Source organism: Bombina bombina, chromosome 1, assembly GCF_027579735.1.
Source record: "Bombina bombina isolate aBomBom1 chromosome 1, aBomBom1.pri, whole genome shotgun sequence".
Taxonomy (NCBI): domain Eukaryota; kingdom Metazoa; phylum Chordata; class Amphibia; order Anura; family Bombinatoridae; genus Bombina; species Bombina bombina.
Window position 1 is genome coordinate 482,262,304 of NC_069499.1, and position 144,179 is coordinate 482,406,482.

At 38.2% G+C, this 144,179-nt stretch overlaps 1 protein-coding gene across 1 annotated transcript; it reads right to left on the reverse strand.

The window, feature by feature from the left end:
• Positions 1 to 129,395: 129,395 nt before the first annotated feature.
• Positions 129,396 to 130,469, reverse strand: NEUROD1 (neuronal differentiation 1). The gene has a single exon (XM_053690223.1). It carries the CDS (start codon positions 130,467 to 130,469, stop codon positions 129,396 to 129,398), a length of 1,074 nt encoding a protein of 357 aa, XP_053546198.1.
• Positions 130,470 to 144,179: the final 13,710 nt, after the last annotated feature.

Consider the following 144,179-nt stretch of genomic DNA (forward strand, 5'->3'; position numbering starts at 1 on the left):
TATGATTCCGAAACACACCAGAAATCCAGAAATATTCCGAAATTGCATAATAGCCTCTAATCTCAAATTTTGGGATAAAGTTCACCACAGGAACAGAATAGCCCCACACCCATCTCCAATCCATCCTATATCAGGCTTACTTCATGCTCTTTTGGATTCCCATCCTTCAGACTGATCGGCGATTGAAATTAAGTCTTTAAAAGTTCTCTTTTCTGATGAAGGGATTCTATCTGTAACTCAATTCCAAACCCAATTCTCTCCGTCACCTTTATTGAAATTTGAATTCTTTAGATTAAAAAGCTTGCTAAAATCCTGGGTCTTTTTATCTACCCCTTTGAGACTTTAGACTAACTGGGAAAAACGTTGGGCGTCTGGAGTACTCACTTCTAAATGTGCTCACTAACCTATGCTGACATACTTCAATCGCCTCTTTTTAACAAAACCTTTTATATCCGAAATTGGGGAAAAAACACTTTGAGGCAACAGATGAATTATGGAGGGCTGCGATCCTATTGACTAAAAGCACAATACACTGCACTACTTATTACGAGCCCATTTTCAAGATCTTGACACAGTGGCATTACACCCCCCTAAGTATGTTTCAAATATCTAAATATAACTCTCCCCTGTGCTGGAGAGGCTGCGGCAGAGTAGGAACCCCTCTGCACATGTGGTAGGAATGCCCTAAAATCCAAAGGATCTGATCAAGAGCTTTTTACTACTGTACTAACCTGGGGGTTATGGATGTAGACCGTCCTCAAGCCGCATTGTTTCATTTAATTCCCAACAAGCTGCCTAGACATATCTTTTTATGTGTGTGCATGTTTTCATGGCAGTTAAGTTAGCTATTGCCAGGACATGGCATCAACCTAAGGGCCCAAGGTGGGGTCAGGTCCTGTCAACAATTGCCTATATAGAATCCATAGAAAGTGCGGTGTTTGCTGCCAACAACAATATTACTACACATTGTATGTGCTGGGAAGCCTGGCGACAGTGTCCAGGAGGAGGGTCTGGGGATAGCTAGTGGGTTTCTTGCAGCACTGAGCTCTCCAATCGAAAGTGCACCTCTGCTACCGATAACATTAATGGCCTAATATCCCTTTCCCCTTTTTTTTTTCTCCCATTCACTTTTTTGTTTTATTCCTTTTCCTTTCCTTCACACCTACCCTTCACACTTCAAACATATCATATTATACTTCTTCTAAGAAATTGTCTAATGCCACTCTCACTATTGCCCTAAAAATTCCAACTCATTCTTCATACCATATTATAACGAACATTGTATAGAGTAAGGAAATGCAAATAAGAATGTTGTAAGTAACCTTTATTTTCAGATCTGCAAACAATAATAATGAGTGAAATATTGGAATGGAACCTTTCCAGGAAAACAAAACATTAACTTTACATAACTACAATCTTTTGAAGATTGACTCATAAGAGAATTAATTCTATTAGTAGACAATATGGGAACCATTACTCTAACCCTATTTTATTATCTTGTTGGCATTCATTGTTCTTAAATGTCAATTTTTTCTTGTGTTGTATTACATGAAAAACCAAATAAAAATTATTTTAAAAAAATATCCCAAGAAATCCAAAATGTCCATGCAATAACGCCTCCTGTATGTATATTGTATCTTTAAATTGATATACTAACTGTTTTGGGGTATTGCTTGGTTCTGATTTAATAAAAGGGTACCATTTAGAAAAGTATTTAGCTATGTTTAGCTGCGGATTATCAATTAGATCCATCTGTTCTATTGTCATCTGGAATCTTAATTTAGAAATAAATTTGTTAAGACTAGGTTCTGTCTTATTTTTCCATGTCGTTAATATAATCGCACATCAGCATAAATTGCATTATTGATACAATTAATGTTTAAAAGTCTGGGGTTAGATTCTTTTGCAAGTAGGATATCATATAAATTAAATCTAATTTTTTGGTTTATTATTCTTGAAAGCCAGAACGCAACTTTATGACAAAATCTGTTTACTTTTGGGCAGTGCCAAATACAATGTATAATATCTGCTCTTGCCCTATGGCATCTAGTGCAATAAAGTATATTAACCTGCACCCATCTAGACATCTCATGAGGGGTTAAGTAAACATTGTTCATTAGTTTGATATGTGTTTCCCACCATGAAATAGAAAGCGTGGAGGCTCTAACCCTGGTAATACAATTCGTAATTTGTGCCTTAGTAAGAACTGTATTTTTTATCTGCCAGATATGCACTATGGGGCCGAATTATCAAGCTCCAAATGGAGCTTGATGCCCCTTGTTTCTGGAAGCTTTCCTTATTTGTCTGATTGATCTGGTCTGCTGTATATACATCCTGGAAATATTTGGTAAAGCTTTTTTTAATCTCTTCTGTGTGTACAGCTCTTCCATCTACTTTTTTAATTGCCTCAATGATCCTCGTTCTCATCTTTTGTTTTATCATTCTAGCTAGGTATTTTCCAGATTTTTCTTTGAATCTATAAAAAAAGGCATTATTTCTATGTGACTCACTAATAACTTTTTGCGTGATAAATGCTTCCCTTTCTTTTTAGCTTCATTATATTTTTGCCACAGGGCCAAATATGCATTATATGCATTAGTTAGTTGATTAGTAAATTGAATATCTCTTACATTTATTTTTTTTCTTAAATGAATTAGATATGATTTGATCTCTCCTCTCAAAACAGCTTTGGAGGCTTCCCAGATTATACTAATTTTATGTTGATAATTTGCATTATCTTGTGCATACTGTTCCATTTATTAGTCAGCCAGTCATTAAATGTATGATTTGCAAATAAATACTTGGGGGGAAAAAAAGAGAAAGCGTGAAGTGGAACTTTCTTAATGGGGATATTCAAAGAAATTGGGGCATGATCAGAAATAGTAAAGGTTTTAATGTCTGCTTTAATACCTTTTCCTAATAACCTAACATCTGTTAAAAATAGATCTATTCTAGAAAATGATTTATAAACCTTAGAATTTTTTACTATCTGGGTTTTGTACCCTCCAAACATCACTTAAACCTAGATTATTTTTGAATGAGCGTATTAATAAAGTTTCCTTCTTATACATTATAGTTCTCGATGCTCCTTAAATTCCATCTGATCTATCCAATGCCATATGCGAAATCAGATTGAAATCCCTTGCTACAATTAGTTGATCCTTTGAATATTCCATTAATTTTTTTCTGTAGTAAGTCCCAGAACTCCTTATTAAATCTATTTGGGCCGTATACATTACAAATCACAAATATCTGTTTTAAAATTTCAATTTTCAGTATAATAAATCTCTCTTTCCTTTCTATCTTTGTACATAAGATTTTGTAATCTAGTTGTTTAGGAATTAAAATGGTAACACCCTTTTTTCTCTTTTCACATGGAGTTGCGATTACTCCTACCCAGCATTGTTTAAGTTTTATAATTTCCGACTGTTTGAGGTGTGTTTCTTGTAAAAGGGCTATATTAGCTTTCAATTTACATAGCTGGTAGATTTTTTTCCTCTTTATAGGAGAAGTAATCCCAGCTACTTTCCAGGAAATCATATTACATGTCATTTAAAATATATATTAAAAAAATGATACGGTAGGGGGAGAAACAAAATAAAAAGGTGAAGAATATTTGGAAACATTTGTGTCTGGGGATGCATACATGCTTTCATAGGTGTCTAGAAACAAATACTCATACCCCGGCATTTAGTCGCTGCACCCTCCATTCCACCTGATCCCAACCTTGACACTATCTGATAGTGAAGAGGAATTGGCACAAATAAAAACAATTACTTTTATTTTTTTTATTAAGCCTATCGAACATAGTGCAAGTATTATCTACTTGTTTCATCAGTATTCGTACATAAATTATTCTCTTTAAAATTTTTAGCTTCTTCAGGGTTATTTAACATTAACCATTTATCCTTAAACCATAGTTTTATCTTAGCTGGATAAATTAGCCTTGCATCAAATCCTTTTCTAATCAAGTTAAAGCAAAATGGAGCCATCTCCCTTCTTTTAGTTGCCGTTTCTAGTAAATAATCTTGAAATATCATAAGTTTGTGTGCATCTAAATGGATTGGTTGATGTTTTCTGTAAAATCTAAGAATCTGGATCTTATCTTGAAAATCAGGAAGTTTTGCAATTATGGGTCTACTTATTTTAGAGCCATCTGGTCTAGTGTTTATTCTGCCTAACCTGTGTGCTCTTTCTATCTTTATCCTTGAAAATTCTTCTGGCATGTTTGGTATTGTAGGAAGTTCTTCTGCAACACATTGGACTAGGTCCTTGTCTGTGTGTGTTTCTGGGATTCCCAATATCCTTATATTATTCCGCCTGCATCTGTCTCCCAGGTCTTCTATTTTTTCTTATATTTTTTTTAATTTGAGCGTTTTGTTTATTAACCTTGGATTCTTGTGAGTTGTACCTGTCCTCCATTTTGGAAATAAGAGACTCTGCTTCATCCATTCTCATGGAGAATTGGCGCAACTCAGAAGATAGGGATGCAAGATCCTGTCTCACTTTATCAAACTGAGGTAACATTATATCTGTTATTTGGGAAATGATCATTTGGGCATCTAAAGTTGAGGCATGCATAGTGGGGGTTTCAGCTCCAATACTTTCCTGGAAGCCTGGCAAACTGACTCTAGTATTGGTAATTTTCTTATCTTTGTTTTTTGGTGGCATTGTAGGAGATTAAGAAAATGAGACAAATCTGTCCATATGATAATGTGAAAAAGGAAGAATTACGTGAACCTAAGACTGTGGTACTATTGGTGAGAAAGAAAAAAAAAGGGGCAAAACCCAATTGAGGGTGTAAGTGGTTTTTGTGAGTGTGTTGTTGTATGTCCCAAAAAAGGGAAAAAGAGGAGGGATATATAAAAGATAAAAAAAAAGTGAAGTTGAGTATGAGAGAGAATACTTTTCTTTGGATAAGTAGTTAAATTGCCATGCTAAGTAAGTTGTGATGTTTAGTTACTCCTATTAGACTCTAATATAATTACCCCAGTTCTTTTAAAATTAGGCTTAATGATCAACAATCTTTTGCAGTACTAACTGTAATACTTATTTTCAAAGAGATAAAGTGCATCTGTGTATATCTCAGAAAAAAGATAATTAATTAGTCCCAAAAACACAATAAAATGATGTATATATTTGGTAGCTAAATTGGATTTACACAAGAAATCCGTGGTTAACCAGAATATCATCCCCAATGGTCGTGTGTGGCAGAAAGCAGCTTATTATGTCTCTAACTATCTAGATATGCAAAAAAGAAGAGCACATACACGATTCAAGTGTAGATATCCAAACTTTAATTATAGCCACACGCTATATACATACTCACAAGAAATATAGGCCTAGATTTAGAGGCTCCTAATGCTGGTTTTAGGCTACCGCCGGTTTTTGGAGTCAGTCAGGAAAGGGTCTAACGCTCACTTTTCAGCCGCGACTTTTCCATACCGCAGATCCCCTTACGTCAATTGCGTATCCTATCTTTTCAATGGGATCTTTCTAACACCCATAAACTACCTATGTACCCCTAAACCGAGGTCCCCCCACATCGCCGCCACTCGATTAAATTTTTTTAACCCCTAATCTGCCGACCGCCACCTACGTTATCCTTATGTACCCCTAATCTGCTGCCCCTAACACCGCCGACCCCTATATTATATTTATTAACCCCTAACCTGCCCCCCTCAACGTCGCCTCCACCTGCCTACACTTATTAACCCCTAATCTGCCGACCGCAAAGAGCCGCCACCTATGTTATCCTTATGTACCCCTAATCTGCTGCCCCTAACACCGCCGACCCCTATATTATATTTATTAACCCCTAACCTGCCCCCCTCAACGTCGCCTCCACCTGCCTACATTTATTAACAGCTAATCTGCCGACCGCAAAGAGCCGCCACCTACGTTATCCTTATGTACCCCTAATCTGCTGCCCCTAACACCGCCGACCCCTATATTATATTTATTAACCCCTAATCTGCCCCCCTCAACGTCGCCTCCACCTGCCTACACTTATTAACCCCTAATCTGCCGAGCGGACCGCACCGCTACTATAATAAAGTTATTAACCCCTAATCCGCCTCACTCCCGCCTCAATAACCCTATAATAAATAGTATTAACCCCTAATCTGCCCTCCCTAATATCGCCGACACCTAACTTCAAGTATTAACCCCTAATCTGCCGACTGGAGCTCACCGCTATTCTAATAAATGTATTAACCCCTAAAGCTAAGTCTAACCCTAACACTAACACCCCCCCTAAATTAAATATAATTAAAATCTAACGAAATAAATTAACTCTTATTAAATAAATTATTCCTATTTAAAGCTAAATACTTACCTGTAAAATAAATCCTAATATAGCTACAATATAAATTATAATTATATTATAGCTATTTTAGGATTTATATTTATTTTACAGGTAACTTTGTATTTATTTTAACCAGGTACAATAGCTATTAAATAGTTAAGAACTATTTAATAGCTAAAATAGTTAAAATAATTACAAAATTACCTGTAAAATAAATCCTAACCTAAATTACAATTAAACCTAACACTACACTATCAATAAATTAATTAAATAAAATACCTACAATTATCTACAATTAAACCTAACACTACACTATCAATAAATAAATTAAATACAATTCCTACAAATAAATACAATTAAATAAACTAACTAAAGTATAAAAAATAAAAAAGAACTAAGTTACAAAAAATAAAAAAATATTTACAAACATTAGAAAAAAATTACAACAATTTTAAACTAATTACACCTACTCTAAGCCCCCTAATAAAATAACAAAGACCCCCAAAATAAAAAAATGCCCTACCCTATTCTAAATTACAAAAGTTCAAAGCTCTTTTACCTTACCAGCCCTGAACAGGGCCCTTTGCGGGGCATGCCCCAAAGAATTCAGCTCTTTTGCCTGTAAAAAAATACAATACCCCCCCCCCAACATTACAACCCACCACCCACATACCCCTAATCTAACCCAAACCCCCCTTAAATAAACCTAACACTAAGCCCCTGAAGATCTCCCTACCTTGTCTTCACCTCACCGGGTATCACACCGATCGGTCCTGGCTCCAAAATCTTCATCCAACCCAAGCGGGGGCTAGACATCCATCATCCGACGGCTGAAGAGGTCCAGAAGAGGCTCCAAAATCTTCATCCTATCCGGGAAGAAGAGGCGATCCAGACCGGCAACCATCTTGATCCAAGCGGCATCTTCTATCTTTATCCGATGAGGACCGGCTCCATCGTGAAGACCTCCAGCGCGGATCAATCTTCTTCCGACGACGTCCAACTGAAGAATGACGGTTCCTTTAAGGGACGTCATCCAAGATGGCGTCCCTCAAATTCCGATTGGCTGATAGGATTCTATCAGCCAATCGGAATTAAGGTAGGAATATTCTGATTGGCTGATGGAATCAAGTTCAATCCGATTGGCTGATCCAATCAGCCAATCAGATTGAGCTCGCATTCTATTGGCTGTTCGGAACAGCCAATAGAATGCAAGCTCAATCTGATTGGCTGATTCCATCAGCCAATCAGAATTTTCCTACCTTAATTCCGATTGGCTGATAGAATCCTATCAGCCAATCGGAATTCGAGGGACGCCATCTTGGATGACGTCCCTTAAAGGAACCGTCATTCATCGGGAAGTCGTTGGTGAAGATGGATGTTCCGCGTCGGCGTGATGAACACGGATCCTGAAGAAAGAAGATTGAAGATGCCGTTGATAGAAGACTTCAGCCGGATCATGGACCTCTTCAGCTCCCGCTTGGATGAAGACTTCAGCCGGATCATGGACCTCTTCAGCTCCCGCTTGGATGAAGACTTCAGCCGGATCATGGACCTCTTCAGCCCCCCGCTTGGGCTTGGATCACGACATCGGAGGAGCTCTTCTGGATCGATCGGTGAACCTGGTATGGTGAAGATAAGGTAGGAAGATCTTCAGGGGCTTAGTGTTAGGTTTATTTAAGGGGGGTTTGAGTTAGATTAGGGGTATGTGGGTGGTGGGTTGTAATGTTGGGGGGGGTATTGTATGTGTTTTTTTTACAGGCAAAAGAGCTGAATTCTTTGGGGCATGCCCCGCAAAGGGCCCTGTTCAGGGCTGGTAAGGTAAAAGAGCTTTGAACTTTTGTAATTTAGAATAGGGTAGGGCATTTTTTTTATTTTGGGGGTCTTTGTTATTTTATTAGGGGGCTTAGAGTAGGTGTAATTAGTTTAAAATTTTTGTAATTTTTTCTAATGTTTGTAAATATTTTTTTATTTTTTGTAACTTAGTTCTTTTTTATTTTTTGTACTTTAGTTAGTTTATTTAATTGTATTTATTTGTAGGAATTGTATTTCATTTATTTATTGATAGTGTAGTGTTAGGTTTAATTGTAGATAATTGTAGGTATTTTATTTAATTAATTTATTGATAGTGTAGTGTTAGGTTTAATTGTAACTTAGGTTAGGATTTATTTTACAGGTAATTTTGTAATTATTTTAACTATTTTAGCTATTAAATAGTTCTTAACTATTTAATAGCTATTGTACCTGGTTAAAATAAATACAAAGTTACCTGTAAAATAAATATAAATCCTAAAATAGCTATAATATAATTATAATTTATATTGTAGCTATATTAGGATTTATTTTTCAGGTAAGTATTTAGCTTTAAATAGGAATAATTTATTTAATAAGAGTTAATTTATTTTGTTAGATTTAAATTATATTTAACTTAGGGGGGTGTTAGTGTTAGGGTTAGACTTAGCTTTAGGGGTTAATACATTTATTAGAATAGCGGTGAGCTCCTGTTGGCAGATTAGGGGTTAATACTTGAAGTTAGGTGTCGGCAATGTTAGGGAGGGCAGATTAGGGGTTAATACTATTTATTATAGGGTTATTGAGGCGGGAGTGAGGCGGATTAGGGGTTAATACATTTATTATAGTATCGCTCAGGTCCGGTCGGTAGATTAGGGGTAAATAAGTGTAGTTAGGTGGAGGCGACGTTGGGGGCGGCAGATTAGGGGTTAATAAATATAATATAGGGGTCGGCGATGTTAGGGCAGCAGATTAGGGGTACATAGGGATAATGTAGGTGGCGGGGGTGTGCGGAGCGGCAGATTAGGGGTTAAAAATAATATGCAGGGGTCAGCGATAGCGGGGGCGGCAGATTAGGGGTTAATAAGTGTAAGGTTAGGGGTGTTTAGACTCGGGGTACATGTTAGAGTGTTAGGTGCAGACGTAGGAAGTGTTTAACCATAGCAAACAATGGGGCTGCGTTAGGAGCTGAACGCGGCTTTTTTGCAGGTGTTACGTTTTTTTTCTGCTCAAACAGCCCCATTGTTTTCTATGGGGGAATCGTGCACAAGCATGTTTTTGAAGCTGGCCGCGTGCGTAAGCAACTCTGGTATCGAGAGTTGAAGTTGCGTTAAATATGCTCTACGCTCCTTTTTTGGAGCCTAACGCAGCCATTCTGTGGACTCTCAATACCAGAGTTATTTAAAAGGTGCGGCCAGAAAAAAGCCAGCATTAGCTTTGCGGGTCGTTACCGACAAAACTCTAAATCTAGCCGATAATGTTTACAAGCACATCAATTAAAATCCCCTCCCGGTCAGTGTAGCATACAGAGGTATATTCAGACAGTCTTTTTTCTCCGACAGCAATGTATAAATGTACTAACCATTTTAGCAGGGAAAAGGGTAACGGCCCTCGGCTCTTCCGTGTTAGGGTTCCTACTACTGGTGCACGTATACCACGTGATACCGGAACTCTTACGGAGGCCTCACAGGGTCAGGATACAAAGTAGCTACAAATCTTTCTACGCGTTTCATCCCTAGTCAGAGGGACTTTCTCAAGAACGTCTCTAACTATAAATTCATGTATATTTTCATCTAATAAAGGTGAGCAGAATTGCAAAGTCTGAGCATAGACGGTTTATTGCTTGTGTCACCGTATGTGCAATTCTCTACAGGCAAAGCACCAGTACCCCCCCCCCCCCCCGTTTTTCTTGAATACAGTAGGCATTTATAAAAGTAGCATATAATTGGTTTAAACAAGAGGCCTATAAGTATAGAGTGGTCAATCACACCATATTAAGTCACAACACACCACCAGGGGATACAGTTTCACCTATCGTTTGACAGAAAAGACTTCTTGCTTTTGCTTTTTTCCTTGTCTATCTGAGGTACCATATTTAATAGACAACCAGCGTATTACTGTCCCATTGCACTCTGCACCACTGCTTCTTAAATAGAGCCCTTAATGTTAAGACATCTTGAGAAAGTATGCCATATGGCAATCGAAACACATAAAAGCACATACTACACAAGTCTCTATCAGAAAGCCACATGTACATGACCGGGAGGATGCAGCACTCCGTCAAACACACTAACATCCTGCGATAACGGAATAGAGTACACGGAATGGGTAAAGAGGCTCCCCAGTCACATAAAGGACGGTACCAAATAGATTGTTGTTGACGCTTTAAAGAATTTATTTTATGTGAGTGCATTACTTTATTGTGTGTGTAAGTGATACTGAAATAATTAAATTACTTTTAAGTCAGAGATGTTCTGTGCTCATGTTTTTTAGATTTTCTTGTGCTATGGACAGCCATCTTGAAACAGATCTGTCCGAGCAGCAGCAGCAGTTTACATAAAACTTTGGGAAGTTTGACTTGGGACACCAGGAAACACAAAGTATTTATTATAATTAACTATAATACTACTATGGTGTGCTGGTATAAACATGGTTAAACTAATTTCAAGCACACAAGAGGGTCTATTTAAGATACAGCGTATGCTGCCTCCGACCCACTCCACTCCACCAGGAAATTAAGCATACAGCATCCTCTGTCAATCCCACTCACGAGTGGTAATCTTTTTATATATGAATATATATCAATATGTTTTTCTTGTCAATTAATTGTTTATAAGGGGAACTTGAGTTTTAACTCATGTTCTATGTTGACACTCCCTCTCCTTGTATCTGATCAAGCTTATGTTTACACCAATCACACTGATTTATTCATACACTCTCCCCCTACCTGTGGAGATGTACTCCTATTAAAACTCTATACGGTACTATACTTACTATTAGTATCCTCCACATTAGTTGTAGTTTTTTTTTTTTAAATGAATTTATTCAGTTATAGAATGAAAGGTAACACTTGGGGACACGCAGGACCCCTGTTCAAACGTACGCAAACAAGAGGATCGGTCCGGTTGCAATAGCTGTCCAAACATTGATATATCATAAGTAAATTGCAGGGATTTGTGGTGAAAATAATTCACCAAGATGGAGCCCTATTGTGGGCTCTAGAAATAGGGGTGGGGGAGGTGATACTTATAAATTAAATTTAATGCTCCAAAGAGCAAGTCAGGATAAGTTGCTGTAATATATATAAATGGGTTTATTCATATAGATTAAGGGACAAATTCTGTCAACATCTTGAAATGTAGGTAACAAAAAAATTCCACAGACAAGTAAGATGCACATTGTATCTAGTACACACTGAACCTAGCACTCATTGTGCCTAGCACCCACTGCACCTAGCCCTCATTACACCTAGTACACCCCGTACCCAGCACACGCTGTACTTAACGCTCATTGTATTTAGCACAAGCCATACCCAGCACACACAGTTCCCAACACACAATATACCTAGCACACACTGTACTTAACACACATTGTACCTAGCACACAGTGTACCCAGCACACACTGAACCTGGCACTCATTGTACCCAGCAAGCACTGTACCTAGCACTCATTGTGCCTAGCACTCATTGTACCTAGCCCTCATTGTACCTAGCCCTCATTGTACCTGGCACTCAATGTACCTAGCACACGCTGTATCTAGCACACGCTGTATCCAGCGCACGCTATGTCCAGCACACGCTATGCCTAGCACACATTGTACCTAGCACGCATTGTACCTAGCACACATTGTACCTAGCACACATGATACTTAGAACCTACTGTACCTAGCTCACGACGTACCTAGCACATGCCGTACCCGGCACCCACCTTGCCTAGCACACGCAGTACCTAGCACACAGTGAACCTAGCACACATTGTACCCAGCACACATTGTATCTAACGCACACTGCACCTAGCACTCATTATACCTAGCACACGTTGTACCTAGCACACATTGTACCTAGCACACACTGTATCCAGCACACGCTGTATCCATTACACATTATACCTAGCACACATTGTACCTAGCACACATGATACCTAGCACCCGCTGTACCTAGCTCACACTGTACCTAGCACACCCCGTACCCGGCACCCCCCCTTGCCTAGCACATGCAGTACCTAGCACACATTTACCTAACACACGCTGTATCCAGCACACGCTATGCCTAACACATATTGTACCTAGCACATATTGTACCTAGCACACATTGTACCTAGCACATATAGTACCTAGCACACATAGTACCTAGCTCACATAGTACCTAGCACACAAAGTACCTAGCACACAAAGTACCTAGCACACAAAGTACCTAGCACACAAAGTACCTAGCACACAAAGTACCTAGCACTCACTGTACCTAGCTCACACTGTACCTAGCACACGCCGTACCCGGCACCCACCAGGCCTAGCACACGCAGTACCTAGCACACATTGTACCTAACACACACAGTACCCAACACACACTGCACACATAGTACCCAGCACACACAGTACCCAGCACACACTGTACCCAGCACACACTGTACCCAGCACACACTGTACCTAGCACACACTGTACCCAGCACACACTGTACCCAGCACACACTGTACCCAGCACACACTGTACCTAGCACACACTGTACCTAGCATACATTGTACCTAGCACCTCCTGTACCTAGTTCACACCGTACCTAGCACACGCCGTACCCGGCACCCACCTTGCCTAGCACACACAGTACCTAGCACACAGTGAACCTAGCACACATGATACCTAGCACACACGATACCCAGCACACACTGCACACACAGTACCCAGAACACACAGTACCCAACACATACTGTACCTAGATCTTAAAGTGCAAACTGCATTAATACTTTTGGATGTAAAGTGAGAGCATAAATAAGTAAAAATAGTTATATTGGGCATAGTGCACTAAAGGGGTATAGTTATTTCAATGATTTATAGCTGACAAATTGAAATATATAGACCAGAACTCTTCTAGGGGAATAAGCAATGAGTATCGCTAATCTGGGTTTAGAAAGGGTATGGAAAGGGCATATATCTGTATAATGGGTAGAGCACATAAGGAGGAAAATCTGATTCCCACCTCTTTCTAATCCCTGTGACGTAAGAGACCATGATTAGTATGCAATGTCATATGATAATATGTACTCTACCTACCTCATAAACTACAGGTCGACTTAGGTACACTTTATAAATGAAAGGGCTACACTCTCTCCCCGGACCTTCTGAGTCCGAAACACATTTTAAAACTGAACGTCACTTGGGAATAAAATACCCACGTGTACACTACACATCATATAGGTAGGCTATAATATGGTAATACATAAATTGTTAATAAAAGATCAAACCCAAAGAGAGAACAAGCCACCACACTTTCAACCCAACTACCCAAGGTAAAATGTTTTATAGGGCATAGAATATAATAGTCAGATTCAGATGGACCTTATACTGTATAATGTGAGACTGCGGTACGTTATAAGAGGCATAAAAATACAAAAATAACAACAAACCATTATTATTATTAACAGCATAATGAACAGTTTGTGGGGAAACTGTAATAACCCCCCTTTTTAAATGCCACAATAAGTGCTCAGGCAGTCCACATATTGTATGGACGTCATTCTACCTCCTGAAGTAAGACCAAGAGTTTGTCCATCTTTCCATCTACAAGACTTGGCCATGTTTAAGGTAAGTTCTGGGAGTCCAAATCTCTTTCATGGCAGGATTGTCGCCTCCACTCAGCTGACACATCTTGTCCCATAGCGAGATGGATTGTGCTGAACACTATCTCCGCGTGGCCTGTTTTAAGGCCTCAGAGTTGGACCGCTGCTTACACAGAGCTTCTTAGCTTGACCTGCGGCCTTAGTAGGTTGTCTGTTCGTCGGCGCAGCTGACTGCTGTTCACCTCCGACTTACACAATCTCTCAGCTGGCTGCTTATCTCGTCCAATGCAGGACTGTGTTAGGTCCTCAATCCTATAATAGTTGCAGGCCTGGCTTGGACTGCTGGCAGTAGTTGTTGCGCAGCTGCAAATATCTTGCCGATCCGTATGTCTAAGGGATATATTCAGTTCCTTTTTAAATATTATGGTCGTGCGCTGGTTAAAGTTTGATCGAGGCTGGTCAGGTATTGTTGCATTTAGTTAGATGGCAGAACGGTCTGCATTTCTCATGTTATTTGCCCCTGTTTGGGATAAAGGACTCAGAGCTGAGTTACACTGCGGGCATTGCGCTGCGCGGCCAACTGCTTATCATGTATTTTATTATTGGCCTCCGTTTATTTATCTGTGCCACATGGTGTCCACAACTCAGTCTAGTGTAAGGATGGCTTTTCCGTTTTGTTATTAGGCAGTATGAAGGTGCCTCTCTCTTACCAGACATAGGTGATCAGGTACATAGGGATATGCAAAGTGCGCAACATGTAGCCAGAGCTCCGGTTGTATAGGCCTCAATCCGTTGAGTCTTTTTGATGTTCCGGTCCGACTCAAAATTCTCTCATATGCCTCATTAGGCTGTGCTGTGTCGGTTGGGTTCTATTTTGAGGTCCAATCGCTGTCTTATAGCCTCTGTTTTGTCTCCTACACTCGAGAATAGCACGTAGCATTACAGCTTTGTGGCCATCTTTCTCGCCGGCCGGCTCCGCCCCCCATTAGTTGTAGTTTTTAATCGTTCTTCCCAGTTTTTATTTTTTTGTGTTTTAATAAAAGTTATGTTTTATTCACTCTTAGCGAACTCTCTCTTGGCCCATTTGTTTTCTGCTTAATTGCAGTAAGTGATTACTTGATATTCTAGACTGTTTGAGTGCTATTTGTGTATTTTTTTAATGGTTTATATTTCCATTAACTTTTGCTTGTTAAACATAATTTTTAAATTTGTCAGAAAAAAATCTACTGCTCACTTTAAATTTAGAGTTATAACACTAGTATGTTATTATGCAATTCTAAAAGAATGGTTAAATTGAACTGAGTTCACAATCTCACCACCTTTCAGTTTTCAAGATACAACAGTGAGAACTGCAGAGGAATGGGAAATGTTTAGAGAATACACAGAAACCTGGCAGGGAAATTTCAGCTATACCCAGAGAACACACCTGTTCAGCCCAATATGCTTTGAATTTTGTACTTAGAACTATTTATTTCACAGCATTGGTTTGGACATGCATTGTAGTTTTATAACAATTTCTACAGTGTGGACTTTAAATTTAATTTTCATTTTGATTAGTTTCGATTTTTTAGCTGATTTAACATTAAAACATTTTTACTGTGCCTTTCTCTTGTTAAGTGTAGTCAGTCCACGGGTCATCCATTACTTATGGAATATATCTCTTCCTAACAGGAAGCTGCAAGAGGATCACCCAAGCAGAGCTGCTATATAGCTCCTCCCCTCACATGTCATATTCAGTCATTCTCTTGCAGCCTAACTAAAGATAGGTCGCTGTGAGAGGTCTGTGGTATTTTTTAACTTAGTTTATTTCTTCAATCAAAAGTTTGTTATTTTAAATGGCACCGGAGTGTGCTGTTTGTTCTCAGGCAGCATAAGAAGAAGAATCTGCCTGCGTTTTCTATGATCTTAGCAGACGTAACTAAGATCCACTGGCTGTTCTCATCTGAGGAGTGAGGTAACTTCAGAAAAGGGGAATAGCATGCAGGGCCCCCTGCAAACGAGGTATGTGCAGTAAATTATTTTTCTGAGGAATGGAATTGACTGAGAAAATACTGCTGATACCAATGTAATGTAAGTTCAGCCTTAAATGCAGTGGTAGCGACTGGTATTAGGCTGATGAATGTGTGTACACTGAATGTATTTTTCTAAGGAATGGAATTGACTCTGAAAATACTGTTAATACTGAAATAATGTATGAGCCTTAACTGCAGTAAAGGCGACTGGTAGCAGGCTTATTAATAACACTTCATAACTTTTAAAATGTATGTTCAAAACGTTTAATGGCATGTTAATCGATTTTTGTGAGGTACTTGGTGATAAAACTTATTGGGGCATGATTTTTACCACATGGCCATCTTTGTTTTCTGCATAGAAACAGTTTTCTGAGTTCCCCACTGTTGTAATATGAGTGGGAGGGGCCTATTTTAGCGCTTTTTTGCGCAGTAAAAATTCAGTCACAATCTGTCTACTTCATCCTCCATGATCCAGATCGTCTCTGGAGAGCTCAGGGGTCTTCAAAATTCATTTTGAGGGAGGTAATCAGTCACAGCAGACCTGTGACAGTGTGTTTTGACTGTGTTAAAAACGTTAATTATTAAATTGTTATCCGTTTTTGGGTATTAAGGGGTTAATCATCCATTTGCTGGTGGGTGTAATCCTTTGCTAACTTAATACATTTACTGTGAAAAATTGGTTGCTATAACTATTTTGGTTCATTGTTATTTCAACTGTGACAGCTTTTTGTGCTTCTTAAAGGCACAGTAGCGTTTTTTATATTGCTATTAAATTTATTTAGAAAAGTATTTCCAAGCTTGCTAGTCTCATTGCTAGTCTGTTTAAACATGTCTGACTCAGTTCAATCTCTTTGTTCACTATGTTTAAAGGCCAATGTGGAGCCCAATAGAAATTTGTGTACTAATTGCATTGATGTTACTTTAAATAAAAGTCAATCTTTACATGTAAAGAAATTATCACCAGACAACGAGGGGGAAGTTATGCCGACTAACTCTTCTCACGTGTCAGTACCTTCGCCTCCCGCTCAGGAGGTGCGTGATTTTGTGGCGCCAAGTACATCAGGGAGGCCCTTACAAATCACTTTGCAAGACATGGCTACTGTTATGACAGAAGTATTATCTAAATTGCCAGAATTAAGAGGCAAGCGCGATAGCTCTGGGTTAAGGACAGAGCGCGCGGATGAGGTGAGAGCCATGTCAGATACTGCGTCACAGTTTGCAGAACATGAAGACGGAGAGCTTCATTCTGTGGGTGACGGATCTGATCCAGGGAGACTGGATTCAGAGATTTCTAATTTTAAATTTAAGCTTGAGAACCTCCGCATATTGCTAGGGGAGGTATTAGCGGCTCTGAATGATTGTAACACGGTTGCAATTGCAGAAAAATTATGTAGGTTGGATAGATACTATGCGGTACCGGTGTGTACTGACGTGTTTCCTATACCTAAAAGGCTTACAGAGATTATTAGCAAGGAGTAGGATAGACCTGGTGTGCCTTTTTCCCCTCCTCCCATATTTAGGAAAATGTTTCCTATAGACGCCACCACACGAGACTTATGGCAGACGGTCCCTAAGGTGGAGGGAGCAGTTTCTACTTTAGCTAAGCGTACCACTATCCCGGTGGAGGATAGTTGTGCTTTTTCAGATCCAATGGATAAGAAATTAGAGGGTTACCTTAAGAAAATGTTTGTTCAACAAGGTTTTATCTTACAGCCCCTTGCATGCATTGCGCCTGTCACTGCTGCGGCGGCATTCTGGTTTGAGTCTCTGGAAGAGGCCATTCGCACAGCTCCATTGGATGAAATTATGAACAAGCTTAAAGCACTTAAGCTAGCTAACGCATTTGTTTCTGATGCCGTCGTACATTTAACCAAACTTACGGCTAAGAACTCCGGATTCGCCATCCAAGCGCGCAGAGCGCTATGGCTTAAATCCTGGTCAGCTGACGTGACTTCTAAATCTAAATTGCTTAATATTCCTTTCAAAGGGCAGACCTTATTCGGGCCTGGCTTGAAAGAAATTATAGCTGACATTACGGGAGGTAAGGGCCATGCTCTACCTCAGGACAGGGCCAAATCAAAGGCCAAACAGTCTAATTTTCGTGCCTTTCGTAACTTCAAGGCAGGAGCAGCATCAACTTCCTCCGCTCCAAAACAGGAAGGAGCTGTTGCTCGTTACAGACAGGGCTGGAAAGTTAACCAGTCCTGGAACAAGGGCAAGCAGGCCAAGAAACCTGCTGCTGCCCCTAAGACAGCATGAAGAGAGGACCCCCTATCCGGAAACGGATCTAGTGGGGGGCAGACTTTCTCTCTTCGCCCAGGCTTGGGCAAGAGATGTCCAGGATCCCTGGGCGTTGGAGATCATATCTCAGGGATATCTCCTGGACTTCAAAACTTCTCCTCCACGAGGGAGATTTCATCTTTCAAGGTTATCAGGAAACCAAATAAAGAAAGAGGCGTTTCTACGCTGTGTACAAGACCTCTTACTAATGGGGGTGATCCACCCAGTTCCGCGGACGGAACACGGGCAAGGATTCTATTCAAATCTATTTGTGGTTCCCAAGAAAGAGGGAACCTTCAGACCAATCTTGGACTTAAAAATCCTAAACAAATTCCTAAGAGTTCCATCATTCAAAATGGAAACTATTCGAACCATCCTTCCCATGATCCAAGAGGGTCAGTACATGACCACAGTGGACTTAAAGGATGCCTACCTTCACATACCGATTCACAAGGATCATTATCGGTACCTAAGATTTGCTTTCCTAGACAGGCATTACCAGTTTGTAGCTCTTCCCTTCGGATTAGCTACGGCTCCAAGAATCTTTACAAAAGTTCTGGGCTCACTTCTGGCGGTACTAGGACCACGAGGCATAGCGGTGACTCCGTACCTAGATGACATTCTGATACAAGCGTCAAGTTTTCAAACTGCCAAGTCTCATACAGAGATAGTTCTGGCATTTCTGAGGTTGCATGGGTGGAAGGTGAACGTGGAAAAGAGTTCTCTATTACCACTTACAAGGGTTCCCTTTCTAGGGCCTCTTATAGATTCTGTAGAGATGAAAATTTACCTGACGGAGGCCAGGTTATCAAAACTTCTAAATGCTTGCCGTGTCCTTCATTCCATTCCACACCCGTCAGTAGCTCAGTGCATGGAAGTAATCGGCTTAATGGTAGCGGCAATGGACATAGTACCATTTGCGTGCCTGCATCTCAGACCGCTGCAATTGTGCATGCTAAGTCAGTGGAATGGGGATTACTCAGATTTGTCCCCCCTGCTAAATCTGGATCAAGAGACCAGAGATTCTCTTCTATGGTGGCTTTCTCGGCCACATCTGTCCAAGGGGATGACCTTTCGCAGGCCAGATTGGACGATTGTAACAACAGACGCCAGCCTTCTAGGCTGGGGCGCAGTCTGGAACTCCCTGAAGGCTCAGGGACTATGGACTCAGGAGGAGAAACTCCTCCCAATAAATATTCTGGAATTAAGAGCAATATTCAATGCTCTCCTAGCTTGGCCTCAGTTAGCAACTCTGAGGTTCATCAGATTTCAGTCGGACAACATCACGACTGTGGCTTACATCAACCATCAAGGGGGAACCAGAAGTTCCCTAGCAATGTTGGAAGTCTCAAAGATAATTCGCTGGGCAGAGTCTCACTCTTGCCACCTGTCAGTGATTTACATCCCAGGCGTGGAGAACTGGGAGGCGGATTTTCTAAGTCGCCAGACTTTTCATCCGGGGGAGTGGGAACTTCATCCGGAGGTCTTTGCTCAACTGATTCATCGTTGGGGCAAACCAGATCTGGATCTCATGGCGTCTCGCCAGAACGCCAAGCTTTCTTGTAACGGATCCAGGTCCAGGGACCCGGGAGCGGTGCTGATAGATGCTCTGACAGCCCCTTGGGTCTTCAACATGGCTTATGTGTTTCCACCATTTCCGATGCTTCCTCGTTTGATTGCCAAGATCAAACAGGAGAGAGCTTCGGTGATTCTGATAGCGCCTGCGTGGCCACGCAGGACCTGGTATGCAGACCTAGTGGACATGTCGTCCTGCCTACCGTGGTCTCTGCCTCTGAGACAGGACCTTCTAATTCAGGGTCCTTTCAACCATCCAAATCTAATTTCTCTGAGGCTGACTGCATGGAGATTGAACGCTTGATTCTATCAAAGCGTGGCTTCTCGGAGTCGGTTATTGATACCTTAATACAGGCTAGGAAGCCTGTTACCAGAAGAATTTACCATAAGATATGGCGTAAATATTTATATTGGTGCGAATCCAAGAGTTACTCATGGAGTAAGGTTAGGATTCCTAGGATATTGTCTTTTCTACAAGAGGGTTTAGAAAAGGGCTTATCTGCTAGTTCGTTAAAGGGACAGATTTCTGCTCTGTCTATTCTTCTACACAAACGTCTGGCAGAAGTTCCAGACGTTCAGGCTTTTTGTCAGGCTTTAGCTAGGATTAAGCCTGTGTTTAAGACTGTTGCTCCGCCGTGGAGCTTAAACTTAGTTCTTAACGTTCTTCAAGGCGTTCCATTTGAACCCCTTCATTCCATTGATATCAAGCTGTTATCCTGGAAGGTTCTGTTTTTGATGGCTATTTCCTCGGCTTGAAGAGTCTCTGAGTTATCTGCCTTACATTGTGATTCTCCTTATCTGATTTTTCATTCAGACAAGGTAGTTCTGCGTACTAAACCTGGGTTCTTACCTAAGGTAGTTACTAACAGGAATATCAATCAAGAGATTGTTGTTCCATCACTGTGTCCTAACCCTTCTTCAAAGAAGGAACGACTTTTGCATAATCTGGACGTAGTCCGTGCCCTGAAGTTCTATTTGCAGGCAACTAAAGTTTTTCGACAAACTTCTTCCCTGTTTGTCGTTTACTCTGGACAGAGAAGAGGTCAAAAGGCTTCGGCTACTTCTCTCTCTTTTTGGCTTCGTAGCATAATACGTTTAGCCTATGAGACTGCTGGACAGCAGCCTCCTGAAAGGATTACAGCTCATTCTACTAGAGCTGTGGCTTCCACCTGGGCCTTTAAAAATGAGGCCTCTGTTGAACAGATTTGCAAGGCTGCAACTTGGTCTTCACTTCACACTTTTTCAAAATTTTACAAATTTGACACTTTTGCTTCTTCGGAGGCTATTTTTGGGAGAAAGGTGCTTCAGGCAGTGGTTCCTTCTGTTTAAGGTTCCTGCCTTGTCCCTCCCTTCATCCGTGTACTTTAGCTTTGGTATTGGTATTCCATAAGTAATGGATGACCCGTGGACTGACTACACTTAACAAAGAGAAAACATAATTTATGCTTACCTGATAAATGTATTTCTCTTGTAGTGTAGTCAGTCCACGGCCCGCCCTGTCTTTAAGGCAGATCTAAATTTTAATTAAACTCCAGTCACCACTGCACCCTATGGTTTCTCCTTTTTTGTCTGGTTTTGGTCGAATGACTGAATATGACATGTGAGGGGAGGAGCTATATAGCAGCTCTGCTTGGGTGATCCTCTTGCAGCTTCCTGTTAGGAAGAGATATATTCCATAAGTAATGGATGACCAGTGGACTGACTACACTACAAGAGAAATAAATTTATCAGGTAAGCATAAATTATGTTTTTTAATTTCAATATTGTGTTTATCCATTTCATACAATTCATTTTTTTAATTATGATTTTTGTGAGCCCTATTGTAATATTTTCATCTCTTTCAGATACTTAAAGTGATGGTAAATCCAAGCGTTTAACAAACGCTAGGATTTACCATCACTTAAAATCAATGGGCGTTTAAGGTGCTAAACTCATCCTTTCTGTGCCGTTGAACAATGCTAAACTCTGCGACTTTAGCTATCCACGCCACATCGCTCTTCTACCAATGAGATGCCGCTTGCACCTCTTAACCAATAGCTGTGCGTGTATACAAAACCCTTGACACGCACGGCTATTGGTTCAGAGGTGCAAACGTTACCTCATTGAAGGAGACCGATGTGCCGTCGATGGCCGGAGCTGCTGAATTTAGCGCTGTGCACATATGCAGGGGAGGGGTTGAGTGCCTACTCTTCCTGATGTCCCTGCCTAACCTCATCAACAGTGCTAAACTGGGAGCTTTTAAGTAAGTTTTTGAAAGGTCTTATATTGGATGTTTAAATCAGTATCTGTGCATATTCTTTTTTATAGTAGTGTCTATTACATGCAGTTATATGAAAATTGGTGTACACTGTCCCTTTATAGAAATGGTAAATCCAAGCTTTTAACAAACACTAGGATTTACCATCACTAAAAATCAAGGAGAGTTTAAGTGATCAGATTTTTTTTTAAAAAAAGGTGATAAACTCATCCTTTCTGTGCCGGTGCCCTGCGGCTCTGGCCGCCCACGGCACGTTGGTCCCCTTAAATGAGTTGACGTTTGCACCTCTGAACCGATAGCCATGCATGTCAACTGACAGGGTTCTGTATGCACACACAGCTATTGGTTAAGAGTTGCAAGTGGCATCTTATTGGTAGACCTTTTAAAAACTTACTTAGAAGCTCCTAGTTTAGCACTGTTGATGAGGTTAGGTTGGAACACCTAGTGAAAGGGGCTGAGAAATCAGGAAGAGTAGGCACTCCACCCCTCCCCCTTCCCTGCATATGAAATGACCCTTTAGACAAAAAGGAGCAGGAGTCTGTAGACTTGGATCTACATCTGATACTTTGGGGCTTGGTTAGGAGTCTTAAAATCAGCACAATTTTATTAATAAATAAGCAAAACTTTACATTGTTACAAAACACTCTCAGATGGGCTGTATAAATGAATCATCTACAAAACATTTATGCAAAGAAAAATCTAGTGTACAATTACCCTTTTAAGTACAGGGAACAAACCTTTGTGGGAAACACTGGGTCTGATTCTCTAAAGCTCTCTGATCTGACAAAATTCTATAAGATGCCTTGTCAAAATTACGAGGCCATTCAGGGATTGCTTTAAAGGCAATTTTACCTTAGGAACTGTGTATCTCATTAAGGGGAGATTATTAATATGCTTTATGTGAAGGAGAGATGCTTACGTTACAAAATAGTGCTGATGATCCCTTGAGAATCGGGCCCACATTGTTCTCAAGGTAAAAACTGTCCTTAGAGAATTCCCTGTATGTGTGTATGTATGTATTCATTATATGTATTTGTTCAGATTTTTACAATAATACATTGATGCTTGCATTACTGCATCTTGAAGTTACTGTCCTGCAACAGAGCAATGGGAATTGTTCTTTTTAGCCAATGAGCTGCCTTGTACAAACATGCATTTACATTATTTCTTTAATGTAACCTTTTATTATGCAAAACATAATGCTGTTTTATAAACAAGATTAGTGTTTTAGTTTTATGATGTAAAAGACCTGGGGTGGTGATTTAATGCTTCTAAAGTTGGTGTTACTCAGTTACTGAGCATTTGCCCAGAGGAAGCCCACTTTTACTGGTTATGGATTCTTGAGGTTTGGTACTTACAGTTATGGTAAATTTCAGACTTTAAGAAATGAATGAATGAAAAATAGTTTAGTGTACAAGCAAAACTGAATAATTGGCTGGGCTGTGACAAAGAGAGCAGTCCCACCGACTCTACATAGGCTTCCTAAAAGCTTTCAAAGAACTGGACTTCAAGAGTGTCATAAGACACACACTGATTGGATGTTCATTATAACAGCTTTTTGCCGTATGTGAGATAATAGTATTTTATTGATATTTTTTATTTACTATTAAAATACAATTTTGTAATACATACATTTCTCAATCCCAGACCATAAGACTACCTAACACGATAGAGTCAGGACTGGATAGCAGATATCTATTAGGTATGTGCAAAATTCGTTATTTGGGTAATTGTTTGACAAATTCCAAATATGGCCGCATGATAATATTATTATTAAAGGGCAACTCACAAAGATCTGGATTTGCACTTGTTGCACTTTAACACTAATATATCCGGTGCCAAAAATAGCCAAATGCTGCTACTTGTGGCCATGTGTTTGGAATCCATTTGACAAACGAATATCCAAATAACAAATTTTGCACATATATAATATCTATGTTCTAAATGCAAGAGGCAAATGATCCACTTTTTTAGTATTTTAAGACCGCTGCTTCAACTTCAGTTTCTGGGGAACCTGAAACTACGGGAGTAGATTGCTGCAACTGCTGCCTGATAAATCTACCCCTATATATCTGTATAATATTTTATGTTGATTTCAGGAGGTAAGGAGGTATTCTATGATTGTAAACTCTGTAAAAAGGCACTGACAATACTGGCCAACGTTATCTACCAAAAACCCTATATGCATTAATTAAACAGAGCGTAAATTTATTTAGAGGGCAGAGATATTTAGGTTTAAAATCAAATATCATTCCTCCATTAAAGTGAATGTAAATTTTGATGCTAAAGTGCCCGGTTTTTAAAACTTCGATTAAAAACAAGGGCACTTTAATTCATAAAAATTTTCATTTCACTCCTGTTGTGAAAAAAAACTTATCTTTTAATCTTCACAGCAGCTCCAGCTTCCTCCACCTGTTTCAAAGCCTCTTCCTGGGTCTAAAATGAGGCATCGGCTTCCTCCAATCACAGCAGTGAATCAGACACTGAATCCCCCGGGGGGGAAGCTGTGATTGGAGAATGACCTATCAATCATTTCTGACATCAGAAATGGTTTGTGAGACCGGAGAAAGCTGGAGCTGCTGTGAAGTTTAAAAGGTAAGTTTTTTGTCACAACAGGAGTGAAATGTAAATTTTTATGAATTAAAGTGCCCCTGTTTTTAATCAAAGTTTTAAAAACCGGGCACTTTAGCATCAAAATTTACATTCACTTTAATCAACATGACTTATTTGATGATTTTTTTTGTATATACAAAATGATTATCAACATTTATTTAATTTATCCTTAGGTAAAAATATTTTAATTATAATTTTTAACCAAATTAAATATTTAATTAAATCCTGAACTGCATGATATAATAAAACATAATGATATACAGCAACTTTAAAATGCCATTTCAATGTTTTCTATATAAGCATTATGAGTGAGTTTATTTTATGTTGTCCAAATGATGTTACTGGTTCTACATTTTAAATAAATAGCAAGTGAATGTTTATGTGCTAAATTGTATGTGGCATAAGTTTGCAACCTGATATTACCTGATCTCTTTTGTGTTGGCTTTGGTCTAAGAAAGTGAATACAACTGAAGGTAAGTGAGACTTTCATGTTTCACAAACCTCTCCATCTGCCCACAAAGCTTTTAATGACCTTGCATTAGTGTAGGTCAATAGAGTAACTCTGATTGCTTCATTTTCTCCTGTCCTACAAAGGCATAGGATACCTTCAAGTTTTGACTAATGTAGCAGTCCAATGACTTACATTCGTTATTAGGCATTCTCTAGCTGTAGGAGGATACATGGATATACAATTCTTAGTAAATAGGATCAGGCTTGTTAATTAACTTTCAGATGTAGATAGATAGTAAAAATTTAAAATGTGGTGGTATAAGAGGAAAAGGGATTTTAATCTTACATGATGCTAATGTTCTAGAATCGCTAAGTATTCAATAAACTTTATGAAAAAATCACATTCGTTTGTAATATACTGTATATGAGCATAGACTTTGCCACAATGAAATAAAGTAAGGATAGTTTTCCTTTTATTTTCTCTCCTTGTAACAATCACTCTCCTTTTAGAGATCACTTATTATATACAGCAGTTGTATGTCTGTCATTGCAGGCTATATAAATATCATTTGTATGTGGCATTGTATGGTATATGTGCCACCTGTGTGAGGGCTTACATGCTTACCAGGGAGTTAACCAAGTGAGAATCCAACGACTGTAGAATTTGTATATTTTACAAATGGGTTATTTATTTTTTCTCTAGCCCCTGGCCATTTGAAATCTACCAATACACTTTATTATGGCACTGAATAGCTATGGTTTTGATAGTTACATGATGAATAATGAAGTAGCTGAGTAGAATAACATTTATATGTTCTCTGATTATTTATTTTCCTAGGCCAGTCATCTAGAGTATACAACACAATTTCTCATGTGTACAACACAGGGTGCTTTACCTAAGGTTGCAGTATTTCATAGCATAGACTAACTTTGCTTATTAGACTGAAACCCAGTGCTAGCAGTAGGTGTATCAGAATTCAACTGACTGCTTCATATTTTATCCTTAAATAGGATTTTGAACCAGCAGCAATGTTAAGAGTTTCCATTGATTATGTCCCTCATAATTACACCTTCATATAAATATTAAACATTTCCTACTAAAAGAAAACAGAGGAAACTAGTGCTGAGGAGCCAAGTTCAGGTAAATCATTTAATAAGATAAGCTGATTCACTCCCAGTGATTGTTCTTGCTTAGAGGAACAGGTTACCCACATGCTAAATCAATTGGAAGTAATGCAACAAATCTGTGAAAAGCTGATTAGAAAATATCACATGACCATCTCTAGGTAATAAAGATATTTTACCTATTTTTTTTCTTAGTAGCCACATCCTATTGTAAAAAGATATTTGTCCCAGGACTTGTAAGTTAATGTGCATATAGCATGTGTAGATGTGGTCACTTTATTTCCTTCCTCAATTTAAGGAAGTTATCAATTAAATATTATGGTGAAATCCCACAGGATCACAGTAAAACAACATATTAACTCAGCCCTCACAATGCTGATTGGCTTTTTTCACCATGAAGATGACAGTAAAATTGTAGCTAGAGTATAACTGCTCACAGAACACTTACTTGGGTAAGCTGAATATATTTTGAGGTAAAATATCTTCCTTTTTTACATAGAGATCATGATGTGAAAATTTTAGTAAACTTTTGACATATAAACTGATTTAACAAATGTGTAACATGTCTGTTTAATGGAATATTAAAACAAGCATATCCTATTATTGTTTAGTACTTCTATAAAATCTTCTTCATTTCATCAATCCTTTTACATAATTTTTCATTATAGTTCACATGTACACTAAATTAAATTAAAAAAAATCTATTCATAAAGTATCTGAACGTTAAAAGGACATGAATTCCAAATGTTTTTTTCAATAATTCATAATGGACATAGTAATTAAATAATTTCTAATTTACTTCTATGATCAAATGTGCTTCATTTTCTATCTTTCCTTTGTTGAAGGATCAACAATGCATTACTGGGAGCTAGTTGAACATACAGGGTGAGTAAATAACAAGAGGGATATATGAGCAGCTACCAATCAGCAGCTAGTAGTGAATTGCTGATTCTTAGTCTACCAAGGTATGCTTTTCAACAAAAGATATACAGGGAACAAAGCAAATTAGAAAATTAGATAATAAAAGCAAACTCGAAAGTTGCTTAAAATTGTATTCTCTATTTGAATCATGAAAGTTTAATTTTAACTTTACTGCCCCTTTAAGTTGAACCCAAAAGTCCAAAACAATCTCTGTGTGTTTTGTGTGTATTTCAGCAGGCTTTGTAAAGAGTAGTCTGCTTCTATATATAGGTCACTTCAATAAAGCTTAAGTTGTTTTGTTTAACAACAGCACATTTATTTTATGTTAATTCTTGTTTAAGATTAAACTTATTTTTTGGGATCATGGACGATAGAAATAGTACTTATTTCCTTTATTTACTTATGTGCTGCCAAGGCCTATGCATTGTGATTTTCTAAACAGATATGGTTAACTCAGCAGCAATATATTATATGAAATTCAAGGTGCTATTCATATGTAGGAATGCAGTGCAAACATTTCAAGCATAATGTCATTATTAATATTCCAATATGTCAATAAGATTTACCTCTGAATCAAGGTGCGATCAAATATACTGCGCAGGTTTCGGTGCAAGCGAGGTAACCCGCGCCGCCCGTAATTTGACCTTGCACATCGGGGTATTACATAAACCCTGCCGGCAGTTCATAAAGTGCCGTAAGTCGGATAACCTAACGATGTCCAGAAATGAGTGTAACTACAAATTTCTGGAGTCGCTAGTGACTTACGGCACTTTAGAAACTGCCGGCGCCTAAGAAAAGTAAATAAAATAACAAATCTCCCATAAAAGTCTAACACGCCTCATAAAAATCAGCCAATAGGATTGGCAATCAGCCAATAGGATTGAGCTCGCATTCTATTGGCTGATTGGAACAGCCAATAGGATGCAAGGTCAATCCGATTGGCTGATTGCATCAGCCAATAGGATTTTTCCTACCTTAATTCCGATTGGCTGATAGAATTCTATCAGCCAATCGGAATTGAAGGGACGCCATCTTGGATGACGTCATTTAAAGGAACCTTCATTCTTCAGTCGCCGTCGGATGGAAGAGGATGCTCTGTGTCGGATGTCTTCAAGATGGACCCGCTCCGCTCCGGATGGAAGAAGATAGAAGATGCCGCCTGGATGAAGACTTCTGACGGTCTGGATGTCCTCTTCTGGCCGGATCGGATGAAGACTTCTGCCCCTCTAGAGGTCCACTTGTGCCCGGCTGGGTGAAGACGGCTCAAGGTAGGGAGATCTTCAAGGGGTAGTGTTAGTTTTTTTTAAGGGGGGATTGGGTGGGTTTTAGAGTAGGGTTGGGTGTGTGGGTGGTGGGTTTTAATGTTGGGGGGGCTGTGTTTCTTTTTTCACAGGTAAAAGAGCTGATTACTTTGGGGCAATGCCCCGCAAAAAGCCCTTTTAAGGGCTATTTGTAATTTAGTATAGGGTAGGGAATTTTATTATTTTGGGGGGATTTTTTATTTTATTAGGGGGCTTAGATTAGGTGTAATTAGTTTAAACTTCTTGTAATTCCCCCCCCCCCCCTGTAATTTAGTGGGGGGTTTTTTGTACTTTAGTTTTATTTAATTTTAGGTAATTGTAGTTAATTAATTTAATTTATTTAATGATAGTGTGTAATTTGTATTTATTTTAACTAGGTAGCTATTAAATACAATGTTGCCTGTAAAATAAAAATAAATCCTAAAATAGCTACAATGTAATTATTAATTATATTGTAGCTATCTTAGGGTTTATTTTATAGGTAAGTATTTAGTTTTAAATAGGAATAATTTAGTTAATAATAGCAAATTTATTTAGATTTATTTAAATAATATTTAAGTTAGGGGGGTGTTAGGGTTAGGGTTAGACTTAGGTTTAGGGGTTAATAACTTTATTATAGTGGCGGCGACGTTGGCGGCAGCAGATTAGGGGTTAATACATTTAATAGGCTATGTGGGCTATGGCGGTTTAGGGGTAATACTTGAATAGGTTTATTGCGTTGTGGGTTAATGGCGGATTAAGGGTTATTAGTTTTAAGAGGTAGTTTGTGATGTTGGGGTTGGCAGATTTAGGGGTTAATAATTTAGTTATTACTTGCGGTGTGGGTTTGATGGCGGTTTAGGGGTTAATAGACTTTATTAGTTATTGCGGTGGGGGATTGCGGTTGACAGGTAGATAGACATTGCGCATGCATTAGGTGTTAGTTTATTTTTGCAGGCATTTTCGGGAGTTACGGTGCTCCCATACTCAGCGCAAGGCCTGCTACGGCTGCCTTTTATGGCGAGGTAAAAATGGAGTAAGTTTTCTCAATTTTCGCCACGTAAGGCCTTGCGCTGGATATTGGATACCGATTTACGACGCGGTCCTATGTTAGCCTATGGGAGCATTAATTGCGAGGGATGGGTGAAATATACGCGCGTAACTTGTATGCTACGTCGTATATGTAATACCAAAATCGTGTAAAAATTGGCGTCGCCGGCTTTTGCGGGCGACGCTGCATATGTAATTTTTTTTTTTTTGTAATGGATAGTTTTGCTTATTTTTAAATAACTTTGTTCTGATTTTCAGACTCCTAACCAAGCCCCAAAGTTTTAGGAGAATATCGACGTATACCTACTCCAGCTTGCTTTGGTTTGTGTAAAGAGTATTTTCATATGCAAAGAAAGGGGAGGGGGGAGTGTCTGATATTTCCCACTTGCAGTGGGTGTTCCAGTAACCTTTTAAACAGAGCTAAACTGGAAGCTTCTAAGAAAGTTTTTAAACTGTTTTATACTGGATTTTTATATCAGTATCTGTGCATATTATTTTTTAACCCCTTAAGGACCAACGACGTACACGGTATGTCCTACAAGAAAGGGTCCTTAATGACCAAGGACGTACCCTGTACGTCGTTGGTGTTTCCAAGTGGTGGAAGCGATCCTGATCGCTTCCAGCTGCTTTCATGTTATTTCAGTGATGCCTTGATATCGAGGCATTCTGCAATAACATTTCTTAGCCACTTGATGGAGAGAGAGACACTCTGTGGCCCTTTCTGCGGCCCTCTCTGCATAGGCCATCGATGGCCACGATCGTTGGTGGGTGGGCGGCCATCGATGGTAGGTTCTAAGTCAGAGGGGGCGGGATTGCAAGCGGGGCCGCCGGGGCGTGCACGTGGGTGGGAGCGTGTGGGAACACTACACTATGAAACAATACATTTTTCCAATATGGTGGGGGAAAGGACTGTGGAGAGTGGGATCCTAAGGGATCTGTGAGGGGTGGGGGGTTGGATATTGAGGGGGGCAGCTACACTACATAATTGTTTTAATTTATATAAAAAAAACCATGTTTTATGGCAAACTGGGTACTGGCAGACAGCTGCCAGTACCCAAGATGGCGCACAATAAGGTAGAGGGGGAGGGTTAGAGAGCTTTTGGGGTGGATCAGGGAGGTTGGGGGCTATGAAGGGATCCTACACAGCAGACTTATGTTTTTTTTTTAAAACAACAAAAAAACCTTTTATTTTAGTACTGGCAGACTTTCTGCCAGTACTTAAGATGGCGGGGACATTTGTGGGGTGGGAGAGGGAAGAGAGCTGTTTGGGAGGGATTAGGGGGTGTAATGTGTCAGGTGGGAGGCTGTCAGGTGTGATGTGTCAGGTGGGCCACTAAACCTAAAATTAACCCTGCAAGCTCCCTTCAAGCTACCTAATTAACCCCTTCACTGCTAGACATAATACACGTGTGATGCGCAGTGACATTTAGCGGCCTTCTAATTACCAAAAAAGCAACGCCAAAGTCATATATGTCTGCTATTTCTGAACAAAGGGGATCCCAGAGAAGCATTTACAACCATTTGTGCCATAATTGCACAAGCTGTTTGTAAATAATTTTATTGAGAAACCTAAAATTGTGAAAAATTTAACGTTTTTAATTTGATCGAATTTGGCGGTGAAATGGTGGCATGAAATATACCAAAATGGGTCTAGATCATCAATACTTTACTACACTACACTAAATCTGAAATTAACCCTACAAGCTCCCTAATTAACCCATTTACTGCTGGGCATAATACACGCGTGGTGCGCAGCGGCATTTAGCGCCCTTCTAATTACCGAATCCATATAAGTCTGCTATTTCTGAACAAAGGGGCATTTACAACCATTTGCGCCATAATTGCACAAGCTGTTTGTAAATAATTTCAGTGAGAAATCTAAAGTTTGTGAAATGGTGGCATGAAATATACCAAAATGGGACTAGATCAATACTTTGGGTTGTCTTCTAAGAAAAAATATATACATGTCAAGGGATATTCAGGGATTCCTGACAGATATCAGTGTTCCAATGTAACTATCGCTAATGGTTTAGAAATAGCAAAGTGCTACTTGTATTTATTGCCCTATAACTTTCAACAAAGCAAAGAACATGTAAACATTGGGTATTTCTAAACTCAGGACAAAATTTTGAAACTATTTAGCATGGGTGTTTTTTTGGTGGTTGTAGATGTGTAACAGATTTTGGGGGTCAACATTTTTCCATTTTTTCCTCATATTTTATAATTTTTTTAATAGTAAATTATAAGATATGATGAAAATAAGGGTATCTTTAGAAAGTCCATTTAATGGCGAGAAAAACGGTATATAATATGTATAAAATAGCCTTGGTCCCAAACGGTCAGAAAGTGGAAAAGTGCTGTGGTCCTTAAAGGGCCACTAAACCCAACATCCTTATACTGCGGCTGCCCCAGTGACAGGACTCTTGTACCCAGTATATATATATATATAATGGGCGGAGCCATCTGAGGGGCGGGGCTAGTGCTCCCCCATCTTTAAAAGTCACCAGCCGCTACTGCTTATTGACATAGGTAGAATGTTTCTTAGATGTATTCAGGGCATCTGATCTGAATTGTATCCAGGACCGTCTTTAACACAGGGCAAAAGGGGCAGCTGCCCTGGGCCCAGTCTCTGTTGAGGGGCCCAAGAGTCCTAAAAAAAAAAATATTTTTTTTTTATGGTTCATACCAGACTGCTGATGTGACATGGGGAACACACACATTCAGTCCTAATACTGTCACAGTCAAAATTACTCTGCTTATATATAACTGTGCCAGACCGTGCCGGTGTCATGTGACATTCCAAGCTAGTGCCATGTGCTGTTTTAGATGTGCACTGTGCAGCACTGAATGCAAAGCCCTAACTCGGCATCCAGCCATTTCCCACTGCATCAGAAAAGGTCCTACTGGGGTTACCACTGTTACCAGGTAACTTCTCTGGTGGTGGGGATTGTTTCTGGGTAGGGCTGACTGTGGGCGCATGCAGCAGAAAGCTGGAGCGGCAGGCACATGAGGATTTGAGCATCTGTGCAGCTGCATACACTGCTCTCTTCAGTCTTGAGGCTGTGTGACTCATCTCACACTGTATCTATGCAGCCTTGGACAGACAGCATCCAGTCTATTGGTCCCCTTAGCCCTGCTCTTTCTGCTGTGGCCCTAAAATCAACTAACTGAAGTTTGTTAGGGGAATAGTGCTTTGTAGAAAGGTGTCAGTGGGAAGAATAAGTGAGTGCACACACGCCCCTCCCCATGCAGCATTGTCTAGTTCAGGGTGAGAGGGAACTTGTTCCTAGCAAAGAAGCGACATATGCTGGTGTGGCTGATGTATAGCGTCATGCTGATACTTCACACATTAATGTAAGGTTTATTTTTATAGTTTTTATTTTCTCTCTGTCTCAGATTTTACAGCTTCCCATAGTAGTTCTGCTGTTCCAGTCAGTAAACTTATATTTGTCTGCACCTCCATGCTTCCTCCTCAGTCTTTACCTTGCTTTGCTCCTGTTGGCTGCCCTAAATCTCTTTAACCAGCTAACCTCACACCAGAATCACATTCAAAAGAATATTAAATGAATCCACAGTGGAGGAATTTATATATTTATTTACTTATTAGTACTGCTTAGGTCCAGTTTCACATATTGCATTTTTTTTTTTTAAATGATTAGCCCAGCAGTGGATGATCCACCGCTGGGCTAATAATAATAAAAAAAATTGATTGAGTTGTTTTTTGGGATGTTGGGGTGGAGAGCAAAATTGCATGGGGTGGGGGGGGGGGGGCAAGAAAATTTTTGCCCAGGGTCCAATCAATATTAAAGACGGCCCTGATTGTATCAGTTCACAGAGAGCAGTCTTAAAAATGGAGCTATTGACAATGAGGAACAGCAAAAGGGAAGTGACAGGAAACACAGAAAGTGAGGACATAGAAGATAAGAGAGTAAGATAAAAAGCCAAGAGTAAAGACATTCACATGGAGAAAGCAAGACAAAAGATTATAGTGAAAAGGACAGTGGATTAAAGGGCACATTTATAAAAATAAAGTCATGGAAGGCTTCTTAAAGCAAATACCATTAGGATAGATAGATAGATAGATAGATAGATAGATAGATACAAATCCCCAAATTCAGAATTCAAAAAAATTGGGATTATCCTAAGTTATGAAGGTATAATCTAGATTTTATTAAAGACACAGAGACGATTATTTTGCATTCTCTTTCTTTACTATTAAAATGCAGTTATTCAAAGATAGATAAAATACAACAAACTGTCAAATTTAAAAAGTAGACAGTAAACAAATAAAGAAATCAGTGACCAATAAGGATAGAGAACTGATTAAACTAAAATCACATAACCAATCAGATTGCATATGAGTCCTATAAACTGTCCAAAATACATCAATATATCCTCTTTCTTTGAAACTGAAGAAGGAAACAGAAGATCCAAGATGAAGAAATAACTCCAAACGAACAGGAAGCAGAAAACCATGAAGAGAAGGAGCTTGACAAGAAAAATCATCCATGAAGAAAACTCCAACTTGTCCGGAAGGATGGAAAAACAACTGGAAAACTGTTGAAGATCTGGAAAACTTGATAGAAGATCTGACTTTTTCCGAAGATGTGAAGGAACAAAGTCTCTTAGGAGAAGATCCTTATTATTGGTTGATAACTGAAATAAATATACAAATCATGTTAAAATATATAATAAAACACAATAAGGGTGGGAATAATATATATCACAATATACAACAGAGGAGGGAAAATAATCGTCTCTGTGTCTTTAATAAAATCTAGATTATACCTTCATAACTTAGGATAATCCCAATTTTATTACAAGACCAGAGACTCATATTTTGCTAGTTTAAAGCAACTAACAAAATAAATTTAACGAGGCATGTTCAATGGGTTTAAAATAAAATTGTTTAAAAATAGAATCAGAAGACCAGTCAGCTGCATCCAAAATTTGTTGAAGGGTAGCAGCTTTCAAAAATGCTTTAGAAGCGGCTGATCCTCTAACAGAGTGAGCGGAAAAAGAAACATCAATACCTGCTTCACTCATAACCCATTTAACCCACCTGGCAATAGAAGTAGAGGAGACAGGATGATGAGGAGGAATAAAAGATAGCAACAGTTGATTAGAGGAAGAAGAACGAAAAGAAGAAGTTCTGCGTTCATACTCTTTGAGACATACAACCACACAAAGAAGAGGTTCTGAAGGTAAGTATGGATAGAAAATCGAAGTAGAAAAAGATTTAGTTCTTTTAGAGATAAAGAAAGTAACGCCTTCAGGAGTAAAACGTTTAGAATCAAAATCTAAAGCTCTAACATCAGAAACTCTACGAAAGGAAATCAAACACAAAAGGGTAGCCAATTTAGCAGTAAGTTGTTTTAAAGATAAAAATTCATTAGAAGGCCAGGATTTAAAAAGGGAAAATATAAGATCCACATCCCAAAAAGAAGAATATTTAGGAGTTGGAGGTCTTTTAAGTTTAATTGCTTTCATTAATTTACAAATTAAAGGATGTTGACCCACAGGGAAATTATTAATAAAAGAATGTTTAGCTGAAATTGCGGATCTAGAAACATTAATGGTTCTATAAGCTAATCCTGATTCGAAAAGAGAAGTGAGAAAATTAACTATAAAAGTTATATCCACTGAAAGGGGATCCAAACTTCTTTCCACGCACCAGCCAGACCATCTGGTCCATGCGGAAAAATAACATTTTTTGGTCCCGGGGGCCAAAGAGTCCCCGAGGAGATCTTGAGCTTGTTGTGATAAACCTTTGAAAGACGAAGATTGCCCGAAATTGACCAAGCTATAAGACGAAGCGATCCTTGGATGATAAGATCGTGAGGATATCCTTCTGGGTCTGATAACAGAAGAGGAAAAACAGGAAGAAGAAGAGGATGGTTGACAGACAATTCTAGAAGAGATGGGTACCACGGTTGAGACGGCCAAAGAGGAGTGATGAGAAGAATTGAAAGAAGATCTCGACGGACTATTGAAATGACTCTCTGAATCATAGAAAACGGAGGAAATGCATAAGCTGTCTGAAGAGGCCAAGGATGAAGAAATGCATCTATCGCCAAAGCCTCCGGATCTGGACGCCAACTGAAATAAGGACGAATCTGATGATTCAGTCTCGAAGCGAACAGATCCATCGAAAAGGGACCTCTGAGAGATTGCAGCGCCTGAAAAACTTGAAAATGAAGTTTCCAATCGCTGGAATCTGTCAGATATCGAGAACCCCAATCCGCCGCGACATTGGATAGACCTGGAATATATTCTGCTTTTACCGAAATATTTCTGTCCAAGCAAAGATGAATGAATTCTTTCGTAATAATGGACAAATCTCTCGATTTTGTACCACCTAAACGATTCAAATAACGTACTGCAGAAATATTGTCCATTCTGAGTAAAATGGACACAGGAAAAGAATCTTTTACAAAACTTTTGACTGCAAAAGAGCCTGCCAAAAGTTCTAAGCAATTGATGTGAAAATGTTTTTCTTCTGAAGACCATTTTCCTCCTGTGATCGAAGGACCACAACGAGCTCCCCAACCCGTAAGACTGGCATCGGATTCTATAATTAAATCCGGAGATTTCCCAAAAATGGCTCTCCCATTCCAGGCTTCTATATGAGAAAGCCACCATGAAAGTTCTTCTTTGGCTTCCGATGAAAGAGGAATGAGATGAGAATAAGATAAACCTTTCTGAAGGTGAAAAATTTTTAGACGTTGAAGTTCCCTGTAGTGAAGAGGGGCAGGAAAAATAGCCTGAATAGAGGATGAAAGTAACCCAACTATTCTGGCTATAGTCCTGATGGGAACTACAGACAAAGAAAGAGTTTTTGAAATCTCTTTCTTGATATTTACAATTTTTTCTCTGGGAAGGCTTAAGGTAGATTTCATTGTATCTATTAAAAAACCCAAAAAGGTTAGAGATTTGGTTGGAAAAAGGACAGATTTCTCTTTGTTGACTAGAAAACCTAAATTTTCTAAAATATAGATAGTAAGGTTGAGGTGAGAATTCAAAATAACTGAATTTTGATTCATAATCAGAATATCGTCTAAATAGATGATAAGTCGAACACCCCGAAGACGAAGCCAAGTAATTATAGGTTTCATTAATTTGGTGAAAATCCAAGGGGCTGAAGATAAACCGAAAGGCATGCAAGTAAATCTCCAGATTTTTCCCTCCCAATTGAAGGAGAGAAATTTCCTGTGACTTAGAGCTACCGGAACCGTGAGATAAGCATCTGTTAAGTCTAATCTGACTAAAAAATCGTTGTCTAGAAGACAATCTCTGAGAAGATGAATACCTTCCATTTTGAAATGTCGATAAACCACAAAGGCGTTTAGAGATCTTAAATTTATAACTGGGCGAAATTGACCATTTTTCTTTTTCACTAGAAAAAGATTGCTGAAAAAACAATTTTGAAGATCTGAAACTGGTTCTATTGCTTGTTTTTCTATTAAATTTAGAATTTCTTTTTGAACCAAAATGTTGTCTGAAACAGAAAATTTTATTGGAACTGGAAGAGATTTTTGAACTGGGGGAGAAATAAAATCTATAAAAAGACCTGAAACCGTCTGAAGGACCCATTGATCTGAAGTTATTAACTTCCAATTTTGAGCAAAAAGAGATAATCTGCCTCCTACTAAGTTTTGGAAAGAATTCTGAGAAGGAGGAAAATAAAAATTTACCTTGAGATGGGCGAGATCTTTGCCTCGAACGTTGGAGTCTAGGATTCCAAAATCTTCCTCTGGATGGGAAGAAATTTGAGGAAATTGGATTTTGAAATGGTCTTTGTAAATTAAATTGCTGGTTGGTAAATTGAGACCTGTTTGGATATGAGGCACGGCCGGGAAAGCGGCCTCTACCTTTCCCAGCCTGTTCAGAAAAACGTTCTTGGTGAAAAATCTTTTTCATAGATGTACGAACTTTATTCAGATTAGAGAAGGTATTTACATAACTATTAAGTTCTTTAATAAATGTGTCTCCAAATAAAAGGCCATTAGTATCTGTATGGATTTCATTTATTGCAAAATCACACACCTTGGGGTCGATACGTCTAAGAATGTTTCGTCTACGTTCAGAATACATGGCAGAGTTGGCGTTGCCCAGAAAGCTGAGTATCCTCTGAAGCCATTCTCTGACAATAACCGGATCAAGCAATGAGTTATCATATACAGCTTGTTCCGATAAATCAAAAAGCTTAGCTAAAGGACCAATAGTATCAAGCATTTTGTCTTGACAAATTTTCCAAGCACGGTCCATGCCTTTCTTTAACTTAAAACCTGGGGATCCTATGAATTTTAAAATTTTTGGATCTACTTCAGGTGTAATACCAGCGTTGTTAGGTAGAATAGGTCTGGGGCATTCTGCCCTCATCTTATTTCTAGAGTCCCTTTTTAAAGGTTGACGTAACTGGTAATCAATGAATTCTGCAATATCAGACGAAGGGCACCACTCCGCAGATCTAGGGTGATGCAGATCGTCTGCATTAAACCTAGGATTTCCTAAGCAATCAAAAAATTTTACTTTAGAAGAATCTAAATGTTTAGATTTTTTAAGAGCTTTTTTAAATTTTTTAATCTTCGGAGATGCCGAAGAATTATCTGAAGAGTTAGACAAATAATTTTCTGATTTATTAGAATTCATAGAGGAATCAGAATTAACTTCGGTATCAGAAATCTCAGATTCTTCATCATTGGCCAAAGCCTCTCCCATAAGTAACCTCTTGGGAGTAGAGGGAATTGCAGGTGTTTTCCTTCCTTTCCTGCCAGGAACAACCGAACCAGAGACAATCTGGCGAGATTTCTGTAGTAATTTTTTACTAGTTTTAATGCCACTTGAAACAGGCCTTTTCCTTTTTAAAGTCTTTTTATTTGATTTGTTAATTAATAAAGAAATCTTTTCAAGCATTGAATTCATTGATGTGTCAATCATCTTTTGAACACCCTCTGAACTAAGAGGGTTCAAATCTGAAGATTGAGACATAATTAAAATATATATAAAATTATCTAACTTAAAGTAAATTTAAAATAAACAGTCATAAAAATTTAAGAATAAAATTAAAAAATTTTTAAATAAATATAATGACCCCAAGAATGTGAACATACAAATAAGTGAAGGAAATAATCTTACAGAAATATAATATAAGTAATTATAATGATAAATAATAATAATGGCCAGAAGATGGAGACACAGTCCAACAATAAGAATAAAGTGATTCAAGAACCGGCTAGAAGAAAATACTGAGTAACGTAATTAATATTGCAACAATATAACCGCCATCCGACATAGAACAGCTGATTGTCGGAATGAGGGCGGAAGCAAGGAAAAAACTACTGCGCAATACCGAGGGGAAAACTGCGCATGCGCACTGAGACCGACACAGTCAAGATGGACGTCGGAACAGTGCTGCACAACGCAGCAGGGAAAAAACTGCATATAATCAAGAAGGGGTTAGAAATCGCCGAAACCAAAGCGCAATAAAACCGGAAAAGGGACATAACAAAAGTAAGTTAAAATTAAAACAAAAAACCAACGAAAATAAATAAACAAAAGTCAAATGAAAACAAAGTCAAATATGAAAATACAATGACAAAGGCATTCTACAATAATAAATTTTAATAAGCTTAAATAACGAAAAAAAAAACGTTAATAACATTTATAATACGAAAATATTATAAGCAATACTTATCCTTTCAGTTGCAGTAAAAGAAAGAGGATATATTGATGTATTTTGGACAGTTTATAGGACTCATATGCAATCTGATTGGTTATGTGATTTTAGTTTAATCAGTTCTCTATCCTTATTGGTCACTGATTTCTTTATTTGTTTACTGTCTACTTTTTAAATTTGACAGTTTGTTGTATTTTATCTATCTTTGAATAACTGCATTTTAATAGTAAAGAAAGAGAATGCAAAATATGAGTCTCTGGTCTTGTAATAAAATCCAAACTTATTCTGAAATACAAATGTTTTAATTAATATTTAAATACAATTATCAAGAATTACTATTTTTCCCTGCCTGAAATCGTCTCTGCCTGGGTCTTTGGTTTGGGTTTTGTGTTCTAAAATGCAAATAATAGTTTATATTTATTTAAAACAACAAATATAACCTTTCTAGTTACAGTACTGTACTTTCTTTCTGATGATATGTATACAAAAGTATTAACAATTATATAAAACTATTTTTAGGTTACATCTATAAGCTGTATAATGACATGTAAATACTGCCTAAATGACATAAAATACTGTTGTTTACCCTTGGTCCCATCCTCTCTCCAAACTGTCCCACCATTTTACTAATGCAGACATTCCAAAATCTAAACTATTCCAAAATCCAAACCTTTTCTAGTCCCAACAGTTTGGATATAGGGATATATCTATCTATCTATCTATCTATCTATCTATCTATCTATCTATCTATATATATATATATATATATATATATATATATACATATATATATATATATATATATATATACATATATATATATATATATATATATATATATGTAAATTAGTTACACATTTGACCAAATGGTGATAGGCGTAAGCCCACATCAAGGTCTCTTCCTCCCTAAGTCCTTAACCTACAGCCACACAGTGTATGTCTTCACCCAAACACTTTGAGATACAAACAAGGGTAACAAAGGCCCTTTGTAATTTCCCTAGACACATACAATACACAGAAATGGACTGCACTCTCAAACCAGACTGGTCCATATCCCATTACCCTGCAAACTGATAGCACAACTTTCAGTGACTCCGAGAAGCCCGGGTGCAAACCCATATGAAAAATTACAAAACAAGATTATTAACACAAAACACAAAAAAATCTGTCAGTCTCTTGCAAGTACACAGCTAGATTAAAAGCAAAATGAAAGAGACTAGAAACAAAAGGAGCTAATGAGACTGGAGTTAGATAAGGCTAGTGCTACTAGGTTGAAAAGGGGGGGTTGTGCTATGTTAGGGTTTTTTGAGGCATGAATAGGATAGGTGTGGTCGGGCTGTATTGTGCGTGCGTAGTTAATGATTAAAAGGGGGCAGGTAAATGGGAGGGGGCAGAGGAGATTATAAGCAGGTGTGCAGACAGGAAGTTCTTCAGACTAATGTTTTTTCGTATATTAACCCACCCCAAAAAGAGATCAATCCGGAAAGGTCACAGATGAGAGAAAGAGCAGAAGAATTGACACGGTTAAGGGCAAGGATGCTGACCATTTGGTTGGATCGTCATAAGACCGCCCGTGTACCCATAAGGAGTGAATAGCTGCAGCGGATGGTGGCAGGTGACGCAATTCGGTCTATGCCAGCCGGAAGCGAGAAATTTCTTTAAAACACATACGCAGCTTAGTCTGCTGGAAAGTGAATTGGTGTCGGTGTTGTGGTGAAATTGGGGTCTGGCACGTAGGCGGGGCAGTTGGGGGGTGGGAGGATCCCGCGGCATACCCAGTCTGGGGTAGTGATCCGGCGGTCTAGCTGCTGGGCTGGCTTTGCCGCTGGTTCTTTTCCCCCCTTGTTGCCTCGCCACAGGGGTTGGTGGTCCTCCCCCTGACAAGTTAGACCCAAGGGGGCGGTATTGCACCAGCAGTTCACCAGATACGCTACATCTTATCATGTCCGTCCGCACAATAGTAAATTGACCCCTTACACTTTACTTAAGGTCTCAAGTTGCGCTAAATATAACTTTCAACTTGTAATATGAGTGTAAGTTAGCTCATTCACAATCTCCATTAAAAGTATAGGTTGCACTAGAGCAATGGCGGCTTTGCTAACCCTGCTCTGGTAGATGCGATTTACCATGGACTCGAACGCTAATGTTAGCGTGATCCAGCAATATTGTGTATTGCAATCCATAATATCATTAGCACTCCACATGTAATCTGGCCCTATGTTGGGTATATTATAGTTGAGTATTGCAAGAATCAAGTCTTATAAATCTTCAATTTGAATATATACAACAATTAGGACATAACTATAAAGAATATTTAATTGTGACAATCACCTTATAGAAAACAATGACATGCACTGACGTAAGATAGAGAAGGATAAAAGAAAAAATACAGAATATAACGATAAATATATAGAAATAATGAGTCACAGAAAGAGGTCGATATCATTTATTTGCTGCACACATCTTCCAAGAATGCCATGACAACTAGATTTGTTTACCACTGTGGGCAATTATGTGCATCATAATAGCTTCCTTAAGATATTCACATGGGATGTTGTTTTCCCCAAACTGGAATTTAATCACATGAATTAACAATAATAGCTCTAAACAAGGATCATTATTCACATTAGGTTAGGTTAGATGATTTATGTTGAAAATAAATAGTAAAATAAATCTAGCTAACAAATTACTTTTCAAGGCTATAAAACAGAACAATAATCCAATATAAAATCACAAAAGTTGTGTAATCAAATAAACCATACGATTACACTATATTTAACTTGTAAACCTCAATTCCCAGAGCTGGAATGGTGACTCAGCTTTTCAGGACCTGCACCTTAGGTTCAGGAAATTCACCAATGTTGTCCAATTAATATTAGTAGTAATGCCTCGATTGCTGCCTGGGTTCCCTCAATTAAACGTTCTGCATGAGAAATGTAAATTCCCTCTGTTAGACAAAAGGAAGAAGCAATTAAAAATAGCAAATAAAGACAAGCACACCAGAAAAAGCATGCACACTGTGCCTTAAGAACATATTAATGAACATTACTGTTCAGTGTACAAAGGTGCTTTGTATTTTTTGTTTTTTTACAAGTTTGAGTACCATTTCTAAAGTAACATGAGGTACATATAAACCAATATGGATAAACTGTATATTACGTATACAAAGTTACAGGAAAATCTAGTAAAACACATGTAATATTTAAACCAGGTACTTTGCTTTTCAAAGGTCCCCGTCCCTCCCACACATAAAGGGCAAAATTGCATATGCGGTGTTGACCGCAAAAGCCGGCAACACTGGTTTTAAGCAGTTTTGGTATTACACATACGGTGCCGCATTTAAATGCGGCGCGTATATTTCACTCGTCGGCCGCTATTTTTACTCCCATAAGCTAACATAGAACTGTGTTTCAAATCGGTATCACATATCCAGCGCAAGGACTTACACGGCGAAAATTGCTTTTTGTAGGGCATTGCCCTAAATTAAACAGCTCTTTTACCTTAAAAAATACTAACAGTAAAACCCACCACGCGCCAAACCCCCCAAAATAAATAAACCTAACACAAAAAAAAAAACTAAACTACCTATTGTCCCTAAAGGGGGCATTCAGCTCTTTTACTGCCCTTAATAGGGAATTCAACTCTTTTAAGGGTGCCCATTAAAATCCTAATAAAAAAAAAAAAAAAAAAATCCTAACTCTACCCCCCAAAAAGGTACTCACTGTTCCTGAAGTCCGGCGGAGAAGGTCCTGTTCCAGGCGGTAAAGTCTTCTTCTTCCAAGCAGCGGACATGTTCTTCCAAGTGGGGACCACTTCCTTCTTCATCCAGGACCAAGCCAGCGCTGAGCGCTAAGCAGGACCGGCGACTGCAGAGCCATGGAGCGTGGAGGATCCTCTGTACACTGAATAGTGAATTCAGGGTACACGTTTAAATATGGCGTCCCTTGATTCTTCAAATTCAAATCCGCCAATAGGATGAGAGCTACTGAAATCCTATTGGCTGTTCAAATCTGCGCCGGCTTGGTCCTGGATGAAGAAGGAAGTGGTCCCCACTTGGAAGAAGATGTCGGCCGCTTGGAAGAAGACTTTACTGCCTGGAACAGGACCTTCTCCGCCGAACTTCAGGAACGGTGAGTACCTATTTGAGGGTTAGAGTTAGGATTTATTTTTTAATTTTTTTTTTTGATTAGGGCTTTAATGGGCACTCTTAAAAGAGCTGAATGCCCTTTTAAGGGCAGTACAAGAACTGAATGCCCTTTTAAGGACAATGCCCATATAAATGCCCCTTTAGGTTTTTTTAGTGTTAGGTTTATTAATTTTGGGGGGTTTGGTGGGTGGTGGGTTTTACTGTTAGAGGGGGGGACTTAGTATTTTTTAAGGTAAAAGAGCTTTTAAGGGCTATTGGTAGTTTAGCATTAGATTAGGGGTGTTTTTATTTTGGGAGGGCTTTTTTATTTTGGATAATTTTGTTTATTTTGTATGTAATGTTAATTCAATGTTAGATCTTAGATTAATTAAAAAAAAATATATTTTATTTTTAAGTAATGTTAGCTTTTTATTTTAATTGTAACTTAGTGTTTTTTAATTTAGGTAATTGGGGTGAATTTAGGGGGTGTTAGGTTAGGGAGCTTATTAATTAATTTCGTTATTCGCTCTGTGGTGTTTTGGCGGATTAGGGGTTAATAGGTTAATTAGGGTACTTGTGTTGTGGGGGTTTTACGGTTTAGGGGTTAATAGTTTTATTAGGATTATTGCGTTGTGTGGGGTTGGCGGATTTAGGGGTTAATACTTTTACTAGGTAGATCGCGATGAGGGTTAATGACGGATTAGGGGTTAATAGTTTTAATAGGGATGTTGCGATGTGGGTTAATGGCGGATTAGGCGTTAATGCATTTATTAGGTAGTTTGCGATGTTGGGGTTGGCGGATTTAGGGGTTAATACTTTTACTAGGTAGATTGTGATTTGGGTTAATGCCGGATTAGGGGTTAATAGTTTAATTAGGCATATTGCATTATGGGGGGTTGTAGGTTTAGGAGTTAATACTTTTATTATTATTTCCGATGTGGGTTTGATGGCGGATATAGGGGTTTTACGTGTCGGGTTTATTTTTGGGAGTCGGGTTTGACTTTTACGGGAGTTTTGATATTTTTTTTTTTTACTGGCGACTAGTTTTTCCGACTTACGGCACTTTATGAACTGCCGGCGCTGTATATGTGATACCCAGATGTGCAAGGTGAAATTTTAGGCGGCGCGGGTTTCAGCAGTTGCGCTGACGCTTGCGCCGCTTATGTAATCTCGCCCAAAGTTTCTAGTAAGAAAAACATACCAGGTTTTGGTAAAAGTAAAACCTGATGCCTAATTAATTCAGTATTGATGTTGCAGGGGCTGGCTAACTTTTTCTTTAAAGGGCCAGAGCGTAAATATTTTAATCATTAAAGGCAAAATGGAGGATATTGTGTAGGTACTTCTATAACAAAACAATTTCCACACATTTTGACTACATTCAGAATATATGACAAACAAACCATTCAGAAACTTACTTTGGTTGCAAACTCATTTTAATTTCTGTGAAGAAATTATGCAGTGATGGGATTCCTTTTTGAATTTTTTAATTATTTTGACCGTTGCTTTTCGTTGAATTGGGAATACAGGTATACCTCGCTCATACAGCAGGTTAGGGACCGGAGTCCTGCTGTAAAGTGAAAACCGCATTAAAGTGACACAAGGCAGTTTTAGCTTTCTTTTCAGTTGCCAGTGTGTTTAAAGACTTGAAAACATATTTGAACTAACATATATTAGTGGTGCAATAGTGCTACGTTTAGTTTAACACTCACACTACACAGTATTCAATTAGTATTCAATAAATACTTTACCTGTAAAATAGTGACAATTACTGTAGTAAAATGTGCCAGACTATAGCACTGAGACACAGATTGCACTGTAATGATGTAAACAGAGTGAACTAAGCATAACAAAATGGTGCCAGTCACTTTTCTTACAATCTCACGATGATTAGCACTTTTTCAAAATCCTTGGAGGCTGAACTTCAGCTCCACAAAGCGCTGTATTTAGCGAAGCGCTGTAAAGTGAAGCGCTGTAAAGTGAGGTATACCTGTATTGTGTTTATTATGTATATTGTATTGTGCCAATCTTAGTTCAAAGTTATAAGAGTACCACACATGGAGGTAGATTTACTATATGTTGGCATTAAAACTATATGCTGTCAGCATTTATCATTGCACAAGCATTTCTAGTGAAATGCTTATACGCCGCCCCCTGCTCATTGGTGGCCAATCGACTGCTAGCAGGGGCTGCCAATCATCCCTATTGGATCTGGATGATTTACATCCGCTACCTAAAAGGTGGCGGACAGGTTAAGGAGCAGTGGTCTTTTGACCGCTGCTTTGATGGGCCTCCGAAGCAGCATTCGCTGCTTCATAAATGGAGCCCATGGTCTCTTTCACATTGTAGTGTGAAAGCAGCCATAAGCAGTTCTTAAATGAATAAGTGTTACTGTGTTTCAATAAATCTTTATTTATGGACACTGAAGTTCAAAGTTCATGTAATTATCATGTGTCATAGAATATTCTTATTCTTATTTTGTAAGTAATAACAAGTAATATAAACTGATGACTTGTGTAAAATTAATAATTTGATATTACTTTGAATCATTTTTTATTAACCTTTTTAAAAAAATAATAATAATTGTAATATTAAATAATCATTCTAACATCTGTATTAAAACTGTATTAAGACTTCAGAACATCTATGATGGAAGAAAACTGTCAGTCATATTTTAAAGGTAAATAAAGGCAAATTTTTGTTACACCTTATGGCAAAAAGTTGTGTGCATCCCACATTGGTTGGTTTTGTTACTGGGTTACTTGTTTATACTTTGTGTAATTTTTGGCTCTGTCTGCGGTCACGGTTCCCTCAGCGGGAGCTCAAATACCTTTTAATATTGCGCACAGCAGGCGCAGGCAGTTTGTTTTTTTGGGGGAAGTTTTCTGGCTGGCGCTAAAGAGGTGTTTAGGTGGACCCAGAAGTATAGGCAGCAGATGGAGTGGTAAATAATCAAACCCCTAATCTCAGCTCTCTTAAGCCCTAGAAGTACCCCAGACTCACTGTTTAAAGGCAATTGTCTTGGGTATGTGAAAGTAAAACATAATTTAATAAAAAATAAAAAAAATACATATTTAAATACATATTCTTATAATAAGACATCAAAAGGTCTTAGAGGCCCACTGACCCCTTGTCATAAAGGCCACAAGCCCCTCTTTAAAAGAAAGCTCCTATATACATTTTGATTGCTGTGTGATAACTGTAGTAGTAGTGATCACCTGCTGCAAATAAATATGTATTCATTTGAGTAGAGGCTAATGGGAGCCCCTACCGGCATATCAGTACATTAATATATAATATAAATATAATATACCCAAAAGCACTGAATTATATGAGGATAACACCTTCTTTTTTTGTATAGCGTTTAGGAAAAAACACACAACATTGTAACCTCGATTATTAAAATTTTAATATATATATATATATATATATATATATATATATATATATATAAATATATATATAAAATAAGGGGGTCACCAGGCACTTATAATAGGCCATCAAAAAGGCCTAGAGACTCCCAGGACCCTTTTTTTCAAGCCTAGAAGCCTTTCTTTTAACAAAAGCCTTTACATAGGTTTTAATAGCAAGAATATCACTGTGACAGTAACGATCACCGAGCTTGATTAAATGTCCATTTATTTAAGTATAGTCTCATGGCAGCCCCTATGTGCACATCAAACATATAATCATAACCGTAGGCCCCTATGTATATGAGGATAACCCCTTCTTCTTTCAACTACAGTGTTTAGATAAAAGATAAGACACACACTTGTTTACAACCTTTTTTATTACATTTTTAATGAAAATCTACATTTCTTTCAAACATTTTATTAAGTTCTTACATGTCATGATATATACATAAAATAATAATGTAATTTGATTTGCTTTGTCTAATGAAAACAACAATATATAATACTGAATGTGTGGGTTTGTAACTGAAAAATTGCCTATGGTAGAGGCCTTAATGTGAGAAGCGTCTAAAGACTACAAAACAGCTCAGCACAGAGGGGAATGGCGCAGCATTTAATAAATTAATGGCATTACAACAGGAATTAATATGTACCTTTCTTTCATGTAATTAGCAAGAGTCCATGAGCTAGTGACGTATGGGATATACATTCCTACCAGGAGGGGCAAAGTTTCCCAAACCTCAAAATGCCTACAAATACACCCCTCACCACACCCACAAATCAGTTTTACAAACTTTGCCTCCCATGGAGGTGGTGAAGTAAGTTTGTGCTAGATTCTTTGTTGATATGCGCTTCGCAGCAGGCTGGAGCCCGGTTTTCCTCTCAGTGTGCAGTGAATGTCAGAGGGATGTGAAGAGAGTATTGCCTATTTGAATTCAATGATCTCCTTCTACGGGGTCTATTTCATAGGTTCTCTGTTATCGGTCGTAGAGATTCATCTCTTACCTCCCTTTTCAGATCGACGATATACTCTTACAGGGAGTGCAGAATTATTAGGCAAATGAGTATTTTGACCACATCATCCTCTTTATGCATGTTGTCTTACTCCAAGCTGTATAGGCTCGAAAGCCTACTACCAATTAAGCATATTAGGTGATGTGCATCTCTGTAATGAGAAGGGGTGTGGTCTAATGACATGAACACCCTATATCAGGTGTGCATAATTATTAGGCAACTTCCTTTCCTTTGGCAAAATGGGTCAAAAGAAGGACTTGACAGGCTCAGAAAAGTAAAAAATAGTGAGATATCTTGCAGAGGGATGCAGCACTCTTAAAATTGCAAAGCTTCTGAAGCGTGATCATCGAACAATCAAGCGTTTCATTCAAAATAGTCAACAGGGTCGCAAGAAGCATGTGGAAAAACCAAGGCGCAAAATAACTGCCCATGAACTGAGAAAAGTCAAGTGTGCAGCTGCCAAGATGCCAATTGCCACCAGTTTGGCCATATTTCAGAGCTGCAACATCACTGGAGTGCCCAAAAGCACAAGGTGTGCAATACTCAGAGACATGGCCAAGGTAAGAAAGGCTGAAAGACGACCACCACTGAACAAGACACACAAGCTGAAACGTCAAGACTGGGCCAAGAAATATCTCAAGACTGATTTTTCTAAGGTTTTATGGACTGATGAAATGAGAGTGAGTCTTGATGGGCCAGATGGATGGGCCCGTGGCTGGATTGGTAAAGGGCAGAGAGCTCCAGTCCGACTCAGACGCCAGCAAGGTGGAGGTGGAGTACTGGTTTGGGCTGGTATCATCAAAGATGAGCTTGTGGGGCCTTTTCGGGTTGAGGATGGAGTCAAGCTCAACTCCCAGTCCTACTGCCAGTTTCTGGAAGACACCTTCTTCAAGCAGTGGTACAGGAAGAAGTCTGCATCCTTCAAGAAAAACATGATTTTCATGCAGGACAATGCTCCATCACACGCGTCCAAGTACTCTACAGCGTGGCTGGCAAGAAAGGATATAAAAGAAGAAAATCTAATGACATGGCCTCCTTGTTCACCTGATCTGAACCCCATTGAGAACCTGTGGTCCATCATCAAATGTGAGATTTACAAGGAGGGAAAACAGTACACCTCTCTGAACAGTGTCTGGGAGGCTGTGGTTGCTGCTGCACGCAATGTTGATGGTTAACAGATCAAAACACTGACAGAATCCATGGATGGCAGGCTTTTGAGTGTCCTTGCAAAGAAAGGTGGCTATATTGGTCACTGATTTGTTTTTGTTTTGTTTTTGAATGTCAGAAATGTATATTTGTGAATGTTGAGATGTTATATTGGTTTCACTGGTAAAAATAAATAATTGAAATGGGTATATATTTGTTTTTTGTTAAGTTGCCTAATAATTATGCACAGTAATAGTCACCTGCACACACAGATATCCCCCTAAAATAGCTATAACTAAAAACAAACTAAAAACTACTTCCAAAACTATTCAGCTTTGATATTAATGAGTTTTTTGGGTTCATTGAGAACATGGTTGTTGTTCAATAATAAAATTAATCCTCAAAAATACAACTTGCCTAATAATTCTGCACTCCCTGTATATATACCATTACCTCTACTGATTCTCGTTTCAGTACTGGTTTGGCTTTCTACTACATGTAGATGAGTGTCCTGGGGTAAGTAAGTCTTATTTTTGTGACACTCTAAGCTATGGTTGTGCACTTTTATATAAAGTTCTAAATATATGTGTTTAAACATTTATTTGCCTTGATTCAGGATGTTCAACATTCCTTATTTCAGACAGTCAGTTTCATTATTTGGGATAATGCATTTGAATAATCAATTTTTCTTACCTTAAAATTTGACTTTTTTTCCTGTGGGCTGTTAGGCTCGCGGGGGCTGAAAATGCTTCATTTTATTGCGTCATTCTTGGCGCAGACTTTTTTGGCGCAAAAATTTTCTTTGTCATTTCCGGCGTCATACTTGTCGCCGGAAGTTGCGTAATTTTTTTGACGTTTTTGCACCAAAAATGTCGGCGTCACTGGATGTGGCGTCATTTTTGGCGCTTAAAGCATTTAGGCGCCAAATAATGTGGGCGTCTTTTTTGGCGCTAAAAAATATGGGCGTCATTATTGTCTCCACATTATTTAAGTCTCATTGTTTATTTGCTTCTGGTTGCTAGAAGCTTTTTCATTGGCATTTTTTCCCATTCCTGAAACTGTCTTTTAAGGAATTTGATCAATTTTGCTTTATTTGTTGTTTTTTCTATTACATATTGCAAGATGTCTCAGATTGACCCTGAATCAGAAGATACTTCTGGAAAATTGCTGCCTGATGCTGGATCTACCAAAGTTAAGTGTATTTGTTGTAAACTTGTGGTAACCGTTCCTCCGGCTGTTGTTTGTAATGAATGTCATGACAAACTTGTTAATGTTCCATCAACATCTAATATTCAGGATGTTCCTGTTAACATAAGAGATTTTGTTTCTAAATCTATTAAGAAGGCTATGTCTGTTATTCCTCCTTCTAGTAAACGTAAAAGGTCTTTTAAAACTTCTCATTTTTCAGATGAATTTTTAAATGAACATCATCATTCTGATTCTGATAATGATTCTTCTGGTTCAGAGGATTCTGTTTCAGAGGTTGATACTGATAAATCTTCATATTTGTTTAAAATGGAATTTATTCGTTCTTTGCTTAAAGAAGTCTTAATTGCATTAGAAATAGAGGAATCTGGTCCTCTTGATACTAAATCTAAACGTTTGAATACGGTTTTTAAACCTCCTGTAGTTATTCCAGAGGTTTTTCCCATCCCTGATGCTATTTCTGAAGTAATTTCCAGGGAATGGAATAATTTGGGTAATTCATTTACTCCTTCTAAACGGTTTAAGCAATTATATCCTGTGCCATCTGACAGATTAGAGTTTTGGGACAAAATCCCTAAGGTTGATGGGGCTATCTCTACTCTTGCTAAACGTACTACTATTCCTACGGCAGATAGTACTTCCTTTAAGGATCCTTTAGATAGGAAAATTGAATCCTTTCTAAGAAAAGCTTACTTATGTTCAGGTAATCTTCTTAGACCTGCTATATCATTGGCGGATGTTGCTGCAGCTTCAACTTTTTGGTTGGAAGCCTTAGCACAACAAGTATCAGATCATAATACTCATAGCATTGTTAATCTTCTTCAACATGCTAATAATTTTATTTGTGATGCCATCTTTGATATCATTAGGGTTGATGTCAGGTATATGTCTTTAGCTATTTTAGCTAGAAGAGCTTTATGGCTTAAAACTTGGAATGCTGATATGTCTTCTAAATCAACTTTGCTTTCCCTTTCTTTCCAGGGTAATAAATTGTTTGGTTCACAGTTGGATTCTATTATTTCAACTGTTACTGGGGGGAAAGGAACTTTTTTACCACAGGATAAAAAATCTAAAGGTAAATTTAGGTCTGCTAATCGTTTTCGTTCCTTTCGTCACAATTAGGAACAAAAGCCTGATCCTTCCCCTACAGGAGCGGTGTCAGTTTGGAAACCATCTCCAGTCTGGAATAAATCCAAGCCTTTTAGAAAGCCAAAGCCAGCTCCCAAGTCCACATGAAGGTGCGGCCCTCATTCCAGCCCAGCTGGTAGGGGGTAGATTACGATTTTTCAAAGAAATTTGGATCAATTCGATTCACAATCTTTGGATTCAGAACATTGTTTCGCAAGGGTACAGAATAGGCTTCAAGATAAGGCCTCCTGCAAGAAGATTTTTTCTTTCCCGTGTCCCATTAAATCCAGTGAAGGCTCAAGCATTTCTGAAATGTGTTTCAGATCTAGAGTTGGCTGGAGTAATCATTCCAGTTCCAGTTCTGGAACAGGGGCTGGGGTTTTACTCAAATCTCTTCATTGTTCCAAAGAAGGAGAATTCCTTCAGACCAGTTCTGGATTTAAAAATATTGAATCGTTATGTAAGGATACCAACATTCAAAATGGTAACTATAAGGACTATTCTGCCTTTTGTTCAGCAAGGGCATTATATGTCCACAATAGATTTACAGGATGCATATCTGCATATTCCGATTCATCCAGATCACTATCAATTTCTGAGATTCTCTTTCCTAGACAAGCATTACCAGTTTGTGGCTCTGCCGTTTGGCCTAGCAACAGCTCCAAGGATTTTTACAAAAGTTCTCGGTGCCCTTCTATCTGTAATCAGAGAACAGGGTATTGTGGTATTTCCTTATTTGGACGATATCTTGGTACTTGCTCAGTCTTCACATTTAGCAGAATCTCATACGAATCGACTTGTATCATTTCTTCGAGAACATGGTTGGAGGATCAATTTACCAAAGAGTTTGTTGATTCCTCAGACAAGGGTAACCTTTTTAGGTTTCCAGATAGATTCAGTGTCCATGACTCTGTCTCTGACGGACAAGAGACATCTGAAATTGGTTTCAGCTTGTCGAAACCTTCAGTCTCAATCATTCCCTTCGGTAGCCTTATGCATGGAAATTCTAGGTCTTATGACTGCTGCATCGGACGCGATCCCCTTTGCTCGTTTTCACATGCGACCTCTTCAGCTCTGTATGCTGAACCAGTGGTGCAGGGATTATACAAAGATATCTCAATTAATATCTTTAAAACTGATTGTACGACACTCTCTGACATGGTGGACAGACCACCATCGTTTAGTTCAGGGGGCTTCTTTTGTTCTTCCAACCTGGACAGTGATCTCAACAGATGCAAGTCTGACAGGTTGGGGAGCTGTATGGGGGTCTCTGACAGCACAAGGGGTTTGGGAATCTCAGGAGGCGAGATTACCAATCAACATTTTGGAACTCACACAGAACGTTATTCTGTGTGATCTAATGGGCCGTGTGTTACTATTACAGAATATTACAGAATAACGTCAAAGGGAATGACATCTTGTCAGTATATTCTAGAAAGCTGGATATACACACTACCCCCAAATTCCCAAGTGACATTATATTCAGACTGTAACCGCACCTCCTGAGCGCGCTTTCTCCTTTGGGCTGAGATGTGTGAGCCGCTGTCTTTTTCTGGGGGGGTTGTTCGCTGCTTGTTGACTCCGGGCTGTGCACTGGCACCATCATGGCTCCCAGTGACTCGGTCTGACAGTCACTCTGTTCTGACTGATGCCCGGGTATAAAGATGACAGAGAGCTCCTCTACCCCCTCCCTATACCCTAACCCTGTAACAAATTTGTTCCAATGCTTGAGCAGGGGGCATAAGATAAATATGTATTTCTCATTCTTGTTAATTGCCAAATAATGCACAATGTTAATTTGTGTATACATTAAATGCTTGCTAATTAACAAAAAAACGGGTTAATACGGTTAACAATGACCACTTGCCGTTTGTATACCAGACTACACAATATGAATAAACGCGGGGGTATTTTAACCATAACAGCACTAATAAAAATACTTATTTTCTCTTTATAATTATAATACAATACAGCATACCATCAAGTGAGCCTATTGTATAATGATATGTATTACTATAGTAAATATCTTCCAAACAAGTCGGTAACAAATATGCAGCCCACAGTGGTAGAGTATCCATAGATCTATCCATAAGCCTGCAGCAATCGGAACAAAGTGAAATTAACTGTCAGATTGTTTATATAAAGCTCTGCAGTGTGTGCAACTCTATACACTTAGTTTTGTGAAACAACAGTGTCTACAATTATTATTACTTATTAGTTTTTAATTTATTAAGAAGCATCTTGTAGATATAGCTCTCTTTCTCCCACTCCTCTATAAAGTATTAGATTGTGGGATCTTTGTCATATCAGTCAGCCATGAGATTGATGAAAGGAGCTGAATGAAAGGAGCGAGCAGGGACGAGAAGTTCCTGTACTAGTGCTGCAGCTCAAGCTTTTGGGAGACGTCAAAGAAGGAGGAGTCAGGTTGCCATTTCAAAACAGCCAGATGAGATCTAGTAAGTGTATTTTCTGCCAAAGTTTATTTAGATGAAAATTGGGCTAGAGTTTGATGTAAAGATTGTTAATTAACTAATCTAAATAAGTAACAGTAATTTTTGGGTTGACTGTCCCTTTAAACTCTCACTTCTGGCCCCTGTGCACGCCCGGTGAGCACCATGACATGACACATAAGTTCATTGTTACTTAGCCCATAGATGGGAACAAACAACATGTGTTGTGATTCTATACTGATATAGATAAATGTATAGTGATCACTTAGTTTAAAGATACTACTCATTCCCCAGCTTTGCACAACCAACTTTGTTATATTAATATAATTGATAACCACTTTATAACCTCTAAACGTCTAAATCTCTGTCTGTTTCTAAGCCCCTGCAGGCCGCCTCTTATCTCATTTTGTTAGTTTTTTACAGACCGACAGTGCTAGTTCATGTGTGCCATATAGACAACATTTGTGCTCACTCCTGTGGAGTTATCCATGAACCAGCATTAATTGGCTAAAAGGGGGCAGTCTGCAAAGGCCTAGATACAAGGTAATCATAGAGGTAAAAAGTATATTAATATATTGTTGTTGATTATGCAAAACTGGGGAATAGGTCATAAAGACTGTCCCTTTAATTAAAATTACAGTTTCATTGATTGGTGTTTTTGTTATTGAATTTGTTCTATTTATATTTGGGTACAGAGGGAAAAAAATAATAAAACATTTTGGGGCTAGATTACGTGCGTGATATTTGTGCTCCACTCAGTAATAACAGTGTATGCAAATGTGCACTGGTATTAAAAGTTAAGCACAATGTGAACTCAACCTCACCTTCGCATTACCTGGAAGCCTTACACTCATGAGAGTACGCTTACATAGGCTCCAATGGGAGCCTTATGCTGATGCTGTGAGATACGGCTGAGAAACTAGTGCAGTGCAGGGAGTACACCGCGCAGCATTGGGCACATATAATATATATATTTATGTGTTCATATGTGTATATACATATTAACACATAAATATATACGTATACATATATATTTCAAGTAAAAACACAGTCCCCATTGACTTCAATGTAAAGGCACATTTTTTTTCTAACACCTCACATCCCCTCACTTTAACCCCTCATAACAGCTTTGTGCAGTTATTTTAAAAAAAAAAAAAAAAAAAAAAAAAAAAGATGCTCATTTTGTTCTTCTTTTATTAAAGGAAGCAGGTCTAACCTCTGGTTAATTGCACTTAGTGCAAAGTGCTACCACAAGCTCTTGGTAGCATTTACCAGCCATTTGTAATGGCTGGTTATTTAATATGCGCCTGTAAAAGGGCAAATCTGCACCTATATGGGCGCACGTTTAATTAGCGCTTCACCTGTAATCTAACCCTCAGTGACCCATTGTGTTATGTGTTATCTAATGATGAATGGTTAAAACTGAAAGGTGCTTTCTTATACCAATCTATAGTTGTGCTATAACAGTTAACATGATAGCCCTCATAAGAAGCTTAACAGCCAGCATTATTACAGTGTAAGGGATAAATTGGGACGCTTCCTTAAGCGGCTTTTCATAATGACGTATGTCAGATGAAGGTCCATAGATTTGCTTTATGAGATTCATTGTTGTAGGTGACCTAAGGGTTGGGGTCATTTAACTTAGTGGTAATCAATTTGCCTTTGTATCCTATGTAAAATGGTTAGTTAACATCAAGAACTAAGGTATCAAAATCTGGGTTGTTCTTTGGATCCTGTTTCTAAGTTTATACAGTTACAGGCATTTTTTTTTTTATTAAAGAAGTTTCATTACTCTCGGCTAGATTTAGAGTTCTGAGGCCAAAGGGGTGCGTTAGCTACGCGTGTATTTTTCCCCCCTCACCTTTTAAATACCGCTGGTATTTAGAGTTCTCTGAATGGCTGCGTTAGGCTCCAAAAAGGGAGCGTATAGCATAATTTACCGCCACTTCAACTCTAAATACCAGCGGTGCTTATGGACGCGGCCAGCTTCAAAAACGTGCTCGTGCGCGATTCCCCCATAGGAAACAATGGGGCAGTTTGAGCTGAAAAAAAACCTAACACCTGCAAAAAAGCAGCGTTCAGCTCCTAACGCAGCCCCATTGTTTCCTATGGGGAAACACTTCCTAAGTCTGCACCTAACACCCTAACATGTACCCCGAGTCTAAACACCCCTAACCTTACACTTATTAACCCCTAATATGCCGATCCCGCTATTGCTGACCCCTGCATATTATTTTTAACCCCTAATCTGCCGCTCCGTACACCGCCGCAACCTACGTTATCCCTATGTACCCCTAATCTGCTGCCCCTAACACCGCCGACCCCTATATTATATTTATTAACCCCTAATCTGCCGCACCCAACGTCGCCGCCACCTACCTACAATTATTAACCCCTAATCTGCCGACCGGACCTCACCGCTACTATAATAAAGTTATTAACCCTTAATCCGCCTCACTCCTGCCTCAAAAACCCTATAATAAGTAGTATTAACCCCTAATCTGCCCTCCCTAACATCGCCGACACCTAACTTCAAGTATTAACCCCTTATCTGCCGACCGGACCTCGCCGCTACTCTAATAAATGTATTAACCCCTAAAGCTAAGTCTAACCCTAACCCCCCCTAAATTAAATATAATTTAAATCTAACAAAATAAAATAAATCTTATTAAATAAATTATTCCTATTTAAAGCTAAATACTTACCTGTAAAATAAACCCTAATATAGCTACAATATAAATAATTATTATATTGTAGCTATTTTAGGATTAATATTTATTTTACAGGCAACTTTGTATTTATTTTAACCAGGTACAATAGCTAAAAAAAACACTAAATTACAAAAAAAACAAACCTTAAATTACAAAAAATAAAAAAAGATTACAAGAATTTTAAACTAATTACACCTACTAAAAAAATAACAAAGCCCCCCAAAATAAAAAAATGCCCTACCCTATTCTAAAATAAAAATTGTAAAGCTCTTTTACCTTACCAGCCCTTAAAAGGGCCTTTTGCGGGGCATGCCCCAAAGTAAACAGCTCTTTTGCCTGTAAAAAAAACATACAATACCCCCCCCAACATTACAACCCACCACCCACATACCCCTAATCTAACCCAAACCCCCCTTAAATAAACCTAACACTAAGCCCCTGAAGATCTCCCTACCTTGTCTTCACCACGCCGGGTATCACCGATCCGTCCAGAAGAGGGTCAGAAGTCTTCATCCTATCCGGCAAGAAGAGCTCCTCCAGAGGGTCCAAAGTCTTCATCCTATCCGGGCAGAAGAGGACATCCGGACCGGCAGACATCTTCATCCAGGTGACATCTTCTATCTTCTTCCATCAGGCACGGAGCAGGACCATCTTACAGGCAAAAGAGCTGTTTACTTTGGGGCATGCCCCGCAAAAGGCCCTTTTTAAGGGCTGGTAAGGAAAAAGAGCTTAACAATTTTTATTTTAGAATAGGGTAGGGCAATTAGTAGGTGTAATTAGTTTAAAATTCTTGTAATCTTTTTTTATTTTTTGTAATTTAGTGTTTTGTTTTTTTTTGTAATTTAGTTTAGTTGATATAATTGTAGATAATTGTAGATAGTTTATTAAATTTATTTATTGATAGTGTAGTGTTAGGTTTAATTGTAACTTAGGTTAGGATTTATTTTACAGGTAATTTTGTAATTATTTTAACTAGGTAACTATTTAATAGTTATTAACTATTTAATAGCTATTGTACCTGGTTAAAATAAATACAAAGTTGCCTGTAAAATAAATATTAATCCTAAAATAGCTACAATATAATTATTATTTATATTGTAGCTATATTAGGGTTTATTTTACAGGTAAGTATTTAGCTTTAAATAGGAATAATTTATTTAATAAAATTTATTTTATTTAAATTATATTTAATTTAGGGTTAGACTTAGCTTTAGGGGTTAATACATTTATTAGAGTAGCGGCGAGGTTCGGTCGGCAGATTAGGGGTTAATACTTGAAGTTAGGTGTCGGCGATGGCAGATAGGGGTTAATACTATTTATTATAGGGTTTTTGAGGCAGGAGTGAGGCGGATTAGGGGTTAATAACTTTATTATAGTAGCGGTGAGGTCCGGTCGGCCGATTAGGGGTTAAAAAAAATTAATAGAGTGGCGGCGATGTGGGGGGGCCTCGGTTTAGGGGTACATAGGTAGTTTATGGGTGTTAGTGTACTTTAGAGCACAGTAGTTAAGAGCTTTATGAACCGGCGTTAGCCCAGAAAGCTCTTAACTCCTGGCTTTTCTCTGCGGCTGGAGTCTTGTCGTTAAATTTCTAACACTCACTTCAGCCAAGACTCTAAATACCGGCGTTAGAAAGATCCCATTGAAAAGATAGGATACGCAATTGGCGTAGGGGGATCTGCGGTATGGAAAAGTCGCGGCTGGAAAGTGAGCGTTAGACCCTTTCATGACTGACTCTAAATACCAGCGGGCGGTAAAAACCAGCGTTAGGACCCCCTAATGCTGGTTTGGACGGCTAACGCAGAACTCTAAATCTAGGCGTCTATTTGCTAAGATGAGATAGTTATTTAGTTTGTATTTAAAAAGATGTTAAACAGTCTGTTTTATTGTTGTAATAAAAAAAACACTAAGCAGTTGCTTATACTTAATAGAAATCATTGTAATATGTATTATTAATCTATTTAAATTGATTTTACCTTTTATTTATTTACACTACTTTTGTGCTTTCTGTCACAGCCCTACAAAGAGGAGGAGCCTCTGCAGGACATTTTATCTTAGCATGATGTCATAAAACTTCTAGGCTAGTGAATACACTAGATAACAGGTAGTCAGATTTGCTTATGTCCAGAACTGAAAGAATAAAAACAGGTTTTTATAATTCTCTGCTCTTATGACACTGGGGGCAGGGCTACCCTGAGAATTTCAATATTCAAGAGATATTAAACCCCAAAAAATTATTTTTTGATTCCGACAGATCATACAATTTTTAAAACAGCTTCCATATTACTTCTTTATCAAATCTGCTTTGTTCCTGTGGTATTCTTTGTTGAAAATATACCTTGTTCTGTCTATTATATGCTTATTATGTTCATGTTGATGACATCTGGTGGTTTCATGTTGCAATTACAGATTGGTTCCTCTCAAGAATAAAACAGGAAGTGTTAATAAAGTTTGTTAATAAAAAGTCTTACTTTCAGTTTCTCAGCAGCCATCTAAGCTTCAAGAAGCATGGAAATCAGCTCTTAACATTTGCCTCTAAATATACATATGCCTGTAAGTTATTTGTTGTTTGCTAAGAGTTCATTGTACATTTGAATTGCATTGCTATTTGCTGTAAGGATTAAATGTAAGCTCTCTGTGTTAGAAACATGTATTATTGTATGTATTGCAAGCACCACGTGTAACTACATATTGTAATTTCAACTTTTCTTATTGTATTGCAGTTTTACAAAAATAACTATTCAGAAGTAAAATCAGTTTGGAATAAACACAAAGCTATTTCTGTCTGGTTTGTTAACTAGCTGTCTAGCTATCAGTAGTGAGGACAGTACAGTAAAAAGGCATGCTATATCAAGGCAAGATACAGAGCTGCATTTTAAAGTAAAAAGACAGGCTATATCAGGGGAAGATACAGAGCTGCATTGTAAAGTAAAAAGCATGCTATATCAAGGGAAGATATAGGAGCTGCATTGAAAGGTGAGAAGCAATAACAAGCAAGATACAAAGGCTACATTTTAAAGTAAAAAGCAGTAAATAACAAGCAAACATACAAGACCTGCAATTTAAAGTGAAAGGCAGTAAAAATTATTTGCACAAGAACTGCATTTAAAATATTGTGCTACTTTTTTTTTTTTTTTTAATTTTTTATTGAGGCTTAGTTAAAGACATACATGGATCATAATAACACATTCTTATGTCACATGAAATAAGGCTACAATTGTACAGGAGTAATAAAATAAACATGCAAGAAACATATAGTCAACAGTTTACATAGTTTGCAAACATTAAACAGGTAAGGTGCTAATCTTTCAGGAACCTTCTATATTGCACAATAAATTACTCCTGGGCCAACAAAAATAGCAGGAAATAATGAAGCAAAAGAAGGAACTTGTAACCAAGGAGGCCACTGTTGGATCTCAATGATAAACCTCTATTTTGTTTTTTTAACTTTGACAAATAATATTAACCATCCATAAAACTAAAGAAAAACTTGCGAGATATAATATGCAGTGTAGGATGTAATGAATTCTATATGAGATAGTAGAATGAGATGTAAACTCCCCTAGTAATTGTTGGGATCTATATTATAGCTTTCAGACTGACAAATAGAGGTATGTTTAGGCTTTGTTCAATTCTCTATGCTCTGTGTGGTTTTTAATGAGGTCCTTAAAAAAAAAAAAAGATTTAAAAGTAAGGGCTTAAATGATAAGGATTGAGGATCAGACCTGCTGATCTGAGTAGAGAAAATAGATCCTAATATATAGCGCAATGAAAAAGAGTGTAAGTGCTAGGGGAGCAGAAAGAGTTGCGGTATAGGCAAGAGAAACCGCACTGTTAGTTCTCCTGTTGTCAGGAGACTCTTTACTGGGGGGGGAGGTGGTAAAATAGTCGTGGCAATTAGTAGGGGTAATAATAGGAAAAAATAATAAAAAGAAAATATGCAAGAGCTAACTTATAATTAGGGTATAATATGGCTTACTTGGGAGTGAGCTTAACTATGTGACATACACTTGAAGAGTAAGAAGCACAAAACTAGTTATATAGGGCAAAGGAAAAGAACTCTTGCAAGCCCCTCAGAAACAAAAGATACTAATGGGTTTGTTGTGCTATATCCGTGTATAGATGGGTGAAGTCATGACATATGTAAACTCAGGAAATAAAAGAAGGCTGAAGTTTCCCTAAAATGGGTTAGTGTTGCTTCAGAATGAAAAAGAGACTTTGGCATTCATCTCCTTAACTGCTAAATTGTCACTGTCTGATCTAAAACCATACATATTGGTGTAGCTATATCATGTCTGCGGGTAGCTTAATAGAGTCAAGCTATGTGTAGCTTCAAGATGCAAACCAGGGCCATAGCTCCTTCCCAACATGGTAGCGTAGTCTCAGTGTGAAGTTAAGAGACCCGCTGTCAGGGTACGGGCCCTATACCCCCCAGCAGGAGTCTGTTCTGAACAATGCAATAGTGTTAGCACGAGAGATAGCACTTAAAACACCTAACATGATAGCCAATCTCTGAATAAACCATAATTCCCATAGTAGGGTTTTCAGCAATAAAGTAGGAGTTAAGAATCCTGAGTATATCTAAATAAAATAGGATATAAGAGAACGTGATATGGCTCTATATGCTCTGTAACACAGCTAACCTCAAGGGTTGGTCTAAATGAAACTTACAATATGGGTATTGTGAAAGTATATTTGACAAACATTGATTGGAGAGGGCTTGCACAAAAATAATGTAACTATAACCGAGTACAGTAGTAAATAAGACTGTGCAATATTCATATAAACAGCGAAAACAAACACTTGGCAGACATGGGGCTCAATAAACATTAGGTACTTTAGCCCAACATAAGAAGCATAGTAAAAATAAAATAAGTGAAAGAAAACATTGCAACATGGCTCACAGCTCAGAATTAGAGAAAAAATATATATATAGAGTAAGACACATCTATATAGCATAGGGAGATATTAAGTGCGCTAATTAGGGTTAAATCAGTTCATTGGAGACTAGTATATCATTTTACTTGTGGTGGTATTAGCTTTACTCCGTAAAGAGCAATAAAAGGTAGTCCCCGGTATGCAAAAATAATATCCCATGCTTAATCTGAAAAGTTCCGTTGACCAAGCCAGCGCCCACAGTGCTGCAAAAATAAATGCAACAATGAGAGGCCTCCAGGGTCCCATCGCAATGTCAATAGCGTGCGCCACAGTACCAACCAGGAATGGCCTGTATGCAGCAAACTCCAACTTCGGTATGGCCCAGAGTCCCGCCATGTTACGGGAGCGCTTCCCTGCCCACAAGGCCAAAGTTCAGAAACTCTCATCTGACCCGATCTGATGCGGAGAACATGCAGAGTCCGGAAAGAAGAGATGCCTGGGATCTCAAGATCATGTCCCAATTCTAACTGGGCAGGCAGCGTGGTGTGTTTGCGGTTGCCACTGGGAAAATCTCCGGGGCGAGAGGTAAACGGGCTGGTATAGTTAGGCGTAGTGTCATCCGGCTTCTTTGAGCATGCCAACCAGGGCTTAGACGGCGTTCCCTCTGAGCATTGGCTTTTTAAGTAAGGCTCCTCAATCTGTTCCATCTCCAGCGGGCTTTCACTCTCCTCAGCCGATCCCCACGCAGGTTTGACTGTGCTAGTAAGAACAGCGGTTACCATAGGACACACGGCAGTCGCCATTGCTTGCTGCGCATCAGCTTTTTTTATGATCTCTCCCATGCTCGCATAATGCGGGTTGTTTAGGTCAAGTCGTGTCTTCTTCGCGAAGCTGTCAATCAGGGCTAGAACTTGGCGAAGAAAGTCCTCCATAGCTGAATATTTAATGGCAGAGCTTACTCAGTACGGACTGTGGCTGTAGGATTCACAGTCTCGGCCCACATATGCTGTCCAAAGTTCGGAAACTCCTCAAATGGGTTCCATATAGAGTGTTCTGCTCAAGTGAGGTCTTAAATTTAGTATTAAGCTGAAATTTATTACTTTTAACCCCAAGTAAAATTATATTTCTCAGGAGCTCATGAAGTGTGCGTCTGTTCCCTGCAGTGGCTAGCTCCGCCCCCCATATTGTGCTACTTTAACCTGATCACTATGAACCAAGATAAGAGTGTTGATATGATGCAGCAAACTTTAGAGACCAGATCCTATGCCTCTGGCTCTAAATATTCAATGCGCTCCAGCAGATCATCAGCCAGTTCTGCAGGACTCAGAGCCCGTGCTAAAGCACAAGCAGCCCAGGCACAAGTTTCTTATGCTGAAAAAGAAGCAGACATGATAAAGCAGAAAGCAGCACTAGAAGCAGAGGCAGCAAGGCGCAAAGCAGATATGGAAGCAGAGGCAGCAAGGTGCAAAGCAGATATGGAAGCAGAGGCAGCAAGGTGCAAAGCAGATATGGAAGCAGAGGCAGCTAAGCGCAAAGCAGAGACAGCAAGGTGTGAAGCTGAAACAGCGCAACGCAAGGCAGAGTTAGAAGCTAATATGCATGTGCTAAAGATTCAAAGGGCAGCAGTTGCAGCATCTGCAGAAGCAGCAGTCTATGAAGCAGCAGCTGAACTAGAAGAGGAACCACTTCAAGATTTTGCAGAAATAACTACCCATGATTCAGTACAAAGGACTCGTGAGTATGTACAGAACCATGCTCTAGACCAAGATAAAACAGAGCATGCTCCTATCCAACATATGTTCAGCATAATTCCACAGTTTCCTGACTAAACATTTATTACAGTCTACTCCAAGTATTCCTGACTTGCACCCTCCTTCCCAGACTGACACTGCAAATGTCTCTACACCAAGAGTGCGCTTTCAAGAAAGCAGAGGTTACGCTGATCCACAATATCCATCACATTATATGGACTCTCACATATCCCCTCTCAGAAATAGTACATTAGGAACTTCAGAGACTACTGACCTAGCAAAGCACCTGATTCGTCGAGAGTTAGTGAGTACAGGGCTACTAACATTTGATGATCGACCAGAGAACTACTGGGCATGGAAGACATCATTCCAAGGTGTCACCAGAGATCTTAATCTTACAGCCAGAGAAGAGCTAGATCTTTTGACTAAGTGGCTTGGACCAGAGTCATCTCAACAGGCTAAGAGACTGAGGTCAGTGCATGTTCATAACCCAATTGATGGAGTTAAAATGGTAGGGCAGAGACTAGAAGAATGTTATGGCAGCCCTGAAGCTATTGAGAATGCACTTTTAAAGAAGCTAGAAAACTTCCCCAAAATGTCAAACAAAGACAACATAAAGTTAAGAGAACTTGGTGACATGTTGTTGGAGGTGAATGCAGCTAAGGCAGGAGGCTTTTTGCCAGGACTGGCATACCTAGACACAGCTCGTGGCATCAAACCAATTATTAAAAAACTGCCATATAGCCTGCAAGAAAAGTGGATTTTTCAAGGTTCCAAGTACAAAGAAGACCATCATGTCTCCTTTCCACCATTCAGTTTCTTCACAAGATTTATTGTCAACCAAGCAAAGACCAGAAATGATCCAAGCTTCATATTCTCAACATGCAGCAACCAATTTCCAGTAAATACAGAGAAGACAGGAACAAGGTACAGCAACAGACCAACGGTGTCAGTAAGAAAGACAGAAGTGTCAGCTACTAATGCAACTCCACAAGTGAAAAGCCCTTCGTGGAAATCCATGGAATCAGACAGTCCATGTCCAATTCATAATAAACCACACCCACTGTCAAAGTGTCGTGGGTTCAGAAGCAAGCACATTGATGAACGTAAAGCTTACCTGAAGGAGAATTCTATCTGCTTGAGATGTTGTGCATCCACCAGACACAGTGCCAAAGACTGCAAAAATAACATAAGATGCAGAGAATGCAACAGTGACCAGCATACTTCCGCTTTGCATCCAGGTCCAGCTCCCTGGGCAGTAGAGACTCCTTTACCAAAGGGAGAGCAAGGCGGGGAGCAAGAGGAAGCTACTCCACCCACTATTGTATCCAAGTGTACAGAGGTATGCGGGAAAGGGACAAGGCCCAGATCATGTTCCAAGATTTGTTTAGTGACTGTATATCCCTCTAATAAACCTGACTGTTCTGTAAAGATGTATGCAGTGTTAGATGATCAAAGTAACCATTCTTTAGACAAATCAGAGTTTTTTGATGTGTTTAACATTAGTGGTGAAACATTTTCCTACACTCTAAGAACATGCTCAGGCATTACAGAGAAAACAGGGCGTAGGGTATCCAACTTCACTGTTCAGTCTATTGATGGGAAAACACACATAAAACTCCCCACACTCATTGAATGTGACATGATACCTGATGACAGGTCAGAAATTCCAACACCTGAGATTACACAGCATTTCCCTCATCTGAAATCCTTAACAGACAAGATCCCAGCTCTTGACCCTAACACATAAATACTTCTCTTGTTAGGAAGAGACATTCTGAAGGTGCACAAAGTACGTGAGCAGATTAATGGGCCTCACAACAGTCCTTATGCACAACATTTAGACTTAGGTTGGGTCATAGTTGGGGAAGTATGCTTAGGAGGAGCTCATAGACCAGCAGATGTGAACTCTTTCAAGACAAATGTGCTGCCTAGTGGGCACACTTCTCTGTTCAGCCCATGCACTAGCTATATACAGGTAAAAGAGACTTTTAATGCTTGTAAACAACAGTCATACACCCCCTCATTGTGTTATTTAGGAACTGCAACTCACAATGTGGGCAGTTTAGATGATAATGTGTTTGTTACTACTCCAAACGATGACAAACCTGCTATGTCTATTCAAGATGGTATGTTCCTTGATGTAGTTGAAAAAGAGATGTTTATTTATGAAGCAAATTACTGGGTAGCACCCCTACCATTTCGCTTACCTCGGCTTAGACTACCAAACAACATAGAGCAAGCCCAGAAAAGACTCCTTGCTCTACATCGTTCCTTTGTGAAAAAACCTGAAATGAAGGAACATTTTGTTAACTTTATGCAAAAGATCTTTGACCATGACCAAGCAGAACCTGCCCCACCATTGGAAGCAGGTGAGGAGTGTTGGTACCTACCAATCTTTGGTGTCTATCACCCTCAGAAGCCAGGACAGATCAGAGTAGTTTTTGACTCAAGTGCTCAGTTTGAAGGCATCTCACTGAATGACACACTCCTCAGTGGGCCTGATTTAAATAATACACTACTAGGTGTCCTTTTACGTTTCCGCAAAGCGCAAGTTGCAATTACCACTGATGTACAACAAATGTTTTACTGTTTCATGCTTATAGAAGATCACGGTAACTATTTGAGATTTCTTTGGTTTCGTGACAATGACCTTAACAAAGAAATTACAGAGTTCAGGATGAAGGTACATGTCTTTGGAAACAGCCCTTCTCCAGCCATAGCCATTTATTGTCTAAGACAAATAGCAAAGCAAGGAAAAGTGAGTATGGCGAAGATGTAGAACAGTTTATCTTGAGGAATTTCTATGTAGATGATGGACTTGCATCTGTGCCTACTGAAGCTGAAGCAGTCAGTCTCCTGCAGAGAGCTAAGGATATGCTCGCAGGATCAAATCTCAAGCTACACAAAGTGGCATCCAACAGAAGTCCAGTAATGGAAGCATTTCCTGCAGATGACAGAGCTAAAGATCTAAAGGACCTTGTTTTAGGTGTCGATCCTCTACCCCTCCAAAGAAGCTTAGGAGTAAGTTGGAACTTGCAGACTGACAGTTTCACTTTTCAAGTGTCCAAAGAGGTAAAACCTTTCACACAGAGAGGTATCCTGGCTACAGTAAACAGTCTTTATGACCCACTTGGGTTTGCATCTCCAATCACTATGCAAGGTAAATCTTTAGTCAGAGAACTCTCAACAGACCAATGTGACTGGGATTCCCCACTCTCACCAGATAGAGAAGCTCAATGGAGAGAATGGACAGAAGACTTGATCCATCTTGAAGATCTCAGTATTCCCAGACCCTATGTGCCGGTGTCACTATCGTCCACAGTAAGAAAGGAGGTATGTGTTTTTTCTGATGCTTCTACTGTAGCGATAGCAGCTGTGGCATATCTCAGAGTCATAGACAGCAGCAGTCAATGTCATGTAGGCTTTATTATGGGCAAATCTAAACTAGCTCCAAGACCAGCCCATACAGTGCCACGTCTAGAATTATGTGCAGCTGTTTTGTCAATTGAGCTAGCTGAACTTATTACTGAAGAAATGGACATTGAACTTTATGCAGTTAAATATTACACTGATAGCAAAATTGTGTTAGGTTATATTCACAATACTTGTAGGAGATTTCATGTATATGTCTCAAACAGAATAATTCGTATTAGAAAATCTACTAATCCAGATCAGTGGCATTATATTAACACCAGTCAGAATCCAGCAGATCATGGTACTAGACCAATTCAGGCAGCTCACCTAAAACATACCAACTGGTTCTCAGGCCCAGATTTCTTACATCAGGCAGATACTAGTGATCAATCTGAAGCTAAAGTATTTGACCTCATCGAACCAGATTCTGACAGTGAGATCAGAAATGAAGTGACAGCTTTAAAAACTGGAGTGTATGAATGCCAGCTAGACTCACATAGATTTCTCAGATTCTCAAAGTGGAAGTCCCCTGTGAGAGGTATAGCAACACTAATTCACATTGTCAAGTCATTTTCCAGCAGCACTCAAAAGGAGTCATGTACAGGCTGGCATTGCTGCAAAGGGTTATGCCATTCATTAGATTTCTTGCAAGCTGAAACAGTGACTATCAAATGTATCCAAACATGGAAATATAGAAAATGGAGAGAGAAACAAAACGTTCAAGAAGGAGATCTTGTATTGTTGAAAGACTCTCAAGTAAAGCGCTATGGATGGACAATGAGTCTTATTGTAAAAGCCATTCCTAGTGGTGATGGTAGAGGTCAAAATCATTAAACAAGGGACTGCTAAAGTATACCTCAGACCTGTGTCAGATTTGATTGTTATTTTTCAAAGTAAAAAGTTATCTGGTTGAATTTAATAATAATTTATAGATCATGTAATAGTGGTATATTTTTATTCCAGACGGGGAGTGTTCTGTCTATTATATGCTTATTATGTTCATGTTGATGACATCTGGTGGTTTCATGTTGCAATTACAGCTTGGTTCCTCTCAAGAATAAAAGTGTTAATAAAGTTTGTTAATAAAAAGTCTTACTTTCAGTTTCTCAGCAGCCATCTTAGCTTCAAGAAGCATGGAAATCAGCTCTTAACATTTGCCTCTAAATATACATATGCCTGTAAGTTATTTGTTGTTTGCTAAGAGTTCATTGTACATTTGAATTGCATTGCTATTTGCTGTAAGGATTAAATGTAAGCTCTCTGTGTTAGAAACATGTATTATTGTATGTATTGCAAGCACCACGTGTAACTACATATTGTAATTTCAACTTTTCTTATTGTATTGCAGTTTTACAAAAATAACTATTCAGAAGTAAAATCAGTTTGGAATAAACACAAAGCTATTTCTGTCTGGTTTGTTAACTAGCTGTCTAGCTATCAGTAGTGAGGACAGTACATACCTAGATAGAAACATTCTTGCAAAAGTGTTTCCATATAGTGGTCCAGACACGTGCACGCTCCTGAGCTTACTGTCCTGCTTTTCAACATAAAGATGTCACATATAGCAAAGTCCAGCAGCACTGAATGTTTCATAAAAGACCTATACAATGTTTCAGGTATAATACCCTTAATCATGTACAAGGGTTGAGCAGTGACCCTTTGTCAACTTGCACATGAGGGAGGTGCTGTACTTTTCAACTACTGTGTTTCAACAAAAGAACAAAGAATAATTAAAAATAGAAGTAAATTAGAAAGTTGTTTAAAATCGCATGTTCTATCTTAATAATGCAAGGAAAAATTGGGGTTTCATGTACCATTAAAGGAAGAGTAATACTGCTTGTACCAAAAATAACTTTATTTGGAACTTTATTGCACAAAGTCAAGTGAGTTTCCTAAATAATAGAGTGCAGTTTGGCTTTAGGTTTACATTTTTACATATTTAATATAGCATTATTATATAACAATTTAAAATGACCTTGTATTAAATAGTGTAAAGCTATGAGATAATATGTCTTCACTAGATTCACTGAAACTGAAATAGTCTTCTTTGTAATATGTTTTGTGTGACTTATATTAGCAATACATTTGTTCCAGAATATCGGAATTTCCTGCATCTAGTTGGTTAAATACTAGGGCAAAACTACCATTGGTGCAATAGGTGCAGTGGCACTAGGGCCCAAGTGTTGGGGGGGCCATTTCAGCCAGTCTATACGTAGGTGTGTGGAGAATGTGTACAATCCTAATGCAGAGGTGCTTTTTATTAGTGAAGGTGCAAATCTATCCTCAAAATCATTATACAGAGCAGCATATATATTATTACTATTTCTTTTAACTGAGTTACTTTTGGGGGGCCCAAAAACAATTTTTCACCAGGGCCCTCTGTTGAGTAGGTCTGCTACTGTTTAAATATGCAAAAGTGTATGCAACAATAGAATTTTCATTTTTGAGACATACAGAAAACAAAACTATACATCCAGTGGGTAAATAAATATGATTAAACTGCAATATATTGTTGTGTCCTATATAAGGGCAGGTAAACTGTTAAAATGTTAGCATTGTTCTTTAAAGTGCAGGGAGAGGAAAAGTCAATAGAGCACAGTACACACATATGATTCTGTTTATTTTTTTTAAATCAGTGTGATAAATTGATTAACTGGTTGATTCTCTTAGGGGAGTGAGACAAGGAAGGAGAAAAAAAGCACGAGGACTGAGAGGGGATAAGAATGCATGAGTGAGGACAGGGGGACTGAGAAGTATGTAAGAGAAAGGAAGTGTCCCATGGATAAAGCAAATGATGGTAGAGAAATATATAAAGTCATATTCAATGAAAGGGATGAAATACTCAGAGATTTCTGTCCAATGTGTCTGTGATTCCCAGCAGGAATGAATATGGAGGATGCAGCAATTCTTAAATCAGTTGCTAAGTAAGAAGAAAAAAAATTCAAGCGGACCCCATTGTCTTCCAGTAACTAAAGATCATTACACATAAAACTTACGGCTAGATTACGAGTTTTATGTTATGGTGAAAAAGCAGCGTTATGGCTCTTTTTCACTACCGCTGGTATTACGGGTGTAAAAATGTCCGGCCAAAAAGTGAGCGGTACAGCCCATAACTACAAGATCAGTACCGTAAACTGAAAGTCAGTAGTTATGGGTTTTGCACTACAAAGCTGTAGCATAAAACTCCACCTCTGCTGCAGTCACCGCCCTCCCACCTTCTACAGCAGGGGAGAAATTCAGACGGCATCTTCTATCTTCATCCTTCCGAAGTGGAGCGGCTCCATCTTCAAGACATCCGGCGCAGAGAATCCTCTTCTGTTGACTGCTACTGAAGAATGAAGGTTCCTTTAAGGGACGTCATCCAAGATGACGTCCCTTGAATTCCGATTGGCTGATAGAATTCTATCAGCCAATCGGAATTAAAGTTGAAAAAATCCTATTGAGCTTCAATCCTATCAGCCAATAGGATTGAGCTTGCATTCTATTGGCTGTTCCAATCAGCCAATAGAATGCAAGCTCAATCCTATTGGCTGATTGGATCAGCCAATAGGATTGAAGCTCAATCCTATTGGCTGATTGCATCAGCCAATAGGATTTTTTCAACTTTAATTCCAATTGGCTGATAGAATTCTATCAGCCAATCGGAATTCAAGGGACGCCATCTTGATGTCTTGAAGATGGAGCCGCTCCACGTCGGAAGGATGAAGATAGAAGATGCCGTCTGGATGAAGACTTCTGCCCGCCTGGAGGACCACTTCTTGCCGCTTGGATGAAGACTTAACCCAGCATCGTTGAGGACTTCTTTCCGCTTGGATGAAGACTTCTCCTGGCTTCGTTGAGGATGTATGTCCGGTCTTCAAAACTGTAAGTGGATCTTTAGGGGTTAGTGTTAGGTTTTTTTTAAGGGTTTTTTATGTGGGCTTTATTTTTAGCTTAGGGTTTGGGCTGAAAAAGAGCTAAATGCCCTTTTAAGGGCAATGCCCATCCAAATGCCCTTTTCAGGGCAATGGGGAGCTTAGGTTTTATAGATAGGATTTTATTTGGGGGGTTTGGTTGTGTGGGTGGTGGGTTTTACTGTTGGGGAGTTGTTTGTATTTTTTTTCAGGTAAAAGAGCTGATTTCTTTTTTTTATTTTGGGGGGGGCTTTTTTATTTTGATTGATAGATAGATTTAGTGTAATTAGTTTAAATATTTGATAATTTCTTTTTTATTTTGTGTAATTTAGTGGGTTTTTTTTGTAATTTAGTTAATTGTATTTAATTAATGTAATTTATTTAAATCTAGTGTAAGGTTAGGTGTTAGTGTAAGACAGGTTAGGTTTTATTTTACAGGTAAATTTGTATTTATTTTAACTAGGTAGCTAGTAAATAGTTAATAACTATTTTCTAACTAGTCTACCTAGTTAAAATAAATACAAACTTGCCTGAGAAATAAAAATAAAACCTAAGATAGCTACAATGTAACCATTAGTTATATTGTAGCTATCTTAGGGTTTATTTTATAGGTAAGTATTTAGTTTTAAATAGGAATTATTTAGTTAATGATAGTAATATTTATTTAGATTTATTTTAATTATATTAGAGTTAGTGGGTGTTAGAGTTAGACTTAGGGTTAGGTTTAGGCGTTAATAACTTTAGTATAGTGGCGGCGATGTTGGGAGCGGCAGATTAGGGGTTAATAAGTGTAGGTAGGTAGCGACGACATTGGGGCGGCAGATTAGGGGTTAATAAGTGTAGGTAGGTGGCGGCGATGTCGGGGGCGGCAGATTAGGGGTTAATAAGTATAATGTAGGTGTCGGCGATGTCGGGGGCGGCAGATTAGGGGTGTTTAGACTCGGGGTTTATGTTAGGGTGTTAGGTGTAAACATAAATTTTCTTTCCCTATAGGAATCAATGGGGCTGCGTTATGGAGCTTTACGCTCCGTTATTGCAGATGCTAGGCTTTTTTTTAGCCAGCTCTCCCCATTGATGTCTATGGGGAAATCGCGCACGAGCACGTAAAACCAGCTTAAAGCAGCGCTGGTATTTGTGTGCGGTATGGAGCTCAACACTGCCATATTGCCTGCTAATGACGGGTTTTTGCAAACCTGTAATAGCAACGCTATAGGGAGGTGAGCAATGGAAATAACTTGCAAGTTAGCAGCAAGCCGCTCATAGCGCAAAACTCGTAATCTAGCCGTTAGTTTTTTGTAAACTTGCAAGGAAACCAAGCTGGCTCACATAGCTCTAAAACAACTGGCAAATAACCTCAGAAAAGTCAAATATCAGTGTCACACCTAAATGTGTTGAGTTGAATGATTGCCCATTTGTAACATCAAAGAGCACAGGACTTGAGTATAGTAAAGACAATATGTCATTATTTGAAATATATGAAAATATAATGCAGCAGGATTCTGAGATAAATATTCTTAACACGATTCACTTAAATAAGAATAGAGAACCGTCATTGAGATGGATGCTCAGAATAAAATAGTAAATCAGATACAGAGCACAATACTGATGTTTCAGTTGTATAGGTCAGTATCTCAAACACTGGGGTTGATCACAACCCTGTAGTAAAACTTAATGAATGATTTTCAACAGAAAAACACAGTTAAAGTCTACATGGATTTTTGTAGATAAATCATTTGTTCTGTTTTTCAAAAGTATTGTGATTGGCCCCATAATTATGAGAAAGTCATAACATTTGAAAGATGTGATATTTGAATTAAAAAATAATTTACGTGAAATTCAACAGCTTTCATTAAAAATATCTGATTTCAGTCAAATAAGTAGATCATTAAGAAGCAGAATGTTAACTCTGTAAATACACATCTAAGTCATTAAATTCGGACAGGATGATACATTACCATATGAATGAGGTGCTACTGTGGAGCTGCCTTCTTAATACCCTTCATGCAAGAGGAAATTTAGGAGACAGGCAGATGATATCTGTGAGCTTCTGGGTAAAAAATAAGAAATGAAAAAAACAAACAAACATAATCTTGTATATTATGTACTTCATGCACTACAATGCTTGGACGTATATGCATAATTAAAATATACTGTAATTATCATGGGATATTCCACTATCATACCAAACTTGGCCATTAGTCTTCTTATCCTGGCGTCAAGTTGGAATGATAGGGAATATCCTAGAGCAGAGAAAGTTTGCAAAATGAGGTAAGCAGTACTCACACTATGCAGGGTAGACTTTGGCGGCAGCAGGTAGGAATCAGCGGTTAGGAAGTTCAAGGGTCAAACACTTAAAGGGACAGTATACTATAAAAAAAAAATTCCCTTAATGTGTTTCCAATAACTTTTTTTTACCTGCTGCAGAGTATAGAATGTATGAAATCTGCTTTTTTAAGGTTTATTTGTGTATATGAATTAGCTGATTTTGTGCTTTTAAGCCACAACCTAATAAAATGGGTTGAGCTTGTAGGAATAATCAGATCTCATTACTTTATCACAATGTGTACATATACCTGCTTCATTATCTTATATCTGTCTGTAAATCAATCACCAATACTGGACGAGAACAATGGAAAATGAACATTTTATTACCTTATCTCTTTTATAACCTAGTGGGAGTTTAATTTCTTCTACTGGCTGTGTTAACACAGCTTGACCTCGAGGCCAAAAACTTTCAGTATGGGTGGGGATACCACAGGCTAAATAAACTATTTCAAATGCCAATATAAGGGTAATGGAAATACTTGTAAACAATTTTATACACTCCAGCAGGTAAAGTGGATAATTGGGAACAAATTAAATAGGATAATTTTTTTGAGTAAACTGTCCCTTTAAAGGACTGGAAACAGACAGGATAGTCTTTGACGAAAACAGGCAGGGAATCAGCGGTTCGGCAGTTCAAGGGTAAACCACTTGAAGGACTGGAAACAGACAGGATAGTCTCTGAGAGCAATAGGTAGGGAATCCAGCGGTACGGCAGTTCATGGGTAAATCAATAGAATGGTCAGGCAGGCAGAGTTCGGCAACAGAATGGCAATCCAATATTTTAGGGTTAAGGCAAGCAGAGAAGTCAAAACAGGCAGAGTTCATCAACAGTAAATCAGTCCAGCAATTCAGGTGGTTAAGACAAGCAGAGTAGTCAAAACAGGCAGAGTTCATCAATGGTAAAGCAATCCAGCAATTCGGGGGTTAAGGCAAGCAGTGTAGTCAAACAGGCAGAGTTCATCAACAGTTAAGCAATCCAGCAATGCAGAGTTTAAGGCAAACAGCACAGTCAAACAGGCAGAGTTTATCAACAGTAAAGCAGTCCAGCAATTCAGGGGTTAAGGCAAGCAGAGTAGTCTAAACAGGCAGAGTTCATCAACAGTAAAGCAGCCCAGCAATTCAGCATACAGATATACAGCACCCAAGAGCACAAGAAGTAACACCTATACTTGGGCACAGGTGAGAGAGACTGAGGCCTTTACATAGGGAAGACAGGGCGGGTGGTAATGATGTCATCACCGTGCTGCAGTTACACTGCTGTATCCATAGCAACAGGAGGAGTGTCTGTGTCCATGGCAATGGCCACAGCAGAGCAGAGGAGCAGCATGACATATACATTTTTTATTATACAAATTGAATATATAGACATGGTTTGTTAGAAAAAATACCTAAGCAGACTCAGAAGCAGCAAATCATTACTGGGAGCTAGCTGCTGATTGGTGGCTGCACATGTGCCTGGGAAATGCTGCGGACAGAAGACCAATCACCTTCTCTCCCCCTGTGAGTCATATTTAGTAGTAGCAGGGACTCTCCCAGCTTTTATCCGCTATTCACTTACTTTTTGAACTAAAGATATGACCAAGAAGGATTTTCAATATGTCAAATAGCATAGTTGCTATCACTGAAGAGCTGGCTTTGACGCTTCTACCTCTACTGGATCATTTAACTAACTTGTCCGCTCTCTGCGAGGAGGTGATGATCATTGGGCAGCCTTCTTAGTCTGCAATCAGGGCCAATAATACAGTCCATGGATAAATAGAATGCAGAGGGGATTGTAAGATGGAGCAACCTTTTAAAAACATATGTTTACCCCTTTACCAAACACACACCAACTATTTTACGGTATATACGTCAGTTTATGGGGGATATTTCCACTTCTGAATAACACCAAACTCATCTGTTAACTCTTGTTTGGTGCTAAGGAACCTTCCTGAGAGGAATGGTAATGTGAGGACTGGTGTAGGATAAGATGCTTTTGCCCGTCTTGAAGAGAAGGGTAGAACACGGTCCCCTGTTATGAACTTTCATTCAAACGATTCTTCAGTTTTGTAGATAGCTGCCATGGTATCCTTAACTATTGCAGTTTTATTTTAGGTTTCTAACTTTCTCATTTCTTAAAGTTGACAGTTCTTATATCTAGTCTTTTTTTTGTAGTATCACTTCCATGTAACTGTCCTGCTTGGCCCAGAACAATATCTTTCAAACAGAATATTTGTGCTGCAGGGCAGACTGTATTTCAATCTGGTTGTACAGAGTCACCAGCATTGGAAGCAACATGTAGGTATAATCAAAACATGTTCATTTACATGTATGCCACTCTGTTTATAATTGCTGTATTTCTCTTTTTTATCAGATGTACCAGTATTAGATTCCCTAGCACTCTTGGCATATTATTAGAGGGTTGCACGGGTGAAAAATTTAGTTCAGCTGAATCTTTCGTTATGAATATTAAAAATACTTTGGGCTAGATTACAAATGTAGCGCTATTTTAATGTGCACCCGTAAATGGGCAAATTTGCCAGTTTATGGGCGCATGCTAAATAACCAGCCATTACAAGTGGCTGGTTAATGCTCCTACAATGTCAGACCTCTGGTTAATGAGAAAAATGTGCCCCAATTGCCCCCAAAATAACACGCACAGTAGTTGATATAAAGAAATAAAGATGAGCATTTTTATTTAGGAAAAAGAAAAAAAAAGATTTGTCAGTGGAAAAGTTAGAGAGCTGCTTGGCTTGGGGTGATCAGGGAGGTGGGAGGGTGAGAATGGATCCGTACACTACAGAATATAAAAATAAATAATTAACACACACACACACACATATATATATATATATATATATATATACACATAGGGCTTTTTTTATGGGGTAATCACCGGTACTGAGCATGACCACTTTTGCCTTCTCAAGAATTTGTAATCAGCATTTAAATACTCCAGTTTTCACAAAAGGGTGCTACAAAACATATCAAGCATTCAGCTAGATTACGAGTTTTGCGTTATGAGCGGTGCGGTGCTAACTTGCACGTTATTGTCACCGCTCACTTCCCTACAGCGCTGGTATTACAGGTTTATAAAAACCCGGCGTTATCAGGCAAAAAGTGAGCGTAGAGCAAAATTGTGCTCCATACCACACTCCAATACCAGCGCTGCTGAAAGCTGCGGTGAGCTGGTTTTACGTGCTCGTGCATGATTTCCCCATAGGCATCAATGGGGAGAGCCGGCTGAAAAAAGTCTAACACCTGCAAAAAAGCAGCGTAAAGCTCAGTAACGCAGCCCCATTGATTCCTATGGGGAAACAAAATTTATGTTTACACCTAATACCCTAACATGAACCCCAAGTCTAAACACCCCTAATCTTACACTTATTAACCCCTAATCTGCCGTCCCTGACATTGTGACACCTACATTATACTTATTAACCCCTAATCTGCCGCTCCGGACATCGCCGCCACTATAATAAACATATTCACCCCAAAACCGCCGCACTCCCGCATCACAAACACTAGTTAAATATTATTAACCCCTAGTCTGCCGCCCCTAACATCGCCGCCACCTACCTACATTTATTATCCCCTAATCTGCCACCCCCAATGTTGCCGCCACTATACTAAATTTATTAACCCCTAAACCTAAGTCTAACCCTAACACCCCCTAACTTAAATATAATTAAAATAAGTCTAAATAAAACCTACTATCATTACCTAAATAATTCCTATTTTAAACTAAATACTTACCTGTAAAATAAACCCTAAGCTAGCTACAATATAACTAATATTTACATTGTAGCAAGCTTAGGGTTTATTTTTATTTTACAGGCAAGTTTGTATTTATTTTAACTAGGTAGACCAGTTAGTAAATAGTTATTAACTATTTACTAACTACCTAGCTAAAATAAATACAAATTTACCTGTAAAATAAAACCTAACCTGAGTTACACTAACATCTAACCTTACACTGCAATTAAATAAATTACATTTATTAAATACAATTACCTAAATTACAAAAAAAAACAAAAACACTAAATTACACAAAATAAAAAAAGAAATTATCAGATATTTAAACTAATATAATAGCCCTATCAAAATAAAAAAGCCCCCCAAAAATAAAAAAAACCCTAGCCTAAACTAAACTATTAATAGCCCTTAAAAGGGCCTTTTGCGGGGCATTGCCCCAAAGAAATCAGCTCTTTTACCTGTAAAAAAAAATACAAACAACCCCCCAACAGTAAAACTCACCACCCACACAACCAACCTCCCAAATAAAATCCTAACTAAAAAAACCTAAGCTCCCCATTGCCCTGAAAAGGGCATTTGGATGGGCATTGCCCTTAAAAGGGCATTTAGCTCTTTTTCAAGTGCCCAAACCCTAAGCTAAAAATAAACCCACCCAATAAACCCTTAAAAAAGCCTAACACTAACCCCCGAAGATCCACTTACAGTTTTGAAGACCGGACATCCATCCTCAACGAAGCCGGGAGAAGTCTTCATCCAAGCGGCAAGAAGTCCTCAACGAAGCCGGGAGAAGTCTTCATCCAAGCCGGCAAAAGTGCACGATTTCCCCATAGGAAACAATGGGGCTGAGCTGGCTGAAAAAAAAACTAACACCTGCAAAAAAGCAGCGTTCAGCTCCTAACGCAGCCCCATTGTTTCCTATGGTAAATTAAAAGTTATGTCTACACCTAACACCCTAACATGAACCCCGAGTCTAATCACCCCTAATATTACACTTATTAACCTCTAATCTGCCTCCCCCGCTATCGCTGACACCTACATTATATTATTAACCCCTAATCTGCCGCTCCGGACACCACCGCCACCTACATTATACTTATGAACCCCTTATCTGCCCCCCCCAATGTCGCCGCAACTATATATATAATCTGCCTCCCCCGCTATTGCCGACACCTACATTATAGTTATTAACCCCTAATCTGCCCCCCCCCAATGTCGCAGCAACTATATTAAATGTATTAACCCCTAATCTGCCGCCGCAAACGTCGCCGCCACTATTATAAATGTATTAACCCCTAAACCTAAGTCTAACCCTACCACCCCCTAATTTGAATATAATTTAAATTAAACTAAATAAATTTACCATAATTAAATAAATTACTCCTATTTAAAACTAAATACTTAGCTACAATATAACTAATAGTTACATTGTAGCTAGCTTAGGGTTAATGTTGATTTTACAGGCAACTTTGCATTTATTTTAACTAGGAACAATAGTTATTAAATAGTTATTAACCATTTAATAACTTCCTAGTTAAAATAAATACAAATATACCTGTAAAATAAATCCTAACCTAAATTACAATTACACCTAACACTACACTATCATTAAATAAGTTGCCTAAACTACCTACAATTAAATACAATTAAATTAAAGTACGAAAAAAAAAACACTACACTACAGAAAATAAAAAAAGAATTACAAGAATTTTAAACTAATTACACCTACTCTAATCCCCCTAATAAAATAAAAAAGCCCCCCAAAATAATAAAATTCCCTACCCTATACCAAATTACATATAGCCCTTAAAAGGGCCTTTTGCGGGGCATTGCCCCAAAGTAATCAGCTCTTTACCTGAAAAAAAAAGACAATACCCCCCTCCAACATTACAACCCACCACCCACACACCCAACCCTACTCTAAAACCCACCCAATCCCGCCTTAAAAAAAACCTAACACTACCCCACTGAAGATCTCCCTACCTTGAGCCGTCTTCACCCAGCTGGGCACAAGTGGTCCTCCAGAGGGGGAGAAGTCTTCATCCAAGCGGCAAGAAGTCCTCAACGAAGCCGGGAGAAGTCTTCATCCAAGCCGGCAAAAGTGGTCCTCCAGATGGCCAGAAGTCTTCATCCAGACGGCATCTTCTATCTTCATCCATCCAGCGCGGAGCGTTCCAATCAGCCAATAGAATGCAAGCTCAATCCTCATCAGCCAATAGGATTTTTTCACCTTTTTTCACCTTTAATTCCGATTGCCTGATAGAATTCTATCAGCCAATTGGAATTCAAGGGACGCCATCTTGGATGACGTTACTTAAAGGAACCTTCATTCTGGGAGAAGACTTTGATTGAAGAGGATGCTCCATGCCGGATGTCTTGAAGATGGACCCGCTCTGCGCCGGATGGATGAAGATAGAAGATAACGTCTGGATGAAGACTTCTGCCCGTCTGGAAGACCACTTCTGCCGGCTTGGATGAAGACTTCTCCCGGCTTCGTTGAGGACTTCTTGCTGCTTGGATGAAGATTTCTCCCGGCTTAGTTGAGGACGAGTGCCTTCAAAACTGTAAGTGGATCTTCGGGGGTTAGTGTTAGGTTTTTTTAAGGGTTTATTGGGTGGGTTTTATTTTTAGATTAGGGTTTGGACACTTGAAAAAGAGCTAAATGTCCTTTTAAGGGCAATGCCCATCAAAATGTCCTTTTCAGGGCAATGGGGAGCTTAGGTTTTTTTAGTTAGGATTTTATTTGGGGGGTTGGTTGTGTGGGTGGTGGGTTTTACTGTTGAGGGGTTGTTTGTATTTTTCGTACAGGTAAAAGAGCTGATTTCTTTGGGGCAATGCCCTGCAAAAGGCCCTTTTACGGGGCAATGCCCTGCAAAAGGCCCTTTTAAGGGCTATTGGTAGTTTAGTTTAGGCTAGGGTTTTTTTATTTTTGGGTGGCTTTTTTATTTTGATAGGGCTATTAGATTAGGTGTAATTAGTTTAAATATCTGATAATTTCTTTTTTTATTTTGTGTAATTTAGTGGTTTTTTTTTGTAATTTAGGTAATTGTATTTAATTTAGGTAATTGTATTTAATTTAGGTAATTGATTTAATTGTAGTGTAAGGTTAGGTGTTAGGTTTTATTTCACAGGTAAATTTGTATTTATTTTAGTTAGTAAATAGTTAATAACTATTTACTAACTAGTATACCTAGTTAAAATAAATACAAACTTGCCTGTGAAATAAAAATAAAACCTAAGCTAGCTAAACTGTAAATATTAGTTATATTGTAGCTAGCTTAGGGTTTATTTTACAGGTAAGTATTTATTTTTAAATAGGAATTATTTAGTTATTAATAGTAGGTTTTATTTAGATTTATTTTAATTATATTAAAGTTAGGGGGTGTTAGGGTTAGATTTAGGTTTAGGGGTTAATATGTTTATTATAGTGGCGGTGATGTCCGGAGCGGCAGATTAGGGGTTAATAAATGTAGGTAGGTGGCGGGGATGTTGGGGCGGCAGATTAGGGGTTAATAATTTTTAACTAGTGTTTGTGAGGCGGGAGTGCGGCGGTTTAGTGGTTAATATGTTTATTATAGTGGTGGAGATGTCGAGAGCGGCAGATTAGAGGTTAATTTTATTTTAGTGTTAATAGGTAGCTTATGGGTGTTAGTGTACTTTGTAACACTTTAGTTATGAGTTTTATGCTACAACTTTGTAGCATAAAACTCATAACTACTGACTTTAGATTGCGTTACGAATCTTGCGGTATAGGCTGTGCCGCTCACTTTTTGGCCTCCCAGAAAAAGCTTGTAATATCGGCGCTATGGAAGTCCCATTGAAAAAAGACTTTACGCAAATTGCGTAAGTTAATTTGCGTTATGGCCAAAAAAGTGTGTGGTACAGCTTTTTTGACAAGACTCGTAATAGCAGCGGTAGTAAAAAAGCAGCATTATGACCCATAACACTGCTTTTTCACTCATAACACAAAACTCGTAATCTAGCCGATTGTTAATAACTTTGTCCCATTGCTGTTCTCAAAGTTACTGAGCACAATATATCAATTAATAATCACTCAGTACCGGCACTTTTTTGAAAAAAAAACTCTGTATGTATACGTATATATATATATATATATATATATATATATATATAAATATGTATGTGGAAAAAAACTAAAATATTTATAGTGGGAATAGGAATGCTATAGAAGGGAGCTGTTCTAAATAGGCATGAGTGAATATCATTGGTTCACACGCCTACAAAATACCTATATAAGGTTAATTGGTGCAGACCCATAAACATGTATGTCAAAAAATTATCGCCTAGATTACGAGTTTTGCGGTAACAGGGGTGCGGTGCTAACGAGGCTTTTTTTCCCACTGCTCCCTTAAGACAATGCTGGTATTACAGGTTTTTTTTAAATCTGGCGTTAGCCGCAAAAAGGTGAGCGTAGAGCAAAATTTAGCTCCACATCTCACCTCAATACCAGCGTTGCTTAAGTCAGCGGTGAGCTGGCTAAACGTGCTTGTGCACGATTTCCCCATAGGAAACAATGGGGCTGAGCTGGCTGAAAAAAAACCTAACACCTGCAAAAAAGCAGCGTTCAGCTCCTAACGCAGCCCCATTGTTTCCTATGGTAAATTAAAAGTTATGTCTACACCTAACACCCTAACATGAACCCCGAGTCTAATCACCCCTAATATTACACTTATTAACCTCTAATCTGCCTCCCCCGCTATCGCTGACACCTACATTATATTATTAACCCCTAATCTGCCGCTCCGGACACCACCGCCACCTACATTATACTTATGAACCCCTTATCTGCCCCCCCCAATGTCGCTGCAACTATATATATAATCTGCCTCCCCCGCTATTGCCGACACCTACATTATAGTTATTAACCCCTAATCTGCCCCCCCCCCAATGTCGCCGCAACTATATTAAATGTATTAACCCCTAATCTGCCGCCGCAAACGTCGCCGCCACTATTATAAATGTATTAACCCCTAAACCTAAGTCTAACCCTAACACCCCCTAATTTAAATATAATTTAAATTAAACTAAATAAATTTACAATAATTAAATAAATTACTCCTATTTAAAACTAAATACTTACCGATAAAATAAACTCTAAGTTAGCTACAATATAACTAATAGTTACATTGTAGCTAGCTTAGGGTTAATGTTTATTTTACAGGCAACTTTGCATTTATTTTAACTAGGAACAATAGTTATTAAATAGTAATTAACTATTTAATAACTTCCTAGTTAAAATAAATACAAATATACCTGTAAAATAAATCCTAACCTAAATTACAATTACACCTAACACTACACTATCATTAAATAAATTGCCTAAACTACCTACAATTAAATACAATTAAATTAAAGTACGAAAAAAAAAAACTACACTACAGAAAATAAAAAAAGAATTACAAGTATTTTAAACTAATTACACCTACTCTAATCCCCCTAATAAAATAAAAAAGCCCCCCAAAATAATAAAATTCCCTACCCTATACCAAATTACATATAGCCCTTAAAAGGGCCTTTTGCGGGGCATTGCCCCAAAGTAATCAGCTCTTTACCTGAAAAAAAAGACAATACCCCCCTCACAATTACAACCCACACCCAACCCTACTCTAAAACCCACCCAATCCCGCCTTAAAAAAAACCTAACACTACCCCACTGAAGATCTCCCTACCTTGAGCCGTCTTCACCCAGCTAGGCACAAGTGGTCCTCCAGAGGGGCAGAAGTCTTCATCCGATCCGGGCAGAAAAGGTCCTCCAAGCGGCAGAAGTCTTCATCCAGGCGGCATCTTCTATCTTCATCCATCCAGCCGACGCGGAGCCATCCTCTTCAAACGAAGTCCAAGCGAAGAATGAAGGTTCCTTTAAATGACGTCATCCAAGATGGCATCCCTTGAATTCCGATTAACTGATAGGATTCTATCAGCCAATCGGAATTAAGGTAGGAAAAATCCTATTGGCTGATCCAATCAGCCATTAGGATTGAAGTTCAATCCTATTGGCTGATTGGATCAGCCAATAGGATTGAGCTTGCATTCTATTGGCTGTTCCAATCAGCCAATAGAATGCAAACTCAATCCTTTTGGCTGATTGCATCAGCCAATAGGATTTTTCCTACCTTAATTACGATTGACTGATAGAATCCTATCAGCCAATCGGAATTCAAGGGACGCCATCTTGGATGACGTCATTTAAAGGAACCTTCATTCTTCGCTTGGACTTCATTTGAAGAGGATGTCTCTGCGTCGGCTGGCTTGAAGATGGGCCTGCTCTGCTCCGGATGGATGAAGATAGAAGATGCCATCTGGATGAAGACTTCTGCCGTTTGGAGGACCTCTTCTGCCCAGATCGGATGAAGACTTCTGCCTCTCTGGAGGACCACTTGTGCCTGGCTGGGTGAAGATGGCTCAAGGTAGGGAGATCTTCAGGGGGGTAGTGTTAGGTTTTTTTAAGGGGGGATTGGGTGGGTTTTAGAGTAGGGTTGGGTGTGTGGGTGGTGGGTTGTAATGTTGGGGGGGTATTGTCTTTTTATTTTCAGGTAAAAGAGCTGATTACCTTAGGGCAATGGTCCGCAAAAGGCCCTTTTAAGGGCTATTTGTAATTTAGTATAGGGTAGGGAATTTTATTATTTTGGGGGGCTTTTTTATTTTATTAGGGGGATTAGAGTAGGTGTAATTAGTTTAAAATTCTTGTAATTCTTTTTTTATTTTCTGTAATTTAGTGGGGTTTTTTATTTACTTCATTTATTTAATTTAATTGTATTTAATTGTAGGTAGTTTAGGTAATTTATTTAATGATAGTGTAGTGTTAGGTGTAATTGTAATTTAGGTTTGGATTTATTTTACAGGTATATTTGTATTTATTTTAACTAGGAAGTTATTAAATAGTTAATAACTATTTAATAACTATTGTACCTAGTTAAAATAAATACAAAGTTGCCTGTAAAATAAATATTAACCCTAAGCTAGATACAATGTAACTATTAGTTATATTGTAGCTGGCTTAGGGTTTATTTTATCGGTAAGTATTTAGTTTTAAATAGGAGTAATTTATTTAATTATGGTAAATTTATTTTGTTTAATTTAAATTATATTTAAGTTAGGGGGGTGTTAGGGTTAGGGTTAGACTTAGGTTTAGGGGTTAATACATTTAATATAGTAGCAGCGACATTGTGGGCGGCAGATTAGGGGTTAATAAATGTAGGTAGGCGTCGGCGATGTTAGGGCAGGCAGATTAGGGGTTAATAATATTTAACTAATGTTTGCAAGGCGGGAGTGCGGCGGTTTAGGGGTTAATATATTTATTAAAGTGGCGGCGATGTCCGGTCGGCAGATTAGGGGTTAATATATTTATTAAAGTGTTTCCGATGTGGGGGGGGGGGCTCGGTTTAGGGGTTAATAGGTAGTTTATGGGTGTTAGTGTACTTTTTAGAACTTTAGTTAAGAGTTTTATGTTACAGCGTTAGCCCGTAAAACACGTACCTACTGACTTTTAAATGCGGTAGAAGTCTTGACAGGAGAGGGTCTACCGCTCACTTCTTCCAAGACTCGTAGTACCAAAAGATAGGATACGCAATTGACGTAAGGGGATTTGCGGTATGCTCGAGTCGCGGGAAGAAAAGTGAGCGGTACACCTGTACCTGCCAGACTCGTAATACCAGCGGGCATTAAAAAGCAGCGTTGGGACCCCTCAACGCTGCTTTTTAAGGCTAACGCAAGACTCGTAATCTAGGTGTATATTAGTAGAAGTAGAATGACATGATATATTCAGACTAGTAAAGTACAGATAATTTAACACTCTTTTTTATAAAAATCAGACAGTTCTAGTAAGTCATACAAAAGATAAATATTTATTAAATAAAGAACAAATGTAAAACCAGAGTGCCACAGCGTTATGGGAAAGTATATGGCAGTATATGGCATAAGATATATATGACCGGTCAAGTGAGAATACTGAGCTCAAAGTTACCTGCACTTGCATAAGTAGCAAAGTAAACTTATTGCATTTATAATGGTAAGACTCAGACCAACTACACCCAACTGCTCATAGAACCCCCAAGAAAACTAGCAGGTATAGCCTGGGCAGTGATATAAACCTGGGATCTAAGTTGTCATGAGAGTACTAAAAATATCATGCTAAATGCAAATCTCTTACATTATAACAGTGACCTACAGCGGCATAGTGATGGCTGTATGCAGATATGCTGAAAGTGCAGATTAGACAATTCCTATGACCAAGCGGTAGTCAGGTGCAAGAGATTATGCTTGTTCATGCAATGCAGTCAATACGGACAAAAGTTAGCAAGGTAGCATAAACTACTATTAGACTAAAGCATAGGGGTTCATGCACAAAGCACATAGCATGGAGGATTTCTCCAGGAACTGCGGAGTTAGTATATCTTGTTATCTCTCACAGTTAGTCAGCAAGCAGTCAAACAAACCATTAGGCAGATGTATGCACAGACTTTCAGCCTGTTCATCAACTCATATGATCTTTGCAACCCTTGCTTTAAGTCTCAGACCAAGTCTGTCCGCTTGACAAACAAACAGCTACCATCGGCGTGATAGAGCTTTCATGCAAGGACTGACTGGTTCTTGCATGAACAAGCATAATCTCTTGCATCTGACTACCGCTTGGACATAGGAATTATCTAATTTGCACTTTCAGTTTATCTGCATACAGCCGTCACTATGTCGCTATAGGTCACTGTTCTAATGTATGAGATTTGCATTCAATCAAATAGTATGTAATGAGATCAGCTCATTGGTCGTTGTTAACACCACAAATAATATCACATACAATGAGCAGAGAGCGCTAATGGAGATACAAAACTGGGATGGCATGGTCATTAAAGGATCCGACAAAGGAGCAAACATTGTAATCTGGCCAACTGAGAAATATATGCATGAAGCATACAGACAACTAGATAATCAAGATTGCTATAAAAAAATAATATTCAATCCAACAGCATCTTACATCAAAGAATACAATCATATAATTCAGAAGGCCAAAATAGGCGATGTGATCAATAATCAAGAACAAAAATATCTGAACGTGATCAATCCAAGGATCTCTACCATGTATTTCATCCCAAAAATACACAAAAATGTCACCAATCCTCCGGCCCACTAATTGTGCCAGGCAATGGATGCCTGACAGAAAAGGCAAGTAGATATATCGACAAAAAGCTAAGAAACTTTGTAGAAGAGCTACCCTTGTATGTAACGGATACTACTGAAGTATTACAACGTATAGATGGAATCCAATTAAAATCTGAAACATGGCGGCGGAGATAGCCATCTAGGGAGTAAGACATGTCCTGATAGAGCTCCAGATTCTACAGGGAGTGCAGAATTATTAGGCAAGTTGTATTTTTGAGGATTAATTTTATTATTGAACAACAACCATGTTCTCAATGAACCCAAAAAACTAATTAATATCAAAGCTGAATAGTTTTGGAAGTAGTTTTTAGTTTGTTTTTAGTTATAGCTATTTTAGGGGGATATCTGTGTGTGCAGGTGACTATTACTGTGCATAATTATTAGGCAACTTAACAAAAAACAAATATATACCCATTTCAATTATTTATTTTTACCAGTGAAACCAATATAACATCTCAACATTCACAAATATACATTTCTGACATTCAAAAACAAAACAAAAACAAATCAGTGACCAATATAGCCACCTTTCTTTGCAAGGACACTCAAAAGCCTGCCATCCACGGATTCTGTCAGTGTTTTGATCTGTTCACCATCAACATTGCGTGCAGCAGCAACCAAAGCCTCCAGACACTGTTCAGAGAGGTGTACTGTTTTCCCTCCTTGTAAATCTCACATTTGATGATGGACCACATCCAATCCAGCCACGGGCCCATCCATCATCAAGACTCACTCTCATTTCATCAGTCCATAAAACCTTAGAAAAATCAGTCTTGAGATATTTCTTGGCCCAGTCTTGACGTTTCAGCTTGTGTGTCTTGTTCAGTGGTGGTCGTCTTTCAGCCTTTCTTACCTTGGCCATGTCTCTGAGTATTGCACACCTTGTGCTTTTGGGCACTCCAGTGATGTTGCAGCTCTGAAATATGGCCAAACTGGTGGCAAGTGGCATCTTGGCAGCTGCACGCTTGACTTTTCTCAGTTCATGGGCAGTTATTTTGCGCCTTGGTTTTTCCACACGCTTCTTGCGACCCTGTTGACTATTTTGAATGAAACGCTTGATTGTTCGATGATCACGCTTCAGAAGCTTTGCAATTTTAAGAGTGCTGCATCCCTCTGCAAGATATCTCACTATTTTTTACTTTTCTGAGCCTGTCAAGTCCTTCTTTTGACCCATTTTACCAAAGGAAAGGAAGTTGCCTAATAATTATGCACACCTGATATAGGGTGTTGATGTCATTAGACCACACCCCTTCTCATTACAGAGATGCACATCACCTAATATGCTTAATTGGTAGTAGGCTTTCGAGCCTATACAGCTTGGAGTAAGACAACATGCATAAAGAGGATGATGTGGTCAAAATACTCATTTGCCTAATAATTCTGCACTCCCTGTAAATACTTTAAAACAGCTTCTATTTATGTAGTTTTTTGCAAAATGCTCTGCGAACCAAGATTTTCAAGGGATAATGCCACTCATTTAGCTCAGAGATAGCTAGAAGCGCAGAAACCTACAGAAGATTCAGCTTTTTAATCTGAGGATAACCACGCAGCATTATACTCCATTGCCTGGGGAGCTATGGGACAGTGTGAATCATAAGCAGCAATAATCTTGTGAAGGAGCAGCTCTACTCCTATACACTACAATATCGCTCAGTATAAATGCCCATAATGCTAATTATTTTGTGGGTCTGCTATACCATCGTAGAGCGAATTCATGCCCAAAATGGCGGAGATCATTCTACTTCTGCAGAAGCTGGAAGACAAGCTCGACACTCATTTCCTCCTACTACGGGCAGAACTTATTTCTGACCGGAGTCCAGCGAGAGAGGAGAGCGGACTTAGCAAGAGGAGGTCACAGTGTACAAGTATGAAGCAGCAACTGACTAATACGCACTCACCTGACTACACCACAGGAAAGCCTATACCGGCAGCAGCCTTTTGGTGCGACCTAATTCGACCGGAGAGAGGTGCGCAGCTCTCGACCCCCCAACTCTACCCTGAGCCAAAACCTACCTCTACACTGGCGCAGAGACTGTCGCGCTTATACCGGCCCCTTGACCACGGAGGGGCGATCGACTTCCGTGGCCGGGGTCTGGAGTCCTTTGATCTTCTGGCCTCCTGCGGAGGCCCTGTGTCTGGGTTGTGGAGAGATAGCTCACTGCTCCTGAGTCCTGCCTCGCCTTCCTCGGCACCCACTCCGGACAAGAGCCATCCTGTACTACAGCATGACCTACAGGTCCCTTTGTGTCGGTCATCAGACTGCAAGACCGGAGTGGGGTAAATTCTATCCAGCTGGTATGATGTGCTGGAGTATGATTAACAGTTAACTGTACCTAGCCATATAGCCATTAACTCATAGCAGGCTGCAGAAGATTTTACCAATAATGGACTAAATGATGGTTCTTCAGGGAACCTAAGAACATGGCCTGCAAACTATATAAACGTGGTTCAATTGACTCTGTTTATCTATTACACTATTCTATAGCCTGTTTAGCTTATATCGTTCTTGGTTTACAACTTTTTAGTTGAGTTTCTGAAAGGATGTTATTCTGTTTCTTATGCTATGTATTTATTTTTTGTCCCACACATTATACAGCAGTATATGTTTATATTAAGTAGAGGGCACACATCCAAGCTGCTAATTTTTCTTAAAGCACAAATCACCCACATACCAGCCTTTCATCCCAGAGTGTTTATTTGCTTTAGTGTATGTGAATTTTGTTATTAAGCATACTGTGTAATGGAGATAACTAGGGTATTGGTAATTCTCATTCACGTCAGTGTACGGATCTTTGTTAACACTTTATGACGGGAACACGCAGGTCGCCAACCGTACCTCCCCTTCCTCTCACCTCTATGTTAATATGGACTTTATGATGTAATCTAGTATTGTGACTTACAGATCTCCCATATGACCTTACACATCCATACAAGCAATTGGGAAACAACTTCCCACACATTTATATGAGCTAAGTATGAGACCCTATTTTTTAGTAGCTGACTTCATAATGTCCCTTAACTATATGTACCTAGTACCTCCAGATTACCTAGTCATTACATGTTTGTCTAACTAGTACATTATGGTAAGCCATAGCTTGGGTTAGTCAGTTGTGCTCATTCACTCCTTATCTCATAGCTCATATATTAAATGCAGGATCGACTTTTAAAACCCTTTGTTATGTTACTAAGTGTTTATATTGTATAGTTTATTAATTCTGGGTTTACCTAGGTTTTATCAAGTAATTCTAAGGGATATTCAGGGAGTGCAGAATTATTAGGCAAATTAGTATTTTGACCACATCATCCTCTTTATGCATGTTGTCTTACTCCAAGCTGTATAGGCTCGAAAGCCTACTACCAATTAAGCATATTAGGTGATGTGCATCTCTGTAATGAGAAGGGGTGTGGTCTAATGACATCAACACCCTATATCAGGTGTGCATAATTATTAGGCAACTTCCTTTCCTTTGGCAAAATGGGTCAAAAGAAGGACTTGACAGGCTCAGAAAAGTCAAAAATAGTGAGATATCTTGCAGAGGGATGCAGCACTCTTAAAATTGCAAAGCTTCTGAAGCGTGATCATCGAACAATCAAGCGTTTCATTCAAAATAGTCAACAGGGTCGCAAGAAGCGTGTGGAAAAACCAAGGCGCAAAATAACTGCCCATGAACTGAGAAAAGTCAAGCATGCAGCTGCCAAGATGCCACTTGCCACCAGTTTGGCCATATTTCAGAACTGCAACATCACTGGAGTGCCCAAAAGCACAAGGTGTGCAATACTCAGAGACATGGCCAAGGTAAGAAAGGCTGAAAGACGACCACCACTGAACAAGACACACAAGCTGAAACGTCAAGACTGGGCCAAGAAATATCTCTAAGGTTTTATGGACTGATGAAATGAGAGTGAGTCTTGATGGGCCAGATGGATGGGCCCGTGGCTGGATTGGTAAAGGGCAGAGAGCTCCAGTCCGACTCAGACGCCAGCAAGGTGGAGGTGGAGTACTGGTTTGGGCTATTATCATCAAAGATGAGCTTGTGGGGCCTTTTCGGGTTGAGGATGGAGTCAAGCTCAACTCCCAGTCCTACTGCCAGTTTCTGGAAGACACCTTCTTCAAGCAGTGGTACAGGAAGAAGTCTGCATCCTTCAAGAAAAACATGATTTTCATGCAGGACAATGCTCCATCACACGCGTCCAAGTACTCCACAGCGTGGCTGGCAAGAAAGGGTATAAAAGAAGAAAATCTAATGACATGGCCTCCTTGTTCACCTGATCTGAACCCCATTGAGAACCTGTGGTCCATCATCAAATGTGAGATTTACAAGGAGGGAAAACAGTACACCTCTCTGAACAGTGTCTGGGAGGCTGTGGTTGCTGCTGCACGCAATGTTGATGGTGAACAGATCAAAACACTGACAGAATCCATGGATGGCAGGCTTTTGAGTGTCCTTGCAAAGAAAGGTGGCTATATTGGTCACTGATTTGTTTTTGTTTTGTTTTTGAATGTCAGAAATGTATATTTGTGAATGTTGAGATGTTATATTGGTTTCACTGGTAAAAATAAATAATTGAAAAGGGTATATTTGTTTTTTGTTAAGTTGCCTAATAATTATGCACAGTAATAGTCACCTGCACACACAGATATCCCCCTAAAATAGCTATAACTAAAAACAAACTAAAAACTACTTCCAAAACTATTCAGCTTTGATATTAATGAGTTTTTGGGTTCATTGAGAACATGGTTGTTGTTCAATAATAAAATTAATCCTCAAAAATACAACTTGCCTAATAATTCTGCACTCCCTGTAAATATATGAATACCTACTTATATTTACCACTCATCCCACCTACTTCTATGTGGCTTAATAATATGTCTTACATAACAAAACTCCTTTTTTTAGCTTTATTATATATGAGTCAAGATAATGGAGATTTTTTTTATACCTAATGTATGCACGCTCTTCAAGGGCTAGGTTTGAGGAACCCGGTCACATTAGTACTGCAGCATAATTACATTGTAGGCTAATAACTAGTACAGCAGTTAAGCCTTATATAGCATAGTTGTTATTGACCTCTGAAATCTTTTACAATAACATAAGGGTATATATCTCTCTTGCCTATTCCCCACGCCATCTCCCTTTAATTCTAAACTAATTATATTAGCATTGCTATCCCTCCCCCTTTAATTGAACAACTAACACAACTTCTGCCCTGCTCCATTTGTTTAATGGTAACAGATGTTCCAGATTTTCCCCAATATTTACCTGTGTGACCCTTCTAGTCTTTAACCCATACAACCCTCCTCCATAGATACTCACACTTAATGGCACTAAATGTCATATGGCTTATACTGATATTTTCTTCTGCAACTACCTTCTTTTATAATTACATAAAGTCCCGCCATATTCCTTAATCTGCCCTCATACTTATGGCTTCGCCCCTCCACCCTTTCCCTTATTTACAGTGCGGTGCTTACCCGCTGAAATTCCCCCCCCATACTATACTATTCATTCACTTTCTATCTGAAGCTCATTAAGAGCTACCCATTTGACCTTCATCTAGTTTCTATGCTTATAGGTCGTTTGGCCTTAATGTGTGTTCTTCATGGGTTGGTCATTTATGCTATCTTATTGTAAAATTGAGGTTCCATTTGCCTATCTATTGTGTACTTTATAACTGTCGAAATATTTTACGCAATTGTATTTGTGTCTTTTTTTCTTTTTTTTTTGTCACTTAAAGGCGATCTATGTTTAATGTTTGTTATGCAAAACCTCAATAAAAAAAATAATTAAAAAAAATAAAAATCTGAAACATGGCTAGTGACGGCCGACATAGAATCGTTATATACAAGTATTGCACACTCATTAGTTGTAAAGGCAGTACAAGACTTTTTGGATAATGACTCTATAGAATCTAAGGAACATAATGATTTTATTTTGGAATTGTTGGATTTTGTATTGAATCATAATTTTTTTGTATTTAATGATAGATACTATCTACAAACACGAGGTACAGCAATGGGCACAGCATGTTCCCCCACTTACGCCAACCTTTTCTTAGGCTGGTGGGAGAAGAAAGTGGTGTTCACAGACAGTAATGCACAATATATGGATTTAATCCCACTGTGGATTTGTTACAATGACAATATTATGTTTATATGGGAGGGAACTAAAACAGAGTTAGAATCATTTCTGACCATCCTCAACAACAATAATATCAACATAAAATTAACATATGAATACAGCTTGACAGAGATCAATTTTTTAGACCTAAAAATCCAGAAAGATGAATGTGTGAATTTGAAAACAGATTTATACCGCAAAAAGACTGCAACCAACTCCATCTTACACCATACAAGTGCTCATGCATCTAGCACTCTTAAATCATTACCAGTCAGTGAATTTCTCAGAATACGCAGAAACTGCTCCACTCTGGAAATTTTCAACGCCAGGGCTTCTGAATTAGAAACAAAACTCAAAGAACAAGGCTACAGCAATAGAAGCCTCAAAAATGTCAAATACAGAGCTCTACACACTCCTAGAACAGAACTGTTACACCTAAAATCCAAACCCAAGGATGAGCAAGTAAGGCTGATAACCATGTACAACTCACAAATGAAAGATGTAACCAAAATCATAAATAAATCTTGGAAGATTTTGAAAAATGATCCAGATTTAGACAGGACTCTGGGAGATAGGGGGCCCGATCCGATATGCAGCGTCGCCCGCAAAAGCCGGCGACGCCAAATTTTGCGCTGGTTTGGTATCCTATATACGGCGTAACCTAGAAGTTACGCTCGTATATTTCTGCCTTCGGCCGTAGTTTTTTGGCCCATAGACAGGTATACCAAACTAGCGCAGTTTGGTATCCAATATACAGCGTAAGGACTTACGTGGCGAAAATGGAGAAATCTTACTCCATTTTCACCTCGCCACAAAATGCAGGCGTAGTAAGCCTTACGCTGAGTATTGGAGCCCTGTAGCTCCCTAAACTACCTGCAAAATAAAACCTAACACCTAACGCATGCGCAATGTCTATCTACCTGTCAACCGCGAACCCCCACCACAATCCCTAATAAAGTGTTTAACCCCTAAACCGCCGCTCCCGGACCCTGCCGCCACCTACATTAAATGTCTAACCCCCTAATGTGATCCCCCTACACCGCCGCCACCTACATTAAAATTATTAAGCCCTAATGTAATCCCCCTACACCGCCGCCATCTATATTAAAATTATTACCCCCTAATGTGAGCCCCCTACCCCCCCGCCACCTATTTTAACTATATTACCCCCTAATCTAATCCCCCTACTCCGCCACCACCTATTTTAACTATATTACCCCCTAATCTAATCCCCCTACACCGCCGCCACCTATATTAAAATGATTAACCAGTAATCTAATCCCCTTACACCGCCGCCACCTATATTAAATGTATTAACCCATAATCTAATCCCCCTACACCGCCGCCACCTATATTAAATGTATTACCCCCTAAAATACTAAAATGTCCCTACCCTAAACTAAATTACAAATAGCCCCGAAAAGGGCTTTTTGCGTGGCATTGCCCCAAAGTAACCAGCTCTATTACCAGCCCTTAAAAGGGCCTTTTGCGGGGCATTGCCCCAAAGTAACCAGCTCTATTACCAGCCCTTAAAAGGGCCTTTTGCGGGGCATTGTCACAAAGTAATCATCTCTTTTACCTGTAATCCAATCCCCCTACACCGCCGCCACCTATAATAAATATATTAACCCCTAATCAAATCCCCCAACACCACCGCCACCTATATTAACTATATTAACCCTAATCATATTAGGGTTAATATAGTTAAAATAGTTATTATATTATATATATTATTAATTTACGGTTAGATTTAGAGTTTGGCGGCCAAAGGGGTGCGTTAGCTACGCGTGCTTTTTTTCTCCCGCACCTTTTAAATACCGCTGGTATTTAGAGTTCACAGAATGGCTGGGTTTTCAGTGCGTTAGGCTCCAAAAAGGGAGCCTAGAGCATAATTTAACGCCACTGCAACTCTAGATACCAGCGGTGCTTACGGACGCGGCCAGCTTCAAAAACGTGCTCGTGCACGATATCCCCATAGAAAACAATGGGGCAGTTTGAGCTGAAAAAAACCTAACACCTGCAAAAAAGCAGCGTTCAGCTCTTAACGCAGCCCCATTGTTTTCTATGGGGAAACACTTCCTACGTCTGCACCTAACACCCTAACATGTACCCCGAGTCTAAACACCCCTAACCTTACACTTATTAACCCCTAATCTGCCGCCCCCGCTATCGCTGACCCCTGCATATTATTATTAACCCCTAATCTGCCGCTCCGTATACCGCCGCTACCTACATTATCCCTATGTACCCCTAATCTGCTGCCCCTAACACTGCCGACCCCTATATTATATTTATTAACCCCTAATCTGCCCCCCACAACGTCGCCGCCAGCTACCTACAATAATTAACCCCTAATCTGCCGATCGGAGCTCACCGCTACTATAATAAATGTATTAACCCCTAAAGCTAAGTCTAACCCTAACACTAACACCCCCCTAAGTTAAATATAATTTTTATCTAACGAAATAAATTAACTCTTATTAAATAAATTATTCCTATTTAAATCTAAATACTTACCTGTAAAATAAACCCTAGTATAGCTACAATATAAATTATAATTATATTGTAGCTATTTTAGGATTAATATTTATTTTACAGGCAACTTTGTATTTATTTTAACCAGGTACAATAGCTATTAAATAGTTAAGAACTATTTAATAGCTACCTAGTTAAAATAATTACAAAATTACCTGTAAAATAAATCCTAACCTAAGTTACAATTAAACCTAACACTACACTATCAATAAATAAATTAAATAAACTACCTACAATTATCTACAATTAAACCTAACACTACACTATCAATAAATAAATTAAATACAATTCCTACAAATAAATACAATTAAATAAACTAACTAAAGTACAAAAAATAAAAAAGAACTAAGTTACAAAAAATAAAATTTTTTTTACAAACATTAGAAAAAGATTACAACAATTTTAAACTAATTACACCTACTCTAAGCCCCCTAATAAAATAACAAAGACCCCCAAAATAAAAAAATGCCCTACCCTATTCTAAATTACAAAAGTTCAAAGCTCTTTTACCTTACCAGCCCTTAAAAGGGCCCTTTGCGGGGCATGCCCCAAAGAATTCAGCTCTTTTGCCTGTAAAAAAAAACATACAATACCCCCCCCAACATTACAACCCACCACCCACATACCCCTAATCTAACCCAAACCCCCTTAAATAAACCTAACACTAAGCCCCTGAAGATCTTCCTACCTTGTCTTCACCATGCCAGGTATTCACCATGCCAGGTATCACCGATCGTTCCAGGCTCCGAAATCTTCATCCAAGCCCAAGCTTGGGCTGGCGATCCATAATCCGGCGGCTGAAGAGGTCCAGAAGAGGCTCCAAAGTCTTCATCCTATCCGGGAAGAAGAGGCGATCCGGACCGGCAACCATCTTGATCCAAGCGGCATCTTCTATCTTCATCCGATGACGATGGAATCAGCCAATCAGGATCAAGTTCAATCCGATTGGCTGATTCAATCAGCCAATCAGATTGAGCTTGCATTCTATTGGCATTCTATTGGCTGTTCCGATTAGCCAATAGAATGCGAGATCAATCTGATTGGCTGATCGGATCAGCCAATCGGATTGAACTTGATTCTGATTGGCTGATTCCATCAGCCAATCAGAATTTTCCGACCTTAATTCCGATTGGCTGATAGAATCCTATCAGCCAATCGGAATTCGAGGGAAGCCATATTGGATGACGTCCCTTAAAGGAACCGTCATTCGTCGGGAAGTCGTCGGAAGAAGAAGATGGGTCTGCGGTGGAGGTCTTCAAGATGGAGCCGGTCGTCATCGGATGAAGATAGAAGATGCCGCTTGGATCAAGATGGTTGCCGGTCCGGATCGCCTCTTCTTCCCGGATACGATGAAGACTTTGGAGCCTCTTCTGGACCTCTTCAGCCGCCGGATTATGGATCGCCAGCCCCCGCTTGGGCTTGGATGAAGATTTCGGAGCCTGGAACGATCGGTGATACCTGGCATGGTGAAGACAAGGTAGGAAGATCTTCAGGGGCTTAGTGTTAGGTTTATTTAAGGGGAGTTTGGGTTAGATTAGGGGTATGTGGGTGGTGGGTTTTAATGTTGGGGGGGTATTGTATGTTTTTTTTTACAGGCAAAAGAGCTGAATTCTTTGGGGCATGCCCCACAAAGGGCCCTTTTCAGGGCTGGTAAGGTAAAAGAGCTTTGAACTTTTTTAATTTAGAATAGGGTAGGGCATTTTTTTATTTTGGGGGCTTTGTTATTTTATTAGGGGGCTTAGAGTAGGTGTAATTAGTTTAAAATTGTTGTAATATTTTTCTTATGTTTGTAAATATTTTTTTATTTTTTGTAACTTAGTTCTTTTTTATTTTTTGTACTTTAGTTAGTTTATTTAAATGTATTTATTTGTAGGTATTGTATTTAATTAATTTATTGATAGTGTAGTGTTAGGTTTAATTGAAGGTAATTGGAGGTATTTTATTTAATTAATTTATTGATAGTGTAGTGTTAGGTTTAATTGTAACTTAGGTTAGGATTTATTTTACAAGTAATTTTGTAATTATTTTAACTAGGTAACTATTAAATAGTTATTAACTATTTAATAGCTATTGTACCTGGTTAAAATAAATACAAAGTTGCCTGTAAAATAAATATTAATCCTAAAATAGCTACAATATAATTATCATTTATATTGTAGCTTTATTAGGATTTATTTTACAGGTAAGTATTTAGCTTTAAATAGGAATAATTTATTTAATAATAGTTAATTTATTTCGTTAGATTTAAATTATATTTAACTTAGGGGGGTGTTAGGGTTAGGGTTAGACTTATCTTTAGGGGTTAAAAAATTTATTAGAATAGCGGTGAGCTCCGGTCGGCAGATTAGGGGTTAATGTTTGAAGTTAGGTGTCGGCGATGTTAGGGAGGGCAGATTAGGGGTTAATACTATTTATTATAGGGTTATTGAGGCGGAAGTGAGGCGGATTAGGGGTTAATAACTTTATTATAATAGCGGCGCGGTCCGGTCGGCAGATTAGGGGTTAATAAGTGTAGGCAGGTGGAGGCGACATTGAGGGGGGCAGATTAGGGGTTAATAAATATAATATAGGGGTCGGCGGTGTTAGGGGGGGCAGCAGATTAGGGTTACATAAGGATAACGTACCTTGCGGCGGCGTGCGGACGGCAGATTAGGGGTTAAAAAATTTTAATAGAGTGGCGGCGATGTGGGGGGACCTTGGTTTAGGGGTACATAGGTAGTTTATGGGTGTTAGTGTACTTTAGAGCACAGTAGTTAAGAGCTTTATAAACCGGCGTTAGCCCAGAAAGCTCTTAACTACTGTTTTTTTTCTGCGGCTGGAGTTTTGTCATTAGATTTCTAACGCTCACTTCAGCCATGACTCTAAATACCGGCGTTAGAAAGATCCCATTGAGAAGATAGGATACGCAATTGACGTAAGGGAATCTGCGGTATGGAAAAGTCGCGGCTGGAAAGTGAGACCCTTTAATGACTGACTCTAAATACCAGAGGGCGGTAAAAACCAGCGTTAGGAGCCTCTAACGCTGGTTTTGACGGCTACCGCCCAACTCTAAATCTAGGCCATAGTTAATAATAAATATAGTTATTATATTATATATATTAACTATATTAACCCTATCTAACCCTAACACCCCTAACTTAATTATTATTGCAATAAATCTAAATAATATTAATATTATTAACTAAAATATTCCTATTTAAAACTAAATACTTACCTATAAAATAAACCTTAAGATAGGTACAATATAATTAATAATTACATTGTAGCTATTTTAGGGTTTATATTTATTTTACAGGTAACTTGGTATTTATTTTAACTAGGTACTATAGCTATTAAATAGTTAATAACTATTTAATAGCTACCTAGTTAAAGTAATTACCAATTTACCTGTAAAATAAATCCTAACCTAAGTTACAAATACACCTACACTATCAATAAATTAATTAAATAAACTACAATTATCTAAACTAAAATATAATAAATACACTAAACTAAATTACAAAAAAAACAAACACTAAATTACAAAAAATAAAAAAAGATTACAAGAATTTTAAGCTAATTACACATAATCTAAGCCCCCTAATAAAATAACAAAGCCCCCCAAAATAAAAAAATGTCCCTACCCTAAACTAAATTACAAAAAGTAATCAGCTCTATTACCAGCCCTTAAAAGGGCCTTTTGTGGGGCACTGCCCCAAAGTAATCAGCTCTTTTACCTGTTGAAAAAAAGAACACCCCCCCATTACAACCCACCACCCACACACCCCTACTCTAAAACCCACCCTATCCCTAAGTCGCGGCTGGAAAGTGAGACCCTTTAATGACTGACTCTAAATACCAGAGGGCGGTAAAAAACAGCGTTAGGAGCCTCTAACGCTGGTTTTGACGGCTACCGCCCAACTCTAAATCTAGGCCATAGTTAATAATAAATATAGTTATTATATTATATATATTAACTATATTAACCCTATCTAACCCTAACAACCCTAACTTAATTATTATTGCAATAAATCTAAATAATATTAATATTATTAACTAAAATATTCCTATTTAAAACTAAATACTTACCTATAAAATAAACCTTAAGATAGGTACAATATAATTAATAATTACATTGTAGCTATTTTAGGGTTTATATTTATTTTACAGGTAACTTGGTATTTATTTTAACTAGGTACTATAGCTATTAAATAGTTAATAACTATTTAATAGCTACCTAGTTAAAATAATTACCAATTTACCTGTAAAATAAATCCTAACCTAAGTTACAAATACACCTACACTATCAATACATTAATTAAATAAACTACAATTATCTAAACTAAAATATAATAAATACACTAAACTAAATTACAAAAAAAACAAACACTAAATTACAAAAAATAAAAAAAGATTACAAGAATTTTAAGCTAATTACACATAATCTAAGCCCCCTAATAAAATAACAAAGCCCCCCAAAATAAAAAAATGTCCCTACCCTAAACTAAATTACAAAAAGTAATCAGCTCTATTACCAGCCCTTAAAAGGGCCTTTTGTGGGGCACTGCCCCAAAGTAATCAGCTCTTTTACCTGTTGAAAAAAAGAACACCCCCCCATTACAACCCACCACCCACACACCCCTACTCTAAAACCCACCCTATCCCTAAGTCGCGGCTGGAAAGTGAGACCCTTTAATAACTGACTCTAAATACCAGAGGGCGGTAAAAACCAGCGTTAGGAGCCTCTAACGCTGGTTTTGACGGCTACCGCCCAACTCTAAATCTAGGCCATAGTTAATAATAAATATAGTTATTATATTATATATATTAACTATATTAACCCTATCTAACCCTAACACCCCTAACTTAATTATTATTGCAATAAATCTAAATAATATTAATATTATTAACTAAAATATTCCTATTTAAAACTAAATACTTACCTATAAAATAAACCTTAAGATAGGTACAATATAATTAATAATTACATTGTAGCTATTTTAGGGTTTATATTTATTTTACAGGTAACTTGGTATTTATTTTAACTAGGTACTATAGCTATTAAATAGTTAATAACTATTTAATAGCTACCTAGTTAAAATAATTACCAATTTACCTGTAAAATAAATCCTAACCTAAGTTACAAATACACCTACACTATCAATAAATTAATTAAATAAACTACAATTATCTAAACTAAAATATAATAAATACACTAAACTAAATTACAAAAAAAACAAACACTAAATTACAAAAAATAAAAAAAGATTACAAGAATTTTAAGCTAATTACACATAATCTAAGCCCCCTAATAAAATAACAAAGCCCCCCAAAATAAAAAAATGTCCCTACCCTAAACTAAATTACAAAAAGTAATCAGCTCTATTACCAGCCCTTAAAAGGGCCTTTTGTGGGGCACTGCCCCAAAGTAATCAGCTCTTTTACCTGTTGAAAAAAAGAACACCCCCCCATTACAACCCACCACCCACACACCCCTACTCTAAAACCCACCCTATCCCCCCTTAAAAAAAGTCTAACCCCCAAATGCTCCTTACCTGTCCTGAAGACCGGCGGAGAAGGTCCTGTTCAAGGCGGAGAAGTCTTCTTCCAGGCGGTGACCTCTTCTTCTTCCAGGAACCAGCAGGCACAGAGCGGAGGAGTTGAAGACCGATGACCGCGAAGACCGTCCTCTCTGGAACTGAAGACCGGCGATGCAGGAACTAAAGATCGGCAATGCTGGAAGCCAATAGAATTACAGCCAATAGAATTACAGTAGCTCTTATTCTATTGGCTATTCAAATCAGCCAATAGAATTAAAGTAGCTTTCATCCGATTGGCTGATTTGAATTTGAAAGCTCAAATCAGCCAATAGGAATTCAAGGGACGCCATTTTTAATCGCGTACCTTGAATTCCGAATCAGTGTACGGCGGCGATCATATGAAGAGGATCCTCCACGCTCCATGGCTCTGGTCTTCAGTTCCAGCATTGCCGATCTTCAGTTCTGGAATCGCCGGTCTTCAGTTCCAGAGAGGACGGTCCTCAGCTCCGCGGTCATAGGTCTTCAACTGCTCCGCTCCGGCTGGTTCCTGGAAGAAGAAGAGGTCGCCGCCTGGAAGAAGACTTCTCCGTCTGGAACAGGACCTTCTCCGCCGGTCTTCAGGACAGGTAAGGAGCACTTGGGGGTTACACACCCAGTACAGGTCGTTCTCCTTCAGCCTTTTTATACGAGGGTCCCCGACCCTCAACAGGCACGACAGCATGAAAGACCCCATATGCCATGACTTCCTTTTGCACAATCGAGTACAGGTATGGCATCGATTTTAGGAAACCGGAGATAATTTTTAGGAACCGGGAGATGGAAAAAGATGCTTGGACACCCAGTACAGGTCGTTCTCTTTCAGCCTTTTTATACGAGGGTCCCCGACCCTCAACAGGCACGACAGCATGAAAGACCCCATCTGCCATGACTTACTTTTGCACAATCGAGTACAGGTATGGCATCGATTTTAGGAACCCGGAGATAATTTTTAGGAACCGGGAGATGGAAAAAGATGCTTGGACACCTAGTACAGGTCGTTCTCCTTCAGCCTTTTTATACGAGGGTCCCTGACCCTAAACAGACACGACAGCATGAAAGAACCCATATGCCATGACTTCCTTTTGCACAATCGAGTACAGGTATGGCATCGATTTTAGTAACCCGGAGATATTTTTTAGGAACCGGGAGATGGAAAAAGATGCTTGGACACCCAGTTCAGGTCGTTCTCCTTCAGCCATTTTATACGAGGGTCCCCGACCCTCAACAGGCCCGACAGCATGAAAGACCCCATATGCCATGACTTCCTTTTGCACAATCGAGTACAGGTATGGCATCGTTTTTAGGAACCCGGAGATAATTTTTAGGAACCGGGAGATGGAAAAAGATGCTTGGTTGGTCCTCCTACTTCAAATTTATGGCACTACGTGTGCAATCTACTGTGCCACCAGATATGAGTGGTGTGTTAAGTAGTACTATTCTTAGCAGTTTAATCCCTGTTATGTGTCTTTTTTTGGTTTGGGTTTTGTAGCCACAGTGCAGCACCAGAGGCCAGAAAAATTAGGCATGTACAAATGCCTGAAAAATTAGCAGCGGTCAGAAAAATGCATGTTTGTTTGACAGTTCGAAAGTGCCCTAAAGCATTGGGGCTTGAACCCTACTTGTTGGCGGATAAGTCACGCAAGTCATCCAGCATTCGAAGATAAAATACAGCAGCGTGTGTACCATTTGTAGCCCAAGGCAGCTCATCTCATCAGGCCTTTTTTACTCGAATATATCGCACAATGTCAGTCCCTTCGGGATCCATCCCTCATTCATTTTAATAAAGGTGAGATAATCAAGATTTTTTTGACCTAGGCGACTTCTCTTCTCAATGACAATACCTCCTACTGCACTGAAGGTCCTTTCTAACAAGACACTTGAAGCGGGGCAGGCCAGAAGTTCGATTGCAAATTGGGTTAGCTCAGGCCACAGGTCAAGCCTGCACACCCAGTAGTCAAGGGGTCCATCGCTCCCCAGAGTGTCGAGATCCGCAGTTAATGCGAGGTAGTCTTCTACCTGTCGGTTGAGTCGTTCTCTGAGGCTGGATCCCGAAGGGCTGTGGCGATGCATAGGAGTTAAAAAGGTCCGCATGTCCTCCATCAACAACATGTCTGGAAAGCATCCTGTCCTTGCCGGCGTGGTCGTGGGAGGAGGAGGATTACTTTCATCTCTTCCCCTGTTAGATTCCCGTTGTGCTGTGACATCACCCTTATACGCTGTGTAAAGCATACTTTTTAATTTCTTTTTAACAGCTCCATTCTTTCCGACTTGTGGGAATTCTGTAACATTTCAGTCACTCTATGCTTATACCGGGGGTCTAGTAGCATGGACACCCAGTACAGTTCGTTGTCCTTCAGCTTTTTTATACGAGTGTCCCTCAACAGGCACGACAGCATGAAAGACCCCATTTGCACAAGGTTGGATGCCAACTAGTCATGTCCCGTTCCTCGTCCTCAGTGATGTCACTGAAGGTATCTTCTTCCCCCCAGCCACGTACAACACCACGGGTACCAGATAGGTGACAACAACGAGCACCCTGGGATGCCTGTTGTGCTTGGTCTTCCTCCTCCTCCTCCTCAAAGCCACATTCCTCCTCTGACTCCTCTTCCTCGCAATACTCTTCCTGTGTTGCTGCTGGTCCAGCAAGCGATGTTGATAAGGCTGTTTCTGGTGGTGATGGAGACCACAACTCTTCCTCTTCACGCTCATCTATGGCCTGATCCAGCACTCTTCACAGGGCACGCTCCAGGAAGAAAACAAATGGTATGATGTTGCTGATGGTGCCTTCGGTGTGACTGACTAGGTTTGTCACCTCCTCAAAAGGACGCATGAGCCTACAGGCATTGCGCATGAGCGCCCAGTAATGTGGCAAAAAAATCCCCAGCTCCCCAGAGGCTGTCCTAGCACCCCGGTCATACAAATACTCGTTAACAGCTTTTTCTTGTTGTAGCAGGCGGTCGAACATTAGGAGTGTTGAATTCCAACGTGTCGGGCTGTCGCAAATCAAGCGCCTCACTGGTAGGTTGTTTCGCTGCTGGATATCTGACAAGTGCGCCATGGCCGTGTAGGAACGCCTGAAATGGCCACACACCTTCCTGGCCTGCTTCAGGACGTCCTGTAAGCCTGGGTACTTATGCACAAAGTGTTGTACAATCAGATTACACACATGAGCCATGCACGGCACATGTGTCAACTTGCCCAATTTCAATGCCGCCACCAAATTACTTCCGTTGTCAGAAACCACTTTGCCGATCTCCAGTTGGTGCGGAGTCAGCCACTGATCCACCTGTGTGTTCAGGGCGGACAGGAGTGCTGCTGCGGTGTGACTCTCTGCTTTCAGGCAAGTCAACCCCAAGACGGCGTGACACTGCTGTATGCGGGATGTGGAATAGTACCTGGGGAGCTGGGGGGGTGCCGTTGATGTGGAGCAAGACGCAGCAGCAGAAGAGGACACAGCCGAGGAAGAGGTTATGGAAGAGGATGGAGTTAGGAGGAGTAGAGGAGGTAGCAGCAGGCCAGCCTGCAAGTCGTGGCGGTGTCACCAACTTCTCTGCAGAACCACGCATTCCATGCTTGTCAGCCATCAGCAGGTTTACCCAATGCGTAGTGTAGGTGATATACCTGCCCTGACCATGCTTTGCAGACCAGCTATCAGTGGTCAGATGGACCCTTGCCCCAACACTGTGTGCCAGACATGCCATTACTTCCTTTCGCACAATCGAGTACAGGTTTGGGATTGCCTTTTGTGAAAAGAAATTTCGGCTGGGTACCTTCCACTGCGGTGTCCCAATAGATATAAATTTTTTGAATGCCTCAGACTCCACCAGCTTGTATGGTAAAAGCTGACGGGCTAAGAGTTCAGACAAGCCAGCTGTCAGATGCCGGGCAAGGGGGTGACTTTGGGAAATTGGCTTCTTACACTCAAACATGTCCTTACAGACACCTGACAGGAACTGCTACGGAAGAGAGACTGAGTGGCGGATGGTTGAGAGGGGGCAAGGAGTACAGCAGTGGTTGACGTGGCTGAAGATGCTGGACCAGGAGGAGGATGGCAGCTTTGAGTTTGTGTGCTGCTTCTACTCATGTGTTCATCCCATCGGCGTTTGTGATGTGAGACCATGTGCCTTCACAAAGCAGTTGTACCTAGGTGGGTGTTGGACTTCCCATAGCCCAGTTCCTTTTGGCACAGGTTGCAAATGGCATCGCTGTTGTCAGAGGCAGACACACAAAAAAAATGCCATACTGCTGAGCTCTGTGATGACGGCATTCTGGTGGTGGCAACAGCATGCATTGATTGGCGTTCTGTCTGGCTGACCCCGGGTGCCGATGCATACTGTCTGACTGTGCCACTAGCTCCTTGCGATGACCTCCCCCTGCTTCCAACTCGTCTCCTCCTCTTCCTCTCTGTCTCCCCATCTGAACTTTCCCCCTCTTCTTCTTCTCTTCTAGCGGGCACCCACGTGCAATCCACAGACGCATCATCATCAACCGCTTCACTTGTATCTGACAAATCAACAAAGGAAGCAGCAGCGGGTACAACATCACCATCATCATCACACCGTACGTCCATGTTTCTAATGCTGCCTGACTGAGACATATCACTGTTATCTACATCCGCTGTCAATGATGTTTGCGCATCACTCATTTCTTCCAACTGATGTGTAAATAACTCCTCTGACAGATCAAGTGAAGCGGCTGTGGTGCTAGTGTTGGTGGTGGCGGCAGGCGGGCGAGTGGCACTGGTCACTTGTGAGGTGCCCGAAGCTAAGCTGGAGGTGGATGGTGCATCAAGGTTACGAGCGGAAGCTGTAGAAGATTGGGTGTCCTGTGTTAGCCAGTCAACTAGGTCCTCCTCAGAACTTTTCGCGTTCATGGCACGTGGCCTCTGAACACTGTGCATTATTGTAGGGTCAAAGGGAATCACAGCACCACGACCACAACGGCACCTGCGGGGTGGCCTGCCTCTGCCTGTCATTTTTTTTTTAAATGTACACTTACACTACTATTAAACAAGATATGAGTGGTGGCACTGGGCAAGTGGGCACAGTATACGCTGTGAGCCTGACACAAAAAAGCAGACTGATGTTTCACAGTCAAAAATGTTTATTTTTTAAATATTTAAAATACTGTTACAACAAATATGAGTGAGCCACTAACTTGGCAAATGGGCCTGGCACACACGCTGGCAGGCAGGCAAATGCAATAAGATTACAGTAGCAGACTGATGTTTCACAGTCCAAAAAGTTTTTTTTTTTTAAATATTTACACTACTGTTACAACAAATATGAGTGGTGCCACTAACTTGGCAAGTGGGCCTGGCACACACGCTGGCAGGCAGGCAACTTCAATTAGATTACGCTAGCAGACTGATGCTTCACAGTCAAAAATTTTTAAAAAAAATATTTATACTACTGTTATAACAAATATGATTGGTGGCACTAGTTGGCAAGTGGGCCTGGCAAACACCCTGGCAGGCAGGCAACTGCAATTAGATTACACTAGCTGACTGATGTTTCACAGTCAAAACAGTTTTTTTTTTTTAAATATTTACAATACTTTTATAACAAATATGATTGTTGGCACTAGTTGGCAAGTGGGCCTGGCACACACGCTGGCAGGCAGGCAACTGCAATTAGATTGCACTAGCAGACTGATGTTTCACAGTCAAATTTTTTAAAAAAAATATTTACACTACTGTTACAACAAATATGAGTGGTGCCACTAACTTGGCAAGTGGGCCTTGCACACACGCTGGCAGGCAGGCTACTTCAATTAGATTACACTAGCAGACTGATGTTTCACAGTCAATTTTTTTTTTAATATTTACACTACTGTTATAACAAATATGATTGGTGGCACTAGTTCGCAAGTGGGCCTGGCAAACACGCTGGCAGGCAGGCAGGCAGGCAACTGCAATTAGATTACACTAGCTGACTGATGTTTCACAGTCAAAAAAGTTTTTTTTTTAAATATTTACAATACTGTTATAACAAATATGATTGTTGGCACTAGTTGGCAAGTGGGCCTGGCACACACGCTGGCAGGCAGGCAACTGCAATTAGATTGCACTAGCAGACTGATGTTTTACAGTCAAAAAAGTTTTTTTTTTTAAATATTTACACTACTGTTATAACAAATATGAGTGGTGGCACTAGTTGGCAGGTGGGCCTGGCACACGCTGGCAGGCAGGCAACTGCAATTAGATTGCACTAGCTGACTGATGTTTCACAGTCAAAAATTTTTTTTTTAATATTTACACTACTGTTACAACAAATATGAGTGGTGCCACTAACTTGGCAAGTGGGCCTGGCACACACGCTGGCAGGCAGGCAACTTCAATTAGATTACACTAACAGACTGATGTTTCACAGTCAATTTTTTTTTAAATATTTACACTACTGTTATAACAAATATGATTGGTGGCACTAGTTGGAAAGTGGGCCTGGCACACATGCTGGCAGGCAGGCAGGCAGGCAACTGCAATTAAATAACACTAGCAGACTGATGTAAAAGTTTTTTTTAAAAAAATTTACACTAATGCTACAATAGATATGAGTGGTGGCACTGAAGAAGTAGGCACAGTATATGCTGTGAGCCTGACACACAGGCTGGCAGTGGCAGGCTGGCCTGGCAACTAAAATTAAATAACACTAGCAGACTGATGTAAAAAAAAAATTAACAAAAAATTTACACTAATGTTACAACAGATATGAGTGGTGGCACTGAGGATGGAAGTAGGCACAGTATATTCTATGAGTCTGACACACAGGCTGGCACTAGTGGCAGGCTGGCCTGGCAACTAAAATTAAATAACACTAGCAGACTGATGTAAAAGTTTTTATTTTAAAAATTTACACTAATGTTACAACAGATATGAGTGGTGGCACTAAGGATGGAGGAAGGCACAGTATATGCTGGGAGCCTGACACACAGGCTGGCACTAGTGGCAGGCTTGCCTGGCAACTAAAATTAAATAACACTAGCAGACTGATGTAAACGTTTTTTTTTTAAAAAAATTACACTAATGTTACAACAGATATGAGTGGTGGCACTGAGGATGGAAGTAGGCACAGTATATGCTGGTGGGAGCCTGACACACAGGCTGACACTAGTGGCAGGCTGGCTTGGCAAATAAAATTAAATAACACTAGCAGACTGATGTAAAAGTTTTTTTTTAAAATGTAAACTAATGTTACAACAGATATGAGTGGTGGCACTGAGGATGGAAGTAGGCACAGTATATGCTGGGAGCCTGACACACAGGCTGGCACTAGTGGCAAGCTGGTCTGGCAACTAAAATTAAATAACACTAGCAGACTGATGTAAAAGTTTTTTTTTGTTTTTTTTTACACTAATGTTACAACAGATATGAGTGGTGGCACTGAGGATGGAAGTAGGCACAGTATATGCTGGGAGCCTGACACACAGGCTGACACTAGTGGCAGGCTGGCCTGGCAACTAAAATTAAATAACACTAGCAGACTGATGTAAAAGTTTTTTTAAAAAAAAAATTACACTAATGTTACAACAGATATGAGTGGTGGCACTGAGGATGGAAGTAGGCACAGTATATGCTGGGAGCCTGACACACAGGCTGGCACTAGTGGCAGGCTGGCCTGGCAACTAAAATTAAATAACACTAGCAGACTGATGTAAAAGTTTTTTAAAAAAAAATTTACACTAATGTTACAACAGATATGAGTGGTGGCACTGAGGATGGAAGTAGGCACAGTATATGCTGGGAGCCTGACACACAGGCTGGCACTAGTGGCAGGCTGGCCTGGCAACTAAAATTAAATAACACTAGCAGACTGATGTAAAAGTTTTTTTTTAAAAAAATTACACTAATGTTACAACAGATATGAGTGGTGGCACTGAGGATTGAAGTAGGCACAGTATATGCTGGTGGGAGCCTGACACACAGGCTGACACTAGTGGCAGGCTGGCCTGGCAACTAAAATTAAATAACACTAGCAGACTGATGTAAAAGTTTTTTTAAAAAAAATGTAAACTAATGTTACAACAGATATGAGTGGTGGCACTGAGGATGGAAGTAGGCACAGTATATGCTGGGAGCCTAACACACAGGCTGGCACTAGTGGCAGGCTGGCCTGGCAACTAAAATTAAATAACACTAGCAGACTGATGTAAAAGTTTTTTTTAAAAAAAAAAGTTACACTAATGTTACAACAGATATGAGTGGTGGCACTGAGGATGGAAGTAGGCACAGTATATGCTGGGAGCCTGACACACAGGCTGGCACTAGTGGCAGGCTGGCCTGGCAACTAAAATTAAATAACACTAGCAGACTGATGTAAAAGGTTTTTTTTAAAAAAAATTACACTAATGTTACAACAGATATGAGTGGTGGCACTGAGGATTGAAGTAGGCACAGTATATGCTGGTGGGAGCCTGACACACAGGCTGACACTAGTGGCAGGCTGGCCTGGCAACTAAAACTAAATAACACTAGCAGACTGATGTAAAAGTTTTTTTTTAAAAAAAGTTACACTAATGTTACAACAGATATGAGTAGTGGCACTGAGGATGGAAGTAGGCACAGTATATGCTGGGAGCCTGACGCACAGGCTGGCACTAGTGGCAGGCTGGCCTGGCAACTAAAATTAAATAACACTAGCAGACTGATGTAAAAGTTTTTTTTTTAAAAAATTTACACTAATGTTACAACAGATATGAGTGGTGGCACTGAGGATGGAAGTAGGCACAGTATATGCTGGGAGCCTGACACACAGGCTGGCACTAGTGGCAGGCTGGCCTGGCAACTAAAATTAAATAACACTAGCAGACTGATGTAAAAGTTTTTTTTTAAAAAAATTTACACTAATGTTACAACAGATATGAGTGGTGACACTGAGGATGGAAGTAGGCACAGTATATGCTGGGAGCCTGACACACAGGCTGGCACTAGTGGCAGGCTGGCCTGGCAACTAAAATTAAATAACACTAGCAGACTGATGTAAAAGTTTTTTTCAAAAATATTTACACTAATGTTACAACAGATATGAGTGGTGGCACTGAGGATGGAAGTAGGCACAGTATATGCTGTGAGCCTGACACACAGGCTGGCACTAGTGGCAGGCTGGCCTGGCAACTAAAATTAAATAACACTAGCAGACTGATGTAAAAGTTTTTTTTAAAAAAGTTACACTAATGTTACAACAGATATGAGTGGTGGCACTGAGGATGGAAGTAGGCACAGTATATGCTGTGAGCCTGACACACAGGCTGGCACTAGTGGCAGGCTGGCCTGGCAACTGAAATTAGATTAGACTAGCAGACTGATGTAAAAGTTTTTTTAAAAAAAATTTACACTAATGTTACACCAGATATGAGTGGTGGCAGTGAGCAAGTAGGCACAGTATATGCTGTGAGCCTCACACACAGGCTGACAGGCAGGCAAATGCAATTAGATTAAAAAAAAAAAAAAAAAAAAAAAAAAACCGACTGAAGTTCTAGCCCTAAAAAGGGCTTTTTGGGCTGAAATTCTACCCCTAAAAAGGGCTTTTTGGGGTGCTGTCCTTACAGCAGAGATCAGATGAGTCCTTCAAGACTGTAGTGGACACTAAATACACTAGCCTAGCTATCAATTTCACTATAAAATCACCAGCAGCAGCTGCTGCCCAGGAGCTGGGAGGGTCTGGGAGGGAGTGTCTGCTGCTGATTGGCTGAAATGTGTCTGCAGACTGTGAGATACAGGGTCAAAGTTTACTCAATGATGACGAATAGGGGGCGGATCGAACATCGCATATGTTCGCCCACCGCGGCGAACTCGAACAAGCTAAGATCGCCAGGAACTGTTCTCCGGCGAACTGTTTGCGACATAACTAGAGAGCTTTAGTGAATCAACTTCAGGAAGAACCTAGAATCTGGTGGGGAATGGGATGCTGAGAGCGATTTTTTATCCACTATGCCATAAATATACATACAGTACATGTATTTTTATATGAATATAATGGGATCGATTTATCAAGCCCTTCTCTCCCCAGTCATATGGTTATTAGTATAAAGTGCATTGGGTTTTAAAGCCAATTAGGGAAAGATGTAGCAGTTAGTCTTGAGAAGTCTGCAGAGTGCATTCTCAGTTCTGAGAATTTGGAAAGCTAAACTACTTGAAAATAGGACAAAATAATAAAACTATAGTGAAAAGTTGTTTTACTATCCATAACTAAACATTTTAAATAAAAATCTCAAGGTGTTATTCTGTTCCTTTAACAATTTTACCATTTACAGTTTTTGAATGTTCACACAGTAAAGAGCAACAGTCAATTAAAATTTTAATATCTATATTTAAGAGTTGTGTACAAGTTTGATACTTTAAAATTTGTTTTCACTGTATGTTTTAATATTTTATTAGACCAGGAAATAAATATGTTTATTAACATGTGAACTGTGCACAAAATCTCTACTATACTGAAAAATTAAAGGGCCACTAAACCCAAAATCTTTCTTTCATGATTCAGATAGATCATACAAATTTAAACAACATTGCAATTTACTTCTATTATTTATTTTGCTTCATTTTTTAGATATCCTTATTAGAAGAAAAAGCAATGCACATGGGTGAGCCAATCACATGAGGCTTCTATGTGCAGCAACCAATCAGCAGCTACTGAGTCTATCTAGATATGCTTTTCAGCAAAGAATATCAAGAGAATAAAACAGATTAGATAATAGAAGTAAATTAGAAAAATGTTTAAAATTGCATTCTCTTTCTAAATCATGAAAGAAAAAATGTGGGTTTCATGTCCCTTTAATTACTTAAAGGACTAATGGATTTTCAGGCTTGCAGGAAACAGGAGTTAAGAAGCAGTGGTCTTAAGGCCGCTGCTTTTTATCTTGTCCGCCTGCTCTGAACCACAAACAGCAATCAACCTGATTAGATATGATTGGGTTGATAGACATCCCCTGCTAGTGGCCGATTGGCTGTGAATCTGCAGGGGGCAGCATTGCACAAGCAGTTCACCAGAACTGCGTGTGCAATGTTAAATGCTGAAAGAGTATGTTGTTGGCATTCAGCGATGTCTGACGGACACGATCCACTGAGCGGACCATGTCGGACAGACCTTTGTTAAATCGTCCCCCTGAATCAATTGGACGAAAGAAAACATATATACATTTTTTTGTGACTAATGATTCACCTGAAACAAATGTTTTGTTTGTGTTTATGTTTGTTAAAGGGACACTAAATACATTTCAAGCACCTCCCTCTAATCATGAGGGCTGCCTTTATAGATCCTAGGAGAAAATCTTCATTTAATGTCATGGTAACTAGACGACATGTGCACATGCAACAAAATAGTTTTGGAGGATTAATTTGTCACGGAAAAAAACCTTTTTTTCATCCAAGATTAGTTCCTGGGGTCATTTGGTTTATTCAAATTATGACAATATTTGTTATTTATTGGAAATTTGTTAACCCCTTATCTCCTATAATAAATTACTTCAGGGCAGCAGATGAGCCTCTGGATAGCAGCTTAAACTTAAAGGGACATAAAACAAGTTGGGATATAGACAAAATATAGGGACATAAAACAAGTTGGGATAGAGACAAAATATAATAATATTATGAACTTTAATTACTTTACCTTCTAATTTATACCGCAGTGCCTTGCCATTGCCCTTTCTCTATAGTTTCTGAATTGTAAAGCTCTAACTCCCCCCACACATTTCCGTCTATGGCTGTATCTATATTTATTGTTGTTTTGGTAGAATGCAAAATTGCATCGGGATTATCTTACATAAAGGTACCAATATTAAAATCCACAAGTTGTATATACAGTTTTATTTCATATATATGTTTTGGAAAAAAAAAAAGAAAGAAAAATGCACAAGTGGACAAGTGGGAAATCTAATTAAGCAAGTTACAAACTGGCACAACGTTTTTGTTTTCTTTATTTTAAAGCATAAAGCTTTTTTTTTATTAATTTATTTAAAAACACAATTATTTCCTGCGTGCAAGCTATAAACGTACTGCGCCTTCCGGAGAAAAAAAAGGGCGGAGTAGGGCAGTGAATTTAGTCTTTAATAGGAGTCTGAGTGAACCATATCATTGTAGACACTTGTTCTGTGGGTCCTGTCTCTTTCTGTGAGTGACTTGTCTTGCTCTGTGTCTGTCTATAATATATATATATATATATATATATATATATATATATATATATATATATATATATATATACTGTTTATCCAACTTCTATGGGGGGAGAGGCCCCCAACCTCTGGTTTAGTAAGGCATATCAATATTTCTAAAAGAAAACTCAGATTAATTCCCTCAGATTCTACAGGCAGCTATTAAAATACTACAGGTCCTTACCCAGGGTTTCTCCATTTCTGCATTTTGATATGATATTTATAATGTTTAATAGATTATGGCAGCCATGCCGTCTGCCTAAACACTACTCCTATTGAATCCTGATCCAGTCCCCAGTACCTGTGATTAATAATGCATAGAAACTCCTCTCTGAAGTATAAATTTCAACACAAAGAGATTGAAAGTACACGTGGGCCATATAGATAACACTGTGTTCAGGCACAGGGAGTTATTTAAGATTTAGTCCCTGGTCCTAATAATTTGATACTGTTACTCCCCTTCCCTTTATCCCCACATCCCAAACCTCAGTAGGTGTTTTTACACCTTGGATAGCCATATAATAAGATTCTGGCCCTCTCCAGGGTACTTTATAAGTTAACTCCCTCCTTGGCTCACTCCTTTCAGAAAGGGAAGCTCTAGAGGACCAGAAGGACTGTTTCACCTACAGGCTGAAAATGCCTTCAGCATCATTCCTTTTTCTTATATATTTTATTTATTTTTAAAATTGCAAAATATGAATCCTCCTTTCTTTCAATAAAATGGCGATTATTCTAGCATTGGTGACCGAATAATCTAGATGTTATTAAAGACAGGAGGCAAGTATTTCCCCTCCCTATGGTAACTTTTAATGGACTCTCCCAGACAACATATACCAGAGAATTTTAATTTTGTTTGTATTCTGTTCCTATTGTTTTCATTGGTTTGATCACATGTATATCCCCTTAACGACCAGTGACGTACCCTGTGCATCACTGGTATTTCTATTGTGGTTGCTTTTCAACCGCACTATTTTAAGAAGCCTTCAGGAGAAAGGGAAATATTAAGCAGACGTTGTGGACTTTAAGGGGATATATAGCATTTTTATATTGTATTTACTATCCCTTGTTGTTATTATTGCTCTGGATACAAATCCTCTTGTATCGTATAGTTCATATTCATTATCTGTTGCATTTTTTTCTTTCAGTGCAAGCTTTATAGATTTCCTGGTTTGTGTATTCAGTTGCTGAATGAATTTCCCAACATGGGATTCCTGGATTTCCTGGTCTCTCTGCTCATCTGTTCCTTGTGTTGTTAATGTTCCTGATTTGCTCTGATTCTCATCTTCAAGTTTGACCTATGAAGAGTTTGTGTTTTGCTTGGTTTCTGGTCTCCTCTTGCATTGCAAAGGAATAGAGGAAGTAGAGACAGTGTTCCTTGAGTTTGATACATAGTGCTGGGATCTTATTGGTTGTTCCATTTTTCCTGCTATGATGAGACATCGCTATAGTCAAACGTTCTGGGAACAAAGGGACAGTGTGTTAAAAACGAGAACAATCAAATTAAAAATGGAATATATATATCATGTCCCAAGTGGATTCAGCACTCACATAACTCTAACACAGCCTGTAAACTTAGCTATGATTATACTAGTTATGTACAGTATGTATGTGTGTGTATAAATATATATATACAGTATATATATATATATATATATATATATATATATATATCATGTCCCAAGTGGATTCAGCACTCACATAACTCTAACACAGCCTCCGGGGTGCACTTTTAAAACCATGCACAAAGTATTTTCAAGAAAAGGCACTTTCCATTTATAATCAGTAAAAGATTTTTACTTTAGTTAATGTTTTCTGGGTTGCCCCCATCCTCAGACTTGCTTTTGTACGTCTATCTATATATACATAAACACACACATTATAGAGGTTTGTACCCTTTTAAAAAAATTAATGTTAGTGGTCCTCATGATTCAAAATTCTGAGTTTAGTGGTCCCTGAGGTTCAAAAGGTTGGCGACCTCTGGCTTATATGATATAATAAGGCTACTTCCCCATGTCTGGATGAAGACTTCTTGCCGCCTGGATGAGGACTTCGCCGGCTGGATAAAAATAGATGAGGCCGTCTGGATGAAGACTTCTTGCCGCATGGATAAAAACTTTGCCGGCTGGATGAAGATCGTTCAAGCGGGACTTCAAAAACTGTAAGTGGATTGTCAGGAGGTTAGTGTCAGGCTTTTTTAAGGGTTTATTGGGTGGGTTTTATGTTTTAGGTTAGGGTCTGGGCAGTAAAAGAGCTAAATGCCCTTTTCAGGGCAATGGGTAGCTTAGGTTTTTTAAATAGTTTTTTTATTTGGGGGGGTTGATTGGGTGGTGGGTTTTACTGTTGCGGAAGTGTTTGTATTTTTTTTTTTACAGGTAAAAGAGCTGATATCTTTGGGGCAATGCCCCACAAAAGACCCTTTTAAGGGCCATTGGCAGTTTTTTTGTAGGGTAGGGTTTTTTTATTTGGGGGGCTTTTATTTTGATAGGGCTATAGATTAGGGACTCCATGTACTAAGCAGTCAGCGAGCTACCCGCAAAAATCTCGCATCAAAACTCGCAAAATGATATGTACAAAGTCGTCAACTATATTCAAACTCGCATCTTTAAAATTGCGAGCGTACTTATCCGCCAAACCTCGCTACCTCTCCATTTTTCACTGTAATTAGACACATTTGACCAACAACTCGCCAAAAACGAATGTACTAAAAAATCTATTTGTCCGCTTGTGACAATTTCCGCTCCCACCTTGTTATTTTTGCCTCGCCATCCTTTAGGTGGCGGGCAAGGTACAAAACAATAGGAAAGTCATTGTAGATGCCAGTCTAGACATATATAAAAGGCAGTAATATCAGCATTGTACTTACATTGTTCATTTCGGCAGCTATGGAGACACTTCTGTATTTGTTTATTCTCCGTGTTATGCAAATGCGGTCTAGAAGACAGAATACTGGAAATGTCGCTAATCGATTGGTTCGAAAAAGGAGAGTTCATGTCCCTGTGTATTCCTTCCACGGGTTGGTTTGCACAGTATTTCTGACCGAGAGATCATACAAAGATTCCGGCTTCATCGTGAATCCATATTACACCTGTATCGAGAGATTGAAGATCATTTGGAGCCGATGACGGCTCGTTCACAAGCTATTCCGGGACTACTGAAACTATTAGCTGCATTGCATTTTATGGCAACAGGCTCCTTTCAGGCAGTTTCTAGCGTCATTATCGGAATGAGTCAATCTGCTTTTTCACGCCACTTATCAAAAGTCATAGGGGCTATGATGGTTATTTTTCATCGATATGTTTGTTTGCCATCTACCCCTGAAGAATGGCAATCTATAAAGTCCAATTTCTATAGGATGGCTGGGATGCCCAATGTCCTAGGTGCCATAGACTGTACCCATGTTGCTGTAAGACCACTTCAAGCTCATGAGGAGATCTATAGGAATAGAAAGCATTTCCATTCCTTGAATGTTCAGATGGTCTGTGACCCCAACATGAGGATAATCAGTGTCCGTTCAAACTTCCCTGGCTCATGTCATGATTCTTACATCTTAAGTCAGACTGGCTTATACCGGAAGTTCGAGGATGGAGCCTGAAGGATGGCTTCTAGGTAGGCATAACTGGCGTCAAATTTGTCTCTCATTTCCATGTACATAAATTGCGCCCAATTTGTCGACTGTAATTAAAGAGTAATCTGTATATTTTAAATTTGTATCGTATAGTTGTCAATCTTTATAATTATTTTTATAATAATATTTATATTTATTTTATGTCCTATTAGGAGATGGAGGCTACTCATGTACAGAATGGCTGTTGACTCCCTATAACAACCCACAGACCAGAAATCAAGTACGTTTCAATGAAGCTCACCGATCTACCAGGGGGATAATTGAGAGGACTTTCGGTCTTTTGAAAATGCGGTTTCGATGTCTTGATCGTTCTGGCGGCGCTATGCAGTATGCACCTGAGAAAGTGGCAAAAATTATATTGGTTTGCTGCATACTGCACAATATAGCAATTAAAAGAGGCTGCCTGCCCATTAGAAGAAGAAAATACCATAGATGCTGATGAGTTAACAGAAGAAATATGTGTAGAACAAGCTAATAGGCATGGTATGGCAACAAGGGACATGGTTTCCGAATAATATTTTGATGATTAAAATTCCAGTTTTAAGTTGATCAATAAAAACAATTTGCTTTATTAAATTATCTTCTAGTTGCATGTCATGTGTTAATAATTGGCCAGACAATTCGACTGAAAGTTAAGTACATTAGCTTAGTCGCGGCGAGCGAGGCGTCAAATTTATCAATAATCCGCCACTGTTCGCGGCGGGCTAGACGTGTCTATTTATTGGGGGATTATTAGTACATAGTGACAGCAGACACCATTTCGCCCGCGGCGAGTAACGGCGAGTTTATCTGCATCTACAATGACGGATTAATTGACGACTTAGTACATGGAGCCCTAGGTGTAATTATTTTTTATTTTTGATAATTTGTTATTTTTCGTAATTTAGTGTTTGTTTTTTGTGTAATTTATTTTTTATTTTTTGTAATTAGATAGTTTTTGTAGTAGTTTTAGGATTTTTTATTGGTAGTTTAGTTTTATTTAATTGGTAGTTAGTTTAATTTTAGTTTAATAATTATTATAGTTTAATTGTTAGTTTAAAATTAATTTTTTAATTTGACAGGTAAGTTTTAATTTAATTTAAGCTAGGGAAATTGTAATTTTAATATAAAGTTAGGGGGTCGTTAGGTTTAGGGGTTACTAGTTTAAATTAGTTTATTTTGTTGTGGGGGGCTTTCAGTTTAGGGGTTAATAGTTTATTTTAGCATATTTCATTGTGGGGGGCTTGCGGTTTAGGTGTTAATAGGTTTATATTAGCGGCGGTGTTGGCGGACGGCAGATTAGGGGTTAATAATATTTAAAATAGTGTTTGCGATGCGAGAGGGCGGCGGATTATGGGTTAGTACGTTTATTATAGTGGCGACGATGTCGGGGAGCGGCGGAATAGGGGTTAATACATTTTTTTAGTGCCGGCGATGTCGGGAGCGGCAGATGGCGGTACAGATCTTGTCGTTTTAGGCTGTAATGCTCACTTGTAATCTAGGTGATTGCTTTTTACTTAGTAGATATTTTGGAATCAAGTCAATGTGCCTCTGGTACTGTGTGCAAATGAAAATTCTTGTAATTTTATTCTGCTTTTTCAAGTAAAATGCATGGTGACTTTATTTATTAATGCTTTTAAACAAGGGTGTACTTAGTGCAGACATACTAGGGCTCTGCCTAAGGATGCAGAGTTTTAAAGGGGTGCCAAATTTTGAGGAGCAGCTTAGATGAGTGTTGGATTTCCACTTCCAGGATCATGATGATGTTATACTTTTATTTTTTACAGTTTTAGGGTGTTTCAGAAGCATACCATGAAGCCATTACCAATACCTTTTTTTTTTTTTTTAATTACCACATGTCTAATTCCCAGGATTGTTTGAGCAATTCAGGTATACTGCACATTCATGTACACTGACACCCAAGCAAGAATTTACTAATTCATGTACACACACACATACATATGCTTTTACTCATGTATTCTCAAACGTATAAAATGCTCTAAACAGCTCAAATATATTGATACCGTGCCTTTGCATCCTTTGTATTTTAAGGAAAATTGTGCTAAATCTAGCAATTGTATTGTACAAGTCATAAAATACGTTTTTAATTATTTTTTTTATTTTTTTTATATATACATATATACTTTTTTATTGAAACAGAATGAGTACAGTTTAAAGACAAAGAAAACATTATATTGCAGACATATAATAAAACTTATTATTATTTCTCCATCTTAATCTACCAATAGGATTCAAACAAAATAGATTCTCGTGCCCATAATGAGTTTTTCCAATTTTAAACTTTACCACCTTTCCTTCCACAGTGGGAGGGGGTGGGGGGGATCCATTCATCCACTCATGTCACCAGTAATAATAAAGAAACAAAGGGGAAAAAGGGAAAGAGAAAAAAAAACACAAAGGGGGGAAATACTCTCTGTTACCCCAATCCTCTCAGCCATCCCTTCTCCCCATATTACCTAAAATTTCCGGACTGTCCACTCGGGCTAGGCTTATCTCAAATCAATACCATTCAGTTGGGAAGACTCCCGTTAAGATCAGAGTTTCAAAATACTCTGTTCTTCTAAAATTAGAGATAAGGGGGAACTGAATATCGTGTGGGTAAGATAAAATAACTCTTAACCACTTTGAAAAAAAGGCTTTAATTTTTCTTTTTTGTACAATTGAAATAGTCATTTGTTCAAAAATTATTTGTCCATATATTGAATTTATGAAGCAAGACATAGAAGGAGCCTTTTTACTTTTCCAATATTTTAATATTAAGTTACGTCCCAGTAAAATGACTGTATTAATGAGGTTAGTATTACCTCTATTGTTCTCTATAGTGGAAAGAAAAAAAATATGTTTAGGTGTAAGCTTTACTCTGGTATCTGACCTCTTATTGAGCCAAAATTCTATTTTGGTCCAAAACTGCAGGATTTTGGGGCAATCCCAGAAACAGTGGACTATATCTGCAGCTAGATTGTTGCACCTTGGGCAGTTGTTAACGGAATTTAAGTTCCATTTAGTCATTTTCATTGGTGTCATATAAGCGTTGTTAATTAATTTTATGTGTGATTCTTTCCAAGCTGTAGAGATAATAGCACTCTTGACCCACTTAAAACTTGATTTTAGCATATCTGTAGTCATGTTATCAAAATGAATATTCCATTTCTCGGATAGACCCTCAATTATTATTTGGCCCTGTTTAGCAAGCATGATTTTATATAATAAGGCAATACTATGTTTGCCTGATTTATAATATGTTAAATATGTTTCAATTTGCCCCCATCCTTCAGGTTCTGGGTTTGCTATTTTATTTTCTGCTATAAAATGTCTAATCTGCAAGTAAGCGAAAAAAAAGTTTTTATTTGGAAGATCGAATTCTCTAGCAATGTCCTCGAATGATCTAATCTGACGGAGATTATTTAAACATTGATAGACATATAATAGGCCTTTTTGAGACCATACATTATAAACTTCATAGGATAAGCCTGGTGTAAATTTTGGATTACCTCGTATTGGTAGGAGAGGGGATATTTCAAAATTAAGATTAAGTAGATTATTCAATTTCTGCCATGCTTCAATGGTGTTGCGAATTAATAGCATCTTTTTAATATCCTTTGGTAAATGTGGTGTCGGGCAATGTAACAGAGCTTTCAATGTATATGGGGCACTAAGTTGTTCTTCCAGGTACACATGTGTCAGGTAGTTAGCTTCTGTTACCCACTCAAATGCAAAACGGGCTAGAGTGGCTATATTATACTTTTTGATATCGGGAAAAGATAAACCGCCTTCTTCAAATCTGAGTGTTAGTTTTACTATAGATAGCATATGTCTTTTGTTATTCCAGAAAAAATTAGCACATTCTCTATTAAATCTTTTTATATCTTGATTCTTTATAAATAGTGGTAAATTTTGCATAATATACATTAATTGAGGGAACAATATAGTTTTTATGATCATTTCCTTAGCCGAGAGAGAAATAGGAAACATAATCCAGCGCTGTAGTTTCTCTGTAACTTTTTTTAAAAAAGGAGAGTAATTTAATTTATACCATTGATTTGGGTCAGCATGAAAGTTTAGTCCTAAGTACTTAATGCTTAAGGACTCTTGAAAAGGATGATCTTGTATACTTTTTTTCGTCTTATGTAACCAAAGGATCTCAGACTTATTAGCGTTAATTTTATAACCTGAAATAGAACTAAACCTGTCGATAATATTTAAAGCCTGTGGTATATTCCTCTCTGTATTTCTGATATATAATAATAGGTCATCTGCATATAAAGATAATACTAATTTCTCATGTCCTAGCCTAATTCCTTGTAATTCTTGTCTCAGTGTGACAGCCAGAGGCTCTATAGCAAGATTGAATAGGAGCGGGGAGAGTGGACATCCTTGTCTCGTTCCCCTATGTAATGTTAAGTTTGAAGTATAACTACCATTAATTACAATGCTGGATCAAGGGTGGTCATATATAATTTTAATAAATTGTGCAAAATGACCTGAGAAACCAAAAAAATGTAAAGTCGAAAATAGATGGTCCCAGCCTACAGAATCGAACGCCTTTTCGGCGTCGATTGTAATTAGCACAAAGTCCTGGTTGTCTGTTCTTCTCTCAGATGTTTTATTCCAGAAGTACTCTAATACTTAAGCTACTTTCTGGATATTCTTGGTAGAGGATCTTTGGTACATAAAGCCCGTTTGATCACTATGAATGACGGGATCAAGACAGAATTTTAATCGGTTCGCAACGATGTGAGTTAGTAACTTCTAATCTACGTTGAGTAGTGAGATTGGCCTATATGACTTAGGATCTAGAGGGTCTTTCCCTTTTTTCAAAATCAATGATATGATAGACTCTGAGAAATATTTTGACATACTTATACCATCTATATAGTATCCATTAAACAGTAAAACTAAAGTATCTGCTATCTCTGATCTAAGTATTTTATACATTTCAACGGGTATCTGATCCGGACCAGGGGCTTTATTGGCTTTAGCAGTATTTATAGCTTCGAGGACTTCTTCTTTCGTGATACGTCTGTTAAGGGCACTAACTGCTTCATGAGGTATTTTAGGCAAACTAATCTTATGCCAGAAATTATTCTTGTTCTCCATATTAACTTCCTTTGCTGTGTATAAGTTTTGGTAATATTCTAAGAAGACATTTTTAATTCTTAGTTGGTCAGTAACTCTATTTGTCCCCTCATAGATTGCTTCTATTGTATTCGATTTTTTCCTGGCCTTATCTAGCCTGGATAAAAATTTGGCCGATTTCCCGAATTGACCTTTATATTTAATGTTTATTTTAAGTTCTTCACGGGCGACTTTTTGTCTGATAAAAATATCCCTTTCTGCTTTAGCTGTTTTATATTTGTCCCCAAACTGCTTAGAAGGGTTGTTAATGTATTTCTTTACTTGTTTAGCTAAAAGAATTTCCCTTTCCTGCGCTTTCCTTTTTTTTGCGACCATATAAGCTTTAATATGTCCTCTTAAAAAGGCCTTGGCGGTTTCCCAAAATATTTATATTTTCCCATGATACGCTTTGTTTAAGGAATCATATTCTCTCCATTTATTTTTAAGCCAGTTATTGAAGTCTATATTATCTACTAAAAATTTTGGAAAGAAGAAATTATTTCTTTCTCTATTCTGGGTTGACGATAAGTAAAAATCTAAAGAAATAATTGCATGATCTGAGATCAATATGTCAAATATTTCTGCCTTAATTTCTAATTTAATTAACGAGCTGGACAACAAAAAGAAATCTATCCGAGAAAAGGAACCATGGCTTTTGGAATCACAGGTGAAGGACCTTGTATCCGGATGTTGCAGCCGCCATATATCATGTAGCTTTAGATTTTTACATATTTGTTTAAAAAATTTTGCCTTCTGTTTGGAGAAGGCAGACTTTTTAGAAGAGCTTTTGTCCAGCCTTTCAGTGGGAATTAGGTTAAAGTCACCCGCTAGAATTATATTATGTCCGTGAAATTTGGTTAGCATTAAAACTAAATTATTCCAGAAACTGGGTTCTGTATTATTAGGGCCGTATACATTGCAAATCACCAGTTGAAGTCCATCCACCTGTATCTCCAAAACTACCCATCTCTCTTGGGGGTCCAGAGTTATATTCAAAATATTATAAACTATTTTTTTATTTATCAGAATGGCAACTCCTCTTTTCCTTCTGGAACACGGTGTAGCTATCACCTCCCCAACCCATTTGCTTTTAAGTTTCATGGTTTCCTTCATTTTTAAATGAGTTTCCTGTATTAAAACTATATCAGGGTTATGTTTGCCCAGTTGTCTGAGTATTGTTTTTCTTTTGATTGGGGAGGTGATACCCCCCACATTCCATGATAGACACCTAATGTTCCCTTTTATTTATAATACATTCTTGATCTGTACGGGGAGAGAGAGGAGAGGGGGAAAAAAAGGGGCTGGGAGAAGGGAATAAAAAGCAAAGAATGGAGGAGGGAGAGAGAAAAAAAAAAAAAAAGGGGAAGCATCCACACAATCATTCATACTACCATTGGATTACCTAGAATATCTTCCTTAAATCTTATGTGAGTGATATCTTGTGTTTTTTTGAAGTACCCTTTAACTTCTTCTAAGTTATCTAATTTAACTGTACCGTCCTTCTCTTCTATAAATTTTTTTGCTGGATACAGTAATTTTGCTAAGAAGCCCTCTTGTATCAACTTTGTGCAAAAAGGTGCCATCTCTTTCCTCCTAAAAGCTGTATCCGCGGAGTAGTCTTGGAAGACTAAGATTTTTTTATCCCCAATATGAAAATTTTCAATTTTTCTATATGTTCTAAGAATATTTATTTTATCCTGAAAGTTCAGAAATTTTATCAGGATTGGCCTATAGGTGTTTTTCCCACTATCTCTAGTTCTGGGGGGGCCTAGTCTGTGGGCCCTTTCTATAAGTAATGGCACCTGCGTGATACCTAAGGTTTGCGGGAGAGTTGTCGATGCGAATTGTAGAAGGTCTTTATATTGGTCTGTCTCAGGCAATCCTACTATTTTTAAATTGTTCCGCCTAGAGCGGTCTTCTAAATCATCTCAAGTTAGGGGGTCATTAGGTTTAGGGGTTACTAGTTTAAATTAGTTTATTTTGTTGTGGGGGGCTTGCGGTTTAGGTGTTAATAGGTTTATATTAGCGGCGGTGTTGGCGGACGGCAGATTAGGGGTTAATAATATTTAAAATAGTGTTTGCGATGCGAGAGGGTGGCGGATTATGGGTTAGTATGTTTATTATAGTGGCGACGATGTCGGGGAGCGGCGGAATAGGGGTTAATACATTTTTTTAGTGCCGGCGATGTTGGGAGCGGCAGATGGCGGTACAGATCTTGTTGTTTTAGGCTGTAATGCTCACTTGTAATCTAGGTGATTGCTTTTTACTTAGTAGATATTTTGGAATCAAGTCAATGTGCCTCTGGTACTGTGTGCAAATGAAAATTCTTGTAATTTTATTCTGCTTTTTCAAGTAAAATGCATGGTGACTTTATTTATTACTGCTTTTAAACAAGGGTGTAGTTAGTGCAGACATACTAGGGCTCTGCCTAAGGATGCAGAGTTTTAAAGGGGTGCCAAATTTTGAGGAGCAGCTTAGATGAGTGTTGGATTTCCACTTCCAGGATCATGATGATGTTATACTTTTATTTTTTACAGTTTTAGGGTGTTTCAGAAGCATACCATGAAGCCATTACCAATACCTTTTTTTTTTTTAATTACCACATGTCTAATTCCCAGGATTGTTTGAGCAATTCAGGTATACTGCACATTCATGTACACTGACACCCAAGCAAGAATTTACTAATTCATGTACACACACACACATACATATGCTTTACCCATGTACTCTCAAACGTATAAAATGCTCTAAACAGCTCAAATATATTGATACCGTGCCTTTGCATCCTTTGTATTTTAAGGAGAAGTGTGCTAAATCTAGCAATTGTATTGTACAAGTCATAAAATACGTTTTTAATTATTAACCTTATGTGTACATGACTTACTTTAACACCCCTTCAATTTCCTTTACGATATAAGATTACTAAACAAGATCTAAAATCTATGTTGTGTCTTTTTGTGGATTTCTTTCATCAGATGGAGTTATTATGTATTGTGCAGAATGCATCCATGCATAAACAATATCATTTTCATAAATTAAAACCTCCCCTGCAGAAGAAACATCTGTGCCTAACCCATTGTGAATAAAAGATGGAGGGATACAGTTACCACTTCACTGACTAAAATCCTAATTTTATTTAGCAAACAGGCACACCCTGAAGAATGACGTCATAAAACCTGAACTTTGCTGATACAAAATATATTGTATACTGAATACATGTGTGCATGTGTATACACTAACACTCACAAACAGATAAACACATAAATCTATATGAATAATATGTATATGAATACATATGTATGCATGAGTGTGTTTGTTCTTTGGGTGTCTACACGCACACACATTCGTACAACCACACACTTTCAGACACATATATTAATATAAGTATATGAATACATATGTATGCAAAAGTGTGTTACTCTGTGGGTGTCTACAAACACACACAAAGACATACACACACATTTATACACAAACATACATGTGCACACACGGACACACATATAAATATAAGCATATGAATACATATGCATGCATGAGTGTGTTTACTCTATGGGTGTCTACACACATACACACACATATATATATAAATATAAGTATATAAATACATATGTATGCATGAGTGTGTTTACTCTATGGCTGTCCACACACACACATATATTAATATAAGTATATGAATACATATGTTTGCAAGAGTGTATTACTCTGTGGTTGTCTACAAACACACACAAAGACATACACACACATATATACACAAACACACATGTACACACAGACACACATATAAATATAAGCATATGAATACATATGTATGCATGAGTGTGTTTGTTCTTTGGGTGTCTACACGCACACACATTCATACAACCACACACTTTCACACACATATATTAATATAAGCATATGAATACATATGCATGCATGAGTCTGTTTACTCTATGGGTGTCTACACACACACACACACATGTACACACACATAATTAAATGTAAGTATTTAAATACATATGTATGCATGAGTGTGTTTACTCTATGGGTGTCTACACACACACACACACATGTACACACACATATATAAATATGAGTATATAAATACATATGTATGCATGAGTGGGTTTACTCTATGGCTGTCCACAAACACATACACACACACAAATATATTAATATATAAATACATATGTATGCATGAGTGTGTTTACTCTATGGGTGTCTACACACACATAATTAAATATAAGTATATAAATACATATGTATGCATGAGTGTGTTTACTCTATGGGTGTCTACAAACACATAATTAAATATAAGTATATAAATACATATGTATGCATGAGTGTGTTTACTCTATGGGTGTCTACACACACATATATAAATATAAGTATATAAATACATATGTATGCATGAGTGGGTTTACTATATGGCTGTCCACACACACACACACACACACACACACATATATTAATATATAAATACATATGTATGCATGAGTGTTTTTACTCTATGGGTGTCTATATTTTTTATGTTTTTGTGGTATTTGAAATATAGCCTTTTGTTAAAATAAGAATGTAGTTTATGAACGACAGTGATCTCTGTGTGTTTAATATATGCAGTTGGTTGCAGGAGCATAAATGTCACAACTGAGATTCCCACTGGGAAGATGTAAAAACCTCCCTTTTACACCTTGGACACTACAGAATGCTCTGAAATGTATTGCCACCCTTTCTGGCATAAAAGGTGCTATGCCTGAACATAACATTAATCCCTAACCTTATTTGAGTTTAAGGTGATCAAGTCATGGGCATGGAGGATTTATTATGCAGGATATTCTTGCCCACATCATCCCTGCTTGACATTGTGATAAGCAATTTTCCAACTGTGTTATAGTGACTAGATACCATATGTTTGCTCTGAGTCTGTAGATGTATTCATGTATCTTTTGATCTATAAATTTTATTTAAAGGGACATTCTACCCAAATGCTAAGTCACTTAAAGGGGATATAGAGTATTTTTAAAAAGTTGACATTTCTATGAGATATTTTACCTAAAAATGTCATTATTAGCCAAAAGCAATTGTAGAGAATTGTATCATCTAATCTGGGTGCTTGTCGTGGCAAGGTAGCGTGCATCTGGCATGTGCACGCAGGGTTACTTTCTATTGCTCCTCAGTTAAAATAAGTTCATTATTAAATCTCTCCAGATCAAGATGAAAACTCACAAAATTATGTTGCGATCCCACAAGCTATATACTATATAACATTATAGCAAAGTGTGAACTGATGATGCTAATTGAATTGGTTGCTCCTTTTTGCCAAACAAATTAAAGAAAAGAGAGAAGCTGGGTTGTAATTGGGAACACAACAATTACTCTGGTGAGTTGATCTAAGATTTAAATAAAGAAAAGTAAAGATTTACATCATAAAGCTTTTTTATTTTCCACAGTTTCATCAAAAATAAAAAAGAATTTATGAAGAATTATTTGTCCCTTTAATCCTTTGTAAGTAATTGTTTACAATCTAAATTAGAGCTGTTGTATTGATAACCTGCTGGCCTGGCTCTGCCTACCAAATGTGTGCTTGTGACTAGACTCTAATTCTCACACATGTATAAGTATTATGTGCTTTAAATATAAATAAAAATGTACACACATACATGACATTTTTTAAAAATGATTTATTTATATGTATTTATATTTTGTAGAGTGACTTTGTGGGTGCACAAGCAAAGTACAAGTATTGTGTAAAAAGTACATCTATGACATCTGAGTGTGACAAAAAAAAAAGCTGCCTTTACCACTGCATATATAAAATTACTTTATTGCTATGGGAAATATAAATATATAAACTGAGAGGTGTTTGACTATGTGAGTAGTTGTCATGCTTGTGTGTGAGATTTTGTTTATCTATTCACACATTCTATTAATTGTATGAACATACCATTACATACTGACCCAGAAATCTGCTCACCCATACCCAATTAGGTGGACAGCACCCATATAGATGTTTTAGTGTATTATTTTATTTATCAGCATCAGAATATTAGTTAGGCTTGATAACTAACAGCTTTGTGCCCCCATGGATGGACAGAAAGGTGCTAGATTTTTTTTATTATTATTATCATTATAATTATCATCATTAGTAGTAACAGTAGTAATAGTAATAGTAGAATGTTACAAAGCCTGTGATTATTGTTAAATAATTATAGTCGTCATTGTCTAGAGTTGCATGAAGAATGCTTAGTTCATACAAAGCCTATAAGTTCCCAGCCTGTGTGTGACATGTTTGTAATACTATTTGTTCATTTGATTTGGTCATTTAGGTTCAATATCTAACAGCACAAAAAAAGTAACTTGTTGTATACCTTTAGCAGATCAGATTATTTGGAGCACAAATCTAACCACAGGTAAAGGAAGCATTTCTACAAAAGTTGTGTATTTGTATATACTCTCTAGATGTACGTTTTGCATTAATATATATGTTAGGGTGGATATATGTGTTTATAAATATATGTGATCTAGGCAGAAGCTTTGTGTGGGTATGTGTTTAATGTTGCTTGAATTACATGTATACGTTTTCTGTGTAGCCTTTTACTATTTATAGAGGTATACACTGTATAACTGTGATGTTTGTGTTCATGTTTACTATATACATGTATTTCATATATGTATGTGGTCTGTGTCTGAGTATATATATATACTCTGTGTTTAATATGTATGTATTCCATGACTGCATGCGCATTGGTATTTACGGTAGATTTTATGAAAACGTTTTCTGTCAGCATCCTTAGCCTATCAGTAAAACTGATTTTATGAGTAAATATGGCTACTTCTGCTAAAACTATATCAAGCTGCTAATAGCCACTTTGCAAAAACTAAATTATAGCAGCAAAGCAAATGGCCATAACTGTTTTGTTGTTGTTTTTTTAAAAAGGGCACAGAACACACCCAGGCTTTCAAAGACGGATTCATTGGTTGATATATACACTAAAAAATTAAAATACAAATAAAAAGATACACATATACTAAAGTATAGCATTCCTTGGGTTAAAATATTGCTAAAGTTAATTAGTTAATCATTACATAATTATCTTTAAAGCCCGGTTTCTTTTCTAAAACAATAAGTTTTTCTGCAGTATGTGTTGCTAATGTTGAAAGCTTATCCCTTATACATTTTTAGCAATAGTCTAATCTTACTATAGGTTTGTGTGTGTGACTGTGAGTAAACATTTTCGTGATTATTTTTTTTATTTAAGAAATTAAATATCAACACATGAAATAGAACAAACGTAACAATTATACTTTTAATTAATGTACTGATGTAATTACTGAGGTTATAACATATTTAATTAATACTTTCTGATATGTCTTAATCTGCTTTTATTCAGAATTATTATTAAATATTAATGCAGCCAAACAAACCAATAATTAACATTTTTTTCAGATAATGTTTTATTCAATAGGAGTGCAATATAAATCAGACATTTTTAAAATCTACAAGATATATTTTTTATTTGCTTAAAAGAATATTAGTCACAATCTGCCACTAAATAAAAAAGAAAAACAAGTGTATTGTTTAATAGTTTTATTCTACAAATAAGAAACGTTGTCATCTGAGAAACTATTGGATTAAAACATTAATCCCATAGGAATTACCATGATAAAATTGTATATTGAAAAATGCAACAGTTAACCGAATGTTCAATAGTTTTTCATTCCAAATGGTTGTGTGTGTTCTAAACCCCAGTGTGCAGTACATCATATTATACAGGATTACAAACAAAATTACAGGACAAATTCATTTGAGTTGAACCAGCAGTACGTTTTAGACAGCACTTATTCTGAACTGTATTAACATGATATGGTTACTATAATTACTGATTAATGGATTGTTTATTGTTCCAACTACTGCACTAAGTACAACTGAACATAGCCCACACACAGCAGAAATGTTGATACATTTTAATAAAAAAAGTTTTATAGAAGCTGTATGAAGTCATGCATTGATAATCCTGAAAACATAAAATTTGGATAATTATGCTTTCCTAAAAAAAAATAAAAAAAATAAAAAAAGTGGCTTTTAATTAGCAAGATTACAGTGCAAATGTAATAACGATAGTCCAGCAGCTTTTTGTGTTGAAATTGTTATCTAAAACTTGTGCAATCAAAAAAGTTACATTGATAAGATCTCCCAAAAAATACTATATACTATTTTGTCGAATCCTTTTAAGGACCATGGGCTGTATTAGGGGAAAAAAAGTTTGATATGCGTATAATTCTCAGAATTTTCAGGAAACAATTCCTAAGGCAACACAACAATATTCTAAGCAAGTTGCTGCTGGTTTAAAATAGTTCAACGTATTCTGTATAAATAAGATATAATTCTACTTCCCAGTATGTATAAAAATTGATGGAGCTGCATGATTTAAAATAGGAAATTCACATTATAAAAAATTCATTAAAAATTCTGTACAAAATTACAACAAAATATTTTCAGCATGGGTTTTAACAACAAGTAGTAAAATGTTGGTCGAAAAATATATGTATATATATATTTATTTAATTGGCCCACTGTTCATTTATAAATTGCATAGATCCTAATTATTGCTTGTGATTTTTCTGTTTATGGGGGGAAAAGAGATTACGAAAAATAATACATCGGGGGGAAGGAACATTACATCCCAACTTCTAAAGGCAGTAAATGTCAAAATAAGTGTATAATAGAAGCTTGGGACATTTGCACTTTGCAGCAAGGTTAGCAAGCGGGCTGAAACTTGTAAACAAGTAGGGTACTGTACAGCACAGTTAATTACATTAGTTTCGTTCATTTGATCTCTCAAAAGTTAATCATGAAAGATGGCATTTAGTTGGGCACTCATGACTCGTTCGTGGTGCGAATGGCTATCATATGACATGATGTTATCTATGGGGATTTCACATCTTGGAGCAGCACTGGCAAACATAGATCCGTGACCTTGAGCTGCTGCTATACTGGCTGCAGGGTAGTGCATGGTAAAGGCATAATTCTTATCAAACTCTGCGGAAGGTTCGTGTTTAAATGAAAAGTTCCCATTAACACTCAATGGTGGGCTCAGTGGCCCATCAAAAGAGGGGCTAGTACAGTCAGTGACAGTGCTTTCAAAAAAGGGCTCCAATGCTGCGCCATAGGAGTGTGGTTTTACATGAAAGATGTGGGAGCTGTCCATGGTACCATAGGGAGGGCTAGGAAGACCTGGCGACTGGTATGGATACGGATGCAGAGGAAAGGAAGCACTTGCTGCTTGCATATGTGGTGGCATATCCTGGTTCTGTTCTGGAAGAAAAGTTCTGGGATTAAGCTGAAGGCATCCAGCAACTAAATTGGTGGTGGGCTGGGATAAACCTTTACAAAGGGTCTGTACAAAAGACACCAGATCTGGACTTTTCCCAGACCTCAAGATCTCAGAAAGTGCCCATATATAATTTTTAGCCAGTCGGAGAGTCTCTATTTTGGAGAGTTTTTGGGTTTTGGAGTAGCAGGGCACAACTTTGCGCAAGTTGTCCAGGGCAGCATTAAGCCCGTGCATGCGGTTCCTCTCTCTGGCATTTGCCTTCATGCGCCTCATTTTAAAGCGTTCTACTCGGGCTTTAGTCATCTTCTTCTTTTTGGGTCCACGTCTTTTAGGTTTTTGATCGTCATCATTTTCTTCGTCATCATTGTCGTCCTCATCATCATCATCTTCTTCCCCGTCCTCTTCTTCCATTTCCTCTTCGTTATGATGATTCACTGAGTCCTCGTCGTCTTCTTTCATTAGACCATCCAGCTCTTCCTCCTTTTTGTCCACCTCATCCTGAGAGCTCAGACATTCATCAACCCACGCTCTTGAGCCCTGGGATTCGGGCAATATCAACCCATTACCTCGATACGATTTTGTCATTTTCAAGTCTGCTTATAAGAACAGAAAAGAAACACACTAAATAATAAGACAATTACATATTTTGGAAATATATTTCATTGATTAAGTTTAAATATTGATATAAAATAACATATATTATTATTAGCATTATTAACTAGTACTAAATTACTTTTTTGCATTCATGTTGTTCTTATACAGCCTATAATTATATATAGTTATAAGACCTTAATAATCAAAGAAGGTTATAAGATAGAGGAAATGTCAATGATTTAAAATCCTTTCTGAAATCAATTTGGAAATCTACTGGGCAATAAAAAACAGATTTAGACACAAAACCTGCGCATGCGCCTTGGTTGAGGGGATCAGGTGCAACATCTTTCTTTTATATCCAAATCCTGCAGTTTGCTGGTTCGCTCTATGGCTACACTGGTAAGAAAGTGATACATAAAGCACCACTAGACTTATTGTGTACACCATAATGTGATCTATTGAAGCAGTTTTCTGGGCAATCATAGATTTCTGATATAATAGCAAATAAGAGAGTTTGCTACATGGTTAGGATATTATTTTGTCTAAATCCGTAACAGGTAGCAATCATTCCCATTTTAACACTTCTGTTTTTTTTTATATATAATTCTTCTATATTTGCCCCATAGTATTGCACAGAGACAGGCACCTGGTTGTCCTACATCTAATTCTCCTAAATGTATAAAGCTTAATACTACTAAGTTGTATGATTTAATACATAATTATATTATCAATTGGATATTTATCTAAAATAGTAATATTCCTTAGAATCCTATGTTAATATTGCCATTATTATTAGTGTACATTTGTCAGTAAGCATCAGAGGATCGCATTTAAATGTAATAGAAAATAGTAAATATACTGCTATAAACAATGAATTCTATATAATATCACATAGGTGACTAAAGTAAAGCTGCAATTAGCAGGACCTTACCTTAATTGCAATGTAAGCTTTCCAGTGGTAGTCTCATAACCCTTGCAGTGATATAGACCTGTGCAGTTCTGAGATTTATTTTTTATTTCTGGGGGGTTGTGAAGAGACTCTCGGGTTTTATAGCGGGTCCCGTGACGCTAATGGACAAGTGAGTAGGAGGTGGTGGAAAGAGGTGAGGTAGCATCCTGCTATCTTTGAGCAGGATGTTCTGCGCGTGCGCATTGCTGCTCACTCTTTTTTTTTTTTTTTTCCTCCCTGAGTATTTCAAGCACCGCCTCTAACTTTCCCCGGCACGCGCCATATGGTCACCCTAGTCAGGCAAACGGCCCGGGAGTCACGTGACTCGCTTCCATTTGTATTCAGCGGCGCTCTCTGTTCCATCCCTTTGTGGCCAAGGAGAAAAAAAAAAAAAAAGTGGCCATCTGTCGCCAGTTTACAGATCCTGCGAACCTGTTTGTACCCGCAGGACAGGGTTAACCCCTTCTTGGCTAGAGCAGCCAGAGCATTGTATACAATAAATGTGACAGAAGGAGAGGCAGAAGGAGGCTGCAGTGACTGAGCCTCACGCTTGTGTCTCTGGAACCTTTCAGTGTCCCCTGATTTGCAAAGTGCCATTAATGACAATTGTCACTCCATGCTCTCCTGGTGCTTGCATGAGATTCCGACACTTCCAGCAATTACTTCATCTTATAGACTCCTGCTTAGATCATCTATAGCCCATTCAGTTCTTTCTTTCTTTCTTTCTTTCTTTCTTTCTTTCTTTCTTTCTTTCTTTCTTTCTTTCTTTCTTTCTTTCTTTCTTTCTTTCTTTCTTTCTTTCTTTCTTTCTTTCTTTCTTTCTTTCTTTCTTTCTTTCTTTCTTTCTTTCTTTCTTTCTTTCTTTCTTTCTTTCTTTCCTTCTTTCTTTCTTCCCATGCATTAGACATATAATGTTATAAAATATTGCACAGCCATGAACACAAGAATATATAAGGAGTGTGACCTTCTGTGAATTGTCACGTTTATTTCTACAAACAAATGACAGTGAGCTGAGTTTATTTGACCCCTGGGCATTCAGAATGACTAAAGTTTCAAGGACCAAAACAAGTTGCTGTACACACATTTATTTCATTACAACATTAAATATAATTATGCTAAATCTCACAGCATAACATACATAAAATAAATATACTTCAAACTCATGGATTATATGATTTGAACTAAAATCACCTATTATATTTTATTTTTTAGATGCAAATGATTTAAAAATAAATTTGACTTCCGCTCATTTTCCAAATTTTACTGCTGTAGCCGATTTTTAGTAGCAAAAAAGTTTGCAGACATTTATATCAGTTGTAAATTAAGATAATACTAAAACGTGTTAAATGTGAATTTAAATATAAGTACACCCTAAATAAAATAGTACTGCTTCTCTAGTTAGAATTACAATTTGAGAAATGTTTATATTGTCTGATATGCAACTGATTTATGTAATGGTTGCAAGTGCAATTTATTTTCTAAATCTTCTGCTCTAGGGAGCTTTAGCGGAGGGAACTGTATCTCTGGATTTAATCAGAAATCATTTGCTTTTTGGCTTCTGAAGCTTTTGGAGCCCTATCTAGCCAGAGACATCAAATTGAGTGGCAGATATAAAATCTCCCTCAATTATTGTACTGTATGAAATAATCCATAAACCTAATATCATTGCGCTGTGGAACACAGAATCCACATATTAAAAATAAATAATAGTAATATTAATTATTATTATTATTATTATTATTATTATTATTATTATTATTATTATTATTATTATTATTATTATTATCACATCAGGCGTCTTTAACCTAATTCCTACACCAGCCTTTTACAATGGTTTTTTATTTATGAGGTGGCGCTTGAACATCCCTATTATTGACTTGGATACACACTGTTTTAGTTCAAGGAGTTTAAGCTGCACTTAAAGGCAAACCTTTTATAGGGATTATACAGTACAATGTGACTATCTGAGTACTCTAAACTGCAAAGTGCAATCCTCGTTCAATTGTGCATACCTTAATGGTGAAATGTACTGCCTTAATATAACTATAAGAGGATTAAAAGCACAATTCACTGCATTTTATGGCAAACAAAACAGTTATGTGTATCTGATTCCTTTTTATATATTATATTTGATATTATGTCTACATAAGAATATTATTACAATAAATGACCATGTCCCAAAATATGTATTACATCTAGAGACATCATATAACTGCCATTCCTTTTAGACTGACTTTTTTATTCTGATAGAGTATTGGTTTTGGTGACTCCCAGCTCATATGTGAAGCTGAGAGCATCGTTTGCAGGCCACTATTCATTTGAGACATCTTAAACTGACAGATGGGCAGAACAGGTATGTAGTAGAATTGTGTGCGCGCTTTTCATGGCAGCAGAAGGGATAAGCAGGAACTGGGGGAAATGACTCAAAGCAACACCAAGTCTAGGTCAAAGGCTAGCAGCCTCTGATTTCTGTGCTACATATACATTTAACTAGTTCACTGCCAAATGGGACCAATCTGTCACACCTGCTGAATTCATATTATAACTGCACTCAATAAAAGCACTATTAGACTTTTAACTATAGCAGATCCGGCTGATGTTTTTATTTTGCATTTGCCATTGAGCAAGCTTTGACAGATAGCTGCATTAATTATGTACTTTCTAGCAAAATTTTGGTGGAAATCCCTTGCCCTTATATAAATTTTAAGCAACATTAGTTTATAATCTGTTGTGGAAGTATTTTCTTATATAGAATATGATTTATGTACATTATTTTGTAAGGGATATCTGAATTCTAAGTCTATTTGTAGGAATTAACTTGTTGTCCCACATTCAGTTTATGGTGCTGATCTATTGGCCCTGATTGACGTTACTAACTTAAGCCTATACCGTATACTGTTGGCCCTGATTGACGTTACTAACTTAAGCCTATACCGTATACTGTTTATTATCCTAATACCCCCCCCCCCCCCCTATTGAGTCCCAATCATCCACAACTCGCTATCCTCTCCATTCTGACTGCTGTCCAGTGAGAGGCACGCGAGCTGCACACGCTGGCAACAAAAGCCTCTTTCATGGCTGGATGCACAACCCCAGGAGGCAGGCAGTCTGTGGCCTTAAGTCCAACCGACCCAGCAGATCTCAATCCTTTATAACCTAATCACCCCCCTGTATATCCCAACTGACTACTGGAGGCAACCTGCCATTTATTTATCCCCTGATGAACTGATTATGGAAGCCCTAGTCATTTATTCATCCATACAAAAGTCTTCTAGGCTTACATGAGGGTACAGCCAACTATCTTCCAATAATCCCAACTATAGCTACTTCACCAAATAATGGAGAAAGGCTCAATTAAATATAATCCAAAGTAACCCCATTTTTAACACTCTGGGCTGCTCAGGGATAATTATTAATTAATAAGGTAAAGACTAAATAACAAAACTCAAGTCATGGTATACTGTGCTTGTATAGAAATAAAGTGTTCTTGTATACTTTTGCATTAAAAGGCAGGATAACTTTACGTGGAATGAACGTAGTATTTCAATATTTTTTATAAATATAACTAGAAATATAATAAAAAGTAATGCCGTATAGAAGATGATCCCTTAACAATTTGATAGAATCTGTGTGTTTTATCTATCTATCTTTATCTATCATCTATCTATCTATCTATCTATCTATCTATCTATCTATCTATCTATCTATCTTTATCTATCTATCTATCTATTTATCTATCTATCATATATCTAATCTATCAATCAATCAATCAATCTATCTATCTATCTATCTATCTATCTATCTATCTATCTATCTATCTATCTATCTATCTATCTATCTAATCTATCTATCTATCTATCTATCTATCTAACTAACTATATGTATCTATCATCTATCTATCATCTATCTATCTATCTATCTATCTATCTATCTATCTATCATCTATCTATCTATCTATCTATCTATCTATCTATCTATCTATCTATCTATCTATCATCATCTATCAATCTATCTATCTATCTATCTATCTATCTATCTATCTATCTATCTCTATCTATCTATCATCTATCTATCTATCTATCTATCTATCTATCTATCTATCTATCTATCTATCTATCTATCATCTATCTATCTACATGGTAAAGTCTAATAAAGGAAACTCATGTCAAGGTATAGTGTACCTGTACAGTAATATATTGTTCTTGTATAGGTATAAGTAAACAGACTGGATACCTTTATGTGGATTGAATATTGAATATTCTTTACAACTTATCTAGGATCGTGTGCAATGTTGTGAATAAGACCTTTAAGAAAAAGACAGAGTTTTTCCACCTTTCTGGTCTAAGTTATCAACTATTGAAAGGAAACAACTACTTCATGGTTACCCAGCACTTGACTACTTCATGGTTACCCAGCACTTGATTTCACTTGGGCTGAGATTGTATTAGAAACAGATGTTAGGCATGATCACTAAATAAACAAAATTTGCATTGAGAGAGAGAGAGGCAGACAGACAGACAGAATGATATTGTGTGTGTTACTCAAAGACCACTCCTATTTCTCAATTTTATAGCTTCCAATTTTACCAGTTTGGCGCTCTTATTTACAGGGTTAAACAAAATGTACCCCCCCTCAGTATGACAGACGTTGTTGTAAAAATAAATCATTTACCAAAAGAATACCCCGAGTATAATAGCTTTAAGCGATTCAGGGTGAAATCTATTTTTTTTCTCGTTCTCGCAGGTGCAATCTGAATCAATTAAATTAATTAAGATAATGCCGCATACCCTGGAGATTTACATGGACTGTGTTCTTGCTCTATATTTTAATAATGGGCTTGTCTATTTATAGGATGACTTTAATTTTAATACACGGATTATAATGCAGAGATTTGGCAGAATAATGATGGTATTTTACTGTATTTATTAAGTTTCTGTAGCTTAGAAGAAATCCCCTATCTATATCTATCTACCTATTTATGTCTGACTATCTATATTTTTTTAGAGTTAATATTTCATGGCCATTGCAGTATGTTATGTAAGTGATTGTGTTTCAGCACCACAGATAGCTCCATAATGTATTGGGTTGATTTATTTAGTGTGTGGTGTTTAGTATCAGATGCACCTCTCTAAGGAATTTCTGTCCACTTGTATTCAACTAATGTATAGTGCGCATTCAAACACTTTCTAAATCATTTTATTATGCCAAAAATACATATCTATGCCATTGCCTATCTATGCATTGAGTTCCTTGGTAGCTGAGCGTATTATTCATGAACACATACTGTGTATTCATTATTATTAGGAAGCTAACTGGGATTTCATTATTTCAGATTAGGTAGATTTAGGTATAACTATCGCCTCCCCACATATTGTAATTATACATCTTTTACTAAAATAATACTAAACTGTAAGAAAGTGTGATAAGTTCATTTCTGAAGAGAACATCTTACATCATGTTGTATAATAAAGTGTAATGCATTTTAATCAGACCCCAAATAGATTATATATAGCATGAAAACCTTGTTAACCTTACAGATAAAACTAAAATAAGAAAATTTGCTGTCCTCTTTAACAAATTAATTTACATTTGAATTAAATATTGATAATTTGACCTTTCAATCCCTTTAACTAATCAAATGGGAACAAGTTCTAAGCATGGATCCAGTGCTCTGTCCTGGTGGATTTTCCGCTTGAATAGAGGCTGAGATTAAATGAATCCAACTACCTTTTTTTTCCATTGCACTCTTCTTGTCCTAATTGCTTATGCAAAATGCAGATTTATATTAATTAGTTACTCTACTGATTAATTCCTTGCCATTTTCACGTTATACAGCATGCTGTAAAGATGATTTGGGCATGACAAATCACGCAGCCCCAGCTCAGCTTTTAATATGTTTGACATATTACAAGAGATCTCCATTCAAATCTACCTTTTCGGTGAAGGGAAAACCACCTGCTTCCTGCACCTGCCCACAGAGACGTTTCTGACAGTGTCTATAATCAGTTGTTAGAGACACATAGCTAGTAAATATTAATTACAATATAGATCAATATTCATTTCAGTCTCCAGGTATCTCTGTCTCTCTGTGCCTCTAACTCCCATCTCTCACTCTCTCTTTCCTCAACGTTCACATTTAGTGCATAAAGTGTTGAAGCAAGGGTGTCCAAATGGTTTCACCTGTAGGATCACATTGTTTCTTTTAGAAGCACTAACAATCCAAACAAAATATCATCTTGTTTGTAAACATGGTTCAAAACAGCAAATCTTTAGCAATATATGTACCAAATACCACTTATATATGTATATTCAAAAATCTGAGATATTGGCTGCAGAACATGCTGTGTATTGTGTGCTTTGGGAGCAAAGGTAAAAGAGTACCTCACTGGCTCTTTATATGGACAAGTGTGAAATATATTTAAAATGTTTATTTTTTCTTTGCTTTTAATACATAACAGTAAATATCTATCTGCCTCAATCTCTCTCTCTCTTTCTCTCTCTCTCTCTCTCTCTCTCTCTCTCTCTCTCTCTCTCTCTCTTTTTCTCTCTCACACACAGGCCTATATTTAACAAAGTCTGGTGGACCTGATCCGCCAGTGCGGATCAGGTCCGCCAGACCTCGCTGAATACGGAGAGCAATACGCTCTCCGTATTCAGCATTGCACCAGCAGCTCACAAGAGCTGCTGGTGCAACGCCACCCCCTGCAGACTCGCTGCCAATCGGCCGCCAGCAGGGGGTGTCAATCTACCCGATCGTACTCAATCGGGTAGATTTCCGGCGATGTCTGTCCGCCTGCTCAGAGCAGGCGGACAGGTTATAGAGCAGCGGTCTTTGTGACCGCTGCTTCAAAACTGCTGTGTCTCGCGAGTCTGCAGGCTCACCAGAAACACAAGGCATCAAGCTCCATTCTTAGCTTGATAGATAGGCCCCACAGTCTCTCTCTCTCTCTCTCTCTCTCTTTTGATATACTTTGTAAATTTTAGCTCCTTTCCACTAGAGCATACTTAGGTAGGCTCAAGAGCATGCAGGCTGGTAATAATGGATCACATGAAATAATTGGAGGATTGGACAAATAACTGGGATCTTAAAGTGATGGTAAATTCTATCATTTCAAAAAGGCAAGGATTTACCATCACTAAAAATAAAAGCCACCTTCATTCATCATTTTTAAAAAAATGATTAAAAGTTGCCTTTATTTTGTTGTGGCTTCACTGCTTAGCTAAGTGGCGCTAAGATTTACCATCACTTTAAGTGTAATATCACAAAGTGCAAAATGACGCTTTTATGAAAGAAGTATACAAAGGTTAATGCCAGGCTCAATAACACTTTACAGACTGTTACACATGAGAAACAACAGGACATGGAAATGATTATTTGTGATAGTTTATAGTTTAGTAAACAATGCAGTAGTGCAGGAGGTAAGGCCAGCAGAATGATTGATTGTACAGGCAGATGTATTAGCAACAGAAACAGAAAGGTTCTTTTACACTTTACGGATCGCTAGTTAGACCACATCTTGAATATTGTGTGCAATTCTCAAGGCCATCTCTCCAGAAGGTTGTACAAAAAATTGGAATCTGAAGGGTGAACTAAAAGGATACATAGCATACACAATAACAATTACGCAGAAAAGCCTGATGCTCTAAATATGTATATTTTATAGGTGAGAAAGGAGAGGTGATATAATAGACATTTTAATGTACAGTATATTAAAGGACATAATAAAGCTGAAGCTGAAAGTATTTTTCATATAAAAAGTAGTTCCAGAACAAGGTGTCAGTATTTAAAAAGATATTCCGGTCAAAATTAAAATACATATAGATGAATGACATCTTTGAATGTATACATTTGTACAATATACATTAGACATGTGCATTTGTTTTGTTACCACTTAACAAATATCTGAATGAATGCAGCAGGAAAATTAAAAAAAAAAAGGAATGAATAATGATGCATTTGTTAGTATTCATTCCTGTCCTCTTCTTCACAGAGCCCCGGACGCGCTAATAGGAGGCTTAGCCTGTAGCTCCCAGGACCTGCACTAATAGAGAAGCTCCCGTGGCTCTAAGAAGATGGATCGTGATTAGCGTGGCTCTCCAGCATGCTTAAGGTAAGTATTTTACACGACAGGTTAACTTTTTCACCTGTTGCACAGGAACATTTACATTCTTGTAACGAAAACGAATGTAAATGTTCCACAAATGGTCGCTATCCGTTCCATTTAAAACAAGATGAATACTGAATAGCACGGGAAACAAATATTCGCAAAAGCAAAAAACAACTTTTTTTGAATATTCACTATGAAAAATTTGTCCGGACCAAATTTTTCTCCAGTGAACAACTCTAATATAAATATATTGTAAAAAATGCTTCTAGTAAAAGTTATCACTGTTTTAATGTTAGCATTTTTATCTGCACGTGCATGTGAAGCATAGCTAGATATTCTCAGTGCACCAGCATTTTAAATACTGCAGCTGCTCACAGCAAGTGGGGTTTGTAACATGTCTGCAGTGATGCAAAATGAGTCATTAGCATATGATACAATCATCTTAGGCTCTCTGAGCAAGGGCTGCTTTTAAAATGCTGGTGCACGGAGCATACATAAATACACTCTTAAAACAGTTATAACTTTTTTTTCTCTCAACAAGCTTTATTGAAGTTTAAAATTGTACAGTATTCCAAAACATACAAAGATAAAAACAACTTCACATACAAACAGGGGATCACAGTAATCTTATAGATATCAGGGCCCGATTCACTTTATTGTCCATCAGTTATGTACCGCCTCTGAGTCCTCAGTATAAACTGGTTTCAGATATCATGACACAGTACTCCCCAGTCCAGTTTTGTTGAGTTGTTGGGCTTTTATTAATAGATTATTCAACATGTTATATTCAAATAAACATGAATAGGCAGTATTTATTTACAATACGACAAATATAGTTCAATAACATACATAGATATAAATACACTGGGCTAGATTATGATGGATTAGTAGGGGGAGCGTGCAAGTGATAAGGGGTATATCACAGCTCTTTACACTCATCTGAAATAGCGTGCGTATTACGAGTTGAAAATAAACGATTTGCTTGAGCGCAATAGAATTTAACGCATGTTGGGTTAGCGTGACTTTATAGCTCTGGTTACCTTTTACGCAAGAAAAATAAATACATTTTAAAGCACAGTTACACATATTATAATAACACTGACTGATAAAAACTATTAAAAAAAATATTGCATTAAAAAGTTATAAGGGCCCAAAGATATGAGGTCTCAGGTGTTAAAAAAAGGCAGACAAAGGCTTTAACTTATAGATACATACATATGCATTATATATATATTACAAATACTCAAACATCTAAGCCTTGTGCTTTTACTATCATGGCATCCCTTAAAATGTTTGTACAAGGGAATATTATCTTTTTTCCATTTAATTTGCAAAAGATGTTCCCTGATTTTATCTCTGAGACTCTGTGAAGTTTTAAAATTATCAAGAACATAAGTAACAGATCACACAGCTATACATTTTACTAGAAGCATTTTTGTTAATAGATATAAATTGCTTCTATTCAAAACAAAAATGCACTGGAATATCCCTTTAAATTGAGGGTAGTTGGTTTAGAAGTAATTTGCAGAAACACTTCTGCATAGAAAGAGTGTTTGATTCATGGAATAAATGTCCTTTAGGGGTGGTAAAGACTAACACTATGGGGCACATCTAGAATACCCGAGATAAGCATAAGGAGTGGAACGCTAACTGTAGGCTTTTCATCTTATTGCACACAACGGAAATAGTGCGTGTATTATGAGTTGAAAGTAAGCGCGTTCACTCGAGCACAATCATAATTTACGCTTGTTGAGTCAGCGTGACTTAAGAGCTCGGAATAAAGGGTAGGGGAAGAAACACATCAAAAAATACCTGTTCACTTAAAGGGACTGTCAAAACAGAAATTGTTGTTGTTTAAAAAGATAGATAATCCCTTTATTACCCATTCCCCAGTTTTACATAACCAACACAGTTATAATAATACACTTTTTACCTCTGTGATTACCTTGTATCTAAACCTCTGCAAACTGCCCCCTTATTTCAGTTATTTTGACAGACGTGCATTATAGCCAATCAGTGCTTACTCCTAGTTAACTTCACGTGCGTGAGCTCAATGTTATCTATATGGCACACATGAACTAATGCCCTCTAGTGGTGAAAAACTGTCATAATGCATTCACATAAGAGGCGGCCTTCAAGGTCTAAGAAATTAGCAAATTAACCTACCTAGGTTTAGCTTTCAACTAAGAATACCACGAAAAAGCATATTTATTCAATATTACTATGCTGTAATGGTTTTAACTGTGTATTTACTGTAATATTGTACAATAGGTATATGCAGTAGTCATTCAACAGGTCTTATTTAAAAAGGACAAATTTTATTCCAATTTCTTTCACATATAACAATCAATGTAGTCGACGTTTCCTCTTATATCTTAAAGGGATAGTATAATCAAAATGAAACTTTCATGATTCAGATAGAGCATGCAGTTTTAAGCAACTTTTTAATTTACTTCTAATATCAATTTTTCTTCGTTCTCTTGGTATCTTTATTTTAAAAAGCTGGGATATAAGCTTAAAAGCTGGCCCATTTTTGGTTTAGCACCTGGGTAGCACTTGCTGATTGGTGTCTAAATGTAGCTATCCAATCAGCAAGTGCTACCCAGGTGCTGAACCTAAAATGGGCTGGCTCCTATGCTTACTTTCCCGCTTTTTAAAATAAAGATACCAAGAGGACGAAGAAAAATTGATAATAGGAGTAAATTAGAAAGTTGCTTGAAATTGCGTGCCCTAACTGAATCCTGAAAGTTTATTTTTGACTAGACTATGCCTTTAAGCCTTTTTCAAGACAACATTGTTATGCATCTTATTAGTCTTCAGATTACGCTGCATGCTTCTGCGCTAGTTAGTGAAATGGCGCAGAATCACGCAGAGAAATCTGAAGACTAAATAAGATGCATAACAATGTTGTTTTGAAAAGGGCTTAAAGGGACAGTAAATGCATAATTAGACATCCATGATTTAGACAGAGCATACAATTTTAAGGGAGCGGACGGGGGGGGGGGGGGGTAGCAGGGGGGACTGCTGCACTACAGAAAAAAAATTGAGAGCGGCAGGTAAGGGGCAGGAGGGAGGGAGAGGGGATCCAAGTGCATGGGGATTTTGGCCTGTGTACACAGGCTTTAGGACTAGAATAAATAGAACATATTCTTCTATGTAAAGAACATTGGAATGTGAAATATTCATATTTCCCTTGGGGTTTAGCGTTCTTGAATAAACACAATCAGGTTAGCACGTGAGTATTTCCAGTTTGCGTGCTCCATTGAAGTCTATTTGATGTTCATCTCTTTAACATTTTACTTTCAACTTGTTTATATGTGACTAAATAGTAAACACACAGATTGAACAGCGCTAACTACTACTAGGGTGATCAATAACACAGTAATATACAAGCGGAAATCAGTTGTAATATAAAACACTAAAGAAATAAATATACAATACTAAACATACAAAACATATGAATTAAATAAAAAATAATAAATAATAAATGCTGCAAGTTATATGCGAATAATAAAATGCAACCCAGAATGGAGAACAATATCATAAAAACCACAATGAACGAGGTAAATATAATTAAATACAAGACCTGCTGCTACCGCTTTACCGGTGGTGTCCTGCGTGCCTCCCGGAGTACAATAGAATCCCAAAAATCTGTAGAAAAACAAAGCGCAAACAGACTCAAGTGTGGATTGGTAAGACAAAAAACACCACGCTATTCAATTGCCCTTACAGTGTTAAATGTTTAATTGGGCATTTGTTTAAAACATCAGGGTTCCGGATGAATCACCTTACCTCTTGAGAAATTCCATGCACAAATAATTAATAAAACAGTTAGGGCCAGATTTCAAGTGGAGTGTATGTAATGCTCCCGCTCTGCTAAAAGTAAGCTTTTTGCGTGCTAACTCAATGAGCTCAAAAAGTCAAAATTCGAATATCGCAATCGCGTTAACATATTCCCCCATCTAAGTCAATGGAGCAAAAAACACCTATGTCTAAACCTGATCGCATATTCTCAAGTGAGCTAACCTGACATGAAAATATGAATATTTCACATTCCAATGTTCTTCACATAGCAGAATATGTTCTATTTATTCATTAAAACATATTTCTTCAAATATCTGATGGTATTTTGGTAAAATATATATCTTTACCTATATATAGGGATGCACCGAAATTTCGGCCGAATATTGCATTTTTGGCTATTTAGTTTTTCAGGTTTTTTTCCCTGTAATTTTCTGTAAAATTATTGTGTAGCATATTTCAAATTTGATGCTAGCCTAGAGCTGCTGTTTGAGTTAATTTCTTGACTTACTGTTTCTCATATAATAATAGTTTTCTAGGACTATACTTTATTTGGATAATTGGTAAAAAAAATACTGTTAAATCTGATTCTGGGTAAACAGATAAGCAACCAGGAATAGCGTGCTCAGAGAGATTGCGCGATCACGGCCGTGATCATACATAAAAACAAGAGTACCAGCAAGGTAATAACAAGCTGTGATAAACAAAAAAATACTCAAAATGTTAATATATTTACAACACATCTACTTGGGCATATTACACATATAGCTCTAACTATAGCGGACCATTCTATACCCCCTGGTATCAATGCGACCACTGGTAGAGCAAGCCCTAAACGAGCTA

What these genes read in the sequence shown, in the direction of transcription:
- NEUROD1 (XM_053690223.1), bottom strand. Translation starts at nt 130,469, where the DNA reads ATGACAAAATCGTATCGAGGTAATGGGTTGATATTGCCCGAATCCCAG.